The sequence below is a fragment of the Parasteatoda tepidariorum genome, chromosome 12 (assembly GCF_982258835.1).
Source record: "Parasteatoda tepidariorum strain Cologne lab strain chromosome 12, Ptep-v5.0, whole genome shotgun sequence".
NCBI classification, from domain to species: Eukaryota; Metazoa; Arthropoda; class Arachnida; order Araneae; family Theridiidae; genus Parasteatoda; species Parasteatoda tepidariorum.
In genome coordinates, this window is record NC_141766.1 from 16,309,654 (window position 1) to 16,453,832 (window position 144,179).

At 29.5% G+C, this 144,179-nt stretch overlaps 2 protein-coding genes and 1 long non-coding RNA gene across 7 annotated transcripts in view; 2 read left to right on the forward strand and 1 right to left on the reverse strand.

Moving 5' to 3' along the window:
• Window positions 1–9,882: 9,882 nt before the first annotated feature.
• Window positions 9,883–67,198, forward strand: LOC107438139 (protein brain tumor). Of its 5 annotated transcripts, none has more exons than XM_016050342.3 (2): window positions 9,883–10,014; window positions 64,671–67,198. In XM_016050342.3, exon 2 carries the CDS (start codon window positions 64,705–64,707, stop codon window positions 66,976–66,978), a length of 2,274 nt encoding a protein of 757 aa, XP_015905828.1. In that variant the 5' UTR covers window positions 9,883–10,014; window positions 64,671–64,704; the 3' UTR covers window positions 66,979–67,198. The 5 variants fall into 5 exon arrangements, with proteins under 5 accessions (XP_015905828.1, XP_015905832.1, XP_042901791.1 ...); XM_016050346.3 differs by having other exon boundaries at window positions 9,913–9,971; XM_043045857.3 differs by having other exon boundaries at window positions 9,921–10,160.
• Window positions 67,199–90,888: 23,690 nt separating this feature from the next.
• On the forward strand, window positions 90,889–113,513 carry LOC107438140 (uncharacterized). The gene is made up of 5 exons (XR_001583328.4): window positions 90,889–90,989; window positions 93,971–94,076; window positions 101,388–101,475; window positions 101,557–101,796; window positions 112,472–113,513. It is a non-coding gene; the product is annotated as an uncharacterized LOC107438140 (long non-coding RNA).
• A 25,281-nt stretch (window positions 113,514–138,794) lies between these two features.
• The window catches only part of LOC107438141 (uncharacterized), a 282,012-nt gene continuing 276,627 nt past the window's right edge, over window positions 138,795–144,179 (reverse strand). The window contains exons 8-9 of the mRNA XM_016050348.4: window positions 142,970–143,120; window positions 138,795–141,622 (exon numbers count right to left, since the gene is read on the reverse strand). Coding sequence (XP_015905834.1) covers window positions 141,501–141,622; window positions 142,970–143,120 — 273 coding nt within the window. The 3' untranslated portion in view covers window positions 138,795–141,500. The remainder of the gene's footprint in view (window positions 141,623–142,969; window positions 143,121–144,179) is intronic.

A 144,179-nucleotide genomic window follows, 5' to 3' on the forward strand; every position in this document is an offset into this window, starting at 1 on the left:
GCTATTCTGGCTAAATTAATGGGACCATATTTCTCAGATTGTGGCGATATTTTAGGGGGTCAGAAATTCGAATCCCTCAAAAAAAATTATGTTTATTCAGAGAAAGTACGTTTCCGTGTCTGATTTCGTAACTTAAAATATCGTTTGCGCTACTTAATTAGCATATTTGAAGTCACCCTCTCGAATTATTAAGATTGAATCCTAGAACGGGGTGCTCCGGTTATTAAATTGAAAATTATTCTGGGTGCTCCGTTTTTTTATTTTGCACACTGTACTACCGTTCTTTTTATAGCAGCACTTTTTTTATCATCATAGCATTATAAAAAATGAGTCGTATATGGATTAAACTATGTTACATTTGCACTTAATTGATATTTTTCAGTATTAACTACAAAATTTGCTAAGAATAAAATACGCATAGATAGGTCATTTTCAAAACACATTTTTAACGCCCCATGACTTTAATTAAGTTTAATTATTGGAAAAATTGCAAATTACATTTCTAATCATTCAAACTAATTTATTCTATGCTTCTAGTAAATGTTGATGCATCGAAATTAGTGTTTTAAAAATAATGGGTTCTAATACGTGCAATGCCTCAGCCTTATCGACTGCAATTCTGTTTGAATTTACACGGTTGTGAAACAGCTTATCTAGTAAGCCAATCTAGTTATAGCTTATCTAGCACAACTTATCTAATTTTATAAATACTTTTGAGTAAAAATCAAATATTTTGATGTTGTCCCATAATTATTTTATAACGTAATTTCTGTTGCGTTGACAAACCCGTGTCTCCCTGGATTGATTAATTTTAGATGCACTGTTAGAATTTCCATTACAAAATTATGGCAAAAAAAAAAACGGCTGCAGTCTGTCCATCCAATTAACTGTAAAGTTTACGGTTAAGAAATTTTTTTTACCTTTATAGTATTGAAACTGTTTACAACTAGTATAGTTTAAAAGAACCTGAATACAAAACTATATGGTTTTTTAACCATTTACAGCTAGCATGATTTAAAATTCTTAAAAAAGAAATTTAACTGGGCACTGTAGATAGTTCAGCAGCCTTATGGTGCTCGCATCTATACGTGAATGAGAATATCGTATTCTAATAGTCAAGGATCAAAAATAGAGGAGAGTAATATACTGAAACTCTTAACATTTTGAAGTTTGAAGGGAATGTTGTGGTGTCAACGCTAGGATTAGAATCCCCATTCTATGTGTCATTATATTGACAGACTAGCTCTTTCGGTTATAATATGTACTTATCTGCAAGGAACTAAATAGCTTCATCATGTGGGCACGTTTGGTGCGATAAAAATCTGGTTGTTTAACCATGTTACGTGAAAGTAGTTAAAAAGTAGCTTTTTTCATCAGTTAACAGCTTGAATAAAATTTTATTTATGGTTATTTGACAGTTTTGTTTGAATATGGAAAAATAACAATGAAATAAATTGTTACCTAACCATTTTTTCCGAGAAATTTCTAACAGTGTGAGGTATGCTATTATAAAAATTTTATTTGCTGTTTTCTATTTGAATTGCAGTAAAGTAACAATTTGCAGTAAAGGCAGGTATTAGTATGACTAAAAGTCAGTATTATAACTCTATTGTCCCTTTGTAACACTTTTCCACCTACCATTTAATGAGCTTTAATTCCTTAACAAAAAGCTGTTTTATTTACTTTCAGTGTAAATGCGACTGATTTGTTTACGATATCGGGCGGGTAGCATATCTTTTTATTTAAGCACGAACTGGTTTAAGCACAAGCATTATGCCGGTTTTGAATGTCAGTAACTAAGAGAAACATAATGCAGATTCATACTCATTTTTTAAAATATATATATATATATATATATATATATATATATATATATATATATATATATATATATATATATATATATATATATATATATATATATATATATATATATATATATATATATTATATATATATATATATATATATTATATATATATATATATATATATATATATATATTATATATATATATATATATATATTATATATATATATATATATATATATATATATCTGGTACCTAAATTTTCTATCTGGGCACCTAAGGCCGCTTGCGGCCCTTTTCCCATTCATCTTTAGCTTGATCTTCGTGGCGCTTCGATGAGGTTGTGGAACGCAAATGAAGTAAAGGAGTATTCATGTGGTTCATTGGGGTTCTGACTGTGCAATTATATGCAGTAGGGTGATAAGACTAAATTGCAAAAGTATGAACTTTAGCTTAGCTGATATGATAAAAATCAGGTTATGTTTATGTTATTGATGGGAATATCACTGCAATAGTATGCTTCTATAGGAATATTTCATCTGAAAATACAAATAGGAATATTTCATTGAAATTTGCTTTAGAGCAAGGGGGTATATACATACATACATACATACATACATATATATATATATATATATATATATATATATATATATAGAGAGAGAGAGAGAGAGAGAGAGAGAGAGAGAGAGAGAGAGAGAGAGAGAGTGGTGGTCAAAATTTTTGAGAGAAAAAAAATCTCCCCTAAAAACAGAAGAAATTGAATCAAGTCATTCCATTGTGACTAATGATGCATTTCCAGTTCTTTTAACATAATTTTATCTTTAAACAAAAATAATTGTTGTTGTCGGCCATTAAGGCTGAAGGGTGTGTGATTGTTCCTGCTTTCCAGTGGTGCCATCTATGGACAAGAATTCGACTTCTGCCACACCCATACGTCACATTCAATAAAAATAATTTGATCCCATAATTGAGTATGTATGATGCAAACAATGTATTCGAAAAACGGTGTTATTATTATAAATTACTTATAATTAATTCTCTAAAACTGAGCAATGTGAATAAAGTAAAATTTTTGAATACATAATCATTGTTTGCATCAAAAATACAGAAAAATGGGACAAAAATACTCTAAAATGTTTTTATTTTACGAACGAAACGTGAAGAAAAATCTAAAAATGTTACGTTAATTGTTATGGAATAACCCTAACTTTTGGTTCATGTAGGGTAACCGTAGAAATCAAATATCTTATTAACCTAGCTACATTGAATTAAAAACTTTTTTTTAAAAAATTTAACAATTTTGCATTATTATTTTAAAACACACTGGACTACAAATTAAGATAATATTGTTGGTATGGTTTAATGAATGGAAGAGCTTGAAGGATTATAATAATACCACTTTTTTCAAAAGTTTTTTAAATCAAATTTTTATTTAGTCATGTTTACTGACTGCTGTTAGAAAATTTTCATTAGAAAGCAATAAGATACAAGAAAATTGAGCAATTTGTCAGCAAAACTCTCACCTAATAAACAGTTTGAAAATGTGTCTTGTCATTATACCCAAATCAAAATTCTTGATGGCATCATCAACACATTTTGATGGTTTATGTTGGCTTCAGTGCGATGCCAACATCATTTGATGGTCACCATCATTCAAAATTTTCCATCATGCATTCATGGGTTTTGATATGTCGACAAACTTCCATCATTCTATGATGGTAATAGTACTTTAATACTATGATTAACCATCAAGAAGGGTGACTTTTATGGACCCACAATCCATGATGATCCTTGATAGTTCCAACTATACATTTCCATGCTGGTTTAAGTGGAATTCTTGTTGGCTCTCAGGAATATACCACCAATTTGAGTTTTTTTTATGTCGGACAATCATAAATCTGCCCGAATTCCTACATTGGGATGGTGGTTGTTCATGATCATTCCAACATTTGATTTCTATGATACTATGATGGATATTCGTGAAGGTTTAACATGAACAAACCATCAAAAGAAATTGCGATTCTTATGTTCGACCATCATAAATCATTCCGATTTCCTACATTGAGGTGATGGTTATTTATGTTGGTTACCATCAAAAAATATAATGGTTAATGATGGAATTATTGATGGTTACCATCAAGATTTTGTTGGTCCATCAATGGAAAACCATAAAAAATTTAGACTTGAGTAATAATCCATGTCATTCTACTATGTGGTGTTAAGTGGACCTTTATGGGGAAAATAGACTTTAATTGTTAATACATATTAGTTCCTAGAAGATAAAACTGATTATTTTGCAAATTTCTAGCGTTCAGCATAATTTTTCATAGAAATAGCATTGATGAATTCAAATCATCATTTGCTTATCAGATCGCTTCATCAAGTTCACTCTTTTAAAATGCATACAAGAAGTTCTACCATCATTATATACCTTCTAGAATCCTATTCAAAAACGGTATGAAAAAAGTATACGTAATAGGTATTCCATAGTATTGTAGTATTAACGAAATGTATAAAAAAACAGATTAAAAATGAGTGGAATCATTTTTTAACAAAGTAAGATGGAAAATAAAACCTGTGTTTGTGGAATGAAATGTAAAGTATTACTAATAAACATTTGGCATTTCCTTTTTCCTGCCGTAATCAAGATGGTTTGTATGCTTTCGCACCTATTTATGTTAGTATTTCTCGCTACATGTTCATTTCCTGACGTATGCATTTTTTTGGTACAATAAAGGAAGTAATAAACACTCAAAATATTGCATAGTAATTAAATAACAGAGTTTACTTTGTGTGTTATACTATTTATTTTCTTCGCAAACAGATTTAAAATATAGAACAAAAAATTTATCAAAAAAATATTGAATAACCTTCTAGTTTACAAAGAAGACGTTAGAGGTCAAACTCTTTGTTCGAAACTTAGAACTATAGAAATACTCCGAATGTATTTTGAGTTACTAAGCTTGGATAATGTTTAATGCAGCTTAAACTATAAAGTATAATATCAAAGTTAGAGGACTGATATAAAATTACTTCTGGTATAGCTTTTGAGTATAAGACGACTATTATTTTTTCAAAGTTTTATTTCTAAGGAGTTACACATTACTATATTATTTTAATTTACATCTGTCGTTGAACAGCCGACCCAATTTTTGGGTCCACGGCTACTTATGTTCAACTCCGTAGCCTTGTAACTCTGAACCAATACAGAAGACAAGAAAACTCCTGGATCAGTACCCCCAAAGGTATTGATTCGTTATGGGAACATGGAGGACATTGTGACTCGACAGATTTAACGTGCACCAGTCACCATTTACAACACAGGGAGTCTTCGGACATTAGGGATAGTATAGAGAAAATATGGCCAAATATAAAACAAAATTTTCATGATTTTGTTTTCTTTTTTTTTTAAATTATACAAATAATAATAGCTATAATAGCCCTGCTTGATCAGGAGATGTAGCATTCATCTTTCAATGAGGTGAGACGAGTTCAAATCCCAGTGATAGCTGATCGATACAAATTCCGCATCAGGCTTACACCGACCACATTGGGAACGTAAAATATCCTAAGTGGTAGCTGGATCATAGGTTAGAGTCCTCTTGCCGTCAGGCTAACCGTGAGATGGTCTCGTGGCTTTGGGTCGGTTGTTCATCCACAGTTATAAAATAGAATAAATTAACAACTGCAAAATAGTAAATACTATACAAAAATATTTAAACAGTAATAACGATAAAAAATAGCAGTTAGAAATTAAACTATTTGTTAAATTACATTAAATCGGCAGGAATATTCTGTAATAACCTCTTTAAATATATGCATTTAAAAATCTCTTTCACTAATAAAGTTAAAATAATATACACTAAAAAGTCATAAATTATTAATCAAGCATCTAATTAACACAAATGCTATCAAAATCTTATGAACTTGTGCTAAAAAAGATAGTACTTTACACGGTTTGACTATTGGGGGATCCATAAAACAATTGAAGGCAATTATTAAAATAAGTTCATATAAATTAAGTTTCATTAAGTTAAAAATCTAAATTTGTGTTGTCCTTACCGCCTTCTTCACTTATGATTCGACAAATTTGGAGAGCAAGTCGTAGTGGCTCAGTGGCTAGAGTATTCGCCTCCCAGAGAATAGACTCAGGTTCAAATTCCAGCATTGGCTGGAGTTCTGTTCCCGGATCACACCAATCACAGATTGACGTAAAGTATTCTCAGCGGTAGACGGATCAAGTTAGAATTCACTTGCCGTCGGGCTGAATGTGGGAGGTTTTCGTGGTTTCCCCTCCATTGAATGCAAGGGGGATTCATTTCCTCAAAAAGTCATCCATAACGGCTAGTTTGTCCAGTGCCTTGATCCAGACGTTCCCTTGTCTTCTGGATTGGATTCAAAATTACAATGCTACGGAGTATACGCAAATTTAGGATTGGATCGGCAGCTCAACGTCGGATATAAAATTTAGATAGGGTTTATCCCCCACTGAAGTATTAATTTGTGATCCCTGTAATATGCATACTTTTTTGACGTTATTCGTGAGGAGAATGATTTTAAATATATATATATATGTTAAGAATGATAATAATTGAACAATCTGTATATCTAGTTGAAAAAAACATATAAGGAGAGTGCGAAATCGCAATAAATTTTTAAGAGAAGAATTCTGTTATAATTTACCAGGAAAATTTCGAATAAACTTTTTTAATTTTTTTGTAATACAACAGAAAGCAATTAAAAGATTAAATTTAGAAAAAAACAGAAATTCTAAAAAAATTCAAATTAGTTATAAATATAAAATAACATAACAAAATATAGTTAAATACAGCTCAAGTGTTAGAAACGCACTCTTTTTTTTCTTTTTCTTTTTAAAATCATTTCAATCTACACTACAATTAGCTTCAGAATTGTATCTATTATATTGAGTAGTAATGTACATTTTAACACACTCATGAAAACTTTTAGGCCTTTGCTGTTAAAAACAGTAAGGCAATAACAATAATATTTGAGGTACGCTTTTCTTTTTTTTTGTGCTTTATACTCATTTAAAAAAATGTTGAAAGATGTTTTGAAGTCCTTGATAGTGAGGTAAAAATATACTATGTCAGTGTTTCACTTTAAAATATACTTATTAAATATTAGGTTGTTTTATTTAGATTTGTTTTATGAAAACGTTTCATTTATTCTTTGAATGATTCGGTTCCGAAACTACAATATTGTCGATTTTAAGAATTTTGATCCAAAACCCACTAACGTCACTGAGTTTTTCAACGAATGAAACTAACGTGGAAAAGCGATATCCAATAAATATGATGTTATGCAGTGTTTATCCGTTGAAGTTAAAATGAAACAAGGTTTCAAATTTGTTACATTTTAATTTGTAGGACATTCAACACACATTTACTTATAAACTTTTAAGCAAGACGAAAATACGCACTGCAATGATTTTTTAATTTTTTTATTTTGATCCAAATTTCACAGTTGAAAAAACAGGGATAGTTTACATTTTTATTCTCTATAATAGCTCCAAATTCAATGCAAAATTTCATTGCTGTCCGATTGAAAGTATGGGAAATGTTCGAGCTTCATTGAAATAGATGTTAACTAATGTAGAAAATAGAAGTAATAATATAATGTCGAAAAGAGCAATAATTTAAACATGATTCTTTTTGCAGTGGTACTATCATTGTGATCAGCCATTGTGATGATTCTGAATCATGGTGTGGATTTTAGGAAACGTGAAAATATTCACCACACTGGATGGATTGGCCAGTTAGATCTCCAGATCTCAACTCTGTAGAGGATATCTAAGGCGTTTTGTGGAAGATACTCACAACCCCTCAAGCAACCATCTAGTACCATGTATCATTACTGAAAGAGTGGGACTAGTTGTCATGGAAACACCTAAACTACCTTACTTGAAATCAGACCAGGGATGGTTGACTGCGATAGCACCATCCTTTTTCAGATTCAGTAAATTTTGTTTCATGCCCTCCAATTTCAATGAGTGTACCTGTGTGTAACTGTTGAATATAACTTTTTGTAGTCAATCAAAGTTTTTCGTAGCAATCAAAAAAAATCAGAAAATTCTTTTAATTTTGAAGATTATTGTACTTTAAATATTTAGAATGTTGTGTCACTATAATTGTTTATCTTCTTATTTAGTAGAAAAAAGGCTCACTAGAGGCATTGTTTAGTTTTTGCCCTCCCCAAATTTGCTTCATGCCCTCCAACTTCAATAAGTGACCAATGAGAAATTGTTGAATATAACGTTTTGTAGTCAATCAATTTTTTTTTGTAGCAATTAACCAAATCTGAAAACTCTTTTAATTTTGAAAATCATTGTATTTTAAATGATTAGAAAATTGTGTCACTATATTTGTTTATCATCTTATTTAGTGCAACAAAGGCTTGTTAGAGGCATTGCTTAGTTTTTGCTCTCCCCAATTTTGTTTCATGCCCTCCAACTTCAATGAGTGCACTGCACCTGTGTGTGATTGTTGAATATAACTTTTTGTAGTCCGTCAATGTTTTTTGCTGCAATCAACCAAATCTGAAAATTCTTTTAATTTTGAAAATCATTGTATTTTAAATGATTAGAAAATTGTGTCACTATATTTGTTTATCATCTTATTTAGTGCAACAAAGGCTTGTTAGAGGCATTGTTTAGTTTTTGCTCTCCCCAATTTTGTTTCATGCCCTCCAACTTCAATGAGTGCACTGCACCTGTGTGTTATTGTTGAATATAACTTTTTGTAGTCCGTCAATGTTTTTTGTTGCAATCAACCAAATCTGAAAATTCTTTTAATTTTGAAAATCATTGTATTTTAAATTATTAGAAAATTGTGTCACTATATTTGTTTATCATCTTATTTAGTGCAACAAAGGCTTGTTAGAGGCATTGTTTAGTTTTTGCTCTCCCCAATTTTGTTTCATGCCCTCCAACTTCAATGAGTGCACTGCACCTGTGTGTTATTGTTGAATATAACTTTCTGTAGTCCGTCAATGTTTTTTGTTGTAATCAACCAAATCTGAAAATTCCTTTAATTTTGAAAATCATTGTATTTTAAATGCTTAAAAAGTTGTGTCACTATATTTGTTTTTCATCTTACTTAGTACAATAAAGGCTCACTTGAGGCATTTTTTAGTTTTGAAGTAATTTTTTCACTAAAAAATAAATTGTTAAAATGGACAAATTGATTAAATACCAGAATTGGTACTGATTTTGCAATGTTTAGCCAAGCTCATTCAAAGGTAATAAATGACAAGAATTTTTTTTAAGGTTCAGATCAGATTATTCTGACTTTTATCCATAAGGAATAAATTCTTGAAAAAATTACGAATTTCAGTAAGAGGTATTGCCTCTCCCTCAATACTTGCCCGATTTTGCACCATCGAATTTGATTTATTTCAATATCTACAACATTTTATATATGATAAAAAAGATGGAAAATTTAAATGAACTCCTGAACTATTTCCATTATTGCTGAAAAATATTTTTTTATGAAATGTTTGTTTTGAGGAAATGAAAGTTTGATGAAATGAAAGGGGAAAACTACATAACAAACGTTTTTTTTAAACAAAGGTGATAACATTATTAATTAAAAATGAAAACTAGATAAAAAAACTTTATTTGCTTGGATGTAATAAAAAAATCATTTTCAAGTCATGATTAGAACAATATAAGTTTCCTTAGGATATAGCGTTATTCTTAAAAAATCAATTAATAGATAATAGATAAAAAAATCATTAAAAACATTTTAAAATCTACAATTTTTAATATTTTGAAAGCAAATTTATCAATGATTTGAAAAATAAATACTAAAACTTAAATAGAAGTTTTTTTAATCATCTGCATTCAAATTATGTTACTTATTTTGAGTTATTTTCGAGTTAAATATCTATTTGGTATCTAAGCTTATAAATTAAACTAAATGAAATTATTCGTAACAAAATATAATAAATGCTTATGATTTAAAACCAAAACTATTTTGCTAAATTTTCTCGCATTCACGCCAATTTTTACAAGTTGCCAATTTATTTATGAAATTGACCGCCAAGTGAGCCAACTTCCAGGAGCATCGCAAAGCTCTTTCTTGAAATTAAGTACGTGAAGTGCCGAAACGAAACGTTGAGGAATCAAAAGGGAAATGAAGTTGAGTATAATTTGCCATTAAAGCCTCTTAAAATAACATATAGTAAGTAATTTTTAATTTTAAGCCTACGAAATACAGTATTTTTTTAATCGTCAATTGATAATGTTTGAGTGGTATAAATAATTTGAGTAAAATGCATTACGAGACCTACTTGTGAATGAGATGCATTACGAGACCTGCAAAATGAAGTAAATTGGTTTTAGTCCGTCAATTATTATTATAAGTAAAATTAAATAATTTATATTTAATTTGAAAGCAGAATACATTATCAATTAAAGATGGAGTCTGAAGGACTTTTAAACGTATCTATAACTATCAAGAGTAAAGTTTATCATTGAATTGATTTAAAATTTCATTTATTATCAATTAATATGTATTATTATCAATTAGTATGTATTAATAATAATAGTCATTTATGTTGAGGTACTTTAAAAGTGTTATAAAAAGTGAGAAAATTCAATTAAACATGAAATTACTTATCACGTTATTTATTTCAATACGTATTTCAAACTAACTGAATACAATAGTTTCACGGTACATTATAAGAAATCGACTGAATCTTCTAAGAACAATACTTGTGGGGAAATATATTTTTAAATTGCATTGAGTAAGTAGGCCATAAAAAAAATTCCGGGTAAAGTATCTATCTAAAACAATACTAAGGGTTAGTTTGATGTAAAAGTGTCACATTTGGGAAAAACGAGGCTTATTATATTGCTTCAAGCCCTTCATGCATAGTTTTAGTTGTTTTTTTAATATGCATGTTTGTATAATATAATTTTTGTTTAATATCATGAACATTTTTAATATGTATATACTTTATATTTGTAAAGATTTTATTTTTACTGAAAATTAATCAGACTTACGATTGCTTTAAGTACGTTTATTAGAATTTTAAAAAAATATTGCTTTTAAAATTGAAGATGTCTAAAGTTTGTCAAATATTTTAATTCTAATACTTGCATGAAAAAAGAAATATTTTCAAAATAATTGCAAGTTTTAACGATGTCTTTTGCAAGATTAGAAATGGTCATAAAATGGTTTTAGCGAAAAAAAAATTAATCTTATATTTGTTTTGTATTTTAAAACACGAACTCATTAATATTCATTGTGAATTTAAAATTATTATCATAAGGTTTCCTGTCTAATGAAAGTTTAAACATCTGCTTAATTTTTTATTAACCTTTTTTATTTTAAAATTCATATATTGGAACTCAAAATTTTGAGTTTTATCTGTTAGTTTAACCTTTTCAATAATTAATCTGAATTAAACTTTGATAAATTATTATCTATTTCCTAGTGAGTGCAAATCATATGATCAGTTTTAAAACTGATTAATTCAAATCTGAGCAATCAATAACTGATTTTTCAATGGCTGATCTCTAAAAGAATACGTGAGGCTTTAACAAAATTATTCAGATAATTCTGTTTTGTATTAAGAATTTATTTAAAAATGTAATTTTTTAAATTTAATTTTCTAATTAAATGAAACTTCGAGTTGTGAACGGTGATAGAATGAAATTGAATTACGTTAAACAGTTGAATAGTATGTTTAGTTGAATAATATATGAAGTTCTAGTTTTCATGCAATATGTAATTTGACAGTTTTTTTTTTCAAACAAAGGTTTTGAAATAAGTTTTCTTAACAAGAACCCTGTTTTGCAATTTTTTTGGTGGAAACAGTTTATTGTAATTCTGTGGGGGGGGGGGGGTAGCAAACATGAAAGAAAATTTTTTTTTATTTTTTTTTAATGGTTCTAATTCAAACTGTAGATATAAAAGCACGCAAGAGATTTTTTTAAAAAAAATCATTAAAATATAGTAATCTCTTTTGATATAAAAAACCTTCACTCCAAACTTATAATCGGGGGGGAAAATATTTACATTAAATGCTAAAAAGCAAATTTTCACTTTATGTCTTAGATAAACAAATTAGAAGCCAATAAAATTTCTTTAAAAATTCCGCTTTTTTATCAAATTTATGGTAAGCAGAAGCAGTTAGGCACGAACTTTTATTAAAAATTAGACTTCGAATATCAAAAAAAAACACTTTTTGCTGGTTAATCGACAAGTTTTTACAGAGCGTTCGCATTCCATTGAGGTGAACCGGGTTCGAGTTTTAGCCATGGCTGGTCGACACGAATTCCGCACCCGGCTCGCCCCTACCACAGTGATGATGTAAAATATCCTCAGTGGTAGACGGATCATGGGTAAGTCCCCTTGCCATCAGGCTAACTGTGGGAGGTTTTCGAGGTTTAATTCTCCAAGTAACGTAAATGCAGGTTGGTCGCATCAAAAAGTCCTCTATGAAGGCTAGTTTGCCCAAATACTGGATCTAGTAGTTCCCTTGTTTTCTGGATTGGGTTCAAAATTACAAGGTTAAGGAGTTGAAGTTTAATAGTCGTAAACCCAAAATTGGGTCGGCTGTTCAACTAAAGTTATAATATTTCCCTATATTAATAAAAGAAATAAGTCAATCTAATGAAGTTTTTTTCTTAATTAGTAGCTCCAAATTAAAAAAAAAAAATTGTGTAAAGCTCTTTTAAAGTTTTTTCTGCTGATTTGCTAATGTAAACTTTTCTTCAACTGCTGTATACTTTTTAATTTTTAAAATATCAATTCAAAATTTCAGACTTTATAAAATTGTTTCAAAAATAAACTTTTAATTTTCTAACTTTCTCTTTCTGAAGCAAAAGTCTGAACTTAATAAACGAGTGAGTGGTAATGAAATGATGAAATTTTCCTGAAAACTTAAGTATTATGCAATTTATCAACTTGGGTTTAATCTGGGAATACTAACGTAAATCTTTTTAAATTTTCGAGTTTAACAGCTTCATTATAGCAACGTTTAATAGCAACTTTCGAGCTTAATAACTACAAGAAAGCAGATGCTATCTAGATGTTTAAACTTTTGCATCTTTTAACGCCGGCGAGCGTTTTTGCCTGTTTGCATGAATGGTATTACTTATTTTAAGCCCCTCAGTTTCTACCGAAGTTTTTATTATCTAGCAGGAAAAAAAACCCAGCAACAACTCAGTATTGAAGATGAGTACCGTGGGGCAACATTCCAACATTCTGAGACGCAGTGGCAATATTTCATCATTTTATTTAATTGGAATTATTGTTTGGTATTTAATTTATTTGCGTCGGACTTGGTATAGGGTGCCGTTTGATTTTTTTTTACTCTGAGGGCATAATACCGATTGTTGTACCTCGATCTTTATTACAAGCAATCAATAATATTGGTAAAAATTGTAATAATGATTACAAGTAATCTTGTTTACTTGTATTTAAAAATAACGGTTGCAAAAAATTATGATCTCAAATACTGCAAATACTGCAGAAATCGCATGTCATTGTTTGTAATCACAATTACAATATATTAGTAAACAATGATCAGTTTTAATCTCGATTACACGCAATTTGTTACTGTGTAATCATTATCTTATTCAATTATATTCGTTATCTGACTAGTTTTTATCCCAGTTTTTCCGGAAATTTAAACTAGCTCTGGTTTGTAGCATTTAACTAATTTCTATTAATTTAATTGACGTGTTTTACTGGGAATTTTTTTTTATGAATAACATTAACAAAATTTCATTATTTTTCTAAGAAAAGAAATAGAGGTTAATCATTTAAATTTTTAGTTTCATTTCAAGCTTAACAGGGGGGGGGGGGGGTACATCGACTTAGTTTCGCCCCTCCTGCAAGAATTATAAATGCGCCCTATTTTAGACTTGACACATTATTTTTAAAATTATGATAGATCAGAACAATATGAAGAGACATTCGAGATTATCGGGATGTCAAAATTTTCGGGATTTTTAAAACTTTGAAAATTTGTAGGGATAACCACCGAAAAAAGCTGCATTGATTTAGATTTGGCGCATTCAAAAACATAAATGCGTAATTCGAAATTTCTCTTTTTCTTGCAGAAAGAATTATATAGTTTTATAATGTAAAGGTGCTACCACGGGTCGCAGGTTGTGGTACATGACATGTAGTGTATTATTTCTGTATCATACATCTTCAAACAGCGTGCCCCTACCCTCTTGCGCCCCCCCCCCCCAGTGGAGGTTACGGGGATGTTATTTACGCCACTGAAGCTTAACCAGTTTAGTGTTAGTTTCCTCTTATAATAAATAAGACTCACTGAAAAAAAACTTTTAAAACCTTTACACACTTTCTTATAAAATATCTTATTTAGTAGTTAAGAAATATGGACTATATATTTCTTATAAATTACAGATCAGAAAATAAAGGACGTTTCATTCTCCCCCCCTCCCCCATTAAATTTCAATAATTTTTCGTATGCTGCTTAATAGCTTTTCATCAAACTTTTTTTATAAATAAAAGAAATTGTTAATTTACTAATATTCTTGAGTAAAACCATCGTTACCAAATAGGAAAAAAGTATGCTTAGCTTTTAACGTGGTAAATTATTTAATCCGATTTCTTAATGCATAGTTTTTAACTCAAACCATCTCAGGAGGTTTCTGTTTCTATAGTATATGACGCCGATATAAGTATGAAAAATAAAAATCGGAAAGCTTAAATAACTTTGGATATATTGATCATATTTTTCAAGGAACCAATCTCTGACCTAAAAGGTAATTTTTGCGAGCAATATTTTAATATATAAAAAGTGTCTTTTTTTTCTGAATAAACATGCTTCTTTTCAAAAGATACGGATTAGTGAACAAACAATATGGTTTTAATAATAATAAATCAACATTATGGTTCTAATAATTTTGTAAGGGAAGCAGTCAAAAGTATAGAACTGCCGTGCAATAGAAAAATCAACGTGACAAAAAATTCAAAATTGAGATTTTTTATATATTTGTCATCTTTGCATGGTAAACTATATATTGCAAAAAAAATTCCACAAATAAATTTTGTTATATCAGTTTTTTAAATTCTATTTTAGCGTTTCATTAGCAATAAAAAGAAAATAGTTGTAAAACCACTTTTCTCGGAATCAATCGTGAAGCACTTACGTTATCTTTTTAATTGCACGGCAGAGAATAACCCTAAATTTATTTTCATTTTTTACGTATTTTGTCATCTCTAACTATTAAAGCGATGATTTTTTTTCTTCAAGAATTACAAAACTCAAGGTTATTCAAATTCATGGTTATTTCGAATTTTATTCAAGGTTATTTGCAAATGAAAAATAATTTTAATTATTTTTATCATTTAATTATTATCGAGCAAATTTTGAAACGTATGGTACACAAATTTTTACATCATTTTAAGTGACGAAATTTATATACAGAATCTGAAATAAATGTTATCTTTCAAGAACTATTCACTCTGTTTCGCCCAAATTTTCTAATAGTTTCAAATCTAAACTGAAATTCAATGTTTTAAGTAATGCAAAAATATTGTATGTATATCTTACTATTCAAAATATTTTTGACAATTATCAAGCATCAAATAATAAGCCAGTATAAAAAAAGTAATTTCTCACTTGGAGTTTACTTTGGATAAACGACTTTAATGAGTACGTGCAAATCGAATCGGTTTAATAGTTCTTGAGGTATGTCAAAATACGCAAAAAATGAAGAAAAAAATTATGGGATCCAAACTTAAGAAAACTCTTCTCCTAAACTATTTGTACCATATTTTCCAGATTGTAGCTGACCTTCATATATTTCAAAGACATATATTTCATGACAGTCAAAACTCCAAATCTGTCATAAAAAATAAATAATAATTGAAATACATTTTTGTGTTTGATTTCGTACTTCAAAACGCAACTCGTTTATAAAATAAACACCTGGAACTATTTAGTTTCTAGTACGCAAAATCTAATAACTAGATTGAAAGTTATAAAAATGTTTCGTTTACTTATTTCACTTTCATTCATAATCATTTATAAATGTATTTCATGTTATGACTTGGATTTCTGTAAAAGTTTCAGGGCTGCCAACTTTCTATGCTTTTGGTAAATATTTATTCCAGTGGTAGCTAAGTTTATGTTTTAATGCATTATTTTTTTATTTATTTAAACTTATTTTCCCCACAAATTATTTAAAAATTCATATACGACGCCATTTTACTCTAGCTCTCACGTGATTAGGCTCTAAAATTGTTGGCAAAATTACCATAAATTCTGAAAGCTTTGGTTTTTAAATGTGTACCACTCTGTAAAATACTTTGCAAAACGTGTAGTAATTGGCAGGCATGCAGTATAATAAAAAGCATTCATTAATGAATTATTTTACCGCAGCACCATATTTTTCAAATATTTCGTAAACACTTTTTATTGCTAATTTAATATTCTTCTTTAACTCTGTATTCTTTCACTGGTGTGAAAATTATCGAATTACATCTGTTTTGTCTGCTATTTTGTCCTACCGATGAACATACACGACACCGAAACAAATTTAGATTTTCTTTATAAATTGCGATTTTAAACGTTGTTTTTAGCTAATTTTGACACATTGGATTGCTGTCATTATTCTAATACTTGGTCATGATTGTCAGAATATGACCTGATTGAGTTTATCAAGTTGCTTATCTTAACTGATACAAAACTAATTTTGAAAGCTCAAAAACAAGAGATCTAGTGTGGTTATCGATCTGTATCACTGGTAGTTACTAATTTTAGACCTATCACGTCATATTGTATTCATATAGTGAACTCCCCCATAGGGAAATATCCTAAATAACTTTTGCTCAAATGATCTGATTTTCATGAACTAATATCCAACATAAATGGTCTAAAAAACAGATTTCCAATATGATTAATTAGTTAATGCTAACTATTAAATTACCGAAACAGGCGCATAAACGTAATTTCTCTTGATAAACATACTACTTTTCCCATTGGTGTAAATTTTGATCCCGAGTTGGGGGTGCCGCAATCTGGAAAGTATGGTCCATTAGTTTCGTCAGGAAAACAGAGCTCCTAAAGGTTAATTTCACACACTTTTTACATATATTGCAATAATTCGGGAATCTTTTTGTGAATAGATAACATTTTGCACACAGTTATTCATTTATTTATGCAAAAAAAATTTATTCGAACAATATTTTCAAATTTCTGATTTTAATTAATGATAGGCGAAAGCAGTTTGAACTGTCAAATGAGCTGCTGAATTGATAAATTTTTTTATCATTTAAAATTGTGCGATTTCAAATGGCAAAATTTAAATTAAATTAGTCGATTAGTTTGAGTTATAAAATTTGAAAAAATAGTTTTATTAAATTCTCCTTCACAAGAACAATACCTCCCAATTTCCTTTAAATTTTATATTACGCTTAAAAGTTATGAAAATTGTGTATACTTTATAATTCTTTCGACTATTACTAAATGAAATAATAAATATAAATTAAAAATTTTTGTTACAGAATTTTGATTTGTGAATTTAATATGTGCAAATGAATTTACTGAAATAGGTCTCAAGATATGGCAAGAAGTAAAATTAACTCTAATGGGCTCTAATTTTTCGACAGTTCTGATTAAAACTATTGGGTATTTAAATATTCAGAAATCCGACAAAAAAAATTGAAAGGAAATACTTTTTGTGCCGGCTTTTGTAAATTAAGAGTTAGCGGTAACTAATTAGCATATTTGAAGCTGTAAACTATTGTCACTTATTATTAGATGAAAATTCATTCTGAGTCATAACCTTTTTCCTTATTTGCTCACTTTGCAGTTTATGCTCTGTTATATCACTGTTGTTTAAATTAAATATTAACTGTTGGCATTAAGATAAGGATATGAAATTTACATTTCGGCGAAAAACTATGAAAACATGAATACACTTTGAATAATACGATTACATAAAAGTTAATGTATTTGCTTTTATCTGGGTGCAATTTATTTTCCATACTTTAGGATTTATTTCATCTCTAGCAATACATGCTTTAACAATTAGTGGTAATTATTGTAAATGTTGTTCATTTATTAATCAAAAAAGGAATTTTTTTTTTTTAATTTAACAAAACGGATTAAATATTTCAACACACACAGTGTTTATAAAAGTGTCACCAAATATTCCCTATCTGATTCATGCGTATTTACAAAACACTCATGCTATTGCAGAATAGAATCGATCTGACGGATATACAGTCATTGTGTTTTTCCCGCCGAACAACACATGCCGGCTGTAACGCCGAATGAAAAACTACAATGCTCGTTCTACGCGGTTCAAAATTCGCTGTTTTTTGAGTGTCAACAGTCTCTGAATGACTTGGCGAAAAGGGTAGAAAATGTTTGGCGAGAAATCGCCACGAGTAACCCCCATTCTTTGTGAGAGGGAGAGAAGAGCAACTGTCGACGGACTATCCGATTAAACAAAGAAATCACCCGAAAAGTAATGGTTGTTATAAGTGAAACGCTCTTGCCAAAACGTCAGAGTAGACGATTGCACTGAACTTTTCAGTGATACACATTGCTCTCTCATAAGAACTTCTCAAATATTCTTCATTCTTTGAGTTGTATCCATGGCTTATCGTGTTAATACTTGGTACCCAGGTAAATTTATTTCATTCTCAGAATAATTCAAGTAAAATATTTTAAATTTTATTTCAAGATACATTTTCTACGTGGAATAAGATAATCGGTTTCTTTTCTATATTTTCTCTTTCTATGCAAATTCCTATGCAATCTCTTTTCCTAACTTTGCATGCTGATGTTCTTTGCTAATTTTCATGTTAACGTTCTTTGTTGACTTTCTTTGCAAATTTTCATGTTGACTTTGCAAATTTTCATGTTGACTTTGCAAATTTTCATGTTGACTTTGCAAATTTTCATGTTGACTTTGCTAATTTTTCTGTTTACTTTCTTTGCTAATTTTTCTGTTTACTTTCTTTGCTAATTTTTCTGTTTGCTTTCTTTGCTAATTTTTCTGTTTGCTTTCTTTGCTAATTTTTCTGTTTGCTTTCTTTGCTAATTTTTCTGTCTACTTTCTTTGCTAATTTTTCTGTCTACTTTCTTTGCTAATTTTTCTACCGACTGTTCTTTGCTAATTTTTATATTGATGGTTCTTTGCAAATTTTTATGCTGACGGTTCTTTGCTAGTTTTTATATTGACGATTCTTTGCTAGTTTTTATATTGACGATTCTTTGCTAATTTTTATATTGACGGTTCTTTGCTAATTTTCATGTTTACATTCTTTACTAATTTTATATTTTATATGCTAATTTTCTTCATGTTGCGAAAGTTAGTAATTTTTTTTATTTCACAAACTCTACGATAATAATTTATTTCTACTTCTAATCTGAAATTTTATTTAAATATCAATTAGACGTTAAATATTTCAGATATTCGCTTATTATAGTTCAATTTTAATGAGAGACTTAATTTGCCTTAGTATCTACTTTTAATCAAAAAATTTTATATAGTTCTCAAAGCAGTTTTATATTGAACAGTTTCGAATAAATCATTAAAAAAATTCTTTGATTGATTACCGTGAATTTACGCTTCTCAAAAAATAAGTTTATAATGTGTGAATATTCTTGATTTTTAATTTTTAAAAAGCGATGCCACAAAACTTTCATAATATTAAATTTTTGTTTGATACATTTGCTGCATGAGTAAGAAGAATTTTTATATATATGAATGTTCAGCTATAAAACCTTGCCCGAATATCACGGGACTTGGAGCCGCCAATCTCTGTTAAACGAAATGGTTTGCTAGTTTGACTGCTGTCATTTAAGGATTTTGATCCTTCTCTCTGCATCCTCTATTAGAGGATAAAAACACGATTCGGGAAGTTTCTTGATCCTTCCTTCAGATGTGATTCCCTCCGCTCACTTCAGTTGTTTTGGAAGCTCATTTTAAATATCGTCTGCAAATTAATTTAGGCGCGTTTTTTTTCTCCCATTAGCGGAGAAAAGTTCCATTACTTAACGAGAGTTGAGAAATGAGTTTTTAACGTAAATTTTAAGAATCGTTCAGCAAAGTGGCTTTTAAAATAATTTTATTTTCGTTTTCTGGATATCTAAGTCTCAGTACTAAAGATATTTTTAAAATAATGTTGTAGAATAAACTGTCCTATGTTTATCTCCTCAGTATTCATGAAATTACGCATGAATTTATAATTTAATACTTTTTAGAACTCCAACGAATGATTTGTGTGAATATAACTAATTTTAAATATCGTCTGCAGTTTATTTTCCTACTCTTTTTGAAAATTACTGAAGAAAGTGTTACATGATAAAGTGTGCTTTGAAAAATTACTTTTTAACAAAAATTTTAAGTATTTTTTGCAAAGATTCGTGAAAATAATTTCCTTTTCCTTTTTTAATATATAACTCGTAAAATTGATGTTTTTGTGATAAATTAAAGCCGTAAAATAAAATTCTTTTCAGGGTATATTGTTATTCTGTATTTTCATAAATTTATCTGTGGATTTATTATATAATACATTTTTGATCTCCAGTATCTGATTGACGTAAACATATCTAATTTTGTTAAAATATCCCGTTTCATAATTAATAATTAAGTAAAAAAAAAGACTACTTGCTAATCCTAAAACTATTATGGCTGAAAAAAATTATATTTTTTCTATTAAAAATAAGCTAGTTACTGTACCAAAATGATGCTAGAAGAATATTTCGAAGCTTTTATTTTAACTCGAAATAAAATAAAAATTCTCGAGTGTTTTAGTTCATATAATGTGCTAGAAGACTTTTGAAAGGTAAGATTTCATATTTATACAGTACAATGGGCCAAATACTATGGATTACTTTTTATATAAGTATTGAAAATATTTATTTTTATTTTATAATTTTGCTTGGATTTCGGTAAGTAAAAATTCTGGTATATTTGCTTGTGAATGTAAATTAAACATTTCAAATTAACAAAATGTTTTGATTTTTCGCTTCAAAAGTTTGATACAGAATTTTGACAAAAAAATAATATTAATTTTTGGAAGGAACATTTTTGAGTGAAACTCAGAAGAAATGTATTCTGAAGAAATAACATTCATTTATCAAATTAAATTTTAAAGGCAATATAATTAATGTACTTTATATCCCTCAAAATTATATTTTGACATAATTTATATAAAATTTGCAGTACTATACCTTGAGTGTTTTTTTAAGTGCAATATTTAATAATATAGACACATAAGTAGAATGCTTGATTTTTTTTTCAGATATAACTATCTGTTTTGTTCCCTGTTTATTTATTTTAAGCATACTTATTATATAACAAAGCTAGCAATGTTATTAGCTTTAATAATTCTTTTTCTTTGGCAATTGTTTTCCTGAAAATTCTTAACTTTAGCCAAGACAAATAAATATTATAGATGTAAGAATTAATAAAGTTATACAAACAGTGTTATTTAAATAAATAAAATGTTCAGCTAAATATATTAAAACAATACTACCCGAGCTATTTGCACTACATCTAGCTAACATACATTTTACTCTACATGTAATATAAACATCCAGTTTATCGAGTATGTTGCATATCTTTACAAGGATTGGATTTAAATTTAAATCTTCGTTTATTTTTATTGAATTATTTTACTATTAGATTTAATTTACATTTCCTCATTTAAAATATATTAATACTTAATTACTTAAATTTCACCAGAACTTCATAAGTTTTATGCTTATGCTTGTTAAATTCTTAAAAATATAAACGAGTTATTTTATAACGAAGTTCCATAATTTTAACTTGAATAGTCTGCAATATATTTCTGATACAAAGAAGACGTAGTACTTCTCGGAAACGCAATTTTTCCATGATTATTAAAATAAAAGAAGATAGACTTCAACAACGAATATTTTATAATAAATATCGCTTCTCCGGTAAAATAATCATGGAATTTTGCAAGTCAGGTGTCACGTCATTTTCCATCTCTAGTTCAACCACCCCATAGTTTTCAGAGAAACAATAAACTTCGAACCGCTACTCCGAAACGTTGAAGGATGAGAAATAGCGTTGAAAAGCGCGATGAAGTTCCATAAGCTACACAATCGCAATCGGACAACCAAAAATATCTTCACAGAACATTTCTTTTAGTTGTTTGAATAGTTTTTATCTAATCTGATATATTAAAAAGGTTCTTTCATCTTGGTAAATCAAAAATACTTAACCCTTCACGGTGTTGACGGCTTGAGAGTTTCTTTTTATGGCCATTGAAATGAGAAAACAGAAATATTCAGATTTTTGCGATAAAATACATTATATTTTCAAATTTTTCTGTTAATTGAAAAAAGATTCGCTTTTCTGCAGTTGATTTTTGAGTGTAAAGTGCTAACAAGAATCATTGAGATTACTGAATACGTGAAAACTGTATAATTACTGAGTCTTTTATTTCGACTGATTTAAGCGAAATATTTTCAGTATGACTTTGTATAAAATTACACAGAAGCTTTCGAACATAATCAAATAAACTTGTATTAATATTTCAGTCAGCAAACTTTTGTTTAAGAAAAATCGTTAAAATATTCCACATTAGAGCACTACTTAAATTGCAGAAACTGTCCTTATTAGTATATTAAAAATCAAAATATGTAATTTTGTTTGGAAGATGTTTGATATCAAGCGTAAAATTAAAAGAAAAAATGTTCCATCAATTAGCTATCTAACTCATTTACAATATTAATTTTTAATTCAGTAATTAACCTTACTCTATTAGTATGAAAGTTTATTTAATGAGGGAAAATTATTCATTATAATTAATTTTCACAGAAAACTTGCAATTAAACATAAAAATCGCCTGTTTAACCTTATACTCTTTTCGATTCATTATATCAAAACTGATTTGTCATATCTATCATATGTTGTAAACTACTATTACAGAGATTTACCAGAACATTACCCCTTGTGGTGGCATTTCTATATATGATTTATCTTGCCTTATCAATTAATAATTTAAGAGTTTATTTAAAATGCTACTTTGTTCTAATTACGTCCTGTTACATCGAACTTTCTGATCCAGGCATGTTGTGAAGAAACTTATGGGTATCTGACTAAAGCAATATGTTTAGTTTGAGGGTCATATACCTGCTGTGATTGCTCATAATTTTTACTTAGCCGTTATCAGTTATAACGTATAAAGCAATTTTATCTTTAGAAACTAGTCACACTTCTATTTTTTTAAATAGTGATAAGCATTGACAAAATGGAACTTCTTTCTTGTACTTGAAATACAATTGTCATTAAAATTGTCGATCAGATATAGATTTAAATCAACGTTTATTCTTTTTATGACATGAGAGAACCTTTCGATGTCTTGAAAAGAGATACTTAGCCGTGGGGGAGACTATTTTAGTCAAATCAAATTCATCTTTATCTGGATCATGTGCCATTAAAAGCCTTATCTGACTTGGTTTGATAAGTGTGAAAGCTTGTTTGGATGCATTTAGATATGCGCAATGAAAGAATCAATATTTACTGAAGTAATGTTACATTGCTAGGCAGTGACATATTTATTTTGTGAAAGTGAAATTCTAAAAGGGATATAGCTGATATGCCATCACACAAATATGCATTGATTAGATTTTGATTACTTTATTTATTTATTTTTTTTTAAAAACTTGGCTGGCTACTTTAAAGCATTTTGGTATTTATTTTTATAATTTTTTATTCGTATTTTATTTGCTTTCAAATAAAATACTTATTGACCTGCCTAACCTATTTTATGATACATCTATTTTATCGTTGTCTTTTTCTACTTTAAAATAAATTATTAGTTTAAACTAAAACGTTGCTGGGGTTTAATAATTTATATGACACTGGGTAGTTATATAAGTTTAAAGAAATTATCTATACACCGAAGAGCCATTACATTAAGACCACCCTCCATCTATAACAATGGGCTCACCCAAGTTTTCATGGCTTCTAGCCCAGGAACAATGCTTTCATGGGGCGCATTAGGATCCATAATCCTCATAGAACAATCCCTGACGTCTGTAAGCTTCTTGAACATAGTTGCAAACCCATTCAAGGCAACAGTTTTTCTTGCGAGGGATGGTGTTTACCAACAGGATAATGTACCATGTCATAAGGGTCGAAATAGAGCATTTGTGGTCCTACTTGGAAAATCAAATTCGTGCTGCCACGCTACCCCCTCGCAATGTGAGGGAATTGCAGGACCAGTTGGTGAGCGCTTGGTACCAGATACCTCAGACTACCTATCAGCCCCTTGTGGAATCAATGCCACGGCGGGTGCTAGCAGTTTTGAGGGCTAAAGGTGGTCCTACGTGTTATTAGCAGGGTGGTCATAATGTAATGGCTCTTCGGTGTATATATAATGCACACTTTTAAAAGCATTTATATAATTTAGTTGTAGGATAGTACTAAATTACTACTTCAGATATTTAAACCGCATTTGCACATAATATTGTACATAATTCCAGTAAATTTAAAGGTTTAAATTTAAATCGAATATTTTAGCAATTAAAAAGTAATGAAAAAAATTCTGAAGCTCATATTATTTTAAGTTAATTTCAAATGGCTAAATAAATAAAAGTTAATATTGTTAAATTTTGAGTTACCTTGGAAACAAACAGTTTCATATTTGATATTCAAATGATTATCTTTCAGCTCAAGACAGTAGATTTTTTTAGTGTAAATTTGTGTGGGTAAAACTTCTATCGAATTATATTTGAAAAATTTTAATTTGATTAGAAAAAGAATATCTAGTTTTTCTTTCATTGTTTTCTTTAGAAAAAAGTAAATATAAACTGATAACAGGAAAAATCTTATCTATTACACACTAAACTATTATACCAGATAAATTTCTTGATGGAGAAGTTTATTACCAAATTGATAATTTCATATTTTACGTTTTAAGCCAAGATAAATTTTTTGTGACGTTATGAGCCATCCAATCTTTCGTTACTCTCTCCTTTTTGCAGAAAATTTTCTTTTAAATCAATAACTTTAATAAATTCCATCCATTGTGTTCAGTTCGATAGCTCATTGTATTTTACAAAACTTTTATATTTAGTAATTTTGCTTTAAAAAATATGGTTAAAATTCTATTAACTTAATATAAATATTACGACAGAGATCATTCTGATTTATTAGTTTGCCTATAATTTTCTAGTCATTTTATTTTATGACTAGTTATGTATATTTTATTATATTATTCAAATGTATAATATGAACAGATACAATAAGAAGTATGTAATTGAATTGTGTATGCAAAAGCACAGCTGGATGAACAGAATAAATTTAGTCAAGATAAAAATCTTGAGTAAAGGTGAAAATAAAAACTAATTCAGTTAGAAAATCAAATATTGTGTCATTACCCCGGAATTGTTTCCTTTTTATGAAACATTTGAGGTTGCAGAAAGAAAATGTCAAACTTGAAAAGTATTTTCCGTGAAATAAATAAAATTTCCTTAGTTTATTCCGTACCCAGATGTGAAGAAATTTATTTTACTGAGTCAAATTGTCAATTTTTGCTTTTTAAAAGTAAATTTCTACTAGTGTTGCGGGAACTAAAATTGGTTTTTCTTAAATTTTTTGAAAAGTATATGATCAGATTCAAAGAGTTTGTTGTATTCAGAGCTTTTGGAGTCATTAGTACCAATTCCGTATTTTCTGAGATATTTGGAACAATTATTTACGTAATAATTCACATAATTATATGTCTAAATAATTTTTTAACTTGACCAAAGACTTCTCGGTTGCCTGCAGAACCTAACTTTTACCACTAATGAATGAATATTGCATGATATAAAATTTTTATCATTTTAAAATATGTATTCTAAAATTACGAACAATTCGTTAGCATATTAAAAATTAGACCTCTGACGCATGAATAGTATATGTATGTATGACAATGTATAGTACAAAAAACGCCGAAAATTGCTGAATTTTACATTTTTTTTCTTCTGTTTGTTTTTTGCCTTAGATTAAATGATCTTAAAATTAATTACAGTGTAAAAATTGACAAACTACTCTGCAGGATTAGATTTTAAACAGAATTCCTGAAATTATTTTGTACCATAATTTTCAAAACACAATTACAACCATGAATAAATGGGTTTTTTTTTTAAATTAAATTTAACTCAAATTTGTTTCTTATTAAATTTAATAAGAAAAATAAGCATCTATTTTTCTTTATTTAAATTAGGAACCCTACTCTTCTTTAATCAAACGTTTATTTTAAATTTGGTTATCTTTCCTCACTGTCTTACTGAGTAAGCTAGTTCAAAAATGATTTGAAAGCTGATCCAAACTTCTATTAAAAAAAAGAGATTTCTTGCCTATAATATATGCGAAACTCAAAAAGTAACCTACAATACATGCATGACAGTTAATGAAATAATTACTTAATCTAACAGTTATAAAATTCATTAAAAGGTTAAAGTAAAAAGAACAAAACAAAAAAAAACCGGTTTGGAAGTTTATAAAAAATTTGGTGAGAATAGTTTTATGCAGATATAAAGATTTTGTTAAGGTTCTTTTGGACAATGAACTTTGAATTAACACAAAGGAAACAAGGTGTCTTCATTTAATAGTTGAAAATCTTGACCGTGAAATCTTTTTGCTTTTTTAGTAGATTTATTCATTCAAATCTTTCATAGTTTCTGAAGTCTGAAATGTTTTAATAATTTCTTTTACGTGAAAAAGAATAGTTATCTTGAAAATTTTTAAGTTTCTGTAAATTCGTGTAATAGACTATTGTTTGAAGAATTATTTTAAAACTCCTAATAATAAAATTATAGATAGTTTTATGAAATTTTCTTAGGGTTTTTTCACAGAAACGTGAGACTTGTTTTAAAAAGTATTTTATTCATAATTAAACCATTGTGTGAAATAATTTTAATATTTTTCAAATTATATTTTTAACATAAATATTAAATAAATATTAATTTTATATTATATTTTTAATGTCTGCATACATTTAATCCGTAAATTTGTGTTTTTTTTTATTCCTATACTTATTACCTATATTTTTCTGAAGTAAAATTATTGTATTATATTTTTAACCCTTATTAGTTAGATAACTGCTCTGCCGTACTATCGAAAAATCAGCATAAGCAACAAAAATTCAGAATTTAGATTTTAATGTATTTAGCATTTTTGTACAATAAGCAACAGAAATTTTTTTTCTATCAGTTTGCAAAGTTGAAGAAGAAATTATACACTACAATAGTTAAGAATAAAAAAAAACATGATAAACAATACAACTATATCACTGTAAATTTTATTTTAAATCAAAACACTAAAAAATCAACTTCATCCAATTGTAAATGCTATGCATTACCTTCACTGTTTAAAATAAACATTACCTTCACTGTTTAGAATAAACGTCAATAATCTTTTTGTAAGACACAAGTTAAAAATACTTTCTTGTTATTAAATAAAATAATTCTTTTCTTATTTATACAAACAATAGCCGAATTAAGTGCTTTTATTTTACTAACTATTTTTAAGCAAAATTTCTTTTCCTGACTTAAGAACTATTTGATACATTTTGAGTTTGAGACTTGCAATTCCTCCAATTGCAAGTCTCTATTTACTTGAAATTATATTTCCAAGCAATCTTTAAATGCTTTAAAGTTTTTATGGAATGTTCAGCAACAGTTAATAATGTGTGTACCACACAAAAACACAAAGCTGGGATGAATCTCAGAGGTATCTTTCTTCAAACTTCCACGCCACAATCAACAAGGTCCTCTTGTCTTTTCGGCCGCGATAGATTTAAGGAGTACCTTGCTGCATATACACACTGGTTACTTCATTTGCTGTTAGGATCGAACAGAGTGTGCAATTTCCATTTGCAGTGTCCGGCAGCCCTTCTCAAAATTGAGTCGACCCCGAGAAAAAGTTTCTACCCTTGAGAACAAACAGTAGTTTCTTCATAGTAGTTTTTGAAGCTATAATAGCTGAAATCATAAAAGAAAATACTATTAAACGTTGGCTATATAGTTGAAACTTAAATTATTTAATTCGAAAATGTTTTAAAGATTTGTAATACCCTTTACAATGAAATTCAATTGTTAAATTCCGGAATCAATACCGGTGTCGAGAAATTTTCAGGTAATTCCACACACGAAGCAAAAAGCAACACAGAGGGAAGGGGATTAACTAAAAGAGTTAAACTTATAAACACCTCCGAACAAACTATCACATATTTTTTTTTAAAAAATTAAACTACGAAAATCCTTAATCTAAATTTTTAATAGACCTGAAAATAATTAATTGTATGTGGCAAGTCAACAAAAAAAAAAGTGGCTACTTAAATAAGTAACAGTTTATTTTCTTCCATTGTTTTTTTTTAATATTAAGTACGTAGGATATAAAGATACTCTGGGAATTCAGAATCCCGGAATCTGGGAATTTAAGATTCGTGGTTGAAAGAATCATGTGTCAGGAAAATTCTTTAAAAATTCACGAACTTCAAAGTTGCAATGTATACATTAAATATATTCTATCCCCCCCCCCACAAATATTTTTACGTAACGTTCCTTAATAGTTAGTATGCTTAACTAAATTTTGTCACATATTTATATTTTTATTGTTGAATTAAACTTTTATTTAGCCGTAGACTATTTCTAATAGGAATCCTTAAAAAAATAACACAATTTAATCAAAATTTTAAAAAAAGTTTGCAAAAAGTGGCTTTTTAATGAAACCTATCTATATGAGTCACCAACTCATTAGACTTAAGGAAAGAGTGGTTGCTTAGTCAGTTGAGTCTACCTGCCACTGACTATTAACTGAACATTTAAATTTTCAGGTCTACTTTTTAGTTGGAGTGAGCATTCAGGCATATTCTCATATGAAAATATATCAAATTCAATGCTTTTAATTTTTATGCATCGCACAAGCTTATATAAAGACGACAGAATGTTAGATTAAACATTCAAATTTTTTTTAAGCTTCCCGAGCAAAAATTTTACTAACTTTCTAGCTCTGCTCTTCTTTCAACGTAAACACTATTTTGAATAAACCATATTATTGTTTATTTTTTAATCATTAACAAATTAATATAAATAATGATGCATCAAAAACATGCTGATTAGTCAATATTCAAGAAATGTAAATAAAGATGTTTAAATTCATTATTTTACAATATGAAATTTTAATAAGGTAGCAATATTGTTTGTTGTATGTATTAAACTTTAAACATTCTAAAATTTAAGGGTTTTAACTGAACTAAAACTAGCAGATTATGAATTTTTTTAATGTTTTAACATGGAAAATTCGTATGCAGACAATTATTTATCTTTATCATTGTTGCAGAAAAATTCTGTCACAAACGAATAACTAAACAAACGTTATTTTACAAGCATATTAGATCTAACTACAGTACTTATTTATACTTAGACAATACGTTTTAACAGAAAACTCACCTACTACGCTCTAACTACTCCTTTGCAATAATGAACACTATCACAATATTGACTGACTTTATTAGGTACATGATCATTAAATTCTTAAATGTTTTGATTAAGCGGTCAAGATTATTAAGTGCACTGAACGTTTCTATTACATCCTCTCTAACACATCATGCTTTGAAGAACTTTATATTACTTTTCTACCTGATTTTTAACTGAAAGAAAACACTGCCTTCGATGCTAATTTAATGTGTTATGTAACTATTATGTAGTTTTATGAAGTTTACCAAAAAATTACTAAATTATAAATACCTTTGAGGCAATTAGTTCTAGCTGCTGAGCTCGAACAATATGGCGATGTAAACAATCGTGAGGAAGTTACAGCTCAACAGTTTAAAAAAATTTTCTAGTTTTTATCGTTCGTGAACCGAATTTACTTCCACTTATATTTTCTTGCGTTATTTGGCATAAAATTGCATTGAGGAAAAATTATATTTTATACAAAATTTTAATATGTTTTTCTCCATAAATAAAGTTTTATTTATTAATAACATGAAGTGCCCTTTCCCAAAAAGTCACCCAGTCCTTAATTAATGAAATAGGTAATTTTAAAAGTTCGAATGTTAGACTGAATACTATTTAATCTTATATAATATTAAATCTAACATTAGAAGATAGGAGTCTATTGTTTTCTAGCATGACAGTATTATATGTAGTTGAAATAGCGTCAGTACTTCGCGATTGGTTGCGAGAAAAGAAACTTGACAACTTTTAACCTTCTATTGCTAATGCTTTGAACGCTAAAATTGAATTTCAAAAAACTGATAAAACAAAATTTATTAAAAAAAAATTTTTTTGTTCACCCATACAATATATGTAGCTTACCATATAATGATGCGAAACACATAAAATCAGAATTTTGAATTTTTTGTCGCTTACGATGGTTTTCAATTGCACTGCAGTATACATGTATGTGTATATATGTATTAACCTAAATAATTAAATTTCAAATCGGTAATGTGTTGGAAGTAGATGTGAAAGAAACGTAGATCAATATAATTTTATAATAAAGGAATTCATTTTAAATAATTTCATTGAAGTTTAAATAAGTAGATAAAAATAGCTTCATTAAAATTTAAGTAATTTTTATCGAGGAAGCACTAAATATTTAAAATCTATTCTGGCTTGACCAAATTTTCCCAATACCCAATTATACGGCTTATCGGAAACTAATAACTTGACATTCGGTTAGATATTGGTATGCATACATTTAGAATTCGAAATTTCATTCTGTTAATTGAAATTCTTTCTGAATGTACGACGCATCTGGTGAGTTACTTATTACAACATAGCTCAATCTAAAAGAGATAAACATTTAAAAATTTGAAAGAAAGAAATTTTGTAGGTTCCGCTATTTCACCCATTAAGTAATGTTAAGCCTAAAAATAAAATATCGATTCGAAATATAAGCGTTTGTAATAAGTGACTTATTAAAACTCAGTTTTGAAATGACAAATACATTTCAATATTGAAAACAAAAATTTAATGGGCTTTGCTAGCGCTCTCACTAGCCATATTTAATTATGTAAACCACAAAATTGGGGATCTTAACCAATTTGAAAGTAAACCCTCAAATTACTATCGAAGCCAAAATTTAGATGGCAAATTAAGACCTAATAGAACATATAAGTCTTAAAACATTAGTCCCCGTGCATTTGAATTAGCGACATTTAAAACAGTTATTTAACGGAAATTTCCCGCGTTTAATTTCCGGCACTACCTCCATGGAGTCGCAAATATATTTTTCCCTGTGAGGATTTTTTTTCCCTGTCTCTGAGAATTTTGATTTGTTTCTGCCTGGAACTAGGGAAAACCCTTGTGACTCATACTAAATGGGGCTGCTGGCGTCAGTGAACAATTCATGGTAAACCATCGAGAGACTGCTGGTGTAGTTAGGGCGGCGCTGGTAACGTGTGGAAAACCCACCAGGGCGGTCCAGACTGAATTTTTCCTTACTCATAATAAACTTGTGAACGAAAATATGCCTATGCATTTTTATTAGAGTTGATACGACTTTTGTTTTCCCGTTCAATTTTTAGGAACCATAATCGAAAACTTTAAATTTTTATGCAAGTCAATCTGCTTTTTATAATTTGTATTTTAAATATTGCTTTTTATATTATTTTTTTTTTTATCACGAAGTTAATTATTTGTTTTGCGGCGTATTTTCATGAGTCTTCCAAAAATAAGCTGTTAATTAATAAAATTAGAAACTTTTGTAATTAGTATAATACTATATTTCTATAGCATTTATAATCATTGAAATTATTTCCTTTTAAGATGGCAATAATTATTTTTTTGTAGTTATCAATACTAGATTTTTGTTTGTCAACTATACGTGTAACGTACCTAATGTATTAATGTATATACAAAATGTACAAAGTTTCATAGGGAAAAAATAATTAAGGCCATATTAGAATATTTATATTGCACCTGATTATAAAGTTTCTTACACTGCAATTGTTAAAAGTAACTTTAACTTTTTATAATTTTAAAAATATATAGCAAGGGTGGTATTTTAAGAACACCCTCTTTATCCTTCGAATTAGTCATCTAGGAAAGAACTGCATAAAAATATTGAATTTTTAATAAATTTTTCTTGCATGTTCATTCCATATTTGTCTTCATGGAAATTGAACTATCGAAATACTAAGCAAAATAAATAACACAGAACAGCTGCTTCACCGGAAAAAGTGCAGTGTTAAAGAGAACATTGTGTACATATATACACGTGTATATGTGTTTGGTCAAATAGTGTAACTTAAATGTACAGCATTTTTAAATATGATTTCTCAAGAACTATAAGACTGATTTAGATTAAATTTTGTATTTTCTCATGTAAACTTACATTATTTAAAATGATGTAAAAAATTGTAAACCTTACGATTCAAATGTTGTTTTGGCTATTAAATGATATAATAAAAAAATAATAAATATTTACTGAAAGTTATTTTTTTGCATGGAATTATCTTTGGATAAATAAGTTTTATAATTGTGGGCAAAAGTGTTTCAATTCACGTAGAAAGTTTGAGATATGGCGAAATACGCAAAAAATAACATTAAGGGGTCCAAATATTGGGCTGCTCTTCTGTGCTATCCATATTAGAGAATTCTATCCCGCTATCTAGGAAATATTGATACCATATTTCCTAGATAGCGGGTCCTATATTTTGGGAGTCAGAAATCCGAATCCATCATAAAGTTATGTTTTCGTCTGATTTCGTAACTTAAAATATCGTCTGCTATAATTAATATATTCCTTAGAAATGATGTCTTAGAATCTTATTTGGCGCTGTTTTGCAGATTCCGGCTCTTGATTAATTAAACTCTACATTCGATCCGATCCAATATCCATGTTTAGAGATTTTAGAAAGAAATGGAAACTTAAATGACACACCCGGAAAGAAAAATGAGTTATAAATTCAATAAATTTCAGAGAAAAATTAAAATATATGGTTATAACATAAATAGTAAAGGATAGATATCTTAAAAATATGCAGCTATATTACGAAATAGTTAAGTTTGATTCTCGGAAACATTAGTGATAAGTATTCTTAAAACAGTAGTTATCTATTCTTGCAAATATTAATGGCATAGTTTAAGATTAACATCTTGGGCCTTTTTTGCTATTATTTTTGACAAGGTTATTTTTATTAGAAATCATTGATATTAACAATATAAGCAAATAATCTGTAATTTTTTAAAGAAATTTTTATAAGAAAAAATACTGTAATCTTTTATTTTATAGCATATTTTCCTTTGCATTCAAATGTAATTGATCCCCCATTTACATATTTTTAAGTTATTATTTTTCACATTCAATAACTACCAAAACATTTGTTTTAACTATATGAACACAAAACTGATCATTATTGTTGAGTAAGTTATTCTTATGCTCTTATTCATACAGGTTGATTCGCCATTATTATTACCGCATTAGTTTGTTATACTATCCTCGAATATTTATTTCTGAATTTTTTTCGATATCTATAAACTTCAGACATTGAAGATGTTTTCAAAAACTTAGAATTCCTTTAAATATAAATTCCATTAATCCTCTAAATTCCAATTGCAGTTCTTTTTCAAATATCCGAAGCATAAAGTCCTAACTTTTAAAAGCAATGCACTAAAAATCCTCATCAAATCAGTATCATAAACGAGACTTTCTGTTGTCTAGCTCGAATGATGTTTATCCTGGCGTCTGGTTTCGATGTTATGGAGAAAAAAGTGCAATATAGACACTGTCTGGTTCATCGTTATGCATTTTTCGAAATTGAATGTCGCTTAACAAGCGAAGCTTTTACGATAAAAGGATGTTATTGTCAAATTTGCTAAGCCAGCCATAATTAAAGTGTTATTAAAGTCATTTGGATGAGAAATTAAAGAAAGTTTATATACGTTTTTTAATTAGTCTGATCGATTTTAAATTAATGATGATTGTGTTGTACATTATTAATTCTACTTGAAATTAATCATTGTTGTTCCATTTGCATCCGGTAAAGTTTTATCAGTTACGAAATCCCATCTTAAGATTAATATTTTTAGCATTAAAAGTATATTTTATTAAACCTGTGAGGATAAAATAAATTCTAAATAATCTCAATTCAAAATTATCTGAGTATTAAAACATGTCAAAATGAAATTGTAAGAACTATGTGGTATATCATGTGATATGCGACAGAACTACTTTAAATACTCATATCTTTGTGCTTTTTTAAAAATGTTTTTTTTTCAGTCAGTTTTTTTCAAATTAAATGCAGTCATTGCAAATAACACTGTTTTACAATATTGTTAATAATTTTAGTTTCTCCAAAAATTTTGTTTAATTTTACTAAATATTTTTAAAGTTATAGCAAAAAAAAAGACAAATGTTTTTGATGAAAATGTTCATAACTGCATAAATATTTAAACTAGATTAGTGAATTTGTACGTAGGCATTGCAAATAACAGCCAAAGTAATCGATACAAGCTTGTTGCTTGATTTTTCTTGCATAGGTTGTTCAAAAATACTTGTTTTTTTCGTAATTTATAGCCGGTTTTTCATACCTTTGCAAGCTTTAAACTTTATTGCAAAGTATGAAAAATTGCATCAACTAAATACTTCTAAATTTACAAAATAGTCTTAAGTATTTCTTGAGAAATTTAAAAAGATATCTAAAACTTAAACTTCCATTATTGTAGGGTTGTGTGTTTACTATCAGGGGTCAACAAAATCCCGGTCACGCAAGAAAACGAGAGTAGCTAGTACTCAAATATTTAATAAAAATTTAACTAGTTTTTACTCCTGATAGTATTTCTGGAAGAAAAAGGATTTTTTAAATGTAACATCTGTCCCAAACATTTCACAAATTTACCTGTTACTCAGATCTAATCATCGCTTCTACTAAGTTCCGTCTTAGGATTTGTTTTAATTTATCTCGCTTTCATTATATTTTTCTGGTTATCTTTTACTGTAAGGTTTACTTTTTAGATCAATTAAAAATAGTTGTCGTTATATGTTTTAAAAAAATCAAAAAGCTGTTGCACTGCTTTTCATAAGATGCTAGTTCCTAGAATTTGGAATTTTTATAGACCCCAGCCTACGATGATGTACCTTACCAAAAGCTTCAATTATAAGTATAGATTAATATGCTTCTATGACAATCAAAATTGCACCCATAAGGTATTAAATTAAGCTAATTTCTTATGTTAAAAAGCATTTAAACATACAAAAAGAAAAATAAATTAAAAAAATATGTGCAGGGTGTTTCATAATCCCAACCCTTTATCTACATGTCTAGATTCTTTATCTAGGATTAGGAGTCACGTCTAAATATTTAAGCAAGAAAAAAACAGAAAACGCTTAACGTACCTGACGAATCACCAGTGAGGAAAGCGTGTCGAAACTCGTTTGATTTCCTGAGGAAACGTGGAAGTATTTCGAATAATCTGCCTTTAACCCATTCTTCCTGCAAGCCGGTTTTTACTCCCACTTTCATAAAGAATCCCCTCAAATAATTGTCCACTTCAAATGCTTTCTGCGTTTATTTTTGACAAGGATTCTAAAAATATGCCTGAAGGGTCATTGCGGAATAACTTTTAAATTAAAACCCTAGAAAATACCTTTAGATCCGGTTCAGACAAAACTCAGTGAAATCAGTTTTCTATTTGTTCCGATATTGGAACCTTATTCTGAGAAAACAATTTTAAATCCATTAACTATACTAACATCTTCGAAAGTGTACAAAATTTTCCAAAATTCCGCATCCGGCTTACACCAACCACAGTGCTGACGTGAAATATCCTCAGTGGTTAACGGATCATGGGTTAGAGTCCCCTTGCCGTTAGGCTAACCTTGGGAGGTTATCGTGGGGGTCTCCCTATGTAATGCAAATGCGGGTCAGTTCTATCAATAAGTCCTCCACGAAGGCAAATTTCTCCCAAATACTTGATCCAGATGTTCCCATGTCTTCTGGATTGGGTTCAAAATTACAAGGCTCCATAGTTTAACATTAGTAATCGTAAACCCAAAAATTGGGTCAGCTGTTCAACAACGGTTATAAATTAAAATAAAATAAAAACTGTTTTGGAAGGTAATATTTAGGACTAAACATGGGAGAAAAACTTCTTTTAAAAACTTCCTGCGGTTTTTCTAGTTTTTTTTTCCTCACCTTTATTTTTCCATTTCAAATCACTTTTGTTTCGTCTCATTCTCGGCTGACATGTCTTGAAAATGGGCGCCTATTTTCGAGCACTTGAAACATGTCGATTGTTATTTCCAACTTATATATTTTTGAAGCGAGTGAAGTTTTCCATCGAGATAAGTAAAATCGCCGTTTTCGAATTTTAATTACTCTTTTATTTCAGTTTTAAATATTGTAAAACTAAAAGAAAATTAAATGTTCGAATTTTCCCTTTCTTCAATATCTTTTCTTTTAAACAATTCTTCTATTACTCTTTTAAAGTAATTCTCGATTGTTTTATTCCAAAAGTTTATTTCTTCAAAAAACTAATGAACAAACCTTCAAAACAAGCTTGAGACAGCGTCTGGTTTTTCACGACAATACAAAAAGTTCTGTCTCGTTTGACTTTTTCAGGCTAATAAAATAAGAAAAACTGGCTTGTATTAAGTCACTAATGCTTATAGTTTTTATTTCTGAATAAAAAGCATTTGGTGGTATTAACAAAAGTTTATTTAATTAATGAAATAGATTTTGAGTCTAACTTTCTTATCTCTTTTTGTAAGCTCTAGAATTTAATAAATTACTCCTGAAGCTTTATTAATTCAAAACTGAACTTCGTTTGTAATTTTAAATACTTTAGCCCATTTATGCCTAGCGTCCGTTTAAAAAGACGGTTTCTTTTTTCAAGATTAAAAAAAGTGAAAACACTAGTGCTTCATATTAAAAACTTATTTTTCAGAAACAAGATTGTTTTGTCTGCCATCAATCAATAATATAAATATTTAAATTTCAATCTTAAGTCAAAGCCTTCTCTAAACCTAAAGTTTTAGGTAATGTAAAGTAATAGAAGGTAATATTCATTTGTTATATACAAATATGTACTACTACTTTTTTCAAAGTTTTTTTTTATTCGTGCATAGACCACTTTTTGGGACTGGTCTTGAATAGGTTGAAAATTTTGCAGACAAAGCAAATATAAATATAGACCTCTGAAAAAATGTTCATTTACAATTGTATAGGACCACCAAAAGATAAATTTTTTATATACATTTCAATAATAGGCCATTAGTTCTAGCGTTTAAATATCATGGTTATTTTTTGTGTAGTTTTTATCTTCCTGTTTTTTTTAATAAAATATAAAATCATATCCCTTAGTCTTTTGACTGTAGCGATATTTTGCTAAATGAAAATATCAACCTATTTTCTTTTTTTCTTCAATTTAAATTCCTTTAGTGTGATGAAAATTACTATATTTATTTTAAAAATAAAAGGACTAAGTACAGAAAATTTATAAATATGCAACATAAATTTTGTAAAAGTAAAACAAAATTGGTGAAATTTTTTATACTTTCTAGGTTTTAATAAGTTCTCTAATAAAAATCATTTTACTATTAATAACTAACTTATCGAGTTCTTTAATTTTTCAAATAACTCCTTAAAATATATTTAATTTATTATGTTTGGTAAAACAAATTTATTTGAAACATTTTCTTGACAACTCGAATCGGTACTTATGCTTTATACAAACTTTATGTAATGGTTTCAGTGCTGTTCTTGTTTTTTTCCATGTTTTTCTAGAATTAGGTTTAAAACATTATTTTTTAGCTCGAATCGAAGCTGTACTTTTATGGGCAAGATCTGGTCTTCGAGCTATAGTTAGTACTGTAAAAAAAATATCGCATGCAGTTAGAGAATGAGTTTAAGATTGATATGAATAGATTTAAGTCTCGTTAAAAAAATTCCCATGCAACGAGTGCATGTTTGTAATAAGTCATTCGAAAACAATTATAATCGATAATTAATCGGTTGATATGTTTTTCTCCATCAAATTTTTGACTGTTTGTTCAAAATGTGATTGAACAATCTTTAAAAAAACATTGCCTTTCAATGTAAACTTTGGTTTTCAATTCTAATATCATTCCTCCAGTTTAAGACCTTTAAATCGTATTGTTTGAAAAAAGTGCTATGCTTAGTTATGCATAACAGCATTCATCTACTTTAAATTTTGAGCAAAACTTTTGTTAGTATTGTTCCTTTCTAGGTTTAGCCATTTAAAGATATTTAATCACACTTGAATAATGTAAATATTTTATCGCTTCATTTGTTTTAAGTAAAAGCAATGAAGTGGGCATAAGATTAAATATCCTCCACATGTACAACAATGACGTTTGAAGTTATCTTTTCATTCCGAGATTCTACTTGACGCAATTGGAAAGAATTAGATAGCAGATAAAATGAAACATTGTTTTGAGAGATAAGTTTAGTTGGACCTGTTAAAGGGAAACATTTTCTAATGGACTTCTAATCAAAAACAATTTCTTTTAATAGAGGTTTCTGTATTTAAAAAAAAATTTTCAATCCTTTTGTCTTTAATACATGGCATTGAGATAAACTAACTCAATTTGATGTCAACGCTAAATAGTTTTAAATGTAGTTTTCGAACTGTGATTTCTTCTTTTTATCTTATTTTATCATTAATCGAATGGCAAAAGCATATTTTGATGCAAATTAGAATATATTAAATAATCTTCCGCTTATTTCTAGAACATATGTATTTAAAAATGTATGGGAATTTTGTGTTCAGAAACTTTAAGGTTAAGTATATCAGTCCCTTTGGAATAGCTAAACTATTGAGTGCAAAAGTATTCAGGTGAATTCGGGTTTAAAATTCCCTTTCTGTTATAGTTTCCTCATATATATCCATTTTGTTCTATGCATCTTATAGTTTTATTTCATTACTTAGAGAACATATCACAAGTTTAAAAAAAAGTGGTGCTGTATTATTACATTCGGCTGCTATTCATTTAATCTAACTCTAGATACTTTGTATAAAGATGTCAAAAAATGATTGATCTATTTCATTTTAATGTGTTCCAGTTTTAGAAAATTTTATGGAAAAGCATCTTATTTAGGTAGAATACATGCGATTGTTTTAAGATAGTTTCCCTCATTGGAATTTTGACAAGCGTAAACAAATTACCTATCTCAATGCTACTTAATCGGTTAAGTGAAAAAGTTTTTCACTTAAATTGACTTTTATAATTTTGATCTCAAGTTTGGGTTAATCTCATTGCCGTCAAGCTTACTCCGGGAAGATTAAGTTTCCCTCACCATTGGAGATTTCATCAGAAGTCCTTTTGGAAGGAAAGTTTATTTGTCCCAACCCTAAATTCAGATATTTTCTTACCTTCTGTGTTTGATTCAAATTTTTAATTTTCTCGCTTCAAATCTGCTCCGTTGATACACTGTTTTTCGGCACTGATAGAATAAAACAACTCTACAGAATTCCTTGTTTTACGAAATAACATTTCTAGATTAAGTGTGCTTTAAGATGCATTGAGTCACTTGGAAATGTTTTAATGAAGCTTATCTAAAAGTTAAGCTCCACTTAATGCTACATTCGAACGTTTTGAGCCTGTTTAACTCTTCCATTTAACTGAGAAGATTGGTATAAATAGTTCTTACTTTTCACTAAACTCATCCTTATGGTGGTTTTTTAAATTGTTTACAATTTCCTCTCGAATATCAGCTGCATTCGATGGTTTCTTTTTTCCAGTGTAACGTTACTGAAGGGTGACGGTTACGGATTTCTAATGCCTGGGTCAAGAGCAACGTCCTTTAAACAGGATATAATTATAGATTTTCTCACACCTGTAACGAAAAAAGGGTTGAATGTTTATTTTATGCTTAGAAATTTCAATTTTATAAATATTTTTCTTGGTCATTGTTTAAGTTTAATGAAGTGTTGAAAACGTGAGGCAAATCAGAGAGTTTTTATAATCAGGTAATGACTAATTTTCTGCGGTAAATTATCAACTAATATGCGTAAAAAAACTGCATTCATTTCTAAAGTTTTACCTTGTTTGTGCTCTGCTGTATTTTCAATAGTTTAGGCAACTTTTTAGCATACAAATATATTAAAAATGTTATCCCAGTTGTCAAAGCTTAAACATGCTGCTGACAAAATTGTTCACAAAGAAATTTATAGTGTGTCAGTAGTCAACTGCACTATGTAAATATTGATATCAGTATGTAAATATTAAGATGACTGAATATTGCGTACAGAATGTATCTTTGGGTAGTGCACTGACAGGATTTTTTTTTTTTTTTTTTGTGTTCAAGTTATTCATCTGAGAATATTTCTAATGTAATTTAAGCTGCAATTGTTCGTTCAATGGCCTCCGATAGGAATAAGATTAATGGACACCGCGGGCCACTCCAATTCGATGGAGGTATTCGTCTACCAACTGAGCCCTGTGTGGACTGGCGTTATCTTCCATAGAAATGAAATTTGGTCCATATGCTCCGGAAAAATCTCATATAGGGCAAGGATCTCTGCCTTGTACCGCTGGCCTGCCAGAGTAGCACTATCGAACTCATGAAGTTCGATATACCAGTCGTCCGTGATGCCTGTCCATACTATCTGATTACCTCGACCATAGTGGTTCTTTTCGACCATGTTAAGAGGGCTGATATTGGCTCCAGGGTTTTTTCCAACTCAGAACACGGCTCTAGTCTCTGTCCAGACTGAATTGCGACTCATCACTGAAAAGAACCAGCCCCCAATCTTCCTCTGTTCAAGACTTGACACCATGCTAGACTGTTCTCTTTGTGGTTCACTATCAAAAGGACGCCTGGCATACAAGCCACCTGCAATTAGCCTCTGGGCGATTGTTATCCGTGAAACGGATACTCCTGCTGCATTATACAGGTTGCAAAACAGTTGTGTTGCTGTCGCTGACCTATTTTTTTTTTACTAGACGTCTTGAGCCAGTTCTTTTTGTGTGATTGACCAGTTTAGAGAACCACTGTTCCGGTCTCTGTGAACTAATTCTTGAAACCCCAAAGTCACTACAACAGATGGCCCGTGATTGGCCCGCCTTTAGTTTTCTAACTATCCACCATCTTGTGGCATCGTCTAGTGACGATTGTCCATAATAACAATGGGTAAATAAAGAAATTAAGCAAACAAGGAATGAGCTAATCTGTGGTATTTCAAAACACGCTTACGCAACAAGCTTCGGCAAGCAAATGAGGTACCTATTCACGATCGCTATTACGGAGCCACTGCTTTACGTCTCAAGTCACTGTGTGAAGAGGCGTCCGTGAAGAACTTAGTTATCTGATACCTTGTTTGAGTATAGGCGTTATTTATGATTTTGAAAAAAAGACGTTCCTCTGTTTTTATCAGTGTAGTTCAAAATTCATTAAATACCATGTCAACTTATTTGGGTAAAATGATTTTCAGATAATTGCGTTCCGAATTCCGCAAAATTATATATTATTATTATTTATAACAGAAAAACAGTTAAATTCAACAATTCTTACATCGAATTCATGTGACTGGCATAAATATTTTCTTTTGGAAATTCTGATTTTAGTATAAAAACTTTCGATTGATGACGTCGCACCAAGTAAACATGCAAATCAGCGAAAAATGATAGGGAATCGTATAACAATTTTCGATATCTTTTGATGACTGATAATTAGATTACAATATCGACCATCTATTGCAATCACAGGTTGTAATGTGCCGTGTTGTGATGCAATTTTTAATTACTTTTCATTAAATGTTTACTGCAAACAGAGTGCCACGAGGTCAAAAAATTTTGTACTAAAATCTGGAATTCTGGAGAAATATTTATGTCCCGCCTCGTGAATTTACTTATTTTTAACAGATTTCATTTTATAATTCTCTACCACTAAGATTTAAATTCAAAGAAAATTATGAATTAATTTTTTAAATTCTATTTTCTGTAAGAAGCTTAAACGCATGTGATCCAAAAACCGTAATAAGTTCTTTTTTTAAAAAAAATTAGAATATTTAAACTTTTTTTTGATCGATTATTTAAATATTTTAAATCCATTGCAATTTTGATCCTGAATGTATTTGTTTGAATTTAAATACTTCAGCGAACTGCTTAAATAAGAGAACATTAACGTTTTCAAATCATTTTTTTTTACATATTTCGACAGTACATTAGAGGTTACATTAGACAAGTCGGCTCAAGTCTAAATACGATATAAATCTTTTTGTATTTTATAACCATCGTTTGAACAGCCGACCCAATTTTTTGGGTTTACAACTGCTAATGTTCAACTCCGTAGCCTTGTAATTTTGAACCCAATCAAGAAGACAAGAGAACTACTGGATTATTATTACTACTGGATTACTACTGGATTATAGTATTAGGAAAAATTTTGCCTTCGTGGAGGACTCTCTGATGGAACAAACCCGCATTTGCGTTATATAGAGAGGAAAACCTCCAACGGTTAGCCTAACCGCAATTGGACTCTAACCCATGTCTAACACTGAGGATATTTTACGCCAGCACTGATCGGGGCGAGTAGGGTGTGGAATTCGAAGCAACCAGCCATCGCTGAGATTCGAACCCGGGTCACCTCATTGGAAGGTAAACGCTCTATACCCTGAGCCATCACGGCTCAATCTTTTTGTATTGGCACGAATCTGGCGATCAGCTTTAGTATGTTTAAAATGAGCATTAGCTTATTTAAATCTTCTAAAAGTGTTTTTCTTATTCGCAGACACAATGTTAAATTTCAATTTTCTTCACTTGTATCTGTCACAGCATGTCTTCAACTAAAGTAGAAACCGGGGAACTTTATGTTACATTAAAAACAATTTAAAAAACTGTATTCATAAAAAACTATAATATCATAAATTTATCTTGTATTAAATCAAAATCACAATATATATTGAGATTATATAATTTTTAAAATACGCTAGCTTCGTTTTCTAATACACCTAATTTTAAATTTTTTTTCTTAATTTTTTTTAAATTTTTTAGTGGGATAGCTTCTTAAATTATCTTACACCTTTGACTAAGCTACCTAAATTTAAAATAAAATTATTTTATTTGTGGCAATAACTTCTCAATCTTTACTTACTGTTTTGTTTTGTTCTGTTTGTTTAAATCTATCAATGTTCAGAATTAAATTCTGACTATATTTTAATCAGATTGATATCCTCGTCTAACCGGCTTCTGAAAGCTTTTTTTTTAAATCCAAAAAGTTTTTTTTTCTCTTCTAAATATTCTACCTAAATTATTAAGAAATTTAGATACGTTAATAAATTCTTAGTCCTTACTTTCTGGTATGTATTTGAATCTACTAGACTTAAAATAAATTTATATTTTGTTCAGGTTGATTACTGGCTTATAACCGCATACGTAACCAGTCTATATTTTTAAAGGCTTTGAATCCAAATTGTTATTTTATTCCGTCAAATATTTTACCTAAATTTAAAATCTAATTCATAGAAAATTTCGTTATGGTAATGATTTCTATATAATTCCTTTTCTAATCTTCTATATCTAAAATAAAATTATATTTTGATTATGCTGATAACTAACTTCTAACCGGATACGCTCGCAGTGTATATTTCTAAAAGCTTTGTATCGAAAGGGGGTGTTAGGACCCTAAGGAGGTGCTTACCCAATATCCCGTGGGAGAGGGTATGGCACAGAGAAAGCTCTCTTCACCTGGGCAGGATGTTTAGGCTGTGTACCGGAAGCTCGATTCTAATATTGGCACCCAGCTTCCTTCCTGTAGTTTCTTTTTATTTCTTCATTGTATCATAAAAGAAATTTCCGGAAAATATTGGTTTCTAGAACTCAAGAAGAAAAATTGCCGTCGTCCTCTACCAAAGGAAAAATTATTGTATGGGAATATGAACTCATCCGGTCTTCGTTACTTATCATTTAAGCGTCTTAAGATTTCAACTTCTTGAGATTTGATTCGTGGAAATTTGCTCACCAGTTTCCGATTTATTTAAATAAGGCAGCGCGTATCGAATCCTGTAGTGTTTGATAAAGTTGACAAACGCAGTCCAGCCTTATCAAAAGCTCGGACTATACGGATTTTAGTAGTTTTCTGATGTAGTTCTTTTAATTTTTTTACGTCACCTTTGCAAATTTGAATTTCAGACTTTAATCACTGTTTTCTGTTTTTATATTTTTTCTTTATCACCTGAGGTCAAGATGACAAAATCTTCTGCAGACACTTATTACAACTTCTCTAGCATCCGCCATAAATCGTGTTGAGAAAAGTGATAGGGAAAAATATTTCCTTCAACTATAAAAATACCAGAGGGTTATTTTTTAGGTTTTAAATCTATATAAATAAATGATGAAAAAAAACTAAAAGACCGCAGGACTTTTTATAATACATTTAAGTGTGATTCTTTGATTTTTTTTTTTTCTGAACTTTGGTATTGCTCCAAATATATTGATTAGGATATCATGGATAAATTTAATCCAAAAAATCAATTTGATAATATTCTTTTGAAATCGAGGTATTAAAATGCTTTGAATAAAAATACTTATTCACAAAATTTTTCTCAAATTATTTAAATTTTTTTTTTTCATTTTGAAATAACATGTTAATTAAAACCACACGGTGTCATTCCTCAAAATATTTTGGTTTTAATTTCGAACAAATACTTCATATTATAAATACTTAATACAACATACGAACAAATCAATATATTTAGGCTTTACTTCGGTTGTATTTTTTGTTCCTCACTGGACATATTTTTAGTTTTTAAAAGGAGACTAGAATGTTTCGTCCAAGTTTTCCTCCTTTTCTATAAATTTAAGAGTTCAACTTTTTTACTATGAATGCATATTATGCTATTTTTTTGCATGAAATTTACTTTGCTGTAACTTTATTTAAAACTTAGTAATATCTTTCTAATGAACTTTAGATTTTTCTTTATTTGTGGTTGAAAGATAAATTTAATAAGTATTTCAGATGAATATGAAATACATATTTTTTTTAAACATGTTGAATCAAATATTTTATTATATTTCAGATTTTGATATTCGGATGATTTATTCTGTATTAGCAATTCTGCGAGTACTTTATGTACCTCAACGTCTTTATAACGAATTTTATCATTTTTTTAATGAGTAAACAATTCATAGCGAACCCTAAACTTTATAACGAACACTATATTTTATAAAGAATCGTAAGCACACTTTAAAATGAACTTTGTACTTAACAATAACTTTATAACCCTTTTTCATAAATCTTATTTCTAACTATTCTATGTAATGAGCTGTCCTACTAAGGGCCGGTGAAAGGGGTGTACGATCGCCTGGAGCGTCTGGTTAAAGGGACCCAAAACTTATCTCCATCAAAAACATCTCAAAGTTTAAAACCATCTGCATAATTCAAAAGTCTGCAATGAGCCACGATGACTCAGGGGATAGAGCGTTCGCCTTCCAATGAGGTGAACCGGGGTTCGATCCCGGCGATGGCTGGTCGATAAGAATTCCGCATCCGGCTTGCACCGACCACAGTGCTGACGTGAAATATCCTCAGTAGAAGACGGATCATGGGTTAGAGTCCCCTTGCTATCAGGCTAACCGTGGGAGGTTCTTGTGGTCTTCCTCTCCATGTAACGGAAATGCGGGTTAGTTCCATCAAAAGGTCACCCAGGAAGGCAAATTTCTCATAATTCTTGATCCAAGAGTTCCCTTGTCTTCTGGATTGGGTTCAAAATAACAAGGCTGCACAGTTGAATATTAGTAGTCGTAAACCCAAAAATTGGGTCGACTGCTCAACGACGTTTATATATAAAAAGTCTGAAATGACACAGAGGCTAGATTCTTTGGCACTAAATTCTTTCGAGTCACACTTTCGATTCAAAAATCGAAAATAAAACTACCAAAACAGTTCATTTTAAAGACTCTGAAATTGTTTGCGTCTGTTAAAGCACGAAAAAAATAAATTTTAGTGTTTAAGCTTTTATATTTGTATGCCATAAAAGATTATGCTCATTAAGAATATTACCTATAATAAATATTTAATCTAGACTTTTTTTCTCAAATCAACATTTATGGTTGATATGGATTTTATACTTTTCTGGTAGCAGTATTGTAATTTAAAATATAAAAAACAATTTTCTATACCGTTATGATTACACTAGTGATACAATTCAAAGAAAAATTATTAAGCGCTCAAAATTATCGCCCGGCGCTGTTTGCAGCATCACCCGGGGAGCGAAAACTTCTTTCGCCGGCACTGGTTCTACCTATAAATATCCTCTAAAATTCTTTCTTCTATTGTAAGACACGAATTCAGACATTACTGAAAATAATCTTATTTTTCATAATTTATTCTTTTTGTTAGAGCATAATATGCAGATCTATATATTAATAAAAACTTTCTGAGAATGACCACTTGTTGGAACTAACAACAAAAATTAAACAAATTCTACGCAAGCGCTCAACTTTTCAGAATGAAGCTACGCTCATCCCCTCAACTGACGCAATTCGGGGAAACTATAGCGACGCTCCCAATATAAAAAAAAAACTTGCATCTTAATTATTTAACTACTACGTATTTCATACTTTTTCACATTCTTTGGATTCTTCTGAAATAGTTAACGATTTTGACTTGGATGTTTTTAGCAATCTCTTAAAAAGCACTAGATTCTAAATAATCAACTTTGAGCGCCAAGAGGGGTGGGTTAAAGATAATATTCCCCGTTCGGCGCTTTCTTATCGATCTGAAAGGGGGCACGTGGATATTGATCCATGGTTCTGCTAGTAAGGGGACGTACTAGATTTTCAGGCGGGAGGTAAAAAGTGCTTGGTAACAATCCCCATTTCCTATTTCAAACTGTTTTCTGCCAAGCTTATTTTAAAACGAATTTCCTGTTTGTGGATTTAGTCCTTTTTTTTATTCTTATGAAAACAGTTTTAAGTGTGCAACTTGCTTGTGAAATATTTAATTAGGGTGCTCTATATTGAGCAGTTGCTATACAGTTTCTAAAGAATTCATTTTTAAATGAAAAAGTAGAAAAAGTGTGGTTGTGATTCCTGTTAGACTGTGGAGAAAAAAGAGCAACCTTAATATGATGTTAAATTGAACTGTGGTTTTGTTAAAATATGGTATCAGAAGTTCAAGAACTATTTAATTTGATTAACTTTTATAATTTGATTTAGGGTAAACAGAACAACAGTGTCTAGAAATTCAATTTCATGATTGCTTAATGCAATTGATTGATATTTTGAAAATACATCGTTGGTGAGTTTTTAAATATGGACATAGCTCAAAAAGCGTGTCTACGAAAGTGGACAATGCTCGAAATGCATCATTATAAAAATGGACAGCAAGAAATTCGCCTTTTCAGTTTTCAACGCAAATTTAACAATCAAACGAGGAAATCTGCTTAAATACAGTTATGCAACTGCTGATATTTCGAACAATTAGTTTTACTTTATTTTACAGTAAACAGTAATTAAAACTGTCAGTTTTTTTTTAATCCTTTGCTATGCAACTTTCAGAAAAAGTTTTACAATGAAAAACCAGAGAAAGTGAATTAAGTGGTTTTTTAAAATTTTTTTTTACTAAATGAGTCTCTTGATACGCTTTCAAATACTTGATATTTTTGCAAATCTTTTGTGACAATACGCTGCAGATTTCACAAAGTATTAATTTTCCAAACCGCATTTCAGCTGAAAACTTGTTAATCGTCTTTTAGCTGGACTTAAGAAAATATTTTAATTTTCTTATGAAGAAAATAAATTTGGTTGAGTACATCATTAAGATGTGCCCTATAAATTATAAATTGCTGTTATGATTAAATACCAGTAACTTAATTACAGTCAACTTAATTATACCAGTAGAAAAGTAAGAGACCATCTTTTGGAAAGGGTGATTCATACAATTTTAGCATTAGAAAATTTTAGAGGAAAATATTAAGAGAATTTAAAGAAAGACTTTTAGTTTCCATAAAATCATTTTTTAAACAATTTTCTATTAAAAAAAGGTTTTTTTTTTTTGTTTAATATATTTTCCTTTGTACCAAAATTATTTTTTTCTCCCATAGCTCAATTATTAAATTATTCCCAATGTTCTAGCTATTTAAACTATATTTCAAGCAAAACACTTGCTTTCGGATTTTTTTAATTCTTAGATAAACATAGTTATTTAGGATTTTTTTTATGTGACACGTAAAAGAATGATCAAATAGCCCCTCAAAATTTTTTTTAATATTTAAATTTCCTTTTTAATCAGCTAAGTTACAGTATTATAATCTATCCCAATAAACAATATGCCAAACTGATTAAAGCGACAGCAGACATTATGCCTTCATTTAGTTACAGCTTGTTGACAGCATTAATGAAATTCTAATAATCAGCTTGTTTGGTGTTGCATATTTTGTAGGCTAATGGAAAAATCCGGCTCTTTACGAATGACGCCAGCCTGATACAATAAGCCCTATGCCTTTTGGAAATTTTTCAAACTATTCGACTGATTTCAATCAAATTAATATTTTGCCATGTAAAATTACATACTTTAAAAGTACGTAAAAAATAGTGTACCTTACTATTAAAAAAATTTTCGACTAGTAATAAATAAAATAATGAAAAATATTTACTAAATAAAAAATATTTTGCGCAAAATTATCTTTGCGTATACGGAATTTATAATTAGTGCCCAAAAATTTTTCAATTCGCTTAAAAATTTCTCGAGATACGGCGAAATACGCAAAAAGTAAAATTAACATTACGTTGTCCAAATATTAGACTGCTCTCCTGACCAAACTATGGGAAACATATTTCCCAGTTTCCCAGATTGTTGTTACCCCCTGGGGGTCAGAAATTCGTATCAGTCGAAACAATGACATGTTTATTCAAATGAAGTGCGTGCTTGTCTGGTTTCGTAACTTAAAATATTGTCTGCACTAATAAATTAGTATATTTGAGGTCACCCCTTTGAACCATTAAAATTGAGTACTAGACGTGAAGACACGATCTTTAGATCAATGGTTATTCAAGGTGCTCTATTTTTCGCTCAGTATATTTCTAAATTTATTTACTTCGATATACTTTCTAATTTAATTACTTTTGTTCAATTTTAATGAGTCTTATTCACGTTTTTCTCTTATAATAAATACTTAAATATTCGATAACAATTTCTGGATTATTTTTCTCTGACGCCATGCGCAGAAATTGCTTTTATCTTGACTATCAGTTTCCCTTTCACTTAAAAGTATTTAATCAGAAACCATGATGCTGCATAAATAAACGAATACGAACTAAAAGTAAGGTCACCTTTTATAACTTCATTTGAGGCACGCTTTTATCTTTATCTGACTTGCAATAATTGTGCACCTTTTTCAATGGAATTTTGTTATCATTGGAGAAATTAAAAAATAAGTCAAATGAATCATTCCTCGGGAGGGCAAATGTCCGTAGTATTTCCGCAGGAAACGTCTTGAGATTGAGAACGTCCCAAGCAGGAAGTCTTCTCATTCAGGAGAGGTCTTGTCTCCTCTCTTAGAAGGGTTCTTCAACTTGGTCTCTTTTTTCTTCTTTTTTTTCGTTATTATAATATAAGATCGTTTCATATATAGCAGAATATAAAATGCGGTAGGCTTTTTATTATTATACAAAAGAAGAAAAACATATTGAAATTGTACTTGAAGCTTTTAAACTAAGTTATTAGCAAATTAACTTATAATTTTGAACTAACCTATTAATTACTAACCTATACCCAAAGCTATTATAAAAAGCATGTGGTTTCCAAATTTTCAACAAACTTAATTTCTAACCTATTACCAAAGCTATTATTAAAAGCATGTAGTATCCAAATTTTCATTAAACTCAATTACTAATCTATTACCAAAACTATTACTAAAAGCATGTGGTATCCAAATTTTCATCAAACTTAATTACGTACCTATTACCAAAGCTATTATTAAAAGCATGTGGTACCCAAATTTTCATCAAACTTAATTAAATTTTTATTATTTTCAACAAGTTATAAAGAATTCTGACTCTTTCCCCGCTTAAATTTTTTAAATAATTTGACTTTTCAAAAAACTGCAAGAATATGCTATCATTTTATCAGTTTTGCCGTCATTTGGTTAAAAAATTTTTTGGGAGTATTTAATCTAAAAATAAATCGTGCAAAAATATTATTGTAAGATGAAATTTTTAAAAAAATTCTTTTTAAATTTAGCAAACAAACATTTAAAAAGTTTGCTATTTTAGCACATTATATCTATATATTAGTCGATTTTTGCTTTTTTCAAAATGTTTTATTTTTTTCCGTACTGGTCTCCTTCATTTCTTTTTTTGTCTGAAGTAAATTTTTGCAAAAGTTTTTATTTCTTAAGAAAATACTTCCGACCAACGTGGTTTAAATTTTGATTCATTACCGTACATCCAGGTGACTATGTCGACCCCTATTTTTGCTTATGAGGCAGCAAATTTCTAGCATGACTGGTGCATTAATCGACAGCTGAAAAAAAAAATTCTAAAATTAAAATAAAAAAAAAAAAAGTTTACAAATTTTTTCCAAATAAACTCCACGTTGCTTTCTCTAACTATGATACATTTCTTCCGAAATTAAGATGCTACGAGGGTCCCCTATCAAATAAAGCAAAATAATTCTTTCTGAGTGTAATTTAAAGGCAAAACGGTGGTCAATTGTTTATAATTTTGTTCATTAAGTGCTTATTTTAACCGAGATCGTACTTTTTACTAAATCGTTACATTTAACACAGATTCTGTAGTAATTATTCGATATTCTGGTTTGGTGTTCTATTTCAATAGTTAATAGCAACAATTTTTCGAAATGGCCCTTTTCAGTTCCATTGACAAGCAAAAACGTCAAGATAAAATTCTAACATAAAAACATTGTTCTCCATCTGTTTCTTATTAATTTCCATTATATTTGCTGATCGGATTACCGGTATAGTATTACCCGCCAAGTTAATTTATCTGATTGAATTCCCCATCGGTTAGATAAGATACATTCTCAATTTTCTTTTTGTAGCAAATAAAACATTCGTGGATAGAGTTTCTATCTATTCTAACTAACCTTTTTAACGTTTAAATAATTATTAAAATATTTTCCCTTTTTTGTGAAGTCGTATCCTTGGTAAGTGTATAATTGATTTATAACTAGTATTTTTTTCGAATTTTGAATATGGTTCTGTTTCCCAGAATAATCTACTGGCAAAATAGTGGCTCTCAAAATATTCACCAACGCACGTTGAACAGTTACGATTTTTTCAATCACCTTGAAGTAGAAAATATATTAATTTTAAATCTTTCTTTTAATTCTTAATTGAAATAGATATTTAAGGCTCCAGCAAGTTAGAATTTAGAAAGGGATCTGCTAATCGAAATAATGTTCAAAAATTAATAATAATAATAATAAATAATTTTTTTTGTGATTAGTTTATTTCAATTTAACTTTTTTTTTTCGCTTCACAATTTCTGTAAAGCGCTTTTTGCATGTGCGTGTGGCCACATATGTTGTGCATTTATTAATATTTTAATTTGTAAATATTTTAATTTATAAATTCTAAATCTTCTTTTAAATCTTAATAGAAATAGATATTAAAGAGAATTTAGTAAAGGATCTGCTAATCGAAACAATGTTCAAAAAAAAAATTTATTAATTAATTAATAGATAAAAAAAAATTGTAATTAGTTTATTTCAATTTAATTTCTTTTTTCATTTCACAATTTCCAAAAAGCGCTTTTTGCATACGGGCACAGATGTTGTGCATTTCCTGCAATTCTCATTTACCTGAAAGGATGTCCTGTATGAAGAGTAGATGAACAGGCCCCGTGCCCTACCTTTTTTTTTCCCTCTCTCTGCACCTGTTCCTCTAGTCTAAGAAATCGATATCTACAACATATGAATGCAAGGACCATGTCATATTAGTCAATGCTCTCATTGTAATTGCTAAGGTAACAAAATAATCGATAATTTATCTATAACGTTTTTCGCAAGGATGTCTCAAGTTTATTTATAATTGTGTTTATGACGTAGAAGTTATTCCTCATACCGTATGTGAAATTGTGACATTTAAATAAGTGGATTAGGGACATATAGTACAAATAGTTAGTTTCAACTAATGTTATAGTTCGCCTATAACTCATGTAACTCATCTTGGGATTCCCTTGATTCAGATTACCTCGTCTTCTGAGCTATGGTTTAATCTCAGCTTTAGCCAATTAATACAATTATCTTCTACTAGCTCAAAAAACATCTACAGTTAAAAGTTAAGCCTTGTGGAAACTCTTAATCCCTTTGCTGTCGGATTAATCGTAATAGGTGTCGTAAATATGAGTAAATGTCGCTTAACGGTGACTTATTAGTACCGATGGTTGATTCCTTCTGAGTTGGGTTAAATTGTAAAAACATTGAGAAAAGATGACGTTAGTTCACTACGTGAATAGGGTGTTTATTGAAAATATCAAATCAATTTAGTACGCTTGTGTTAGTTCATTATTATTTTACACAAAAACATATTTTTGGAGAAAAAAAAACTTTGACAAAACAACTAACAGTTATTTGGAAAAAAAATTCCTTAGGATTAATATCAATTCAGAAGAATGATTCATTCTTTATAATATGATAAAGTTAGTTATATCTCTATGAAAATGGTTAATTTAAATAATGGAGGAACAGTTTTATAAGAGACATTTTAACATGCTAATTGTTTCATTTCAACCTAGATTTGACTCATAAGATAGTTTCAAATTATAGTCAATGAATCTTCCAAAATAGTTAAAAGTGTGTTAATCAATTTGTCCCTTCTCCCCTTGCTGTTGCTCCCAGTATTTCTTTGACTAGGAAATTGCACAATTTTCTGAGTTAAGTTCAGAATTACGGAAAAAGGAGAAAATTTTGAAATAAAAATTAAGGCTATGACACAATTGTACTATAAAAAAAATAGAATTATTTTTACTAAAATACGAGGTTTTGAGAACACATTTTGAATATTGGTAAAAAATTTTATTTTCAGAGATTTTATGGATTGTTTTCCTCTCTAAATAACATTTATAGAAAGTTTTTATGAAATTTTTCAAATTTTCTATAAAAAATAAGACGAGCACTTTTAATGTACTATAAGCGGAACAATTTCTCTAACATTTGTGCTAATTATGTTCTTTTATTTTGTGAACATTAATGTCTCATATAAATTGTGTTGATAGGTTGCTTATCGACGATAATAAAATCGAGAAATATTCTCATATTAACTATCGTACTCAATTTTTTGAAAAAAGTTTTTTAGAATACTTTTTTTTTCAAAAATATTTTTTAGAATAATTAAAATATCAGACTTTAAAAATAAAGATTTTGTAACTGAAACAAGAGCTCAAAAATTCAGAAAGATTATTTTTTTAATAACAATAAGCTGCCACATTTTTTTGAATTCCATTTACATTACATTAAAAGAAGGTACATACGCCACTAAATCGGTGAAAGCCCTTTTTAACCTTTTTTTTAATTTTATATATATATCCTTTTTTTACGTGAAGTCTTTGACCAGAAGATCTTTCAACACTTGAGTGACTGTAAACTCTCCGCGCTGCTACATTTATTTACCTAGATTTGCAATCGGTGCATTTACCTCTGTTTTGAATACAGATAGTTTAGGGTCAGGTCTTCAAGGTCATAAAACCACGTTACGTTAAAATCGTCGGAAATTCGCGCGCACATTTGAATTGCGCCTTAATTTTTGTTTTGACGTTTCATCTATACTGATATTTATATGTGAAACACATAAAAGGGAAGGATGCAATAATCAGTTTCTCTATTTCGCGACTGGTAATTATTTTATCTCTAATTTATAAAATTTTCATTCAAAACAAAAACTCCTTGATCTTGAAAGCGACTTGCTTAAATTTCCGCCTGTTGCGCAGCGACCGTAGCGCACGTTCACCTTTTGACGTTTTATGCTCAATGTAAAATTAGAGCCAGATTTGGCGACAATTCGGTGGAGGAGAACAAGAAAATGTAAAACATTCTAAGATCTAATAATTGTGTGGAAGAATGCGACGTAATCCTGTCGTATATGCGGATATTGCTCTCTCTATTCCACGCAAAGCAACTTATTTTTCTCCTAAAGAAATAAGTTAGGCTGAAATTGCGCATTTAATGGTTCACACTGATATTTTTCGTTTATGTTATTCATGTGAAAAGGGGTTTCTGATTATATGTAACCCCTTTTATTTATTAATAACCTTTTTCTTATTATTTTGTAGCATTATGGAGATGTAGTTTCATTTTTATTTCATTTTGCGTAACTTTTTTTCAGTTTTACTATTAATATTTATTTTTCTCATACTGCTTATACAAGTAGGGAATTTAAAGCATTATTGTTTGCAAAATTACATTATAACAACAAAATTCGCTCAAATAAACGAAGTCAGCGTATAGAGGATCAAAAAAATTGACACATCTGTGTCGCAATACTGATGGTTCTTGCTCAACATCGACAGTACTTGCATTTAGTACTAAAACTATCGTCTTTTACTCGAATGTATTTTCTGTGCTATTACATTATTTTATCTGCCAACACGGAAGGGAGCCATATTTTAAATTAATGTTCATCTCCATATACGTATTGTTTTAAATCTTTTCAGAGGGCAAAAGTACCCTTATTCAGGAATAAAGGCAAGAACTCATTTAAAGAGGTGTTTTCAGGAACAAGTCCTGAAAAAATGACTATTTCATTTAAACAGTTTCTTTAATGTCAAGCGGGGCTCCTTGGGTCTATTACCTTTGAGGGGAAACTGATCACACTGGATTATTACAAATGACATTAAGCTTAATCTTTTTAATATTGCAATTTAGGATTTAATTAAATATATATTAGATGCTTGCACACAAATGGTTACAAATATTGTCAACCTAGGGCTGTTTTATACGTTTGTATAAATGCTCTCAATATTTCCAGCTTAAAAATAAATTTCTAGCATTTAATCAATGAATCCCTCTTTTAAATATTTATTATATTATTATTTTGTTATATGTAATCCAGAAAATTAGCTTATTGGTGAAAAATAACAAAATAATGTTTCAGGAAGAAAATGTTTAGATATAATCTAATACTTTCAAAGTTTTATTTAATTTTTAGTCATTAACTTTTTAATTCGTTCTTCATTTGAAACACCTGCTTTATTAAAAAAAATTAGAAAGAATTAATGTTAAAAAGAATGCACTAAGTTAAAACCCGAGGCTTTAGAGAAAGCAAAAATTAAATTCTTGTAAAAAAGAAAATGAATATTTTTTAATTCAAAAATTCCTAAGTTTTAATTTTAAGTAAATGTCACATTGCAAAATTGTTTTACATGTCTTTAAATATTTTATGCGTGCTACAAAATAATAAAACTGTGTAGAAAAATTAAAAATTTGTCAACTAGATTACGAATTTTATTGACTTAAAAAACAATGGATTTTGAATTCAAAACCATTTGCAGTTTTAAACTGACAATGGCTTTTTAAACGTAAACAAATTAAGATAAATATTGCTTCGCATTTGTAAAAAATTTACGTAAAAACATTCATTCGAATCTCAATGTGAGGGAAATTTGAATGCATTATATTGTTGTAGTTCAAATTATAATTAAATTTAGAAAGCAGATCGAGCAGCTATAGTGGGAAATTTACAAATTATAAAAGTATTAGAAATTGAAAAAATATTAAAAATAAATATTATATAAGTATTAGAAATTACAAATTAAATAATGAAGGATGCACAGTAAAACATAAAAATTCTATTGGAAGATACAATTTTTTTTATAAAATTAAGATCACTTTTTAAGAGAACTTTTTAAATCTGACACCATATGTTTAAAAAATATCTAATTTTTAAATTTACTGTAATTTTTCTGATTAGGAAGACTGGCTTATTTAATGTAAGCAAATGGCTGGTGTGTAAGCAAATTGAAGCTAAGGTGTGAAATGATTTCACGAAATTTGTGTTTTATGCCTGAAACATTATAGAAAATTTGTTGAATGGTCACAAAAATAACAAGTTTCATAGATTTTCGATATAATTTGGGTTTTATCATAAAATTTAGATTAACAAATATTAAATCTAAACTGCACAATTTAACGTTTATTTACTCAATGCCAAATAACTATTGAAATTAAACCCCTTTAATCTTACAATCCAATATTCGATTATGAATTTGTCCAGAATCCGTTATTTCAGAACAGAATCCGTTATTTCGAACCTGTAACTGGATTTCGTATGGCCCCTGAAACAAATGTAGCAAAATTAAGAGGAATGAAATATGTTTGTAATGAATACGTTATTTTAAGATTATATTCTACTCTAGCTTATATGAAGTTTAAAGCTTAAATAAACTGAAAGCTAATTTTAAAAAATTGAAATTAAACAGATTTTTAGAGCTTTTGTTTAAAGCACGTTTTGTTTTTGTATAAATATTAATCACTCATTACTTTTGCTTAGGAGTTAAAATATTTAGAATTTATTCTTTTAAAAAAATAGCGATTATGCAATTTCTTTATTTTGATTTCTTATTCTTTAAAATTTGAATTTATCCATTTAAACCAAATCAAGGGTTGTTTTCTGATAGAGAATCATGCTCTTATTTTACCCTTAGCGAGCAAATGATGGCATAGTTCAAAGAAATCGAAGGTCGCTCTAAATTTCCTCCCTTTCGCGGTCAAAATTAAAGTTTTTTTTTTTTTTTTTTTTTTTTTTTTAAAGAATTTAAATTTTTAGTTAGATTTACTTAGAGTTAAATTATTCCGATAGGTACGAACATAATTTTTACATTTTTTCCGGGTGCGTACGAAAATTGTGATGGTCATTCTTTAAGAAAAATACATTCGTTAATTGTGATGAATTCACCTTTAATATCCATACTTTCCGCGTGAAAAAAATTTGCTTCGCATAATTAAAAGTTTGCTCTTTACAATATATTTTCATTTATTATTTTTTTTCAAGGACTAATTTTTTCACTTGGAGTTCCTCTAAGACTTGTTACGTAGTACTACTCTCTATATGACTTTAATCTTATTACAGATATATTTCCTATTCATCAAACATGGTATGTACGAAACATTTTGTTTATCCCAAAAACAGTTTGTTTTGTAAATCATGTTGGGATAGTAATGATTTCTAAATCACGAAAAATGGGGAAATTTTTATAACACAATCTTAAATTTATCTAAAAGTAATCTATTAAAGCCCTATAAAAAATTCTATTGTTCTAGAGTGTGTTTGTATTTACAACGAGCAGCTCAATAATTGATAAACTTACGACTATTTTAAACTATTTATCTTCAATATATATATATATATATATATATATATATATATATATATATTAATTAAGCAAAAATTATTTTAATGCGTCAATCGATTTGACTGCAATCCATTTTCTGTTAAAATACTCAATGAGCTAACGTAACATTTACAAACTTATTTTAATAAGTAGTCTACCACAGCGAAGACCGTGAATTCTAAATCAACAAAAAAGAATTCGATTAAGACAAGAACCTTTTTAAATAAATTTATTTTATTAATTGTCGGATTAACTTAGAATCGGTTTAAATTACTGAAAATAAATTTAAATGACTTGCTTGAAATTATTATACAAATATTAATACATATATTTTTATAACTTTTCGTCAAAAAAATGTATAATGGAATATAATGTACAGTAGAAGTGTATTTACAAAGATATCTTCTGGGCATTACAGCCCAGAGTGGGCTTGGATCACCCCAACGAGCTTTTTTTTTTTCAAAGTTCATAAAATGTTTTTATTACTTTTTATTGTTTTCTAAACTTAGAGTGATATGAAATTTTGCAGCACTTTTATTCATTGATTTTTTTTTCCATTTGATTGTAATTAAAAGTAATAAATAAGAAAATTTATTTTTAAAACATCGAGTTTAAAATAATATATAATTAATAATACACTATTTCTTTCATACTAATTGGATCTTTTTATTCCCATTTCAACCTATTTTTTTCCCTCAGTTAATTTTTTCTTTTTTTTTAGATTTTAATACAAAAATTATACACTTTTTGATAAATTTTTATTTAATAGTTATCTACAGATAATGTTGAAGACAAAATGAAGGTAGGGTTATTTTTGTTTTCAAAATTAATTAAATTTTTTACTTTTAATGCATAATATTTTCAGATACATCAGTAGTTAAAAACATCAGCTTTTAAACTTTTGACATTCATAAAGCTGTAAGAAAAATGGACTTTTTTTTCATAATTAATAAAAAATAATGAGCCTGGAAAATTCAAAAAAAAAAAAAGGGAGAGAAGGAAAAAAAAAACAGTATTTTTTAAGTTAAATAAATTTTGGTCTATGTTATTGAATTCATTGAAAATCTAAATACATTCCTTAATCTCAGTCTTATTTTCCTTTCTCAAATATTATTCTTAAATAAATACTTTTCTTAAAATATCTACTCCTAATTTAATAGAATATTTATTAGTGTAGATAAAGAAAATTCAGTTCACTGCACAAATGGAAGTAATGAACTCTGTGACAAATCTTCCGCAAGTTTGTTTTTGCAATTGAAAATAGCTTATTATCCTTTGAAATTAGCTTTATTCTAAGTTAGTTCATTACACAGAGAAATTTCTATGTCCATCTCTAAATTTCCAAAACAATAACAAAAACTGGATTCTCGCCAACCATTGGCGAGTTAGATGAAACGTATGACCCTGCATGCAACCCTTCTTTATTGATAACAAGAAAATACGATAAGCTGGCGTCGAGGCTGTTCAATAGCTCACCGCACTCATAACATGGCGGGCTAGCTTGCTAGCGCCCCTTGCTGGTGCTTCCAGCGAACTGGATAAAACTATAGCAAAACAAAGTAAGTGGATATCATCATAAACCCAGTTCAAAAAAAATATTAACATTCAGAAATATTTAAAACCCAGGTCAAAAAGAATTGACATTCAAAAATATTTAATCTGCAAAAATTTAGTTTATTATAGAAATTAAAAAATTTCAAGGAGCTGTAAGCTAAAATTAATGGTGCGACTTTTGCACAAATGTTATTAAAGAAAAATTAATGCACCAGTGCTCTTAATGCATCGATTATATTTAAATTTTCGAAAAAAGAAATTTTCATTTTTTTAGGAAAGGTAGAATAATTATTTTTAAAGAACGGATAAGGAAAAGGTAAGATTCGATTAATATTTGTAATATTTATTTCTAAGTTAACATTTTGTTTTAATAGTGATTTGAGTTTTGTAGAAAAATTGATTTATTCGCAATTCAAGAGTTTATCCGCGTTAAATTTATTTTGTTTTTATTTTATATTGGTAGATAAATATTTATATTCATATAACAATATAACTTCTTGATTTCTCAAACATTCAAAGATTTTCGGAAATCACGCATCTTTACCAAATTCACAATATATCTATATGTAATATTAAAATAAAAAGTTAGTGATAACTTTTAAATTTACAAAAATACATTTTTTCATAAATAATTTTTTCCTTTAAAACTTTGAGTTTAACAATTGAAAATTTTTGATTGCATTTCTTAAACACGTTAAAATAAGCTAACTTGTATTGGTTTCGTATTGAAAATTCTAATTTTTTTACCTAATGGTATATGTGCTATAATTTGATAACTACGCATATTGGAATAATTTTGGAAATCGTATAAATGAGCAGTTTAAAGACTAGGAAAACCAAACTACATAAATTTTTGTGTATTTTTTATTCTTGTATTATTATTATTATTAAATTATTTATACCTTTTTATGAGCTTAAATTAACTAATTCTGTAAAACTCAATTTTGCTGATAATAATTTGTGATTTAAATGCTCCTGCAACTACATTTTTTTAATGTTTTTTCATGAGGAAATTATTGTTCAGCCAGTCTTGTAATAAAATAATCTTTCTATTCATTAAAAAAATGATCAACGAATTAATTTTAAAATTAGATTTTACTTTATAATATCCCTCAGAATATTAGTAGACCAGCGTTTTAATTATGACTTTTTTCAACAATTTTTATTCCCTCTGGTTTTTTTTAATCACATTTAAAACCATTTAAGCAATCTTTAAGAAACTTTGTCTTATTTTACTAGAGATTGGGGAAGTTAGAAAAAAAATAGTAGTCTTTCTTCAGAAATAAAATAATTAAAAATTCTTTAAACAAAGCATTTTTATTTTTACTATCAATTATTATATAAACTGCAATTTTTTTAAACATGCAAAGATAAATCATAAAATTTGCTAATCACTGTTATATGCTTGTCATACCTTGGTATGTATTTATTAACAAGTACCGATGCCTGATCCTGATGTGTTCAGGCATTTTAAATAGTTGTTTAGAAGAACAATACTAATAATTTTAATATAATTCCTACTCATAATGTAAGCATAAAATATTTATGCCCCTAAAATATCCATTCTGTACAATTATGGAATATTAATTTGTTTAAAATATAAGTTTGTGTATTAAACAATTGTTTATTGTCCCATGGAATATGCCCCACTGTCTTAGCTGCTTAAAATCAAAATGTATTGCTATGAGTGCTTTTTTTTTTTTTTTTTTTTAATTTCCTTTGTCGGTATGTGTGAAAATATCACATTTTAGAGCTCAAAGGTTTAGTTTGATTTGTAAGATTTTTTTGATATATTTTTAAATATTTTCTTTTGTCTGAGAGTTATAAAATAACCGAATTTTTGTAGAAATGGTGTAAAAGCATTGAACCAATTTTGTCTATTCTGTTATAAAAGCGACTTACTAATTGCAGATTTTTTATAAATTTGGAGCTAAATATTGTAAATAAGGCTTCAAAGAAAAATCTAATGAAAGTTTAATTATTTTAATTATCTTCGATGGCTTGATATTTTTAAACAATAGTTCATTGAGGGAAAGAATAAAAAATTTTTATTGATTTGATTTAGAATTTGATGTTTAAAAAATCTGATTTTTTTAGATAAAACTATTTTTTTAAAAATTCGATTTTTTTATTTATTTTTTCCATCTGTGTTTGGGATGCCATCCATTGCAATGGACGAAGTGCAAGTCAAAAGCTATCGTTTTTAAAACTTATATACAAAATATAAACAAATAGCATGATATTATTTGACGCATCTCTCAAGTTGTTAAAAGTCGAGTTAAAAATAACTTGTTTGAATTGTTTGTTATGTGTGTCAATGGGCGGAAGCTCGTAAAAGGTTTGAAATCAAAACTGAACTTGTGCTTTTATTTTCGATTCGATTTCAAGGTTTAGTTTCGTTTTTAAACTAATCAGAATATTTGTTTCGGTTTTAAAACTTATCAGAATATTTGTTTAGATTTTAAACGCATCAGTATATGTTACTTGTTTCGTTTTTAAATATATCAGAATTTTAAATATGTTTCGTTTTTAAATATATCAGAATTTTAAATATGTTTCGTTTTTAAATTTATCAGAATTTTAAATATGTTTCGTTTTTAAATTTATCAGAATTTTAAATATGTTTCGTTTTTAAACATATCAGAATATTTGTTTCTTTTGTTATTGTTCAAGAAATAGTGGTTTGTGAATATTCATTAGCTGCATAGGAAATATTTGCTGCATATTTTTAAATTGAATTTTAATATCTCTAGAGATTAATTTTTGTTACTGTTTAGATCAGGTGTGGCGAAACTTGATTTATTTAGAAGTTTGGTAGATATTAGAATCAAAATAGTCAGCCTTTACTTTTTAATGGACTTTCAGTTAAAGGAAAAGTTTTTTGCCAAAATTAATTTGCTTTTCAAACATTTTTTAGTAATCTTCCTAGAGATTAATTCTTTCATAATTCTTTACCACTTAATTAAATTTTGTTTACTTTCACATGATATACAGCATGTGATAACCTTTCGATTATTTTCATTGAGTTTTGCTTTAATTCAAAAGCTTTAATTAGTCGATTTGAATTCCACCAAAACTGCTACCACTGCCAATAACTTTTATATTTGTAATGTGTTTGAGTGTTATGCAAAAATTATCAATAAAAGAAATTAATTATAAATTGCATAATAGTTCATAAACTCAGTTGGTGATTCTGTAAGTCACAGTTTATTTCTTAAAGTCTGATTTTCGTAGACTTTAAATACGTTTTAACTTTAGCTATTTAAAAGGGATATCATTTCATTAAATAATGCCTGATCACGTCGACCTAGGTTTTGTGTCATATAATTTAGTTTTGACTTGTGCACTAGAATAAATATTTTTTATAAATTTTTAAATGTGTACTAGAATTGAATTTTGCTTCTGGTTTCGATTAGGTATTTCGATTGAATAAAAAATTCTTTCAATTCAAGGAACTTGTTTTTCATTTACCTAACTGCATAACATTTATCATTACACTTTATTATTTAAATAATAAATATTATAGATTATTATAAATAAATATTATAAATTATATATATAACTTTATTCATATCTTGCGCAGGTTTTTAAAATTTTTTTCTTCAAATTTTAAAATAATTTTGTAATTAAGTTTGAATTGTTCCATTAATTTTGTTTGATTTTATTGCATATTTTTAAAGATAGAGCAAAAAAATTTAAGGCAAAGTTATTTTTTTTTTATAAAAAATCTCCATTAATTCTTAATCTAGGTTTACGAACTTTTATTCAGTTATTTCAAATAACAACCAAAGTAATCGATATAAGATACAAGCCTATTGCTTGATTTTCTGCATAGGGTGTTTAAAAATACTAGTTTACTAGTATTTTACTAGTACTAGTAAAATACTAGTAATACTAGTTATTGCCGGTCTCTCAAACCTTTGAAAGCCTTGTATCTTATTGCTAAGTATGAAAAATCGCGTGAACCAAACACCTCTAAGTTACAAAATAATCCTCAAAGTGCTTAAGAAATTTATAAAAAATGTCTAAAACTGAAAATGTCTCTTCCATTATTGTAGGGTAGTGTATTTACGGACGAACCCAAATATCTGCTTAGCTCATAAAAATTTAAGCATGGATAAATGACTTGGTAAAATAAAAGAATCCCAGAGTGTTAGAACATTAAATAAAAAAAAGATAATTTATTATACTTGAAACCCAGAAGGTATGAAATGTGTTCAAGAAACAAAATTGTCATTTTTTGCTAAAAACGTGAAATTGAAAAAAATTCAAACACTATTTGTAGGCATCCTGGAGTAAGATGTTAATAGGTGTGACCACCATAGAAGACATTGACGTCGTCGCATGCTTTATACAAGAGTATGCGGCAGCTTTTTTAACAATTTGTCTCATTCCTCTGTCAGTGCACGGATGAGGGTGTCATTGTTTATTGCAGGACATTCTCGATTAGCAACACTCCTCCACAAATATCCCACACATTTTCAATAGAACTCAGATCTGGAAAACGTGCTGGACGTTGAATGTCCTCTCTCTGTACCCACTGCTGGTTGCGTTGTCATTCAAAAAAAAAAAAAAATTATCACCGGACAGCACCACGGAACAAGCTTACATGAAGCAGCAGAACTAAGCTGTCTAACCGTGGGAGGTTCTCGTGGTCTTCCTCTAAATGTAACACAAACGCGGGTTAGTTCTATCCGAAAGTCCTCCACGGAGGCAAATTTCCCCCAATACTTGATCCAGAAGTTCCCTTGTCTTCTTGATTTGGTTCAAAATAACAGGAAAGTGGAGTTGAGCATTATAAGTCGTAAACCCAAAAAATTGGTTTGGCTGTTCAACGACGGTTATAAAATCAAATCAAATCATAATGCCAGCCCATTACATGGTATTACATGTAGGATATCGATCCCAAATCCCGATCGTGTCAAAAATATAAATCTCTGAAAAAAAGGAAGAAAAAAAATCGAAGAACAAGGTCCTTTTCTAATTCTTAACCGTATATAATTTCAAGAAAGCCATGTAAACTCTTAACAATAATTAAAAGCACAATTGCTTTTTATAAATTTACAGAACAAGACACTCTTTTCGATTCTCATAAATAACGAAGTGTTTTATTTTCCTTTCAAAGATATCAAGTTATGGTGAAGATTGCCTTTAAGGTCCTCTTTATCAATTTCGAATTAAACAATGTGTAATACTACTCTGAAGGAAGAAAAGCTCTCTAAGCGTGTTCAAGTTTTCTCGAATTCAATAAATCTTTTATTGGCAAATTTACACATTTAGCTAAATTTTATCTCTATTATCTTCTTTTAAGGGTTCTCTGTAAAATTCAGGATGTGAAATTTCGCGGATCGAAAAAAATCACCTAACAACGTAACGAGTCTTATTAGAATACTGAAACAAAATTCATTCAAATTTATAAAAATTAAAATTAATCTAATTTTTATTTAATGAAACAAATACCAAGCATATATTTATGATGAATGATGTATAAACATTGCTTTAAATATGAAAACAAATGTCCTCTCTCTGTCGTTTAATCAATCTCTGATAATTTGTGAAATGAAATGTGGAATAAGAATTACTTTTCACGTTAATTATGCATTCACCTAGAAAAGTTTTTTCTCAAATTTTGCATTTTATTAAATTTGAAGAAAAAAGCATTATTATTTAAATGTATTTCTGCCAAATCCGAATATAATTTTTTATCTAAATAAGGAACATAATTTGTTGAACTAATTTGTTCAGATTTAACTCTGCCAAGGAATGTATAAGATACGAGATTGTTATACCCAATGTATAAATACTAGTTGCAATATTTTCGTTGCATATTTGGTACTCTTCTGCGTATTTTAGGATAAAATCGATAATTTTTTTTTCTTTAGTCAATCACAGTGCTAGTTGTAAAAATCGGATAAGTATTTTTTAACGTGTACTATATTTTTTTTTTCTTTCCGAAAACTGTAAATTCATTTTGCTCTAAGTTTTGTTTAAATGTTTTTCTTTAATTATTTCGTGATATTCTATAATAGTATTTTTTATATATTTCAGGTTGGCTCTTCCATAATTTGAGGCACTTCTCATAATGGCATCACCTACTCCTTCTTTGCCAGATTCCTCATTATTTGGCTCTCCACAACTTAGTTCATTTGGAGATCAAACACAGCCTGAAAGTTTAGGAACTGAGTGTAGTCTTTGTCACGAAACTTTCACTGTTCCAAAAGTTTTGCCGTGCTTGCACACATTTTGCCAGCCTTGTCTTGAAAAGGTCCAAGAAAATCATGAGAAATTAACATGTCCCAAATGTGAGCAAGATTGTTCTCTACCGTCTCAAGGAGTATCCGGTTTTCCATCCGATTACGCAATCAGCAACGTTTTAGAGACATCTACTTTAGAAGGATCACCATTATCTTGCACGGGCTGCAAGACTAAAGACACCCACGCTGTTGCCCGCTGTTTCGATTGTGCTAATTACTTGTGTGGAAACTGTGTCATGGCTCATCAATATATGCACTGTTTCGAAGGTCATCATGTTGTAAATCTTAAAGAGCAATCGAGCAAAGACGATTTTAAGACTGATAAGCTCCTTTGTTGTCCACGTCACAAGACTGAAACATTAAGATTCTTTTGCAGAACTTGCAATATACCGATATGCAAGGAATGCACAACTACTGATCATCCAAAAGGACTTCATGATTATGAACACATATCAGACATTGGTGCAAGGCAAGTCGAACAGATTGCAGAGCTTGTTGATCAAAGCAAAGCCAAAACTAATGATTTAAGAAATGCTGCCAAATCAGTTGATCATCTGTCTTCTCGCCTTCAAATGCAATATCATAAAGCTCAGGCTGAAATCAATGATACGTTTAATTTTTACTGCTCTGTATTGGAAGAACGCAAAGAAGAGCTCATGAAAGAACTTGAAGACCTCTACAACACTAAAATGGTTTCATTAAGCTTGATAGATAATAAAGTGCAAGAAATGGTCGATAATGTTAATCATATATCCAGTTTTGTCGATCGCATCATGAAGTTTTCTAGCACCACAGAGATCTTGGTTTTCAAGCAACTTCTTGATTCAAAGCTACATTGCGTAATCTCTTACAATCCTGATGTAAATATGCAGTCTATTGATCTTGAGTTCCTGTCCAATTACCAAGCCATCCAAGTTGGTGTCAGAAACACTTTTGGATATATTCGGCATAGCTCTGAGGGCGCTCCTGCAACTAAACCACAACCAATAGCACGACCAAATGGTGTAGTCAATTCGGATCGCTCTTACCAAAATGGACATGCGTATGAATCTAACATTATATCCAAAAGATTTGGCTCTGCAAATAGCCTCGGACCATTTAATACTAGCTTGAGTGACATTAGTCCTTATGAAAAATGGTCAAGTGGACCAACAGATATCTTTCAAAACGGCTCTAGTGACTCGTTTCATTTGAATGTTGATCCTGTTATAGACTTTACTTCAAAATTCATTTCTGCTAGTATGTATCCCCTGAAATCCCAAATAAAAAGACAGAAAATGATCTACCACTGTAAATTTGGTGAATTCGGGGTAATGGAGGGTCAATTCACAGAGCCAAGTGGTGTTGCTGTTAATGCACAGAATGATATCATAGTTGCTGACACCAACAATCACAGAATCCAAATCTTTGATAAAGAAGGACGCTTTAAATTTCAATTTGGAGAATGTGGTAAGCGTGATGGGCAACTTCTTTATCCCAACAGAGTGGCTGTGGTTAAAACTTCTGGTGATATCATAGTCACTGAAAGGAGCCCTACGCACCAAATACAGATCTATAACCAATATGGACAGTTCGTTAGAAAATTTGGAGCTAATATTCTTCAACATCCACGTGGGGTAACAGTTGATATTAAAGGACGTATAATTGTAGTTGAGTGCAAAGTTATGCGAGTAATAATATTTGATCAACTTGGCAATGTTTTACAGAAGTTTGGATGTTCTAAACATCTGGAATTTCCTAATGGAGTGGTAGTTAATGATAAACAAGAAATCTTCATCAGCGATAATCGGGCACATTGTGTAAAAGTTTTCAATTACGATGGTGTATTTCTTCGTCAAATCGGAGGAGAAGGCTTAACAAATTATCCTATTGGTGTTTGTATTAACCAAAATGGCGAAATTTTAGTAGCAGACAATCATAACAACTTCAACATAACAATATTCACTCAAGATGGACAGTTAGTGAATGCGTCAGAGAGCAAAGTAAAGCATGCTCAGTGCTTTGATGTTGCGCTCATGGACGATGGTTCTGTCGTTCTTGCAAGTAAAGACTATCGCTTGTATATCTATCGTTATATGCAAATCCCTGGCCTTGGTATTTAACGGAACAAATCACGTTGTTGTATTTAAAATGTTACTCAGTTATTGCCTTTTGGAACTTTGGCAGCTGTTGCGAAATGAAACTGCAAAATAAAAGGAAGCTATTGGAAGATATATGAATGTGGCAGGGTTGATGTTTGAATAAGCATTTTCAGTATTTCACGCTAAGTTGAATTGTATACCAATATTTATCTATATTACTGTATTCCACTTGAAATAATTACATAGTTTAGTGAAAACCTTGGATTGTCCGAAATATTAATGAAAGTTGATCCTTTCTGTCTAAACTGTTGAAATAACTCTCCTCTTTTGAATTTTAGCTGAAGTTACAAGAGACCCCTTCCCTAAGCTTGTCACTGTAAAGGCAGATGTCACTTGTTAGAGAAGGGGAGCACTTAGAACCCTATAACTAAAAAATTTTAAAGTGTCCTCTAACTTTACAGATGTTACGTTGGATATGAGATTACATAGTTACTTTAAAATGAATATTTTTTGCAGTTATCAAATGGTATTATTGGCCTTAGTCATATAACCAGCAGCTACTATTGATACTTCCATTGCTTGTTCCGATAAATTTTTTGCTATGTTAAATATAAGGATGTTTTAATATTTATTTATTGAAAATGAAATAACTTTTTAATGATAAATGGTCAAGCCAAAAATGAAACATTTCCTGTGATCTCTTTGAAGATTGGGGCCACTTGTTGAAAAACAGTTGTTGATCACTCTGCCAGCCTGAATTTTTTGCCTTAATAAAAATGCTTTTGGACTATAGCATCTACCTTTGCCTTTGTGGCCTGGTTCTTGAATCGGGTCTGTTCTCTTCCAATATTGTGCAGGCTTTTTTTTCTCCTGTACTGTCTATTTAGATGAACTTCCAGGTTTTTATGAGTTATGTTTAACATGGGTGCCAATTTCCCTGTTAATTTTATTAAACTTTGTGTTGACTTATTTATTATTCACTTCTCGTTCTTAGATTTTTAAATATTGTGTGAAACATAACCGTTATATCAAGATCTGATAGTTGCATCTCCGAGTCTAGTAAATTTTTGCCTCGGCGTACTCAGTCTGTTGTATTCCAGATATTTAAGCATTTAACTAGTTAATTATGAGCAATGAAAACAAGTTACAGTTGTGAATTTGAAAGAATTAGTTTTGTTTATTGTTTAAAATTTGTAAGCTTAATGATCGCACTGATTAATTGATGGACCAAGTTAATGGATTAAACTGATCTTTTTTAATAGCGAAGATATTGTAGTGAGGCATGATTTGTATTTGTATCTTTTAGTTGTAACGTGTCTTGCCTATACTATACAATCATATATATAAATATTATATATATATTATATATATATATAAGTCAATGTTTACTCGTATGTTACTCTTAACGTGAAAAAAAAATAGAAATTTGTATTTTTACACTGGTCTTTATAATACTGTTTAAACATTGGCCAGTATGCCAGAGAAAGAGTACTCTTTTCTCCACCAAAGATACATTGTTTGAGCACCTTTTTATAGTAGCAATAAATGCTGAAAATATTTGTAGAGGGAGAGATTTTAACTTTCTGTGAAGTTTTGCACTTTTATTTTTTGTTTTATATTTATTAAATTGCTTATTATATTGGCAGCAGACTTAAATTTTTTTTTTATTATTTATGGTTGTGTAGTTGGCAGTTGATTTATTGTTTGTTATTTGTTCAATTAAGTTAAATACAATCATTCACATTAGATGTTTTAATGATATTTCTACCTCGATGAGTTTTGCAATAATTTTAGTTCATTCCTTTATTTTTATTTATTTCTTATTTTGTTTGCCAGGTTGGTTTTAATAATTATGGAATGATTGTTACTATTTGCTTATTTCTTTAAAATAAATGATCTCAAATTTGATACTTATATCTTAAAAATTGTAATAAATTTTATTACTATGTATTTAATATAACTTATTTTTTTAATGTTCTAATTGTTTGTTTTACCACTTGATTTTTTGACCATTTACTCATTTTAGAGTGGTCTTATATATATATATATGCTTAATGTTGCACTCACAAGATATGTGTGAATATATTCAGTTTTTCATAAAATGGAATTAGCAATTTTTGCAAAGTGTTCTAGTTGAGTAGTATGCATTGTAACTATTTGTTTTCACAATGTTTCAGTATGTAGCCAGTCAGTGCTTTTTTACACCGTGTTTGAGGTATTTTCTGATGACAGTAATTTTTGTACATGTCTTTTACAGTAATGTATGTTGTAAAAATTTAAAAACAAAAATCGAAGTTACATTGGAATCACATATTTTGGTGTTTTAAAATAGCCTTTTTAAACTTGTTATGCAGTGTTTATTTACACGTGCATTAAAATGATTTTTTGCGATCAATACAACTAGTTGCATTAAATGTTCCGCTGTTAAAAACTTCCAGAGTTTTTGTACCATATGAAGCAAGTTTAATTTTCTGAAATTTTAATTTTCGCACAATGGCTGACAAGTTAGTAAAAAGGAAATTTAGTATTGCTTGCACAATGTTAGAACTTATTTTTGTACTCTACTGAGACTATTTTTTCTACGTATTTTTTGGCCACCACTTTTGTAATTGCATCATGTGATGGCTATTTTTTTTTGTCAGCCGCCTGTGCAGGCTCAATTTTTATTGTTCTGAAATTTGACAGATTTTTTGTGTTAAGTTAATGGTTATGCTGTTTTGTTAATTTTTATTAAATTTTTCGTGTGTTAAAATATAAATGTTACTTACATACTATGTATTACATCATTATTCAACATATCTTGTAAAAGTGGTAGTGTTTGTATTGTATGTGTAGACAAATTATATACCCTTAGATGTTTAGTCACAAACGCCAGGTCTTCTCCACTATGCAATTGCTTCTTCTTTTTCTAGTTTTTTTAGCTTTAGAATGGAACAAATTGTATTTTGCCTTGGCAGTTTTTGATAATCGTGTTGAATATACAGATCTGTTAATTCTCATGTTGGCTACTTTTTTGAAACAAAATCTGTTTTTCTGTGGAGAAACCTGTTTTCCATGAAAAAAAAAAGTAGTTAAATATCCTATAAATGTGTGTATTTATACTGGACAACAAAAACAAAAGTAAAAAGAAGCTTAATATTTTAAAATTGCATATATGAATCATTGTGCATGTGTTGTGATTGATTGAATACATCTTTATAGTGGTACAAGAGCTTATTACACAGTTTTAGTGTACATTCCATTTTTTTGAAATACAGTATTACACTCTCGAATTCTGCCATCACATGTGACAAAAAATTACATTTTTTATTTATTTATTTTTTTTTTTTTTTAGTTTTTCTTTGCAGATGTCTGTACATAATAGGCTTCCAGAGCCTAGAATGTTGGTAAGGTGCTCATTATTGTTTGCCCAATATCAGGTGCTTTGTAGTGGATTTTTTTAAAACTTTTTAAAATCATTGATTGATCAAACAATAGGAAGGAAAAGTATTTTCATAAGCACGTCATAGAAAACAAATTTGATAATTTAGCCATTGTACATTGAGACCAATTACTGTTTTTTAATGTTTTCTTTTACCTGGCTTTACCCAATTTACCCAAATATTTATTTATACTTATTTATTAAATCACTTTTGTGAAAAAAACTTATACAGGCCTGGAATTGAATTACCGGCCTCGCTTTCTCATGACTAGTCAATAAAGTTATTAATTCTGTTGATTCCTATTGAAGGAATGACTTGTTTTGTTGTTAAATCAGCTGTTAATATAATTTGTCTCTACATTTTTTAACTTAAATCCTTTTGAGAAAAATTTTATGCACTTATAGATAAACTCTAAGTGCCGTGGTATATGTTCTGCCACATCTTTTTTTTCTAAAAAGTCATTTTTATTCATTTGTTTGTTTTAACTTATAACATTTCAATTCATGAAGTATGTTTTATTGTCTTTCATATGTTTGTTATTGTACTACTACTGCATTAAATAAAGTATTTTTTTGTTTTGCTGAATAGTGTCTTTTACACTTTTAAGTAATTTTAAAATTTTAGTACTGATACACTAATAAATAAATGGTTAAAAAAAATGTTTCTTTTTATTTCGAGTTGCTTTTTTAAAATGGTCTGAATACACTTTTCAAAAAAGTTGTAATATTGTGACTTTCAACGTTACTTAAAATTGTACAGAAATCATGCTGACTGTGTGAAATGGAGATTTTTTCTCATTTAATGAACTTTATTCCATTTAATGAACTTTTTTTACGTCATTTAATGAACGTTAAGTTTTTTCCGAGTTTTAAAAGTTCATTGAATGACGCTAGTCAAAGATACCTTCAATGTTCAAAAATTGTCATTTATTTGCACTTTAATTAAAATATAATAGATCTCTGATTTTGTCAGGAACAAAAATCAAGAGAACTGTAAAGGCACAACTTTTTCTTAGACATTTTGGTGCAGCGTCTTCTATTTTATTTTTCCCTCTTTATTTGAGTACTAACCGTGAATTAGCTCTCAGAGGTTAAATTTTAAAAAAATCGCGAATATATGTTTTTTAACTGAAGATATTTATGTTATTGCCTAATTGAATTTTTGCGTCCAGTTTGTTGGAAGTGTCCTTTTTTCTTAAACTGCTGATATTTTTAACTTACTGCAATCTATTATATGCTTTTGGACAAATTGGGAAAGTGTTAAAGAATTATAATGAGATAGCTTAAGCGTAAATATTTAGTAAAGATATTTACAATAAACTTTGCTACATTCCGACTTACTGCAAACTGCCTGTGTAATGAATATTTTCTAATTAGCTTTAAGGTATGTGGCCTCACTGCTAAAAAGCCTAAAATTATCAGAATCCTTAAAAAAATGCTGTATTTTTTTAAATTAGCCTGGCACATTGCCCAATTGTGGCGACTATTAAAAAGAGCCTATTTTTCACTTGCCTTAAAACATAACTCACAACAGTTGTCTCAAAGTTTGGGACAAAAAGATAATATTTTCGCTCTCTAACTACGAAATATCCGTAATTTTATAAAATATTCTTTTTAATTGGTAGCTAATGTTAATTCTGTTAGTAAATAAGAATTTTAAAAAATCCTCTAACGCAGCATATAAATAATTAAAATCTATACATAAAAAGTAAGTCATGTTTTTAAATGCAGTTTAGGTTTTTAACCATTAGTATTTTTAAAAACGTATGACTTAGTTCACTACCACAAATATTTCACAAGAATCTCAAATTTTGAAAGGTTATACGATGCGTTGAGTTACAGTAGATATATCTAAAAAAATATGCTAGGAATATTTCAATGCAAATTCGGTGTTTTTATTCGCGAACTCTCGAATACGCCATCTGCGAAGAAAGCCGGTTCCATAGCTTACCCTTCCTTTCTTCTGAGTTGTATAGGAACGTATTAAGATATTTCTCCCTTTCTTAATATTTTTCATATTTGTCACAAATATTTTATTAAAATTTGCACGACACTCTTGGAATTTTGTTCCATGTAGTTTTCAACTCTATATTGACCCCTAACTTAGTTTTAAATCTATTTGAAAATCAAGACAGAAACTAACGTATTTCCTTCTCCTATGACTCTCCACACGCCAATGGTGAAAGCATGCGAAGTGTAAAAAGTTCAACTCTACACCACTTGTAGCCCATTTCGATCTCTATTGGTACAAATATGTTATAATAGGAAATTTTCGTCTCTGAAAAAGCTAATTCCCTAAATAAAATTCCATTCCCAAAAAAAAAAAATCCCTGAGAAGAGAAAATGATTGAAATTGGATACGTAATGATAGGAATTTAAATTACACTAACTTTCATACTAAAATGCCTGAACAATAATAGATCCTTCTTCCTTAGTGATAGGAACCAAGAATTACATGAGATTGGTTATTCATCCCAGATTAGCTTATTTTCTTCTAAATATTGTCGCTAGGGATAGGTTTATCGTTATTTTAATATGATTTGCCATAGATGGAATGCGTTGAACAGCCGACCCAATTTTGTGTTTACGACTACCAATGATCAACTCCGTAGCTCTTTTGAACCCAATCCAGAAGACAAGGAAACACCTGGATCAGTAACCCCAGAGGCATAATTTTTTATGGGAACATGGAGGACTTTGTGACTCGACAGATTTAACAAGCACCAGTCACCATTTACTGCACGGGGAGTCTTCGGCCGGCGAAGATCGAACCCCCGAAATCTTGGACATGAGCCCAGTGCCCTACCAACCAGTCCCGGTCCAAATCAAGCATTTGAATATGTGGGGGGTAATGTTAGCCTAGTGGTTAGAGCATTGCACTTCAGTCCGGAAGGACCGGGCTTCAAGGCCGCCTTAAGTCGCCGAGTATATTTATTCACTGTACATGCTCGTAAAATATAAGAAATCGAAAGTCCTTTGGTCGGTACCTTTCCTCCAGAAGTGGACACGTAACTAGGTATGCAAAACCCTTACCCGTATAGTCCACGTCTGTGTGGTCGGTACCATGGGTATAGGGATCTGGAGAAAATTTTCTTCGCCCTCAGATCTGTGACTGAATTGTGGAAGTAAACTCACAATTGGATGGGTTTGCCGTCTATCCGGGAGGTTCTGAGCGAAGTTGAACTTTCACCCTAATGATGCTCTCTTTTCAAACTAAAATCGTGTCATTAGAAGCAAAATATGCGATAAAATGACAGAATTTTATTTTCGAGCTTTTTCCAAAACTCAGAAATGCTGAATGATGATTTTTATCAGTTTTAAAGTGTATTTTAAAAGTAGATGCTTGATTGTTTTCCACCCTACTTGCAATGGTTTAAGGATTATAACTTAATATACTCTTTGGTTTAGCGAATGTAAATCCTGGAAAAAGAAACACGGCATAATTATTTTTCTTTCTTTTAATAAAATAATGCTTAGCTGGTAATCAAAGAAAAATAACATTTTAATTAAAAGAGTGTCATTTTTTTAAAAAGAAATACTGGAATAAGCCGCTTATTTGGTTATTATTAATAAAGTTATTTTTTATAATATCCCATTGGGGAGAAACACAAGTGTAGAAAATACCGGGCAATGGCATTTTCATCTTAAAAAAACAATCAGTGAACGGAATAGCCAGCAAGTGAATACTGAACATTCCCCTTTAACATAAAAAAGCATTAGTATATCTCAATTTAAATAAAATCGCATTTAATTAAAGACCTCAACCATAATCAGTCCCGCAGAGGACTGATCTTAAGACACGGTTCCCAGCAGATCACCGAAGTCAAGCATTACTGGCTGCGGTCAGTGTGCGGGTGGGTGACCACTTGGATCAGTCTGAGTAGGGACCGAGGGTGCGCGGTATTGGTCCTCGTTAAACTGTTCTATCGTAAAGTGCTCGACTTCGCGTGCAGGTCGTCGGGCTACCAAAGCGGGGGTGCCATCCCCTCTGCTGAGGATCAAAATTGTGATGGCATGTCATCTGATCATCCTCAGGGATGTTTCCCAGACCGTCGCCTATAGCCCATTGTGCAGCTCTAGTGCAACGTAAATGAACAAATCAATCAATCAATCAGTAATATGAATGGATAATATCAAATTATTAATAATTTATTAAAGAAACAAAGAATGGGGATAAAAATGTACGATTTGTTGCGTTCTAATTTGAAACTACCTGGCCATTCTCCTCTAGCTTTAAAAGTAATGACAAAAATTCTGAAAAGATGGCGCTATCTTGTTAGTAATAGAACTTTTTGTTCCTAATTTTGTTCCTAATTTACCAATTAAGGTGAGATTTTCAAGTGAGAAATTGTCGTGGTGAAAAAAATATTTATTTTTTTCTACTAAACGCATTTACTAAAACTATCATTTAAAATAAATGCAACTAAGCGTGTGCAAGCAAATATGCATATTTACAGACCTGCATGGCATTAAATTGAATTTTTACACGAAAATTAAATAAATGGGGAAGAAAGTAGTGTTCATGTAGCCAATTAGGGTCGTTTTTCTCAAATCGCAAGTTGTAACAACTCTAAAGATTCGAACTATCAAAATTATAAACGTTACGTTAGTTTTCTTCTGTCTTACGCTATGGAGAGTAAAAGTAATAAGCATGACATTCATCTCAACAATCTATATAATTTTATATTTTGATTCTTGTTTCAAAATTAAGCACTAGTACTCTATTTTCCTTTCTGATATCTCTAGTTACTTCTGTCGCCTTCTTAAGGTTATCGTGTGTTCTCTGAAGTACTCCAGTCTCTTCTCCTAATTCATATCTTTCAATAATTAGTGCTATCTTTTCTACAACTTGACAAAGGCTTATAAGCAGCTATTTGTGCAATATGAATTGGTGAATTACTTTTTAATGAAGCTGTTGTTATTTTGGAAGTAACAGAGTTTCGATGATATATTTCTTTTCTATTTCCGGTGTTCTATTGTAATTAGTGTTCAGTATCTTTCGATAGATTCTTAATTTAGTTGTCTTTCAATTGATTCTTAGGTGTATTTTTCATTTTCACTTTCTGGGGCATTGTTGTTGTTGTAGTTCATTTACGTCGCACTAGAGCTGCACAATGGGCTATTGGGCGACGTTCTGCGAAGCATCCCTGAGGATGATCCGAATACATGCCATCACAATTCTGATCCTCTGTAGAGGGGGTGGCACCCCCGCTTCGGTAGCCCGACGACCTGCACACGGAGTCGAGCACTTTACGGTAGAACAGTTTAACGAGAATCCATACCGCACACCCTCGGTCCCTACGCAGACTGATCCAAGTGGTAACCCACTCGCACACTGACCGCAGCCAGTGATGCTTGACGTCGGTGATCTGCTGGGGACCGTGTCTTAACGATCAGTCCACTGCGACACCTATCTGGTGCAACTCAGTAATTTGTGTTAGCTGTCCTTCAACTTATTCTAAGATGTCTCTTTTTTAAGTGGTATTTCTCGGTCGATTATCTTACAATTCTTCAAGGGATTATAAACAATTCTTTGTATTGATCTCACAAGGCACTCGAAGACGTTATTAATTGTCCGAAAGTTGAACCTTGTATCTACAAAGCTAGCAACTATTCTATGGGTTAGCAGACTTCTTTGCATTGAGAATATTTAATTTGTGCTGTCTACAATACTACAGAATTGAATACAAGACTACAGAATTGAATCTCTCTCTATATATATATTCATCGTTATACATATTATTTACAAGCTTTTGTACTCATTGCAAAGAGGGCTTATAACATTTTGTCAATTTGACGAACAAATAGTACAAAATAGAGAATGACATCTCAAGGACACATCCAGTGTTATGGCGTGATTCTGTAGTTTGTGATTCTGTAGTCTTGAATACAAGACTACAGAATTGAATCTCTCTCTATATATATTCATCGTTATACATATTATTTACAAGCTTTTGTACTCATTGCAAAGAGGGCTTATAACCTTTTGTCAATTTGACGAACAAATAGTACAAAATAGAGAATGACATCTCAAGGACACATCCAGTGTTATGGCGTGAATCGAACCTACTATTCCATGCTACAGGGCACTTGGCGGATCGGGGAGATCGCTGGGCATATATGGCAGCTTTACTTTTAAAAAGTAACGAGTAAAAGTACAAGTATTTTTAAAAAAAGTAACGAGTAAAAAGTAAAAAGTTCTTGTTTTAAAAAGTAACGAGTAAAAAGTACAAGTACTAAACAAAAAAAGTAACGATTTAAAAGTACATTTCTAGGAAATCGAAAATTCAAAGTAACCTAAAATTTTATTGAATAATATTCTTATGTTCTTTAATGTTTTTGCAAAATTGTTGTTATTTATTTAATTATTTTTAATTTTGAAAGTTATGGACATTAATTTATTTTTAAATTCGGAAGAATATTATAATATTATTTTATAATATAATCGTATAGTATAATTTTAAAATCAAATATACTTTTAATATCAAACTTTTTACGGATTTGCACGAAAAAGAAATTTTATCTATTGATTTTAATTTTTAGTTTATTATTTTTATCTATTTAAATTACCATTGATTTAAAATTGTTTTACTCTATAGAAACGCGTTTTAAAAGCACAAACATAAACAAAGCAAACACTGGGTTTCAGATAGCTTTGTGATCTTTGAGCTAGTAAAAAAATAATTGAATGTGCAGTATAAGTTGAAACAGAACAGTCTACAGTTTTATTTGTAACAATGGCTAATGCTGAAGTCATGCGAGAAAATCATTTTCCGAACATTTCTGCCTAACGGAATAATTAAAATTTGTAAACGAATTTTAGTATCAGCGGCTAAATTAATACCTTCGAGTTTTCGAGAGTTAAAATAGTAATTATATTAGTTTTCAATAGCACAAACAGTTCTGAAGTTCTTCGAGATTTGACTGGGCGTTTTTTGACAAGGTCGGGTATAAACATAATTTTAGTAAAAAATGTACTAGGTAAAAATGTATTTAGTAAAGAATGTATTAAGACAAAAATGTATTATTAGTGAGTTCAAAAAGAAAATTGAAAAACGTAATAACAAAATTCAACATTTTTTATTTAAAATGTATTGAATAAATGCATAAAACTCGAAAATGAATGAAAATAACTTGCTAATTAATATTTTTATTCATTTTGCAAAATAATTGCATTTCGAAAGTGGTGTCACTGAGTCTGCTGCGAGAATTTCTCAGAACGTGCTTAGCCACGCTGAATAAGCACTCCACGGGAGCACTAGAAGGTACTGCAGTATTATATTTCACATATAATTCTTTTACGTTTGGATATCTATTCAAAATTGATATGCTTTCCGTTTCGACATTTGAGCTCATGTATGCCATAAATTCTTCTGTCGCTGGTGATTGGCATGATGTTTTCAGCTTTAGATAATTCAAAATCCCTGGGTTTTTTTCTGTTACGTAATTAGTTCTAGCAGGTTGCTCAGCTTGGACAATTCTTTCCAAATTTTTTTTTGTAGCTTCCTGCCTACCTTTTTATTCAAACCAATTGAATTTGATGCAAAGTATCAGACCTGCAGCAAACAATAAATCGTCCAGCGATTTCACATCGCGAAACCTTTCGCAGTTCAAAAGAGCCGTCTTTTCCCTTTCAGGAATGACAATTTTAAAAGGTCAAGGTATTTAAACGCGAAGTGAGCTGTGAATGCATTTATATTGCACATTAATTTTATAAATTAAAAAAACCGAATCATTTTTTTTTTTTTTTAGAAAGCTTACCGAGTTTTAGAAAAAAGTAACGATTTCATTCGACATTTCCGTTACAAATACTTGTGCTTTTTCCATAAAAAAGTAACGAAAGTACAAGTAAAAGTACTAAGTTTAAAAAGTAACGAAGTACAAGTAAAAGCACGTACTTTTTACTTGTACCGGCGGTACAAGTAACGAAAGTAAAAGTACTGCCATATATGTCGCTGGGACAGGAAGGCTCCGAATTGAGCCAACAAGCCCACATGTGTTTGTGTAGCAATAAATAAATAGATAAATCCTTCATGCGGGATGGAATCCGGCGTAAATTTGGAAATGTTTTTATTTATTTACTATTACACAAATGTGCTCATTACAAAGTAAACCTTGATAAGTTAAAGAACGGATAGCTTAGAAAAGGACACCACTTAGATACAGCGAGCATCAAAGCTAGATTCAAACAAGATACCTCCATGCTAGTGTTTAGCGGAATGGCGAAAACAGTCTAAACTCGAAAAGGTTGGATCCAGCCCTTGGTATATCTTTGTGATGTTCTTTTTCAATTTGCAGTGTAGTGGTAGTCTAGTGGTTAGAAAATCAGACTTCGGTCTGGAAGGGACGGGGTTTGATCCCAGACTCCGCTAAAACCCACCGAGTACATGCGATAGATGTGCTCGTGAAATCTGTGAAATCGAGAGTCCTGTGGTCTGTCTCTGAGCAGTACCATGGGTACAGGTATCTGGGGAAAATTTCTTTCTCCTTCAGATCTATGTCTAAATTGAGCTTAGTGGCCTCAAAAAGAAGATCTCTTCTGCAGAGAATCAAAAAACGGGGATAGTATGTCTTTCCCAGACCGTCGCCAATAGCCCATCGTGCAGCTCTAGTGCGAAGTTAGTAAAGTACCTACCAACCTACATACTTAATCTTGCCATGAAGAATTATCTGGATTTTAGAACAGACAAATTACTTAAATATTTTAAAAGTTATTAAACTTTTTTAAAAATCGCCAATTTGGCAACATTTTTCTACGTAGCTACGTTAATTATCAAAATCACTACCTTATTCTCAGTCTTTGCAAATTTTTATGAGCCCAAGTAATGCACCATTGGAGTAAGGGTTTTAAATGTAAAAAAATCAGACCATAAATGCTTTTCATTTTCACAAAACGGTGGCTTTTCTCCATATTGACATTTTGCGCCATTTTCAAAATAAGCGTAGACAGCGCTGTCTTCAGATGTGCTAAACTTGACCTAACAGTCATAAGTAACAGTTGAAAACTTACAGCAGTTATTAAAAATAGCATATTATTAGCAAAAAAAACATAATTTCATCTAACGACGTCGAACCTTCGAAGAACAGCCTTAATAATATTTCTCACTCCTCTAGCTATCAAAATAATAATAATAATAAACAATTAAATAAATAAAAAAAAAATGTAGGTAATATAATAATATAGGTATAAAGAGTATAGAACTATACAGTATAAACCTATATATAATAATATAGGTTTTTACCTGTATAAAATATAGGTAAAATTAGGTAAATTGCATTGTTTAGAAAAAATTAATATTTTGGACATAAAGTGCGGCTTTCAGGAGAACTCCTCCAGACACCCGTCTCGCTTCGTGGCGGGTACTATGGTTACGAGGTAAGATCACTTCGAAAAGGGGTGTGGGGTAAATAGTTTTATCATATCTTAGCGTAGGTCGTCGTGAGTAAACCAATCGACACCTTCTTTCCTCCATTTCACCCCTATTAGAAATGTGCTCTCGCTTATTATCATAGCAGCAGACAGCCCCAGACTTTCAATCTAGAGGAGTTGTTTTTTAGGATTTCATTTTTTTAAAATTATTCATTCATTTATTTACTTTTTGTTTATAAGTTAACTTCAAAAGCTTTCTTATTTTAATTTTGACTGAAAAATTTTCATAAAGAAGTAGAATTATTGTTATTGCTGTCGTCGGCCATTAAGGCAGAGGGGGTGCGGTTTCTCTTGTTTGCCTGTATCTCCATCTATGGCCAAGAATTTAATTTCTGAAACACCCATACGTCACACCCGTTTATAGGGCGGAACCATTCATACACCCATTCATTCATCCACAGATTGTAAATTTACCTGAACCAGAGAACGATCCATCTCCAATTCAGTACCCCCTGAGGTGTTGATTTGTTAATGGACAACTTTGTGACCCGACAGATTTAACGCGCATCAGTCACCACTAACTACAAGGGGAGTCTTCGGCATGTTGGATTCGAAGAAAAAGAATTCTAATATGAATATTGTTTGAAATAATTATTTTCCGAGTAACATTGTTTTTAAAGTATTCATTTAGTGATTAAATTAACTCAAAATTTGAATCAAAATTTTCTAAAACTATTTTCACAACATTAGATTAAAAAAAATATTTATCTATCAATTTGCTCTTAACTTGGAGTATACAAACAGTAAGGATGGTTGACTGAGAATAAACAATAATACGCTCCGAAATTCTTTACAGTTTATAAATTCTTTAAAAAAAATCGTTTTATGAATGTTCCCTAAATCAGCTCTATGAATGTTTTTCAAGAATATTCAATGGAATTCAATAACACCGTAGGAAAAATATTAAATTTATGGAATTATTATTATTATTATTATTTTACCTATTACTGTTTTAGGAGTAATTTTAATTCGTATATTAATTTTGAATGTCGTGGAATATCAATTAAAATCATGCCGAATTCATAAAAAAATATTTTAAAAATTCGTAGTACACCAAAGAAAATACTCTATTGCTCTAATCTCTTTATTTTATCCTTTGTACCATACAGAAAGCAATAGGGCATTTCTATCGCATTTTAATTTATATTTAAAGATTCATTGACAGATTTATATTCTTTTGCAACTCAATATATTTTCAATATATGTGAAAATCCTTTTAATAATAATTAAATTTTAAAGAAAAAATGGTAAAAACTGAAAAAAAAACTAAAAAGCAGTAAAAACTGCGAAGAAATAAAAATAGTTAAAACTGCAGTTTTTATTCAAAATTTTTATGCGTATTAAGTTATAAATTATTTTATTAACATTATAACTAAAATTTGTTGGAAAAATATTACGTTATTTTTATTATTAAAATTATTATTTCTGAAAAATTACGAATTATGTGCATTAAAAATACTATTCGTTATTCAAAATAACACAAAATGTAACTTTTGTTTGAACGAGATAAGATATGAAACATGTAATTAAAATGTCAATTTAATAAAAATATATATCTTTTGTAAATAGTTTATAATATATCTTTTGTAAAACAATTTACTTCAGAAAAATTCTGAAAATTCTAAAATGTTCTCGTTTAAAATCGCTTGCTTTTATTCTTTTGGAAAAACTCCAAATTTTTAAGCGGTAGGTTTAATCGTGCTGCCATCTGTCAAAATCAGTTTAAGATCTTATCAGCGTTGAGAATTTTCGTTATTATAATGATAAGTAATGAAATGCGCTTTTTATTTTACCACTAAATATTAGATAACATCAGAAAATTTTGCAAAACTTTCTAATATTAGGTAAATACAATTGGTTTTCTCTGCATTAGATTCTATATATTAGTTATTTGGGCTTGATGTTATATAATATTAAATGTTTTAAATTTTGGAATAAGGAAAACTTTTGGATGCTAGTAGAATAATTTGGTGATTTAATTTTACTTAATTTTCTGTATTATTGCGAAGCAGTAAAACATGGAACAATGGCTTTACTATGTCATTCCAAGCAATTTTTGCTTAGCAATACAGAAATACTAAATAAAATATTACCGAATTCAGCTACCATCCATTTTCCTCGTACTTACTCTAAAGTGTATTACATTCATTCATTCAAATCAAAATATATTACATTTCATTCATTCAGAAAAATCAACTGCATTCAGTTAATTTTTATGAAAGAAAGTTACATATTTAACTAATAAATAATACTTGAGTAGCTTAACTTTTTTAGAAAAATTTTTTTTTTCGTTCTTTATACAAAAAGCTTTCTGATAAATTTTATATTATTAATCATTTTCAAGTGTTTATTTTTAATTTTAAATGTATTCTTAGTTTTTTTTTAGAAATGAGCCAATTTTTTTCAAATGTCAATTAAATTTGTCGGTTTATAAGACATGTTCTATAAAAGTTATTACTCTAGTCATCTCTCATTTTACACAAGTCATCCCTCATTTTACTCCAGTCATCTGTAATTTGACAATCATACATTATTCACATTTTGAAACTGTGTCATAAGAACCACACTATATAGTTGTTAAGTTCTATTTTCATTTGAATTGAGTAGAAATTTTAGCTTTATTCCTTGCAAATGAAACTGTAGCGTTGTTTAAAGATTCATTCAAGATTAAAATAAAATAATCGTTTGAATTTTTAAGTCGTCATTTTTCGTAATAATTGAGATCACGAAGTAAATAAATTAACCAAGTTACTTCAATAAATTTTCTTCCTCTTTCTATTTCACTGAAATTAAACGGAGTAATATTACGCAACTTTATCCTTTCAGTATATGAAATTTTACTTCTTAAGTACCGGCACCTTAGTCTGAATATTACGATAGAGTGGTTTTAAGCAACAAAAATCTTTCGTCTAGGCTTAAAAAAGAAATAGCGGTTGTCCAACTGAAGTTACATTTCTTGAGCTGCGCCATCAAGCTAAATTATTTGTAAGTTTATTTTTTGCCTTAAAATGTATTGTTTTTATACATTGTTTTAGATCTATGCATTCTTTTAGTTTCAAAAAATTTATAAAAATGAACGTTCGTTGGTGAAGAAAATTTTTACACGTGAAATTCATTGGAGTGCGAAATTAATAATAGTAGATAAGTGCCTAATTTGATTTTGACAAAAATAACATTTTGATTTATCATCAAAAGCTCTATTGAAGTAATTAGCATTTTTTCAATGTCAGCATACGTTGTGATAGATGATAAATCATCAAAGGCGCTATTGAAATAATTACCATTTTTTTTATGGGAACATATTGTTATGGGGACATAGAGGGCTTTGTGACCCGACAAATTTAAAGAGCACCAGTCATCATTTACTACACAGGGAGTCTTCGGCCGGTGGGGATCGAACCCACGAACTCTTAGCCATGGACCGAGTGTTAATTTAGATCCACTCTCACTTGAGCAGTAGGAGTTTATTATATTTACGTATTGTCTTGATTTTTGACTGTACTATTTTAAATCTCGAAATACTTGAAATTCTACTTATTTATCTTGTCGCCGGAAGCAGCTAGAATAAATGTAAAATTGCGAGAGGAATTCTTTGTGATAATATTAAATTTCATTGAAGACACAGTTTTAAAAGCACAAATATAAAATAATATAACAAAATAAATTTACAGAATGTCATACAACGTACTTCCGGCTTGGTTGAATGCTCCAAAACTTAATACCCAAAAGATTCAGAATCATCTAAATAAGTAGATCTGCAAAGCGCAAAATTATAACTGTAAGTAATAAAAAAGTTTTGGGCTGCCATTCCACTGACGTTGTATTCTAAATTTTCATGGGAGGAGTCCAATTAAATTTATAATTTTTTTCTCCATTTTACATGCTATTTTGTTATAGCCTCAGACGTAGTCTAAGACTAGGACAAAAGATATTTTTCATAGTCTTAGACGGAGACGTAGTAGACTAATAAAGTATTTTTAGAGAGACTTAATTGTCGGAGAAAGTATCAATATTTTAATTTATTTGATACAGTAGGGAGCCGATTATCCGGAACGATCGGGACCATCGCTATTCCGGATAACTGATTTTTCCGGTTTTCTGAGTCGCTACAAAAAGCCGTTTTTTTATTGTTAAACCCAACTAAAAAAAAAAGTATTTGGAAATAATCTTAGAAAGAAGAAAAAACGATGAAGCAATACACTAATGATTATTTATAAAATGATGGTAAGGTAAACATATTTAAAAAAAAAAAAACCCAAAATCTTATGAGGAAAAGAAAATTTTTTTTTAAAAAATGGAGAGAAAATTTATCGAATTTCGTTCCGGTTTTCCGGTTTTCTGATTTCCGGATAACGGGTTCTGTACTGTACAAGTCTTAAAATTAAAGAAAAAAACTAATTCTCCTTATCGTGTTCTGTCCCGCAGTGGACTGATCGCAAAGACGTGGTTCCCAGTGGAACACCGAAGTCAAGCATCACTAGCTGCGGTCAGTAAGCGGGTGTGTGACCACTTTGATTAGCCTGCATAGGGATCGAGGGTGCGAGGTGTCGGTTCTCGTTAAACTATTCTACCGTGAAGTGCTCGACTTCAACCTCAGGTCGTTAGGCTGCCAAAGCAGAGGAGTCATCCCCTCTGCAGAGGATCAAAATTGCAATGGCATGTCTTCGGATCATCTTCAGGGATGTCTCCCAGACCGTCGCCAATAGCCCATTGTGCCGCTCTAGTGTGACGTAAATAAAGTACCAACTTTATCGTGTTCTAATTGACGAAAAATATTGCACATAGTTAAAAGTTCGTTTCCATCCTTAATGACTTCCTTCGTTTTCCTTAAAGAGGGGAGGGCCAAACCTTCGGAAATAATCTCAGCCTTCTTACACAATTAAAAGAATTAATTTGCAAAATATAATCATAAAATTTGCTATTAGAATCCGATGGAAAAAAATCGTTGGGGCAGCCCTGGCTTGCTTTGATCTGTAGTGTTAAGAAAAGAAGGAGAGTTAACATTAAATGTTTTCTATCATAAACTTTATACTTTTTATTAAGAACATTTTATACTTTAAAGATAAATTTGTGCGAAGCTGTATGTAGTAAAAACACTCATATTTTTTGATTGGAGAAATTCCTGTGTTTTTCAAGTTGATGCTTCTAAACTAGTCAGTAAAATAGAAAGAAAAAAAATTTACGTGAGCAAATTTGTAATTAATATAAGTTTTTAGAAATCTCTTTTATTTGTAATGCGTATGAGTTCATCTCAAATTTTTAGGACTAATGTCCGTTTGTTCGTGTGGGACATCATACAAAGTTACATTATTGGAGATCGAAATGGGCTGCAGGTGGCGAAGAGCAGAACTCTCTCTCTACCTATGGCAACACTTCGCTTGATTTCACCGTTTGCGTGTGGAGATTCACAAGAAAAGGAATGACGTTAATTTCTGTCTAGATTTTCAAATAGATTTAAAACTCATGCTAGGAATCTATATGAAACTGAAAATTACCTTGAACATAGTTCCACAAGAAAGCGTAGGGGAAATTATAAAAAGTATGTGAAAATTAGATATGAAATTTTTTAAGAAAGAGAAAAATATTGTAGTACATTCCTATACAATTGAGAAGAAGAGGAAAGAGAAGGGTCAAGACATGGAACCGGTCTTTTCCCCACTTGGCTTATTCGAACGCTGCGATCACAGATATTGACGATTGCAACGCCATCTGGGGAGTGACCGGTTTCATGCCTTTGGCCCTTCTCCTTTCCCTCTCCTTCCCTTTTCAGTTGCATAGGAATGTACTACATTTTCCCTTTTCTTAATATTTTTCCTTTTTATTTAATAAAAATATTTTTTAAAATTTCCGTGATGCTTTTCCTTAGAACTGTGTTTAATGTAGTTTTCAGTTCCATATAGTTTTCCTACTTAAAAGATTTTAATCTATATGAAAATCAAGAGAGAAACTAACGTACTTCCTTCCTCTATGACTCTCCACACGCTAATAGGGAAAGCAAGCGAAGTGATGCCATAGGTAGAGAGTTCTGCTGTACGCCACCTGCAGCCCATTTCGATTGCCTATATACATCGCCAGAAAAAAACACGAATGTGATAGTGTTTATCATGCTTGTTTTTATTTTGTTTGCACCGAAGCGTAACTAGATCATTTTTAAAGCAATTAGGTGAGTCTATCCAGAAAGAATAATTATAAGTGTACTTCCAATAATTTACTTAGAGACAAAATATGGTAAATCAGCTCGGTAAAGCAGGTGTTATTTTCAAATCAGTAAATGATTAAATGATTGTAAAACAATAGCTCACAACTCAAGTTACATCAGTGTTTTATTTAAAGCACTATGAATTGATAATGCAATACCACTAACAGGTGAAATTAATCTGCACACATTACCCACATATGCATATTTTAAGGTGATGCAATTATTTCATCAACGCAAAATATTTACTTAAAAATAACGCAACTGGCTAAAAATAGATTCCTACCCTTTGGAAAAAATTTATTTTCGATAAAAAAATCTAATTTATGAAACACAGTTTCCTTAGCACGACACCATACGGGATATTGAAACTGATAAGATACCAATTCCAGTATAATATTGGATTTTCGTTATGTGATCGCGTTTCCATCGCTTTATGAAACTTCTGTTGCTTCACAAAGATTTGTTTTACATAAAAAGCATTTTCGCTACTGCCCTGTTGTGGACTAGGAGGATCATGAATATGAAGTCTGTAACATTTCGTGACCAATGACATGATTATAACAATCTGCTCAGCCTTGCTCCCAATCCTTCTTTACTTCTCAGACAAGTTGATATCAATTTATCTGGAGCTGAGCGGTCTTCTTCAAGTAGCTACTGAAAATAGAAACCTAGCTCAATGCCTTTAACTTTCGAACCTTCGCTGCTTATTGTTTTTTCTAAGGCGTATTATATGCTTTCCCAGGTTATGTACGCAGGAATTATTCGTCTATAGGACTTCATATGTAGGTATATGCTTAAATTACATGTGTTAAATGGTGGAGAATATTCTTTTAATTCTAATTGATTGAAGTATAAATATATTATCCTTGCTACCACCAGGAAAAATATTTTCTGGAGCTACAAAGAATCCGGTGTAGTTCGAGTTTCTGAGTACTGTTCAAAAACGGTTGCATTTTGTTAATTTAAAGACTCAATGCAATGATTAAACTACGTTATCGAAATAATTAACAAAACGAATTACAATATTTTAGATAGGTATAAAAAATAAAGAAATTATTCTACTTTCTGAGATAGCAGGACTGCAGTTGCTTTTTTGAGATTTCTGAATAGAAATTCATATCCTACGATAGCCAAATTGAAAATCACAATACTTAGTGTGGGAAAAATAATGTTTACTTCTTTCAGTAGAGAAATTGAAATATCGAATTTCTAATTAAAATATACTCTTGTCAATATGTTCTTTTCAGATTAAAATATACTCTTGTCAATATGTTCTTTTCAGATTAAAATATACTCTTGTTAATTTTTCTTGAGCTGTGACGACTCAGGGATTAAGGTTCTGAGCTGCTATTGTGAATAACTAGAGACACCAGAGTTGATCCCTAGTGGCGCCCAGTTTCAGATAGATGGATTCTAGCTTATCTGACAAATAAAAGAGACTTGTGAGCAATGCTGAATTCGTTGCCACGATCATGTCGTTGGTTGCGAAATTGTGGCCATAACGGGCTATTGCAAGAATGCTTTTTAACCTTCAGCTGGTTTGAGGACAACAAAAATGAAATCATAAGCAATTAATTTGCAAATTTATTTCAGTTCGGCAAATATATATATATTTTTGCATTCTTGAAGAAATTTGTAGAAATATATATTTTATATAATTTTTCATATTACTTTTTTATCATTATAGAATGAATAATTTTATAACAGGTAGATGTAAAGAGAGCTAGTACAAAAGCATTTCTAAATTGAGAAGCATGCTTGTAGTTAAGATGGGCATCCATGTCTTAGGGAAAGTTATCAACTTAATACAATATCGACAATATATATTTTAATAGGGATGGAAAAATTATTGAAATTTAATAATTTAAGCAACAGAAATATGCATTTTAGAAGATTTAAACTGGGGGGTGGGGGCGCAGTTTGGGCTGTCCCGCCACTTAGTTTAGTTTATTTATAAAATTTAATAATACTTATCAAAGAACAACTTATAGTAGATTATAAACAAGTAGAAATTCCTGACGCCCGGTGGCAGAGCGGTAGCGCTTCGCGCTGTCGTGCTACAGGTCCCTGGTTCGATCCTCGGGCCGGGCAAGGTTGACTCAACCTTTCATCCCTTCAGTGGGTCGATAAATGAGTACCAAGTATGCTTGGGAAATAAACACTTGGGATTCCGCGTTCGGCTGACCACCGGACCGGAACATCTGCTCCTGCACCCCAGAGCCCAAGGTCAAGAAAACTGAGATGGGCACAGTAGGCCTTGGCCCTCTTTGGGCTGTCGCGCCGCTGAGTTCAGTTTAGTTAGAAATTTCTATCTATCTATATCCATGTATATATATATATATATATATATATATATATATATATATATATATATATATATATATATATATATATATATATATATATATATATATATATATATATATATATATATATATATATATATATATATATATATATATATATATATATATATATATATATATATATATATATATATATATATATATATATATATATATATATATATATATATATATATATATATATATATATATATATATATATATATATATATATATATATATATATATATATATATATATATATATATATATATATATATATATATATATCGGGTTGAGTGAAAAGTTTTCCGCCAAGGCGAGATTCCTCCGTGCCGGCAGCAGCCATTCCCGTGGTAGTTAACCTTTTCAGAAACGGGCTTTTGCATTTTAAAGCTGAAAGTTGGAACTACACAACTGTGTAATTTGTTTGTCAAAACTTGATCATCTTATGCACCATAAAAGTGTTTAAAATGGAGCTATCACTTAAGCATATCAGAACAATTATGTACTATGAGTTCCGAAATAAACTCAGTGCAACTTAATGCCACAAGAAAATGTGCGAAAGTTTAGGTTTCAATACTGTTCGTATAATACAGTAAAAGTTTGGTTTCGAAAGTTTAATAGTGGGAATTTCAACATTGAAAATGAACCACGTTCTGGCCGCCCTATTGAGGTTGATTGTGACCAGTTAAAGCAAATTATTGATCAAGACAGAAATGTTTCAACACGAACCATTGCGTTAGAACTTGACGTTTGCCAAAAAACAATAGTAAGTACCCTCAAACGCATGAATCTAAGATTTAAGTTTAACCACTGGGTGCCTCACGAATTGACTGCTGAAGACAAGCGAAAAAGAAAAGCGGCCTGTTTAGTTCTGTTCAGAGATCAAAGAAAAGATAACATTCTGGACAGAATTGTGACCTGTGATGAAAAATGGGTATACTACAACAATACTAGCCGTAAAGGAGGGTGGTCAGCACCCGGGGAATCAGCAGGTTCGGTTGCAAGACGAACGCTAACTAACAAGAAGGTCCTTCTCTGTATCTGGTGGGATTGTCGCGGAATTATCTACAATGAGTACCTGAAAAGCGGGCAGGCTATCAACAGTACAATATACAGCAATATGCTAATCAAAGTTAGCGATGCCATTCGCGAAAAACGAAAAAACGAGTTCAGAAGGAAGGAGGTTCTCTTTCATCAAAATAACGCCCGGCCACATGTCAGTGCAATGAAAGGCTGGACCCTCTACACGCTGGAGTGGGATTTGATGCAACATCCACCATACGCCCAGACATGGCGCCTTCGGATTACCATCTGTTTTCACATCTGCAGCTGCATCTTGATGGCACAATCTTCCGTTCAAATGACGAGGTCGTAAATGAGGTTGATTGCTTTCTGGACTCGCTTACCCCCCAGTTCTTCGCAGAAGGGATTGAAAAGTTGCCAAAACGTTGGCTGACTATTGTTGATTTGAATGGAGATTATTATCCTCATTAGCTTTGCTGATTTTCTATGAATTTATCATTTTACAGGATTGTTTTTTTGGGGGGGAAAACTTTTTACTCAGCCAGATATTAAAAAGTTCCTTTTTCCAGTTTTGCAGATAACAATATATTAAAGGATAGTTACACAAAATCGCATTAACCTCATAACGGATTTTCTATAAATATATCAGTTATGAATAATTACGTTTGTCAAGCTTTCTATGAAGTAAATCTACGTCAATAAATAATTCAATTTAAAATCCAATGTTACAAACAAAGCACAATGCATGTAGAATAAATATAATAATAGAGGAAATATGACATGTCAAATGATAAATACTACTTTTCTTATGCAATTTAATATGTTAAAAAAGCTTTTATTATTTTGATTTACTTCAAATGCTACAATTATTATTATTTATATTAATTATATATTTATTCACTATAAGTTAATGAGGAAGTAAAGTGATCAGGAATTCAAGATTTATTAACACATTAACTCAGGATACACCTATCACACTTTCAGCCCCTTACATTAATGAAACGCTTGTAAGTCACACGCCTTCTGCATTGTGAAATCAATAAATATGGTGAATTCAATGAACACAATTAATCTCTATTAATTTTTAATGTAAACAATATGCCATATGAAGCCTAATGAGGTCAGGTCTTTTCATCATTGAAAGACAAGATTGATTAAGTAAATTATCTTATATAAATATATCAAGACAAAAAACACAAATTGAAACAATACAATTAATAAAGAAAATCCTTAACTTTGCATCTAATTGGATAAGAAGTAGTCCACTAAACACAGTATTGAAATAAATTAAAAAAACATTAAAAAAAAAAAACAATTATTTACTGTGCAAGAAGAACAAACTTGTAGGACAAAACTTGGCGTGAGAATAGCCTTTGTGCCCCCCAATTTCGCATTCTATCGCACCACGGATTTGCAGGGTTAATGTAATAGAATTTCGGCTGCCAAGACATTTCTTACAGTACACTCAAATTAGAAGATTTTTTTAACTGATTAAAGATTAACTTTTACCCGCTTGTTGTTTGCTTAGAAATTCGAAATTTGAATTCTCTTATGTAAACAAGAATAACTTAGTCTTGTGGATTTCGTTTCAGCAATTATAATTTTCAGGTATCTAAAAACATTTAAGAAAAGAAAACACAATGCAATGAATAAAACTGTTAAAAAGTTAACTGATATAGAAATTTTTTACTGAACTTTCATACCTGCTAGTTTAGTTCTTTCTGTTATTTTCAATTTTTGTTTACATTGCAGAAATTTTTTTTTAACCTTTTTTGAGAAATTTAATTTAGAACGCATACAATTTAGTTTCCTTAATAGTTCGCGTATAATTAACTCAAAAGTTCCTTTATAATTTATTGTGTCATTTATAAGAGAATCGTTTGTGACTGAAAATACGTATCCCAACTTCAAAAATATTGACTAAATTAAAACAAATTTACCATGGATATGCATTCCTCGTTAAGTTTTTTTAATCCTTCTTATATAACACAAAAAGGTTAAGTTGTTACCACTGTCACAGGACTGGGAATTACCACCCAGGTTAGTTGGTTTGATTCCATGAGATGTCTGAAGAAAGTCAGCTTTTGCATATCATATGTTTTTCCTCATTTATAGAAAAAAATATCATATTTTTAAAACTTCAAACCAGTTTTATTTATTTTCAAAATGGTTTATTATTATATTTAACGTGTACTTTTTTTAAATATATCTTGATTTGCTTATTTTGTTTAATGAAATTTGAACAAATAACAATTTAAGTAGATAAATTTATGAAATTTTTCTATGCAGTCATTTAAAAGTAATTAATTTAAAGTAATTGTTCACTTAATAATATTACTCATTTACTAATACTAATAATTAGAATATGTAAATTTATAGAATTTTACCATGTAGTTATATAAAAGTGGTAGCTTGTTTAACATAATTATTCATTAAAAACTAATTTTAATGCTTGCATGAAAATCAAATAAAGGTTGTTCAATTTTTAAACTAATTTGCTGATTTGCAAATCTTTATGCTAGAATAAAACTTGAGTTCAGCAAGATTTTTTATTTTTGAAAAACTTTTTTCTATTACTTTTCAAATAAAAATGATCTTTTTACAAATTCTTTTTACTTGAAATCTCAGATAGTTATGTCATTTAGAAACCAATTAAATTCAATCGCTTTGAGAAACTATGTTAACGATTAGTCCATTGTTTAAGTAGTGCGAGCGAAAGAAGTTTTTGTGTCCTGAACGATACTTTAAAAAAAAAAAAATTATGAACTCATATTGCTGTTGAGAAATGCTTTTTTCTTTTAAATAAGAATATTTACATCGGAGAATTATAAAATCTATATCAATCCTAAATGTTGATTTGGGAGATATGCGAACTGGGTACATTACACTTAATGTATTCAAAGTTAAAAAAGAAGACCATTAGTTTAACTAATGTGAATATCACTTCAAGTATTCTAGAATTAATATTTATTGCAGGTAATTTTTTATTGAAGAAAATGCTTTGACTTTCAAACATGTTGGCATAAACATTAAAATCTATTTTGTTTTTCATACTTTAGCAGTTGCAAACAATTTTATAGACTTTTTAAAATCAGTTGTTTTTGCATTTTGGTTTTTGATTTACACTATTGTAATAATTTACATTCAATATGCCGAAATTTTGGTAAAAATTATTTTGAAACATAGCGCTGGTCGGATGGTTGTTATGAAAAAAAAGAGAAGGGTGCATTGGTACTAACAATAAAAACAATAAAAAGGGCAGAGTTAGCATCTTTCGAAAAATGCAAAACTTAAACTCTGATTTTGACTCTATTATTTCTAATTTCATTTGATGAAATTTGGAGGTGTTTATAATAACTGCAGCCCACGTCCTTTCTGTTTTTTCTTGCAATCAAACTGGGTTTGATATTTTCAGTTCTGCCTTCCCGAGTAGTGATTCATTTGATTTCTATAGTGTTTGTATTTTTTTTCCACTGAAATGTTAATTGCACTTACTATTGCGTTAAGTATATATTTTTTTTACTTCATTTGCCATTATATTACACCTGGCATAAATATAAAATATAATTATATAATATTCAAACTAAAATTCAGATGGCCCTTTGGTTTGCCAAAAAGTACTGAAAAGTCGTAACGTTGTACTGTGTGTTTCAGTTCCACTGGATTTTTCTATATGGTTGACTTTCGACTGAAGATGATTTACTCTACTTTGCTAATTTTTTATTTCCAAAATGGAATAGTATGTGTAAAAAAGCTAAAAATAGAATAATACACAATTTTTTTTCACTCTGTATTTAAATGCGGAATTTCGTTTACATGATTTCCAATGTTTTTTTTTTTTTTCAAATTATAGGGGAAATTAGATTAAAAGCGAACAAAAATCTAAAGTCTGGTGAAAATCATAATAAAGCCCAGGATTCTGATCCCTGCATACTATATTTTAACAGGTTGCAAATGTTAAAAAAAAAAGTTTCATTTATTTTGATTGTTAAAAAGTGATCGGAAAAAAGACCCTTCCGGAAAACAGGCGTCCGGATATGGGACTCCGTACTGTATTTATTTAAATGACAAATATTTTAAAAAGGAATATTTTACAGTGATAATGTTAAAATAACATGCAATAATTATTATTTTATTGTAGTTAATTGGTATTTAACAGATTGTATTAAAAATCATTAAATTTTATAGTAGTTGACATTCTGTGATCTTCTGAATTGTTATTGATAACATTAAATTTTGACTTTTGAGTGAAAGGTATTTATTGTGTTGTTATAATCAACTAAAATGTTTATTAAATGTTAAGATTCTAGTTCTGTAAGTTTTTTTTAATTTTTTTAAAAAATTCACGTTAGAATGTGAATAAAATCAATGAAATGATTCCATCTTTGTCAAGACAATTGAAAAATAATTTAGTATTCAAATTATTTCTTGTTTTAATTTTGTTGTGTACGTCTTTTTATTTAATTCTTTTGTGTTCAGGTCATAATAATATTTTAACCTAGGAAAAGAGTAAGTCTTAAAATGTTTGAATTTTACTTCACTTTTTCTTATAATCAACTTTCTAAAAATAGTTTTTCCTCTCCTTCTAGTATTAAAGCAGAGCCCGTCAAGGTACTTGCAAGGAATTTGCTGAAGTTTAGCCTGCTGGGATAAATTATTAAAGGAGACAAAGTTGATTTCAACATTTCTGTTTAAGTATGTCTTGTTTTCTGTATTTATAAAAAAATTTAAGTTTTTTTTTTTACTTATTTTTTAACAAATTTGCATTTTAGGAATTTTCAAACTTCTGATCATTTCACCCATGTGTTTAATATAGTATGTTGTTATTTAGCCTTTTTAATTTTTTTTCTTCAAATTAAATTCCTGAAAATGTATACATTTTTGTGTCTTAAAGAGGATTGTAGCAATAAAATTAAAAAAAGAGATTATTTTATCTTTTTATTATTCTAACTTTTGATATATTTTTTTAAAATTTAATTGCTTTTTAAAAAAACTATATATTTTTTTCTTTAGAACTATATTTCTTCTTTTTTTTTACCTCTTAAGTTTCCAAAAAAGTATACAATAAGTTCAAATTTAAATACATTCATCACCCCTAAACTAAAGGACTTAAGTTTAAATTTTGCTTTTAGAACCTGTAGCATGCAGTGCTCAAAGCTTCAACATACTTCTCGGAACAATCAAAAGCCTGTGCAGAACATTTTGTGTTTGGGGGAGAAATTTTATCTATTGCTTATTTTAAAATAAACCATTATTTTTCTGCTATACCAACCCTGACTTGCAACTATATATTTTTTAAAAAGTTTTGTAAGAAGTTACTATATATTTTGTAAATTTCTTTAGAGATTGTTGCTGGCATGAACATGTGTCCTCTATGCTATAGAACAAGTTATGGAAGTTATCCCCTATTTATAAATATCAGTTCCTCGCATAGATCATTCTAGTTTCAGATAAAATAACATTCAACTTAGTTTATAATATATATTATATAGTTTACTCTTCAATGGCATTTTTTTTCCTTGGCTGGCAAATTCTAAGCTCAGGCTAGTGAAAACTAATAACAGTTATGTTCATAAAAGTGCTGTATAACACCATTATTGCTAATTCTTTCCAACAATGTATACTTGAAAATTTACTCAGCAAATTCTTTGCTTTGTTCAAGGAAAACTGATACGAGAAATAAACATAAAGGGTTTTGCTGTTTTTTGCTCAGATTATCTACTTTGGCCAGTTTCTCTGTGAAATTCTTTTTGCATTGACCAATAGTTTGATTAGTACTGTATGCCATAATTGGTGCAAATCAGCCAAAAGTATAGCTAAGTGTCAGGTTATTTTGTTTACTTTTGCTATCAGTTCTCACTGAACAGAATATAGTGAAAATCATGTATATTTCATTGTTTTTTAGTCTGAGCCACTAAGAATCAAATTGAATTAATGTACTGGTAAATACATTACTGGTATATACAATGCTATTAATTTACTGTATAAAATAATTTAATAATCTAGCAATCAAAATGATCTATAATCATTGTGTTAAATGTAACAAATATGTGTTCACTGACTGTCCCAACATATTGAGTTTATTCAATTCGACAAACTGCACATTTTAATTTTGTAATTTCAGAGAAGACTGCATTCTCATTAGTTTCAGTTTCGCTTTACTTATCAACTCGCTTTTAACTTTTGTGTTTAAGCTTTTTTCTCTGTGTATTAGCTTTCTTTCGTTAAAAATGAGTCATAACTGTTATTCAATATTATACACTGCTCAGAAGGGATATTTTTAACAAATTGGCTATGTAGGTTGTATTATGTAGTAAACCATCAAAATAATGGTGAAGAAGAAAAATTTGTATTAAGGAAAAATGCTACTGTGAAAGATTTTAAAACATTTATTTTTCATGAGGGTTGTTGCACAACAACTCCTCAGAATATCTAGCCGGGGATGATTGTGTTCTGGGGTTATCCCGGATTTTGTGGATTTAAGACCACTCTTCCGGGATTTTGCTTTTTTGAGCTACTCTTCCAGCATTTTATTTACTTGCAATTTTTCCGATATTTTAGTACTTCCAATATTATATTCTCTTGTACTAAGAGATAATTTCCTTCTTTAAAATATTTCTCACCTTCTTGTAGTCTAAAACAAAAATGTTTTAAAAAAATTTGATTTTGTGGGAAGAATCTACATTCCCTTTTCCAAGAAAGAAAAATGGTTAATCATCTCGTCCTGTCTTTTAAATGATCTATCAACCACTTGTGTTGAGGTAGAAGGGAATGCTTAGGAGAAGAAAGAGTAGAGAAAAAAGGAAATAAAGATTTCCCCCTGCTTCATTGTTTGCAGGAAAGACGTTTCAAATCACAATTGAAGTAAAATGAGCTTTCAGGATGTTTCCTTCTTCCCTCTCACTAGTGCACTGACCAAGGAGGTGAAAGCAGCAATGTAGAACGAAGTGGAGATAATCATCAACTGGCCTCTTTTAGGGCAATTATTCATTTTTTTGCATTCTTGGTCATTCTTTGGCAGTTCGTTCGTATTGTTCGTTATTTTTTCTTGTTTATTTTACGCTTGGCGCAGTACATATATATGTAACCTTGACTGACTGCTTTTGAGCTTGGATTACGACAACCGAGCTAATTAAAAATGTAGTTTGTTCGTGTCAGGGATGAGATTCTTCCGCGGATTTCCGCTTTTTTTTCTTCAGATTTTTCCCGCTGATTTCCGCTGAAATTTTTTTTTGCACAAGTTAAAATATTTTATGAGGAATTTAATTTTCCACGGAGCGAAATTACTGAAGTCTTTATTCCACCCTCTGAAGTTTATCTAAAAATCATTTCCTTGGGATAAAACTGGTTGATCTTTATACAGGGATGAGATTCTTTTTGTCTCTCGAATTTCAACCTTTTTATCAAAAACTCCGATTCTCTAAAAGTTTCGTTTTTTTAATAAATATCTCGCTTTTTTTTAAAAATTCAGTCATTGAAGTAAAATAATTATATTTATTTACGATTTTCAAAGATAAACTGAAAATTCAAACTACGTCCTAGCTGCTAACCCTTCCGCATTTTTACTTACATTTGCTGTTTTCTCCGATTTCACTCACAGAAAATAAGATTTTCCGTATTTTTTATCCGTCGGCGGGATAGCTCGTATTTTCGTAATTCAGATGTCGCTGCTTCTTGTTTTCTGGCGTGAAAACAAACAAAAAAATATATAGGTGGATTTGCGGTGAAAATATTTATTTATTTGCTCATTCAATTAATCTTGCAAATTTTTATTTATTATGTCTAAACAAAAGCAATACAAACAAGCCTTTTAGAAATTTCAAGTCCAGACTCCGCAAATAACTCGATTTTTTCACGCGATTTTAATATCAATCATCGATTTTCGTATTTACCTGATTTAAAAGTTGTGCATTGCGATTCTTATTTGCGCTATTTAAATATCGTACATTATGATTCTTATTTACGAGATTTAAAAATCCAATATCGTGTTTTGTATTTATGTATTTTTAAAATTGCGATTTTATTATCAAACATCGATTTTCGTATTTACCTGATTTAAAAGTTGCGATTAACGTTGCGATTCTTATTCAGGCTATTTAAATATTGTACATTGCGATTCTTATTTACGAGATTAAAAAACCAATATCGCGATTTGTATTTACGAGCTTTTAAAACCCTATGTAGCTACGCGAAATTAAAATCCAATGTCGTGATTCGTTTTTACGGTTGTAATATCGCGCGATTTAAAAATTATGCATCGTGATCTAAAAAATACGCATCATGATTTGTATTTTGCGCATTTTTTAAATTCGATGTAGAGTTTCAAATTCACGTGATTTAAAAGCCTCATATCGGGATTTATTATCACATGGTTGACAAGTTTAAAAATCGCACTTTTTTTGTCAAATTTTTTGCATATATATATATATATATATATATATATATATATATATATATATATATTTTTTTTTTTTTTTTTTTAAATTTTTTTTTCTTGGATTTCCTCTTTTTTACTTTCTGACTACTCTCATCCCTGGTTCGTGTATGATGTTACAACCCCTAGTCGGTCTTGTTTTGTTTCCATTTTTAAAGTTGATTGTTAATAAATTATAAATATTTATTGAAATGATGAAATTTTTTATCAGTGAACGATAATATCAGAGTTGATAAGGAAATTAAAAATAAATTCCATTGTGAAGGGCTTGAAAAATTAAATGAAAAGATGGGAGTTTGATATAAAAGAAATTATATTCTTTGTAGCATCTTTTTAAACCGGATATCATTTATACTCTTTAACACCATCACATTTCTCCAACTAGAAGTAGAGCTCTTGCTCTTTCTTTTGCAGAATGTGACTGACCTTGATTGATTATTTGAGATTTTTTATTTCATTTCATCCAAATATGAATAACAGACACATAAAAAAGTTCCAAAAAGGAAGAAGTAGATAAGAATAAATCTATCCACTCTTAAATCAACACATATTGTTTTATTAGGAAGATTTATTTCATATTTCATAATGACCATTGTACTATAACTTTGCTTTGCTCTTGTAGCTTGCACAAAAATGAAGGGGGATTTAGTATAGGCTGTAGTAATTACTAAAACAAAAAGGATAAAAAAAGAAAATCTGCTTTTATTGAAAATCAAAAATCGTTTTTCACATCAACTAGTGTTTGAAATTTTATTAATATAAAGTTCCAAATATTAAATTAAGAATATTGAAAATGAATTAAAAAAATATAACATTTGATAACTAACTATAGAATAAAAACTGTTAAACTTTAAGTAACAACTTCTCCTTTTAGTCAAACGCTCATGCATGACTGTAGAATCAGAAGTCATTTTACTTTTACATAGTTCCAATGTACAAAGTTTTTTGATAGGTTGAACTAATACTCTTGAAGCAGTTTTGATTTTGGCTAAAAGCACAACAGCATCTTTACTTAGATAGACCTCAATTATTTTCCCGTGGGGTCAATTTTTTGCACTTATTGGTCAAATTGAGGCACAACTTCACCAACTTGTAGTGTTTTGTTGTTTTTACTATTAATAATTGAATGGCATAGCAAACCTAGATAATCGGTTCTAAATCTAGAACACATGCCTTTTTGAATTCTAACTCAGTCTTGCTTTTACTTATAGCATTCGAATCTAGAAAGTCTAATTATAGAATTCCTACTTCTCTTATTTCCTGTAAGAACATGGCAGGTGTTATTGATAGAAAATCTTCACTATTTTCAGTAGCATAACTCAGGGGGCGAGAATTTATGATTCTCTTACAATCACAAAGCGCAGTTGATAATTCTTTGTAGTTAAGGGAGGATTTTCTTAACACTCTCTCTTCTAAGAAAACCTTTCATAATGCCAATGAGTCTCTCCCAAAAACCACCCCACTAAAGTGCAGATGGAGGCATGGATTGCCATTTAATTCTAGACAAATTACTAAAAGTTTTTACCTTTTCAAAGTCAATTGTTAGAAACAAATGATGCCCGCCAACAAAATTGGTACCTCTATCAGAATATATTGTAAGAGGACGACTTCGACGAGCAATAAATCTTTTGAGACCAAGTATGAAACAGTCAGTGGATATAGATGATAAAAGTTGTAAGTGCACCAGTCTGAAGACTGCACCAGTAATCACCAAAATCCAAACTTTGGATTGATCCTTCAAATTAAGCAGATCGGGGAGATCTACCCCGATTATTTCGAACACAGCTGCGTTTCTAACTTTGTTTGCAGATTGAACACTTTCATCTACTTCTGAGGGCTTCAAAATACATTTCTTACACCTAGAGCAGATTACTTATGATGGTTTTAATAGTCTTATGACTCTTCAATAATTTTCTTGTAAAATAATAATAAGAAATTGGACATTGCGATGACCAGATGTTATATATTTAAACATTATGATTTGAAGACAAAAGTATTGATTATTCTAAGTTAAATTCATCATTTCGTTGCAAAATTAGTTTTTATTCTAATGATGCCATCTGAATCCATCAAAGTTTTCAAACACTTCAATCTCTTATCATTCATATTCTCAAATGATTCTTTCTGGACTATAAAATTATGGTTTCTGCCCTTTTTAGTTCATTGCAAGTTAATTGACTGAATATTCTTTCGTCATTTTCCTTTTTTCGAATTTTGACAAAAACGCAAAATCGAGCTGGTGATGTGTAAAATTTTAGTGTAAGAGGAATAATGGTTATAATATTGGGGGTTGTTATTCTTCAAATTAGCAGCAGTGATCATTGTTTTTTTTTTTGGTGTTTACTATGTTCTTGTCTGGTAAAATGTTACGTTTAGGCCCGTTTTCTTCGGATTTTGAAAGCTATTTTGGTCCTAACCACTACTGAGAGTAAACCAAAGTTTTTCCACTACAACCTGGTGAAGGCAAGGCTACTGGATTCATATTTCCAGGTACAAAATTCCACAAAGTGCTGGGTGTAAGTTTCCCAATTTCCCTAACCTGATTTTCCACAAGTGTTGCCCAGGGACTTTCTCGTTTCATCCAATATGAAGTATCTATAGGATCTGATCAATAGACTGTTTCAACAGTTTTTAATTTGAAATCTTTAAGACTGTCTGTTAGTCTAGCATCAATACAAGTTAACAACTAAAGCACAGTATAGAAATATTTTTAAGTAATGCAACTCTAAAACATTGCTGAATTAGCTGGCAGGTAATTCATGTCTCAAGGAAACACACGTAGCATCAAAAGCTTTACTCACATTGCAGAAAGTGTGTAGGGATAATTTTTCTATACTTGGTGAAAAATCTGAAAATTTTCTAGGTATGTTAAGATTTTCTAAGTCCCTAACTTGGACCCTCCATTTCTTGAATTCCGTAGCTATCTCTTCTGGTAGTTGCAAGTGCCATGAAGCTTTAATTTTCCAACATTTTTGCAAAATCAATTTCAGAATTAAGTTGACAAGACTAGTAAAACTAATGGGGTCAAATATTTTATGTGTTAGAGTATGGCCTTTGAGATACAAAAAGACCTTCCAACTGCATCATCAACCTTTTGTGACGTTGGCATACTTCGATCATTCCTCTCGACATATGACACTTTCTGTTTCGTTTGTTTTAGTCAGTCGTAGTAGTCTTTTGATTTGGATATTTTCGATTAAAACTAATTATTATGTAATTAATTATTACAAAATTTAAAAAAAGATATGACTTATCCATGTTGTGTACTGGCATGCCAAGGAAATTATAAAAATGGCCCTAAAGTCAGTGTTTTTAGTTTCCCTAAAAATTATGTATTGAGAGAAAAATAGATTCGCACCATTAAAAGGGAGCATTTCAGTCCTATAGAACACAGCAAGGTAAGCTATATGTCTAGTATTTTTCTTTTTTCTTTTCTTTCTGTTTTTCTTTTTTTTTCCCCTCTTTTTCCTTTTTCTTTTCTTTTTTTTTGCATATTCTTTTGACGTTCGCAAATTTTGGAATTTTTTTTTAAAGATTTAAGTAGAATTTAACCTATTTTTAATTATTTTTAGGTGTGTGAAAAATTTTTTAATGAAGACCACCTCCTTATAACTGCATATGATAAGAAAACGGGTCAACTTATTGAAGCCGAACTAAAATGTAAGAAGTGAAATTTATTTTAAAATCGAGCATGTTTGTCTCTGATTATATATTATATTCAAATTTTCTTTTTATTTATAGATTAAAACCTAATGCAGTACCATCTCTTCATCCAAATGTACCTAAGCACTTCTCTTCAACAGCTAGTAGTAGTTGAGAATCTTCAGATGATCGAAAATTAAGGAAAGAAAATGCAAAACATTCAAGCTGCAACAGCTGAAAAACGTCAAGAATTGTATGATGCGACACAAAAGTTTTCCTCTTTTTCTGACCTAAAGTCTAAGCTCCCAGATTCAAAGAACTCTTGGAATATTATAAAAAGTGAATGCTACATTCTTTTCTTGTTACTGGATGTACAGTCAGTACCAGAACTAATTAGCTCTTTATATATAAATTCTAATTATGAAGTCAACGCTTAGGCTAAAAAATCAGAAATTTTTGTCAGAAAGTTTTAAAACAGAAATTCTTATTAAAACTTCCATTCTTGCTTCTCACTATTGATGTAATAGTTGATATTTTAAATTAATTTTAAAAAATTAGTTTGTATACACCACCAGCTAAAAAATATGTAAAAATAATTGTAAATACTGTAATTTTTGTTACCAGTAAATGTAACAAATATGTGCAACAATTTAATTCTGTTCATAATCGATCAACTTTCTTACGTAGGCCATGATAAACATGTATACAGGTATTCTGCAGAAGCTTTAATTTTTACCTCCTTAATTTATACAATATACCCTAATGCATATAGATTTTGTACGTCAAAACGGCAATATTATTTTGCAACATCCAAATACAATAAGAAACATCTGTTTAAAAGTGAATATTAGTCCACAATTAGAACAATCTGATGAATACTTTTTAAAATATATCCAACAGAAGTTTAAATTTTTAAATGAAGATAAAACTGTCATTATAATGCTTGATGAAATTAACATAAAAGGATATTTTCATTACAAAAGTGGAAACATAGTAGGAACTTCATATGATGGTAATAGTATTTCATTTGCTCAAGTATTTATGTCGAAAAGTGTCCTCTCTTCCTATAAAGCTGCAGTACACGTCTTACCTGTAAAAAAATTACTGGGGAAATACTCTACGGATTTTTAAACAAAGTTATACTTCAACTGGAAGAGTTAGGATTCTTTGTTATTTCTGTAGCAACAGATAACTATATAGACAGAGAAGCTTTGCCCCTGTTTGTTAATCCTCCTAGACTGCAATTTGTTTATCCTCACCTGATTGACAATAATAGACCCCTTTTTTCCTAATTGATTTTGTGCATCTGTTAAAATGCATACGCAATAACTGGCTAAACGAAACAAAAAATCGCAAATTTTTTTTTTTTTTTAATCCTATATTTGGTGAAAGACCAGGTAATGATCTAGGGCACAATTTCAACACAGCTTCATTTTCAGCATTAAAAATACTTAATGATATTGAATTCAATAGCCTTGCAAAATTAAGTTTAAAAGCTCTTAATCCTTCATATTTTGAAAGACAAAATGTGAAGCTAGTTTTACAGATTTCTAATAAATTTGTTCCCCAAGGATTGCTTGAATTGTGTAAAAATCTTAATATTGTTCATTATGAAAATACTGCCAATTTTATAAAAATTATTAATAGTTGATAGAATATAGTTAATGTAAAAACTCCAATTAAAGGTTTTCACTTGAAAAATAAATTTCAATTTCCCCTTTCCTACAAAAACGAAACAAGCATAAACTTTTTAAACAAATTTTTAGACTAGTTGAATGTCTGGGAATCAATGAAATGTGCTACGGAAATGTTTAGTAGAGATATGCATGTAGCTTTAAAATTAAGCACTGAAGGTATTCTACAACTTATGGATTATTGTGTCAATGAACTGAATTTTAAATATGTTATGCCTGGGAAATTTAAAACCCATGATTTGAAGAGTATGTTTGGTTGTTATTAACAGTTCGCTGCATGCCAATATAGTAATTCAACTAGGCAGTTATTTGCAATTAATGTTAATGTAACTAAGTTAATGCAAAGCAAAACTTAGATTAAAGTCCCTTTTGTATTCAAATATTCCCACGAAGTCATTTGCCCTTGTCCAAGTCACAGAGTTGCTACATAATGAAAGTCTTGTAGAAGCATTTCAAAATGATAAGGTATTCTGCTTAAAAATTATGCCACCTGATATATCCTCTGTAAAAACTAAATTACCTGTAATTGTGTATATTGCAGGTTATTGTGCCTTTAGTGCTTTAAAAAAAAAACCTACTGTTTAGAGTGTAGAAACAACAACACGTGATAAATTGGGTTTTGTTAAATTATATTGTGAAAAATTATATTTTGTATATGAGGCCGAATTTAACAAACAAATTGGTAAGCGAAATGCTGCAGATTTAACTAAAAGTTTTCTCGAAGAAAAGGATTTGCTTAGAAATGAAGAATTTTGTCTCTCTGAACATTATATTAAAAAATTTTTGGACACGGTTCTGGTCTTCCACTAATGTATTTTTAAACAACTGCACAAAAACAAGAAATGATGCTTTATTAATGGTGAAAACAGAAATGCAGATTTATTAGCTGAAGTGAAGAATAAAAAGAGAAAAGTGAAAACATTAAATAAGAATAAATGATATTAAGCATTATTAGTTAATCCACAGACATAATAAACTCTACATTTTCAATTAACACCTTTTTGCATGTCAATTTTTAGTTGAAACATGATACATAATTTTTTGAGTTGTTAGGTTTAAGTGTTTATTATTTAGGCAAAAATTGTTTCATATGATTAAATATATTTTTATTAGTATTTTTGACTTTAAGAAATAAAAAATAAAATGAAACAAATGCTTCTAACAAAAAGTTGAAAGCTTCTACAAAAATAAATAATGATATAAAATAAATTATTAGTAATATGTGATCACTGTTTCTCCACGATTTCAAATTTATTTTAAATGCACATCAGTAATATTGTGATGATAAAATTCATATTATTTTTCAACAATTGTATTAAAATTTTAATCACTCTTATTTTAGAACTTGAAATTTTTTCCAATTGTGCTTCAATATATGTTCAGTACGACCTCGATAATCCGAACTTGTCCGTAAAAAATTTTCCAAAAAAGAAAGGAAAAAAATTTGTTTAAAGTAAAAATTTAAATGTAAGAGCACAAAACTGCAACTCTTCTCCAACAACAAAGCAGTAAATGAAGAGGTAGGGGTGGGGAGTGAATAAAAGTGCAAAGCTGATTAGGAAATTCCAATAATTCTTATCAGCTCTGTATAGATTAGGCGTGCAGGAGGAGTAATTCTTCTACCCCCTTGTTTTTCCCCCTTGTGAAAAAAGAAAACTGGTTCTTTCTTAACCTTGAAGCGTAGGAGGCGGGGACAAGTTCTTTCATCCCCCAACAAAAAAAGGATTAGTATCAGCTGGTACAGTCTAGTCTATAAGCATCTGTTTCAGTTATAAGTTGAAATTCAGCTCATGTTTTAAACCTATATTTTTTGTTTTAATTGCTATCTATATGCTATAATTTATGCTATCTATACGATCAATTATGGGAAAAAATGACGAAAGTTCAAAGAAGAGGAAGCATAATTCTCTTTCAATTTCGAAAAAAGTAGAATTACTTCGGAAATATAACTCGGGATCTTCAGTGGCTAATCTTTGCATAGAATATGAACTTGGCAAATCCACTGTTTATGATTTAATTAAACAGGAGGATAAAGTACTGCAGTTTTTCGCAAAAAGTGATGTACTCTTAGAGATGGATAAAAGAAAAACGATACGCAAAGCTAACAACGAAGATTTGGATAATATAATGATAGAATGGGTACGACAAAGAAGAAGTGAGAAAGTGCCTTTGACTGGAGCAATTATTATGGCACAGACAAGGCTCTACCACAAAGACTTGAAAATAGAAACGCCTTGTGAATATTTTTCAGAATGGTTAGATAGATTTAAAAAACCTCATGGAATAAGGCAATTAAGAATTTGCGAGAAAAGGCATCAGCTGACGTTGAAGCTGCCGAACATTTTATTAATGAATTTTCCGAATTTGTGCCTGAAAATTATTTATCTTTCGATCAAATGTGTAATGTCGATGAAACTGCTCTCTTTTGGCGCTATGTTCCAAGAAAAACCCTGGCCACTGCAATTCATCTGGTGTGAAAAATATAAAGAGAGGCTAACTGTGTTGGTGTGTGCTAATGCTTCCGGATTTCATCACTTCAAGGTGATGGTAATTGGCAAAAGTGCTAGACCTCGAGCGTGATTACGCAAGAATTGACGGAAGAGTGGTTTAACGATCATTTCGTTCTGTAAGCTGGAGCTCATTGGAATACTGTTGGGCTTCCGAGCGATGCCAAAATTATTCTCCTCTTAGATAATTGTACAGCGCATGCTCCAGCTTAAATTTTATCTAAATCAGGAGTTCAGGTAATGTACTTACCTCCGAAACCTCCGAATTGTACTTCTCTTATTCAACTGATGGATAATAGCAAATTAAGATCCTTAAAATGTAAATACTAGAAAGACTTTGGAGAAAAGGCTACGTTCTATCAATTGAGCAAGAGCATCACGAAATTTTTAAAGGAATTTGACATAAAGGATGCCCTTTACTGTGCCGCAAATGCATGGAATGATGTTACGTCTGAGACTTTGAGACACGGTTGGCACAATCTGCTGCCTTCTACCATTTTCTTTTAAAATGAGAGTGAAATCGATTTTGAAGGTTTCAAGATTTGAAACTTGAAATTAATGAACTTCTCGATTACGCCAAAAAGTGTGTATTCAAAATCGATCAAGATGACATTGAGGAGATCATGATGTGTGACGACGATTTACCTATAGTCAACCACATGACTGACAATCAAATAAAAATTTACGTTTTAAGTCATGACCGTGAAGATAATGACAACGATACCAAAACTGCAACTCCAAATGAAGAAAGATCAGTTTCATTGGATGAAATGTTAACAAATATGAACAATGTTCTTAAATGTTTGGAGCAAAGAGACATTGTTGACGAACATGAGTTAATGTTAAAGTGAAAGAAGAAATAAGTAATCATAGAATGAAATCTATGAAACAACTTACAATTTTTTGTATGTTTAAGAAATAATTTAGTTAACATTTAATTAATTGTGTTGATATAAATATATTATTAAACTACTTTTTGTCTGTTTGATTTTTAATGTCTCTTATTTAATATTTATAGTGTATTATTGTTAAGTTGTTAAAATTGACGTTGGAGGTCTACACACAACCTATTAATCGCGAAATCGGCGTGGCGAATTCAAAACTTCGATAATTCTATCAGTTTAAGTAAGGTATCTAAAATCCGGATCTTCTGAACCCCCCCTAGCAGTCCGGATTTTTGAGGTTGCACTGTATTATTGGAATTCATATATATTTTTCCTAACATTTTATTGTAATTCTTAACACTTACCATATAATGATTTACAATTTATTTTTAAGAGGTAAGAAATGAAATATAAAATAGTTGTGTTAGAAATAATGTATGGTCAGAAATATTGACAGTTTTTTTTTGTTACTCTCTTTGTGTAATAAAATATTCCTTTTTTGTGGTTTATTATGTTTCTTTTTTTTACTTAGTATTCGATACATAAGGTTTTTTCTGTTTGGTTCAAAAATAAAGTAATAAAATAAAATTCAAAAGTGGAATCTAAGCTCCAAAAACAACTTTTATTTAGGGATTAGGATAGTGATTCATATATTTGTATGGATAATGGATTTTTTAATTTTCAAATTTTTCTACTAACAGTTTTATTAATTAAAGTTAAAGAGAAGAAAAAAAATTAGTGAAAAAAGGCTTGGTCATTAAATGAAAAAAATATTTCTTCAACTTTTAAATTTGTATCCTTGCTCCCAACTATTTTTGTGGCATTTTAAAGTTTGTCTAATATAATATGAAGAGACAAAGTAGAAATAGTTATATTGGGAAATGTTTCTCCATGTTAAAGACTCGCAACAAGTGGAGAGGAATGATCAAAGTAAAGTGACGCCACAAATTAGTTGTACAGCCTTCTCTGTCTCGAAGGTTATGGTTCGAGACGAAATAGTTCTTTTTGTAATAGTCTCATTTTCAGCTTTGAAATTCCTAAAATCACACGTCAATGTATCTTTTTAATTTAAATTATAAGGAATTTGAATTATAAAGTTCATAAAGCTTATTTAAATTTAATATTTTTGTCACAATATCCACCAGTATTTATTTGGTGATATATTTTTATTTATAAATGATTTTGGAAAAAAATTTTGTATACTTTAATTATACATACAAACATTTGAGACATATGAGAAATAGATTTGTTAATAGTAAATATTTATTTTAACCTCATTTATGTCTTTTGTTTAGTTTCATTGTGACTAATGGAGACATAATTTATTTCTTTTTGAAGCCAAAACATATTTCTTGAAACAATTGTCTTTTCATTCCAATTTTGATTTAATATAGTGTACTTAATTTTTCCAACTTGATGTTGATTTATTTCTATATATAAATGATTATTACTCATTTAATTTTCTAATAATGCTATTTTAATATTTATGAATGATCTTAATATTTTTGTTTTTTATGTGAATTTTGGATACTAAAACCGTTATTACAACTTGAACTTATTTTGAATAGGGTTTGATAAACTTTAGTCCCAATTTAATTTTTTAGTTTGATTTTTTTCAGATGCTTTATCTCGATTCTTCTTTTTTAAAATCATATTTTACAATTTACATTCACAAATAGTTTTGTAATTTCCTACTTTTATTGTTATTAATATTGAAATTGTCCAGAGAGGCATGTAATTTTTAGTAGTTTATATAGGTATATCTGTTAATGCAGGATTTTTTTCTTTCCGTAAAATTACAGGTACATTTTATTAGTGTCTAATCAGAATAGACTGGTTTAAAACAATGTGCTTTAAACCAAATAGTTTATTTTAAGAAAAACCAAGCCTGGTATTTTTGAAAGCAATCTATCAAAGTTTTAATTTTTTTATTATTTATACAAGTAGTTTTTAAAATGAATAGAACCAAATGAAAAAAATATTACATATTCTCCACTTTTATGTTTAAAGAAAACTTGTATCTGCTAAATAAACATAAATATAGAATTTTTAAATGTTTAGATATCATAGCTTTCCTGCAAAGATATGTATAAAAATAAATTGATGTGAGCAAAATGCTAAAACATTGTATTAACAATTTAACAAGCAATTTAATTTACTGATCACTAAAGATAAAGTTAGTTAAATAATGTAATTATTGAACAAGTTAAAATAAAAAATTAGAAATACCTTTTTTTCTTGTTAATTATGCATTATGTTCGAAACAAGCAAAAGCACAAATGGAAAAGAAATTCTTGTCTGTGTTATTTATTTTTCAGTTCATGCTTAGATTTTTTTTCTGTTATCAGTCTAAACAAATTTGTATTGTATTATATATTTTTATCTTGTTTTAATAATTTCAAACTGAAATTTTTGTATTAGAAAACGAATCTAATAAAAATATTCAGAATTTATCAGGCTTTGCATGATTAAAATCGCAATTTGAATAAAAAATATTAAACTCTATTATGTTGAAATAAATAAAAGCAATTTATGCTTTATTTATATAAAGCCATTAGTACTAAAACTTTTGCTATTTTACCCATGTCAATTTTGTATCCTTTTATCATTCCATTATTATCAAGCATTTTGTAAATATATTTAATACATATAAAATATTTACGGTATATTGCTTTAAATATTTTAAAATTTGTATTGATTCAATGATTTAAACTTAAAAAGAAATATGCATTTCATATAACTTAATTATTGATACGATAAATTGCATCTGAATATGATATTAATTAAACAATACTGATGTATAGCATTTTTACATTACAGACAAGCAGGGGGAGGAATCACTCTCAAACGTATATTGCTAAAATAAAATTTACATGTTGAGTGTTTATTTTCATGTCAAAAGGAGTTTTAAGTAATATAAAAGCATATTTAAAGTATTCAGTTCCTCTTCATTTTTTGTTAACATATATAAGAAACAAAAGTGGATATTTTTGAATTGTTTATTAAAAATATTAATTAATAGTTAAATTCTTTGATATACGCTGAAGAGCCAAAAAAACTGGTGTACCTGCCTAATATCGTGTAGGGCCCCCGCGAGCATGCAGAAGTGCCGCAACACGACGTGGCATGGATTCGATCAATGTGTGAAGTAGTGTTGGAGATAACTGACACCATGAATCCTGCAGGGCTGTCCATAAACCAGTGGGAGTAAGAGGGGGTGGGGATATCTTCTGAACATCACGTTGCAAGGCATCCCAAATATGTTCAATAATGTTCATGTCTGGGGATTTTGGTGGCCAGCGAAAGTGTTTAATTTCAGAAGAGTGCTCTTGGATCCACTCTGTAGCAATTCTAGACGTGTGGGGTGTCGCATTGTCCTGCTGAAATTACCCAAGCCCGTCGGAATGCACAATGGACATGAATGGGTGCAGATGATCAGACAAGATTCTTACGTACCCGTCACCTGTCAGATTCTTATCTAGACGTATCAGGGGTCCCATATCACGCCAACTGTTCACGCGTTTTTTTGTTTTTCCAACCCTGTGTCTAATGAATTTTGCTAGAGTTTCATTTTATTTATTTATAGCTTATATCACTGATTTTTCATAAAAAATTTTTTTTAGAGTCTTGCTTTAAAAAAAATTTTAATAGGAATTTTTCTTATATTCCTTTTTGCTGATTCATGTATTATAATTGATAAGCAAAATTGAAACTGCTCATTTTATACTTCAGGGATAATCATTCAATAATTTTTATTTATTTATGACTCACAATCACCCTTGCAAGATCTAATTAATTCTTTTGTGCTGATGTGTTAAATATCATGCAGAGTAACAGTTCCACGATCTCAGATTCTTGTATTTATGCTGCACTTTGGTGCAAAACCCTATGTTGCTGAGTAATTCTTTTAAAAATGTACAACGTAGAAGCAAAAGTACAATTTCATATCATGGCTTACTTATTACACCCTAAGTATAGAGAGGAATTTAAGTCTAGTGAACAAAAAGGGGAAACTCAGCAGTTTCTTCTGAATATTTATCCTAATAACATTCCTCTTGTTGTAGTTCAATTTGAAAGAATTGCCATTTCCTTAGACATATTTCTCTCTTAGTGTTATTAAATCACTTACAGCATTCAAATGGCAAGAAACTATATTTTCTATTTGTAACATTTCAAAAACTTATTGAGACTTCATTTCACTCTGACAACTTTGTTGTGCTAATTCTGCTGCAATTGAAAAGACATTTTCAAAATTTTCTTTTATTCATTCTGATAAAAGGAACAAACTTTCCTTGGAAGCCTCTTCAAAGTTTTTATTTTCCTATGCCATATTGAAGCATTGTTAATACAAATATTTAATACTCTGAATGGATGAACTAAAATTTTAAATGATGCAAACTGTCAATTTTAGTAAACTTTATTGTTTTGTGTTTTATTTTATAACCAATTTATTTATTACATATTTTTTTATTTAAAATTTATTAAAGATTTCATTATAGTTAATTTTATAGTAATAAGTTTAATGTTATGTCAGGTAAATTTGAACCTACTTAATTTTTCCATATTTGGTCTGTTTTTCTTTTCTTTTTTTTCCCTACTTTTTTCCATTGTCCTGGCTAAAACTGACTTTTGTTAGCAAAAGTCTAACCGTAGAACTTCAAGTACAGTTTGTTTTCTGTAATATAGTAGTTATTTAAAGTTTTTAATTCTTTCTAGAGAGTGCTTGTTAAAACTTTCAGGGTCTAAAGTAGAAATGTTTATTAGTTCTTTCTCTATTTGTAATATAATAGTCACTGTAACCACAATATTAATAATGGGTTTTGCAGAAGTTAAAATCTTGTATTGTCAAATGTGTCCAATTTAGTGCATTATTTTTATATTTTATAAATATACATGCTACAGCTTGAACTAGCTTTATTTTATCCAAAAATAATAGGGCAATTTTCTGTTATGTAGACTAAAGCAGAAAAAAAAAGAACTTGAATAAAGCACAAATGAAAGTACAGAAATGGACACTATAGTTTCAAATCTATAAACAAGAACTTTCTATGGTGTTTTAACACCAAATGATAGTAGAAAAGTAAAGAGACAAGCATGTGCAAAGAGGCTTAACCAATAGGAACAAGTTTGAACAAGATAATAAAATGAGGGAGATAGGAAACAGGTTCAGGGGGTTTTGTGGGAATTCCAGTGTGCAAAAGATTAAATTTGAAAAGATTTCCAAATATTGGAAAACAGTGGGATACAAGAAAGATGAACAAAATTTAGTTAAGCATACTGACTTTTAAAGATTGTTAAGTAAAAATATTGGGGGTGGCAAAATACATTTAATTTATACATTACAACTTTAAATTATCTGAATTGTTAAAGTCTACTCCCACATGAATCTTTCAACCACAAATTGATGAATTCTGAAGGATCAAATTTTATATGGAGTCATTGGACATTTTAATGAAAATTCCCAGAGTATCTTTCTACACTAATGTACTTTTACAATAAATTATTTCTTAAAAAAAGCAATGGGGAAAAAAATAACCAATTATGTCTAATTTAAGACACCACTTATTTTGTTGACTTGCCATGTGGAAAGTAGTTATTTTCAGGGCTACTAAAAGAAGTTAAAGGTTTTGTAATATAATTTTTTTTTTTAAATATGTGATAGTTTGCTTGGAAGTTTTTGAGTTAAACTCTTTCAGTTAATCCCCTTCCCTCTGTGATGTTTTTTGCTTCTTGTGTGGCACTACCCGGATTTTTTGTAACAGGTATTGATATAGGAATTTACCAATTGAATTTTATTGTAAATGAATTTACAATTTTTAAAAACATTTTTGAATTAAATATTTTAAGTTTCAAACAAATATTCAGTATTTGATAGTTTTAAATTAAGTGTTATTAATGTTAAGTTTAATTTTTTCTCTTATAATTTCAGCTATGGCTCTTTATCTTCAAGCAAATCTACTATGAAGAAACTATTGTTTGTTTTCAAGTGCTGGAGCTTTTTCTTGGGGCCAATTAAATTTTGAGAAAGGCTGTCGAAATGGAAGAAATGTGTCAACTGGAAATTGCTGACTCTGATGGAAAGCTAGGAGTTCTAAGTTCAATCCTGACCGCAAATTAAGTAACCAGTGTGTATATGCAGCAAGCTGCACTTTAAATCTGCTGTGGTGGACAGCCTTGTTGTATGGAAGTTTGAAGAAGGGTACCTGTGAGATTCATCCCTGCTCTGTATTTTTGTGTAGTACATACATTATTAACTATTGCTGATCATTTCATAAAAACTTTCAAAAAAGCATTTAAAGATTATTTGGAAATATAATTTCAAGTAAACAAAGACTTTCAATTGAAGGAATAAACTCGAACTTTATCAAATAATTCTGAAGTCATAAAATTTTTTTTAATTTAAAATTTATAAATAAAATAAAATCACTTAATCCAAAAGTTACTTTTTTGAATAAAGAATAAAAATTATTTAATGACAAATATATTTTAACTTTTTTACTAATTATAGATATGTTTATGTTTAACAATGAAGGTAAGAATGTATTCATGGGTGCAAGTCTTCCGTCCCCAGGACGGATTTCCGTCTTTCGAAAATGTCCGCGGACGGAAGTAAGACGGAAACAAGACTGACTCGAAGACGGAAATCGGAATTTTTTTTTCTGTCCATAAAAATATTTTTTAGGTCTACGTTATTGGTCTACTTTCTTATGTCCTGTTGTTATTTTATGAAAAGACAGATGAATAAATATTTTTTGTACAGTATTTAAACTTGATGTATTATGGTAAAGCTTTCTTAGATAGTTTGCATATGTCGAGGGAGTATTGCGTATGTTAGGTATTTCAGTCAAAAAATTTTCAGTCTTGGCCTTTTTTCCAACTTGCACCCATGAATGTATTATGCTTTTACAATTCAATGGAGTTTATTTTATTGTGTGTTTTGTTTTAAATAAAATAATTATGTTGTGGAATAATTGTAATCATGATTGTTTTTTATTCTATATACTGCAGTGTGTAAATCTTCATAATTTTAAAAAATGCAAGTTTGCAGATATATTTGCATTGATAAAATTTTATAAGATATAATGTTGGAAAATTTTTACGGCAGTGATTAAGTGTAATGAAAACAGATGAATATATTTAAAATTTGATTGTTTTTAAATTTTAGATATGATATCGGAAATTTTTTTCTTTTAACACTGATGTTAAAGTTGATCTTAATCTTGTGAGTACTTTTATTATCAGCACTCTGTTTATTACTTTTTAAACTATACGTTTGAAGTTTGAGACAAGGACTTACTTTTTTTATTTTATCTTGTTTAAAATAATATAATAGCAAAATAACTTAATATTATAATTAAGCTGAAGACCATTTACATTATAATTTTAAAAAAATCCAATCAATGTTGAAGAGAATCGTGCTTAAATTTTCCTTTGAAAAGTCCCGTATATTCTTTGTGAGAACCTTTTCTATGGTTAATTCAGAATCTTAATTTCATTTTCTTTTTTTAAAAAGTCCGTTAAAGATGTAATGATAAAACACAATATTTACTACCTTTTTTGCTTAAAAAATTTAAATGCTCTGTGAAGTTTTGGCTAATATTGTTAGTTTAGTAAATACTCATTTGAAATAATTATCGAATTATTCAAAATTTCTGATGTGCCTATGTTAAATTATTTTTACATTGTAAAAAATTATTGGCAATTTTTATAATATTAGATGCTTTCCTAATTTTATTTCCTGAAAATATTTCTATCGATGTCTTAGAGTTTTGTTAAGTAAAATTTCCAAAAATAAAAGAATAAAATTACTTAAGTATTTCTCTATTTGATTTCAGTGAAAAAAGAAAATTTATAGAAGTAATTTGGATATTTTAAAATTATTTTCTTTATTCATTATCTCATTTATTACAAAAATAATATAAAAATTCAAACAATAATTTTATTTTAATCTTGTATATTCTTTAAGTCTACAGTTTTATTTTTTGGGAATAAATGACCTATAGGTAAGGGAATTTTTTTTTTAAAAGTTAAAATCTCCAAGTTAAATGCAAATCTAACTTAATATAGTGTGGTTTTTATTATGAAATTTCAGAATATAAATAATGTATTATAATTGTAAATTTATGGCTAGAGTAATGACTTTTATGAAACATTTTTTTATTAACTTACAAAATCATTTGAGATTTTTATAAAATTAGCTTTCTTTTGAATGAAAAAAAAACGAATACATTTAAAATTAAACGCTTGAAAATGATTAATGAAATAAAAATAATCAGTAAATTCATTGTGTAAAGAAAAGGAAAAAATATCAATAAAATTTAAGCTATTCATGTGTTCATTCTTATTAAATTTGAGATACATATTCATTCAAAAAAATCAACTAAACACAAAATATACTTTGGACAACGAGGTAAGAAAATCGATGGTAGCAGAATTAGATAATAAAATTTAATTTAGTATTTCTGTATTCCTAAGTAAATAATGCATGGAATGACGTAAAGCTAATGTTCTATGCTCTACAGCTTCACAATAATACAGAAAATTAAGTAAAATTATATCGCCGAATTATTATTCTACCATCCGAATCTTCCCCTTGCTTATACAAAAAAACAAGATAACTGAAAATCTAATATTATGTAGCATCAAAACCAGTGCGAAACAATCGTATGGTAAACGTTGAATAGAATCAAGCATTATTTTAATGCTGAGAAAGAGGCGACCTTTTATATCTTTCTAATATTCTAAAGTTATGAAAGATAGATTTTCTGATGTTATCTAATAGGTGCGACTTGGGTAATGTGGCGATACTAAATTAATACTTAGACTTAACTAAGCTTATCATTACACTCTGGACTACTATTAGGGCCAAACTGAACTTAAGGTGGTGTGACATATTAAGTCTAGCTAAGCCTATCGTGGTGTATAACATATCAAGGCTTAGCTATAATGTAGCACGTTGTAATATACCATTAAGGACTTCATTTAGGCATAGCTAAGCCTAATGTGGTAGTGTAACATCTCATTAAGGCTCAGCGAATCCTAACGTGGTGGTGAAACAACTCATTAAGGCTTAGCTAAGCCTAATGTGGTGGTGCAACGTCTGGATAATAATAAGAGCTTCAGTCATCCTCCAATCTATCAGAATTTGTCGCAGTAACATCGACAAATAGAGTTTGAGGCATTATCGTGTTGTAGAAGGGAATGCATCATAATGAAACGAGTTTATTTAAATGGTTACAAAATCAGTCGGATTGACAAACGATATATACTTGTTTGCGGAATATACAGTTACGAACAAATCGGTTAACGAACACTTTCACGAAAGATTTTTGTGTTCGGATAACGAACACATATTCGGATAACGAACACTTTCAAGAAAGATTTTTTGTGTTCGAATAACAAACACATATTCGGATAATGAACAAAACGAATTTTAACGAACACTTCTCGGCCTGAAAAAAAAGTACTATTAAACGTTTGTTATCATTTTGCATACAAAATAAGATCACTGAAAGGAGAAATGTTTAAAGCATGCTTAGTATAGATAATTACTAAATGAAACTTGAATTAACAATGAATTTAAATTTAAAGGTCATTTAATAATTATTATTATAAAGCTTAAAACACTTCTCGTCTACCACTCTGAGAATCCTAGAGCATTCAAAAAAATTCCATAATTAAGAACAAACTGCCAGTAATGTGGAGATTGAATCAGAGGGCATGGGTCACACAGTATCTTTTCAAAGAATGGCTATTTGAAGTTTGAGCCCCGAGCATCAAGGACTACCTTGATACCAATGACTTGCCTTTGAAATCACTGCTGCTATTGGAGAATGCACCAGGACATCCAAAGGATCTTGAAGATAATTTGTTGACAGACTTTCCCTGGCTGACAGTTCAGTTTTTACCTCCGAATACGACTTCGCTGATTCAGCCGATGGATCAGGAAATTATTGCGGCTTTCAAGAAATTGTACATTCGCGAGCTGTTTCGTCAGTGTTTTGAAGCAAGCCAATTCTCTTCAACAATGACTTCAAAAAAATTTTGGAAAGAAAAATTTGACATTCTTGAAGCTATTCGTATCATTCAAAAGGCGTGGTCAGAAGTCACACAGTGACAGTTGATTTCTACTTGGCGGAAGCAGCGTCCATCCTTCGTTCAAGGTGACGGAGGTGATCAGGGAGACACCCCTGAAATTATGGATGAAATTTTGACAACTGCTAGAGATCTGGAATTGGAGGTGAACGAGGATGACATAGAAGAGCTCATAATGGGACGTGTAGATTAACTGACAACAGAAGAACTCCAAGAAATTTTGAATGAAGAACACCAAGAAACACAGCGAAATGTGTCTCCTTCTGAACAAAAGGAAGACGAAATAGGATACCAATGCCGACATCTGCCGTTAAAGATCTTTTGAAAAAGTGGGAGGATGTCAGAGCAATGGTCTTAGAATGGCACCCAAACTAAGCTGATGTCAGTAGGGTTGGGGATTTTTACAACGACAATGCTATTAATTATTTCCGGAAAATCCTGAAAAAGAGAGAAAAGCAATCGACATTGGACATGTTCTTCAACGCCCCATAAGCAAAAAATGAAAATGACTGATTAATATGCAAGACTATATGTATGTATTATTTTTTAAAAAACTTAATAAGAAATTATACATTTTTTTAAATTTAATTTTTAGGGTCTAAAGAACGAATTAATCGATTTCACATAGAAGTCTATGGTGAATCGATGATCGGTTAACGAACAATTCGGATAGCGAACATAGTCTTGGAACGGATTATGTTCGTTAACCGATCACCCACTGTATTACTTTAAACATGTGCCTATTCTTTGAGAAAGGCAAATGAGAACAATCAAAGTTTAGAAAACCAAACCAGTCGTTTGACCTTCCATCCATATCTCGCCTTGAGAAGTGGTGGTTTCGTATATCTTTACGGACTTAATGCAAAAGGATCTGAGTTCTGACCGAAACATGAAGTTGAATATCTTCCAAAGTTGGAGAACTGGCCTCTGATTATAAGTCTGCATAATCATCCTCAAAATCTGTAAAATACTTGAAAGATACTAGTTGAAGAAGCTTATGAAGTCTACAATTACACTTACACGTTTACTTGTTACTAGCGAATGAGTAAATCGAAGTAGTTGTAGTAGTATTTCATTTACATCACACTAGAGTTGGGTGACAATTTGGGAAACATCTCAGAGGATGATCAGAAGACACGTCATTACAATTTAGATCCTCTGCGCAAGGGATAGCTGTTCCACTTTGGTAGCCCGGAGATCCATGTGCGAAGCCAATACCTCACACCCTCAGTCCCTTCACAGGCTAATCAAAGTGGTCCCATATATCCGCTTACTGACAGTTACCAGTGATGTTTAACTTATGTGGTCTATTGGAAAGTATATCTTAACTGTCAGTCTTCTGCAGAATGTTAGGAAACGTGAGGTTGAGTATCCTCCATAATTAAAGAATTGAACTATAGGTATCACGAAGAGAAGGTGGATACTCGTTTCTTTCTCTGCTCATTCTTATATTCTAAAAAACTCTCCTTTTCTTTAAATTTAACTTTGATTTGTCAAAACTGTTGAGAGAGTTGAGGGACTACATCGTCTGTTACTTGAAGAGAAGGTATCACCACACACTCTATGTAATAATTTCAAGAGAATCAAATCCTTCTCTCGTTATCCGAGGCTGAATATGTTGCACTAAGAAGAATATACTTACGATGCTAAATTTACCATATTTAATGCTCAAAAATTCGTTGAAAGCCGCTAATCACGTTTTACCAATAATGATATTCCTTCAAATCATAATGCATTTCTTTCTTTGCTTACGTCACAACAAGTGACCTTAAAATTATCAAACATTAACCGGAACTAAGGTATGCCATAAAAGGTGTGCATGCAAAAAAGATATTGCAAGTTCATTTGAAAACTCAACTACTTGTTACAATGTATAAATTTACAATAAAGTTACCTCAACTCTTCCAACTGTATTTCAGACTAAATAAATATCAACATTTTATAGGTGCATAATACAATTGAAATTTATATTGTCTTTTTTCAGTTGCCATATAGATGTGAAAATCTAGCAGCAAGATTTTTGTCCCAGCAAAGGAGCACAGAACAGACTGAATTCACAGCACTCTTTACAACAGAATGAATTCACAACGGACTCTTTACAATAAACAGAATTTACAACCCACTGAATTTATAGCAGATTAAATTCACAACGAACTCTTTACAACAAACAGAATTTACAACGAACTCATTACAACAGACTGAATTCACAACGGACTATTTACAACAAACTGAATTTACCGCGAACTCTTTACAACAGATTGAATTCTTAATTCTTAACAAACTCTTCGGAACAGATACAATTCATACAAGGATCTTCACAACAGAGAAAATTCTCTACAGGTTCTTCACAACAGGCAGAATTCACAACACGCTCTTTACAACAGACAGAAATGTCCCGCAGTGGACTGATCGTTAAGACACGGTTCCCACCAGATCACCGAAGTCAAGCATAACTGGCTGCGGTCAGTGTGCGGGTGGGTGACCATTTGGATCAGTCTGCGTAGGGACCGAGGGTGTGCGGTATTGGTTCTCGTTAAACTGTTCTACCGTAAAGTGCTCGACTTCGCGTGCAGGTCGTTGGGCTACCGAAGAGAGATTGCCATCCCCTCTGCAGAGGATCAAAATTGTGATGTCTTGTCTTCGGATCATCCTCAGGGATGTTTCCCAGACCGTCACCAATAGCCCATTGTGCAGCTCTAGTGCGACGTAAATGAACTACAGCAACATAATTTAAGGTTTATCCAAAGGAAAGGGGGAAAATTTAGGAAATGCGTTTTCAATCACAGAAGATAGAAATTATTTTCAGAATTTGGAAAATAAATAATCTCTTTCCCAGTAAAAGACGCTTAGAGTTTGTCACATATGATAATATCTTTTATGTTTTCTTATTTTAAGAAGTTGAGATAAATTTTTTTTTCAGAGTATGGTTACGAATAAACCTTATACTTTAGGTTTGGAATGTGGTTTGGAAAACCTTACACTTTAGGGTAGAATAGAAAAATACCAGTGCAGAGAATATTTGAAAATAGTTAAAAACATCAGAATTGAGAATTCCGGCCGCCAATGGCTCTTTAATTTAAAAGAACAGTGTAGGGTTTACCGGGCTAGTGTATTTTATTTTATAACCGTGGTTGAGCAGCCGACCCAACTTTTTGGGTTTACGACTACTAATGTTCAACTCCGTAGCCTTGGGATTTTGAACCTGATCTAGAAGACAAGGAACTCTTGGGAGAAATTTGCCTTCGTGGAGGACTTCTTGATGGAACTAATCCGCATTTACGTTACACAGAGAGGATAACCACGATAACCTCTCGCGTTTAGTCTGATGACAGGAGACTCTAACCCATGATCAGAGATACCACAGAGGATATTTCGCGACAGCATTGTGCGGAATTCGTATCGACCAACCATCGCTGGGATTCACACCCAGTTCACCTCTTTGGAAGGCGAACGCTCTATCCTCTTAGCCACCACGGCTAATATGGCACAGTTTAGGGAAAGGTAACATATCCAGTATTGCGGTGGGATTTACGTTACATACAGAGGAAAACCACGATTACCTCCCACGTTTAGTCTGAGGGCAAGGAGACTCTGACCCATGATCCGTCTACCACTGAGGATACTTTACGTCAGCACTATGGTCGGTGCAAGCAATCACTGGGATTCGAACCCGGTTCACCTCATTGGAAGACGTACGCTCTTTCCCAAGAGCCATCACTGCTCCTGGACTTTATTATAAAAATATAACGGTGTAGGGAATATCGTGCACATTCCTGCCAGGTTATTATCCATTTTAATTTCGTATTTTCTTACAATAAACAAATCATATGGTAAATGTGATTAGTTTTCTAAATAATGCCTTAATGTAATAAACTTTAATGACTATTGGGATATATTAATCGATTTGTGTAAATTTTAATTATGAAAACAGTTCAAGGCAACATCAGTATTAAAAAATAATTAAAAATATATTTTCCTTTAAATTTAAATGCAATGGTTAAATTTTAGTTCAGTATTAACGATTTATTTTTTGTGGTTATACAACCGAATTTTAAAATCTATTTTTAATCTTCTTTAAAATAATTTAATTTTAATACAATTTATTCTAATGAAACGTTACCTTTTTTTTGCCAAATAATTTACATTAGATATTCGTGAGATTTGGTTAATCGGCTTTGCATTTTCGCCTCTCTTTGTTTCAAAAATATTTGCTGGGTAACAGAGATTGGAAGGAAAATCAATTTACACAATCACAATGATTGCGTTCTGGTCTCGATAAACGTTTTCTTTCAGAAAAATATTTTAGGAAACTACTAAAGGTGTTATTTATATCGATTGAAATTTTATATTCTATAATATAAGAAATATGAGTTTGTTTCATATTTAAATATGAAAAATAAAGACATTTAATTAAAAAAATATATAATTTAATTACTCATGTCTCTTAACATATACATAAGTTTACCTCCAAATATCATAAAGATGTGTGAAAGTGCTTTCTTATTTTGCCTAAAACAAGCATTAAATTACTATTATTCAAAGAAGTACCCAAACATTAAACTTCTTACCCCTCACTATAACCAATATATTTTTTAGTGGAATAACTCAATTTCTGAAATCTTTGCCACACTCAATAAAAATTGCTTACATATTTTTGTAAATAATTTGTTTCACAGTTACTACCATGAATGAAAAATATGTCTTTCTTTTAAGTTAATACAACAATGTTTTGGATAATATGCCAAATGTCTTAAAATGAAATCATGTTTATTCGTGATTTTGAGTTTAAGATGGCTAAGATGATTTTGAGTCGTTGAAGAGATAGATATAATTCATTTTCGACAAAAAAAGTTTTGTATGGATTACGGTATTATGTTTCTAAAAATATTTGAAGACGACTGCATTTTTAATTTCTTTATTAATTTTGAGACTCTTTATATATTACTCTACTTCCACATTAAGTAAAAGTAAAAACCAAAGAAGTCATGATATTTATCTTTCTAATTTATATGATTATAGTAGTTTGAGCATAAGTTTACAGTGTTTCGAATGTTAAGAGCAAATAATTATTTTTTTCAGTAAAATAATGATTTTAATAACCACCATTCACTCTTTTGTGTTTTCTTTGGCAATTTAACAGATTTGGATGGTTTTGTTCTCGTCATCTTTTCAATTGTTTCGTTAAATTTTGATGGAATTTTTAATTTTACCCGATTTAAATATTAATTTGCGACTTCTAATATGCATATTTCTTAAATCTGGGTACAGCACAGGCATAGGTAATTATTAAAAACTAGAAGATAATACCATAAAAAGAATCACGTAACCAACGATCAAACGTAGCTATTGTTCAATGACAAATATTTGAAACTGGCGGCAAGTCAGAACTACTATTAGTGACGTCACTAAAAGACCTTGGTAATCTCAACCGCCTTATTTCTTGGTGGCTATGTTCTAAGGCGAGTACTAGATCACTTATCTGGATGTTATAATTGGGAAAGATAATACAAAATATTTATTTAAGGTATTAAGAATTTTTTTAAAAGAATTAGGCCACTTCTACAACATTTAAAAGCTAAATTGCCTAACTAATACACCATATTAATATATGTTTGAAATATTGATTTGTCTTGGTAAGTATAACAATTTAAGATTTAGCATTTTAAATTAATATTTATAAGTTAAAAAAAATATATATATATAAATACTGCTAAGAATTTTTTTCTCTCAAGAACCTTACAAATCATCACCTATGTGGCTGGTTCTATTAAAATATGATGGATCTTTTGTGACAAATGGTTTTTTTAATGGATTAATTTGCTGGATTCAATGGATAATTTGATGGATTAATTTGTTTGAGACCAAGAAATCTCTCAAACTTTACCATACTTTTTCCCTGTTTCTTTTTTCATGTAAGAACAGATCATTTTAGAACAATGTCTTAGTATTTACATTAATTAGGTTTAACTTGAAGTATCTTATTTGGTACTTTTAAAAAATCAAGTTTTTGTCCATATCTTTTCGTTCCAATAATATTCGACAAATTACTTACTGAGTAATTTAATAATAAGGAGAAATTCCACAAATTTTCTACGTTTTATATTGCGAATATAAATGAATTCTCTTTTAGTATTAGACTCCTCGCATGAATACAAAACAGCCTTAACAGAGAATTCCAAATGTCTAAGAATGAGACATGAAGATATTTTCTTTGAACACTGTCAGGAGACACATAAATAATCTTCATGTGATTGAATTATATCTAAAATGCATTCTGTATTTATTTTTAAAAATGATGTCAAATAAAGAACCTTATCCCTGATGTAATCGGAAAACCAAGAATTTTTTACTTAAATTTGGTAAGTTGAATAAAATTCTTTTCTTAAGCGTATTTTCTAAAACTAAATATTGTAGAGATAAGATTATTTGAAAGATTTAAAGCACTTTCTATCGATTTGATTGAACGGCTAGGGACTATATAAGCTTTTCAAATTGTTTAAGAAAGCGCTTTTAAAAGTAGTTTTTTTTAGAGAAAAACGCCATGATTTCTATGTAGTCTAGTTTTAGATATCGTGCTGTCATGTGGGGGAAATTCTGGAGAAATTCAGTATCAGTCTGGTAAAAATCCATGAATATTTTGCTGTAAGAATATTAACTCTTCAAATAATGCTACTCCTCACTACATTGCTACAAAGTATTCAATTCTAGAGATTTGAGCCAAAATCTTACAAAAAATAATTATCTTTTTGTATTTAAATAGTTTTGTTTTCACTTCTTTTAAGAATTACGAAAGTTTCAACCTTTTTTAAGATACTGAAAAATTCACACAGATATTTGAAGACAACTGCTTCGAATTCTAATATAAAGTTCGCAGTAAAAAACATTTGTCTATAAACTTATTTATTTAACTCTGATGTCAAAAAGAGAAACTCATTTGCTGAAGTATATTATTTGATTTGCATTACATTACACTTATTTTCGAACCTCTGGACCAAAGACAAAAAAAAAGAAAAAAAAAAAAAAAGAAATTGTTTTTGAGATGGAAATTTTAGGTACTAAGAATAAATTCGGTAGAGTGCAGAGGGCCAATGTCTCCAGACAATTAGTCGTAGAGAACTTCCAATTAACGACTAAGAACAATTAAGTCCAGTAGAACACTAGTGTTAATTTTATACGGAAACTAAAATTTTTATGAAGTAAATACATGGCTCTAGCAAAATAATTTATTAAGATTAAAATGTGATTTAAAAAAAAATTAATAATAAAGTCATTAAAATATCAATATTTTTACATTAGAGAAAATTTAATAATTCTTTCTTGGAAATTGCAAATTTTTACGTGATATTTCCCCCATACATTTACAGGAGTGATTTTAAAATATAGCTTTAAATTTTCATGAAAATACTAGTTTTGGCACTTGGTGAAAGGTGGGAAAAGTAACCTTAATGTCGTAATTTTGCCCAACAAAACAATTATGCGAAAATTAAAGTTTGAATATTCCACAATCCTATTATCCTAATAGTTATTAAAGGCAACACATTTTAAGAAAAAACTAAACCCTAAAGGTTTCAAGGTTTGTTTAGATACTTATTGTTCTTTCACAGTCATTTTGCAACCAGTTTCAAACTGATAAACCAACACATAATTCCTGCCTCACTTCGTTAACATTAACAGCCCTGATTATTAGTAGAGCTCAAATTTGGGTGACTATTGTTTCCTGTCCAAACTCTTTTTTAAAGGGTAAGCAAAGAAGTGTCGGTGAGCAAAGCAGTGCCAGTTAATGGTAATAAGAGAATATAGCAGGCGTACCTTGATAATTCGATTCTGTTATTAGAAGCCTACTTAGTAATTTATTTTAGAAAAATATTTGAAAATTACTTAATGTTCATAACGTTTTTTATTATTATTTTAAGCAAAGATAAATATTTCCAATTCCTATACAAATTTACACCTGTTTCAAATAAGGAGATGTGTGCAATTTAGATATCGAAAGGTGCTCGATTCTGATACCAAATTATGCCCAATTCTGATATCGGATGATGCCTAATTTCAATACCCAGTTTTGCCTAATTCCGACATTGAAGAGTGGTCAATTTCGATACCAAATCGTGCTTCATAGAAAGAGTCGATAGGGAATCATATAAAGAATTGACGCCTAAGTCACATTTTTTAAATAATATTTTATAAGTTGAATGTCCTGAAGTCAACTGGATAATTACTTTAAGCAAATGCTCTCTATGTAACTGATATTATATTTGACAAAAAATATGTTAAAAATATGTTTTTATATGTTAAAAATTTAGATATCGAAAGGTGCTCGATTCTGATACCAAATTATGCCCAATTCTGATATCGGATGATGCCTAATTTCAATACCCCGTTTTGCCTAATTCCGACATTCAAGAGTGCTCAATTTCAATACCAAATCGTGCTTCATAGAAAGAGTCGATAGGGAATCATCTAAAGAATTGACGCCTAAGTCACATTTTTTAAATAATATTTTATAAGTTGAATGTCCTGAAGTCAACTGGATAATTACTTTAAGCAAATGCTCTCTATGTAACTGATATTATATTTGACAAAAAATATGTTTTTATATGTTAAAAAAAAATAGAAAACAAATATTCAGAATTTAAAGATACGACGGAAAATACCAAAAAGAAGGAAAACCCTATACCTGTATGATGTGAGATTTCAAGGAAAAATTTTTCTTCATAATAAATGTGTTTTCTTGAGTATATTTTAAAAAAGAGTTAATTATTTATTGTCACTTGCCAGATTTTACAGTAATCTCTTAACGTCCGCGTCACATTTTTGTTTAAAACATTTTGTTTGTTAAATTAAATGACATGAAATCAACTGAAAAATTACTATAAATGAATCGCTGTGAAATTCTTCATTTTTGAAAAATAAATTTGGAATGTTTGTTATATTAGAAAAAATAAAAAAATCTGTGGAATTAGATGATATGAAGAATTTCAAAAATCAATAAGAACTTAAAATTGTGGAAGATTCTACGGAAAAGAGTATTTTTACAAATGTATTACTAACTAGTACTTAATCTCTCTAAACTAGAAGCAAACAGTGGCAGGGTTAACTGTTTGCTCAATCATCATCCTCAATCAATCAAGTCATCAATCCCCATGATAGCAAGTCAATAAGTATTGTTTCATGGCAAAAAAGTTTCCTTAAAAGTTAAATTTGTTAACTTAAAATAAAAGAAAATCTGCTTGTTTAGCTCTCCACTTTCCTAAATATTTCTCGTCCGATTTTGTTGAGATTCGTGACCATAAATAATTTTTTTAAAATTTAAACTAACAAATGAAATTAAGGTTTTAACCGGGGTTACCATTGGAACTAAATTTTTGATTTTTAATAATTTGCTCATCAAACTAACATTTTGTAATAAACAGAAAAGAAATTTTATGAAAAATGTGACAGAACATTCGTGATATAAATATGTAAACATTTTATTGATTGTCTGCCAATTTGGTTTGAAAATAAACAGTCAGTTGATTTCAGAACCAAGAGTAGAATTCAGTATTATTAAAATATTTTGGTAATACGCGTGTCTTGCTAATGTTAATAATGAAATAATTTACTTATTAGTCTATCTTTCTGAAAAATAATGTTACAAAAATAGTGTTTGAACTGTTAGAGTATTTAATTTTTAGTTACGTAAAAAATTCCATAACTTGAAACTTGTATACACAATCGAAGTAAAGCAATTTGCTTCAAAATTTAAAACGGAGGATGAAAAACCAAGTAAATTAAGAAAGAAAAACTTTTATAATTTTAATTTAAAAAGAAATTGGCAAGAGTTTCGACAGTTCATAAAATTTTCTTAGCTTCACCATTTATTTCTGAGTATTTAATAATGTCAGATTTTTATTCAGAAATAAGTAGCTTCGTAGAAAGTAAACTCATAAATGCAACAGAATATTTTATTGAAAAAAAAAATAATTAGACTTAATTATCATAATTAATACAAAACATTTTAAAATATAACCAATGCATTAACATTAATTAAACTTAATTATTATATAATAATAAATTTTAATTTTTAGCATTTTTGTATCAGATGATAATATAGTGTATTTCCTCACATTTTGGTCTTGAAACAAATTCCCCTAACTCAAATAATAAAATATTTATGTACCATAAAACTTTCAAAAAGGTGAATTGGTTCAAATTTCGTACCTTTCTTGTTTATTTATTTATTATTATTTTTTTCAATTTTGAATTCCGACAACCGAAGGTGATCCAATTACATTTTTACTTAAACAATTTCTTTGTAAAGGCATACAAACAGAAAAAAAATTACGAATATTTTTTAAGACATGAAATTATACCCCTCGGTCAGAAATATCTCAGAAAAAATAGTTAAATAACAATTAATTTAATTGCTATTTTACCATATTCAAACTAAGCAATCAAATAACCATAAATAAGGTGGCATTCAAACTGTTAACTGTGAGGAAAACCTTTTACCTAATACGGTAAAACAACCAGAATTTTATCGCTCCTACTATAGTTCGTTCACCAGGAGTTGAGACTTGGCTCCACCTCCTCGGACGCAAAGTTCATTTCAGCGCGGGGGAGTAAGAGGAAAAACATCTCCGTTGTTGAAATTGAGACAACCCTTAATTTGCGCCAAACACAGAAAGTGAATTCTTTTTCACTTACTTTGCTTTATCATCTGCTAATATACCTTTTGTTACACTAGCTAATTAAATATAGTTAAAATTTAAAAACTGTTGTTCTCCCAGCGAAATGTCTCATAAAGAACAAACTATTCACTCAAAAGAAAGAAATATCATAAAAAATAGTGTAAAATATCATCAAATTTATGAAATATTCATTGTTAAAAAAATGCACATGAAGTTTGCGAAATAAATATTTTTGCCAAACGATCGCCAAATAGCAACATTGTTCAGGATTGCTCACAACCTTCTCCCAAAAATAGCGAAATAGTATCGTCGCATACCACGTGATGAAGGCGGAGCCAAGTGCCAACTCCTGGTGAACGAGCTATAGACCCACCTAATGAAGTCACTTAGTTCCTTGTAGATGAGTATAAATTATAGCTGAGAGAGAGGGCTTTCTCAAGACTGATAAAACAGGGGTTCAAGTCCTAGCATTGACACCACAATATTTCCTCCATTCCCTTCAACACATGAAGAGTTTCCAATGTCCACTTTCTATTTTGTGAACCTCAACTATTAGAATACGATTCTCTAATTTACGCATACATGGCAGCAAACTGAAGCCGCTAAACTTTCTACTGTTCAGTTAAATTTCTAGTAAAAATCTAAATATTTCTTAAATATTTTAACCATACTAGTTGCAAATGGCTTCAAAATCGTAAAGGTAAAATATGTTCATCATCGTAAACTTTATGGTTAATTGAATGGACAGATTGCTGCTGGTTATTTTACCATAATTTTAGAATGAAAACTCTAACAGTGAAAATGTGTCCAATACGCTGGGAATTCAGCGGATATTCTTAAAGTATAAACATGTCGTGATAGTCAAAATAATTGCAACTAATATTTTATAAACCGAAAAAAAATTTGGCCAGCTGGGCTATAAATCGATATATCGCGACATATCGATTTAACGCCTGTATCGGCAGGCCGATACAGCGACTTTCGTTCCAGCCGATGCATCAGAAATCTGATTTAAGCCGCCGAGTAAAGAAGACGAACGATATAGCGATATACGATATAGCGATACAAGACACGCAAGGATCTCTTACGTTCCGATGCCAACTCGCGCTGGGGAAGACGATGTTCGTATCGTTATATTGAAACGGCCTTGATTGATGAGCTGTAGAATCAGAATCAGTTTTGAGAACATATATCGTGATCTCGCATGTTCGTTTCCGCACCTCTTAGTTTTTCTTTTCTTCTTTGTCGTGACTTGATATCGTTTCTTGTAGATTATTTTCAGGGGGACTGACTTTGTGATCGCCGTAGTTACCTTGTTCTGAGCGTAATCTATTATTGAAAAGAATATATAAAGAAGTGTTTCTTAATTAATTAGGTAAATTTTTTTTTGAAACGAAACTTTCTTTTTTATTTTTAAGTGTGAAAATTAATTTTGATATTATATGTTTAAGTATTATCTTACATTACTGAATTTATTACAAACTGAAATCTAATTTAAGGTGCCCGTAAAGAATTAAATTAAAAAGTAATTAAATTTGTTAGACTATTTTTTACTTTATTTTAATTTATTAAAAACTTTTTGGATAAAATAATAATTTAGTGGGTTTTTATTACTGACTTTAAATTTATAAATCTTTAGTTGTTTTCATTTTTATAAATAAAATTATAACAAAACTTATCTTTCCTCTCTTGGATTTGGACTTAAGTCTTTGTTTATTTAACTTTGTTTATCTAACTTTGTTTATTCCAAAAAATTAGTAATGTTTGCGATTGCGACTTCTTTTTTTAAAACCATTTAGCACTTCGTTTTATTAAAGAGTATAATCGTGTTTTTTAATTTTCTTTCAATATTGTCAGTTGAATATATTATCGAATATCATAATTCTTCTGTTTTTATTTTTAAGAAATTAAACCTTACTTTATTTTTTCGTTGAGAATTCGGTAATTATTCAATTTAAATTTATTATTTATGTGAGATAATAATGATAAAAAATAGTGTTTTTTCAGAAGTGTTTTTTTTTTGTTTAATTTATTTAGCACTTTGTTTTAAGCATACAAATAATTTTTAATGAACTTATTTTTTAAATTTTCTTTCTATATTGTTAGGTAAATATACTGATAAATTTCAATTTTATTTATTTTTCTATTATTTATTTTTAAACTAAGAAATCTTTCGTTATTTGCGCGATCATTTTTAGAAAATATAACATTAATATCTTTCTTAAGCAAAACATTGATTTAAGTCAATCTGAGTATGAAGTTTTGATAGAAATCCGACTTTCTGCGCCTTACAAGCAAATGAATTTCAAAAATACTATATCGCGATGCATCGCTATATCGCGATGCAAAACTGACGATGCATCACGATATAAAATTTCTTATATCGCCCAGTCCTAGCCAGCACTATATATAACCGTGGAAAGTATACATCCCACCAACATTATTATTTTTGAAATGGCAATAGTAGGCATTTTTCCTTATGTGCTGCCATTTGCTGGATACTAAAAATACAAAATAAATAAAAATACTCCAATGAATTGCTCTGTTTTCATAAATGTGGGTAATATTAAAGGTTACGTGGGGCTAATATAAGAGGCCAACATTGGGAAGCTATTTTTTTATTAAGCATTAGTTCATTTCATAATTTCTCGACTAGTTTATTTGTAGTTATAAGCATAGAATTTATGAATAAGGTTATTTATTAGGACAGAAGTTTACGGTCAATTCTAAAGAATTGACAGAATTAGTAGGTAAAATTTTAAAAATCCGCTTTCACATAAGAAAGTGGTCTTAAAACTCAAATTGATTTTAGGTATTAAGCTAAATAATTTTCGTTTTTGCTAATCAATCGCAATTCAAAAAATATTTAAATATAAAGTTGCAAGAAAAAAATGACCCTATGAAGAATTAAAACAAAAATCTTCCGCAGAATGCGTAAAAGTTGGCAGCTAGGCAGATTTTTTTTATCGGTATCCTGAAACTTTTCCTTTGTCAGCACTTTTTAATATTCAAGACTCAAAAACAACAGTTCAAGAGATGGATTATTAATTTCTCTCTAAACTTCCGCCAATAAAGGTTTTATTTTAAATATTTCGATTCATCATGGAATATTGAAACCCAAAGTATCAACTAAATTTCTTAAAAGGTCTTATAACTCGATTTTATAAAGAACACAATTTCTAAATCGATCTCGATTTTATGAAGAACACAATTTCTAAATCGATAGATAAGTAATATGTTAGGTTTTACAATTAATATCATCTTAGAAACAGAGTCAAGAAATAGAAATTTTATTAAATGTTTTGTTCTTTTAAAACACAAACTAACTCTCTTTAGATTATCTTTAAATTAGATTAAATAATTTTAGTTACACTTATTAATTAGATTCGAACAAAACTAAAGCGAGATGCATAAATTGCTAGGATAAGTCCGAAAAGCCTCTAAGGGTTAGGGTCAAAATGTCAATATTTTTTATCGGATACGTATTTCTCAAGATTCTCTACTTTATTCCCTATTTTAATTTTGCAATTACAGTGCCATCTGTGAACCAAACTAGTAAGATTTATCTGGAGAATCCAAATCTACAATAAAAAAAGGGTATTCATATTAAAAATTTTGATCTCCTCTTCAACCCCGGGTTTCGAATCATTCAAAAGCTTATATCTCCATATATTTTACTATTTACATATTTTTGGAATACTTTAAATAAACCAACACAATGGTACACAACTAAAACATGATATGATTTTGAAATTTTTTTTTTATTTGTGGAAGATGTGACAAAAAAAGTGTCAGATTTTGATTTTTGCTTGTAAACCACAATAATATTCTTCAATTTTTGTTTTAAGCTATATCTACAACTAATTTACTTTTAAATAAACTTTAATTGCCTAATGTAATATTAAAAGAACCTGTCACAAAAGTACACGCATGTTCTAAGTACTAATGTGGTATTTTGATAAAATATTTACTGTCAATATGATTGTGTTTTACTCTTAATAATTCAAGTAAACATTCATGTAATTTATGAAAATGAGCACTCATGTAATAGCTCGTCATCTAACCAAAGGGGTCATGGAGGTTGATGTCCTAATGCATAAACATACCGGCATATATTATACTGCTTCTATATATACTAAATATATTGTCTAGGGAAGTGGTAACGATTACAGGTGATTATTACCATTTTAAGTAAGAAAGAAATATTTCAAATTTTTGCCATTTTCCGTTTTTCTTGTTATTAGGTTCTTAATGTTTACTATATATTAGAATAATGCCTTAAACTTATGCTAATACCCTTATACGTGAACTAAATATTTAATATAATAAGTATTCGGAACTAGCGAACAATTAGGGAAAGATATTGCCGAATTGAATTGGACGATAAAATTATTGAATAGCTGTAAGCAGAGAAAGCTTAATTCCTAACTATTTTCCAGGATTCCTTCTTATTTCCAATTTTTTCTTATTTTTTCTGCTTTCTTATCAGTAAAATATATATATGTGTGTGCATTGTCTAATGCCTATATCATAAATGGAATGTTTCTCACACTGATAGGAGAAAGAAGAAAATAGTTTTGGTTTTAGCTTTCTTGAAAAATAATAAGCAGAACTGAAACCTTTTGCATACATTGAGTTAACTGTTCTTATTTTTTAAAAATGCCTCAAATAACTAAACATATTATTTGAAAATGGAGTAGAAAACAGAACATTTTTGCATTCAGTGATTTAATTGCACACATTTTTCATCTCTGTCTAATATATACCAAAACAATGTCTGAAAATGGTTTATTTATTTAATGCTTATTCATGATACAGAAAAGCAAAAATAAAAACTGAATTGTTTGACAGAACTGATCTCTAGTAAAAATAATAAAAAAGCATCAACATAACAATCATACATATATAAAAAATAATAAAAATTTTAAATTATTAAGAAAATAAACAGAACAACAGATACAATAAATTATATCTTTAAAATAGTAATTAGTAATGTTGAGAAAAAGTCACCAGTCAAGTTTAAGTACATATTTACATACTTTGTGTATTATCAATTAGAGTTTGAAGAACAGTAAGACGCTGGTTTCGCCTTTCAAGTTATTCATAAATACACTATTAATACATTTTATTTTTACACTTCTTACATGATTAAATATACATCTATTTCATAAAGTATTTTCAAATAAAGTCTTCAGTAAAAAAGAGGTACCAGTGGAAAACTCCAAAAAAATATTGTTATAAAACTGAATGTCGCTGGTAAAATTTTAACATTTATGTAATAGGTTTTAACTCATTCAAATTTGAGGAGTTGTAGTAAGGCTAAACTTTGATTTAGATCGAAAAAATATTAGCTTCCATATGTAATTTTGAAATTTTTTTTAAACAGTATTATTTCAAAACAAACTATTAAAATTTTTTCTTGATTCAATTATAAATTGCAAAATTATAAGGTAAAGTATGAAATGTAGTATAACACCTTAGTATTTATAACTAAGAACAGTGTTTTTCAAATACCCTGTATTAGTTCTCTCTGTATTACTAATAGCTAAATAGAATATATGTTAAGAAAGTTCAAATAATAGAAATAATTTTAGTTTTTTTTTCTGGGGAAACGGAATTTACACTATTCATTTTCTGAATTGCAATAAATAACCAAATTTTAAATCAATGTTTGCTCTATCTACGTATTTATGCAGAGTGTTCCGTATTGAACACCCTTCATATTGACTTTTAAATTTTTTTTTTTTTTTTGAGAATGTAGTCAAAATTTTTGGGTATTGTCCCAAACCTTGCTTAACTGTATAGTTACTTACCGGTCAATAGAATAAAGAATAAAATTGTTTTTCCTAAAATTGGTTCCATTTTTTTTATTCCACCATTTTATCAGCTATTTTCTGCTATCTAGTCATGTTGCGTGATGTTCATAGAGTATATGTCGGAATCATTAAGAAAATAAAATAAAAAATAATTGAAAATATATCTTATTTTATTACAGTCGTTGAACAGCCGTTCCAATTTTTTGGGTTTAGGACTCAACTCCGTAGCCTTGTGATTTTGACTGGATGAAGTATTGGGAGAAATTTGCCATCAAGGAGGACTTTTTGATGGAACTAACTCGCATTTGCATTACATAGAGAGAAAAACAACGAAAATCTCCCACGGTTAGCCTGATGGCAAGGGGACTCTAACCCATGACCCGTCTATTACTGAGGATATTTTACGTCAGCACTGTGGTCGGTGAAAGTCGGAAGCGAAATTCGTATCAACCCACCATCGCTGGGATTCGAACCCAGTTCACCTCTTTGGAAGGCGAAAGTTCTATCCCCTGAACCATCATGGCTCTTATAAAAATACTGTTAACATTTTGAGTGTATTAAATTTATTTCATTTAAAATAAATTATATTTTTTAAAAATTTATTTTTATTAGATTCCTAATGTAACTACACTGCTAAGTTAGGTAGATCGCATATTCTGACAATAACGAATGTTACTTATTAGGAGTTACTAAGGAAAAAAATCCAAACAATGACTTATTATTATTGAGGGTAGAAGGGATTAAAACATTTTTTTTGAGAGACTGAAAGTCTTTCTGATAAGAGCCATCTTAACATATCATTCTGAAATAAACTGGTTATAAATGATGTCTTCTTTGCTTCCATTATCCTGAAAAGTTATCCTGAAAGTGAACCGTCAAAGTTCCTCATTTAAATAATATATTACTCTAATTTTAATAGATTTTTATGATAAGGATTTTAAAACTATGTGTGAAGGGTGATCATTACGGAACACTATGCATTAAAAGGAACCTAAATAATTTATCGCAAGTAAAGTTATTAAAAAATAGGTATAGAAAATTTTGAATAATTTTATCTGTTAATAAATACATATTTTATTATTATGCATTTAATTCTTTATTTTTTTTTTAAATTGTAAGATTATTGCGTCCATTGCTAGAATTATTATATATTAAAAATTATTTTGTATTAAAGAGGGATGCACTGCTCTGCTTCGTTATTTTGCTATATTTCATATGGTTTTTGATTAAATTGAACTAAATAATTAATTGTAAGAATTTGATATAATTTCTTGCGCGATAGTTTAGTCAACAGGTTTTAACAGACTGGAGTATAAACATACATGTTTCTATTGATATAATTTGGATTAATTCATATTTTATAGTTGGTCCCAGTTGTTAAAAAAGTGGGTAAAATTTACCAACGTTTAATTCCGATTGAAATAATTAATATGAGCAATTGAATTATCATGACTTCACTGAAAAATATTTTACACAATGATTGTTATCTGGTTTATATACTATATACAAGCGATAACATTTTCCGAGAAATACTATAATTATTACTATACATAGCAAATACTTTTATTGTTCTGTTGGGCTGTAATTTAAATTGCAGTTTCTACTTTTAAATACTGTAATATCAATGAATTAAAAATTTTTTTTTTAAAAATTGATGCTTATAATCAGATCAATTTCACAAAAGTGACACATAGGAAATTCAAATAACACATTTTTTATCACAATTAAACAAATAAAAATAAAAATTCACATGTTAGCTGCCTTAGTAGAATAGTTTACAAAAATACATCAAATAACATAACTACACAAGAGCGCTGCATTCTAACACCGCAATTCATGTTTTTACAGTATTTGAACAATACAAGCAGTCATTTACATAGAAAAAGCGTATGCTTAATATATTCATAGGTTATGTGGTATGCATTTATAAGAAACAATATTCATAAGAGTTTATTGCGAAACAACAAGCATGATTTAAAAATTTAATTTAACAACAATGACATTTTTAAATAATGCTTTAAATTATCTTTTTAGAACAAAGATGTGCTTACCGCTTTCATAAGCACAAGTTATTTCATTAACACCATTCATGAAGAGAAGAAAAGATTTCTCTGTAATTTACAACTCAATATAAATTTAAACGATTTATTATAAATTAAAAACTGTGCTTTGATTAAAAAAATTATACGGTTGTCAATTCTCTTAAGCTAAAATAGCATTTAATAGAAACGTATACATACTGAAACTTAACTGAACATAACTGAAACTTAAATATATTATCCCTTTGACGCAGAGGTTGTCCAAATTGTCGCACAAACATTGCACTCTGAATGATCAAAAATTGCAATCAGTTCGGTATCTTTTAATTTTTATTAACTTTATTTTATTTGTTGTAAATCATAGTTTAATTTAAAAACTATAATATACGTATAAATCAGATATTTGTATCGGCTATTAATTTTCCACAACCATTCAAGCTTTTTTCCTCCAGAATTCCAATTCTAAAGATGTTCGTCGTCAATCAAAATCAGCTAACAATATTCGCATCGGCTATTAATTCTTTACAACCATTCAAGCTTTTTTTCTCCAGAATTTCAATTCCAAAGATACCGGGATGTTCGTCCTCAATCAAAATCAGCTATTCGTATCGGCTATTAATTTCCCCAACCATCCGAGTTTTGTTTCCGGAATATGAATTCCAAAAGATAATGGGAATATTAAATAAGATACGTAAGGTTGTTGTAGTTCATTTACATCGCACTAGAGCAGCACAATGGGCTATTGGCTACTGTATGGGAAACATCCCTTAGGATGATTCAAGGACATACCATCACAATTTTGATCCTCTGCTGAGGGGATGGCACCTCCGCTTTGGTAGTCCGACGACCTGCAAGTGAAGTCGATCACTTAACTGTAGAATAGTTTAACGAGGACTAATACCGCACACCCTCGGTCCTTACGCAGGCTGATCCAAATTGTCACCCACCCGCACAATAACCGCAGCCAGTGATGAACCTTGGATGTATCTTAGTGATGTATTTTTCTAAGTTGTTCTACATGTAACGTGACAGGGCTTATAAGCTGTACTTTTTATTAAGCACATAAGCTTGCATGTGCCTGTGTAACAATAAATAGGATTTATTTATTTTTAAACATAGTAACAGACTCTTTGTGGATTGGTGTTGTTTACATTTATAGCTTTTCGCTATTTTTCACTGAGACCTTCACATAAAGATGACAAAAAGTTTATAGCAGATTTTAATCTTAAATAGCAAACGTTTCTAATTTTTTGCTTGTTTATAATGTTTTTTTATAACTTCAGTTGAATTAAAATCTCTTAATAATTTAATTTGTAGCAAATATAAACTGTATTAAACGTCGAAATAATTTTGTAAATTTTTTTTAAACAATGACTACACATTTAATAGAATTTATTCAATAAAATAACGCTCTGCTTGGTTGAGTTTTAATAAAAGTATTTTGTATAAGAATCATAGGAAAATTTTTTCCAGAATGTATGAAGACCTTATTTTAATAAAGATTCAACTCCACATATTAAAAAAATGAGCTAGTCTCATTTTAACATTCACACAAGCTATTTCTATCTTACTTTAAAACTTTTACCAGCTTATTTCTATTTCCAAATAAAATGTAACAAAAATCAGACTAGATAAGATAAACATAGTCTCATTGGACTTTGAAGCTCTGCATTTCAAATGAATAAAAGTTGAATTACTCCGATACTCAAATAAGGGCTTCATATTTTCGGAAATAAAAATTAGAGGGCAATCAAATCATTTTTTTAAAACAAGTTTTCATTTTTAATCAGTTATGTAATCACATTTGTTAGAAATAACCTTTCGCCAATAATTTGCAAATTTTCAATATCGGATGAATAAAAATCAATTGGTTTTTGAGCCTTTTTGGAGAGGGCACATAGGACATCATCCAAATTTTAAATATTTTGCCTACCTAGAAAATGTCTTAGAGGTTGGAATAAGTGGAAGTCGACGGTGCAATATCTGGTGAATATGGAGAGTGAAGCAGTACCTCCCACCCTAATTCATTAATTTTTTCCAGGTTTTGAATTTCCTGATCTATATGAGTCGGATAGATCAAAATAACCGGGTTTGATTTTGCAAAACCACGTTTGACATTTGCGAACGAAAATGTTTTGGGTAGTAACTGCTATGCAACTACCCTTGTGGAACTCTGAAAGCAAATAATGATGGACATCTACTTCTTTTAATAATGCGGCCTCAGTGTATATTTTTATAATCCTTGTCGAACATTAAGTACTAAAGTATGTGAGTACTTCACTATTTCTCTAGCTGCAATTCTGTTACGCAATAACTCATTAGCATCGCAATAACTCATTAGCATAGTCAGAAGATTCTAATAAAGTAACCTGACAGAAAATACTTTTTAAATCCTTGTCGGACATAAAATAAAATAAGCATTCTTCACAATTACTCTTCGTAATATTCTTCTGGTATTTAGATGGCCATTTCATCATAAATTGCAAAAATAATTAATATAAATATTATTTCATTTTTATTTATTATTATTATCAACTCTTTACATTTATTAAATAAGCGAAAGTAATAGTTATTAAAGTTATATAAGTAATATTTATTAAATAAAAGAAAAAATTGAACTATTCGTTTACATTTGGAAATATTGCGTTAAAATAATTAAATAAACGTAGCATATAAATACGTTTCTCTGTAATTATACAAAGCAACATAAATTTCATATTTTCATTACAACGAAATTGGATAGACACGAATATTGAAATTCGCAGAAACGATTTTACTTTCTTGTCCTCCTAATAAATACATTAGTTCATTTTTATTTATTACTATTATCAACTCTGTTGTTTGTAATATTTATTAAATAAAAGAGAAAAAAAATAATACAACTATTCTTTCACGCTTAGAAACATCACGTTAAAATAATTAAATAAGCTTAATATATATATGCTACTTTGTAATTACACCAAGCAACCTAAACTTTATATTTCATCGACATTGGAAAGACACTAATAAATTTAATTGCGTTAAAAACTTTAAAAAGGAGAAAACTTCATCGATTTAATGTTCTAACGATAAAAGTTTCAATCTTCAAGTTAGAATCATTAACCATGTAGCTAGTGTTTGGTAAATGATTATGTAATGACTCAGGGAGAAAATTGGAAAATTAATTAATTGAACGGTAATGCAACAGATGGGATATGGAGCAGTTTTCATTAAAACCCAACTAGTTTCGTAAAAGTGTCATTTAATAATCTTTTGCTTATTTCTGAAATCTCTAGTAACATAATACTTATAACTAAATTAAAACATGTTTCTGATAATCATGTTACCATTCAATAAATGAAACATTTTTAAAATGAAGTATAATAGAAAAAATAATTCATTTAAAAGTACACAAATTTTTAATGAAAATAAGAATACTGATTAAAAGTAAAATTTAAATATATTTTTAATGAACTGACTGATTATCTAGAGGTGTCAATCGGTACTCTTATTGGCACCTCTTCATTGATCTATTAATAAATATTATTTAAAGTTAATACCATGAATTAAATTTATAATAGCAGAATTTTTAACTGAGAACACAAATATGAAATAGTTTAGAAGTTGAAAATATATTATATTTGAAAAATTGGTGGGGACACTTATAACAGACTGTTTACATTTCAATAATTTTTATTTCATTAAATATAAAATCATAGTATCTAAAGCGTACCGCAGTTAGTTTTTTATTGAATCAAAGATAAATTAATTCGAATCGAGTTGGCTTTGACGTTTTTAGATTTCTTATATTTGGAAAATAATTTTTTATATTTGGTGGTTGATCCTTTGGGGCTTATATTAGATAAAAATCAAAACTGTAGTACAGTTGGTTTTTATTAAAATAAAAAAAAAATTTCAAATCAAATTGCCTTTGATTTATTTCCTGCCAAGTTTTGGTTGAAAAAAAAAACTAATGCAAGCTTATTTTGTTGAGCTTTATCTTTCCAGAAAGAAAAAAAACATGTTTCAGAAGTAATTAAAAAGCAAAAATTGTAAATCAATATTGATTTTACCAAAATAGCTGAATGAAATTGAAAATTAGATGAGTCATTTAGATAAACATTGAGTTATTTTAAAACTTAAATTAAGATTGAAGTTTCGAATATCCGGAATAGTATTATTATTTTTTGCACAGATATTAAAAACACATTTTTATTTTGCGTTTCGTTCAGAGAAAGTAATATTATTAAAAAAAGAAAACAAATCTTTATTTTCTCCAACAAGAAATATATTTTAATTCAAATACTGCAACAATAATATTCCTTAATAATTCCTTTCTGCTTTTTTTTTCAATGTCATAATTCTTCAATGGAAACATTTTATCGGATAATTTTATTCACGGATAATAACATTTTGTTCGTGGGTCGTTAAAAGAGCGAGACATTAAATGTAACTAAACATTTAAAAGTAACCAGACATTCTCTAAAATACTAAAATCCAAAATATCTATCAAACTTAGTATAAGTTTTAAAAGGATATCTGAAGTTTCAATTAATGATATTTAATCACTGCTATTCTAATATTAATGAGTTAGTATTGTTTTATCATGATAGTATTTTTTCCTTTAATTTCAAACATCTTGTAGACGTCTGAAATGATGACAAAGGTCTGCCTGACATATAAGGATAGAAAAATAATATTGTTTTTACGCTTGAAATTTAAAAATAAAATAGAAATGTAAATGAATTGTTGTTACACGTGATATTAAATGTTTTATTTTTAAAAGGAATTTTTTTGTTATTTGAAACATAAAAATATTATTTAAATGTTATTTCTTAAAAGCATTTCTAACTTTAAAATTGGTATTTATTAACTTTAATTGTATTTCGCGACAATGTAGTTTATAACATTGCTAAATAGACGAGTCTTATGTACTTTTTTAGACTAAATAAAAAAAAAAGTCAAAATTGATTTTAGAGAAGCAATGAAATGATAACTAAGTGGAAAAATAATTTATGTCAGCCAGAAGTTGAGATAAATAATAAAAATGGTAATCCAATGCTAGCAACATTTCGGGCAACCTTTATTATTTAATGTTGGAGAGCAGAAAAAAAATCTTCAGTAGATTCCAGAAGAATAATTCATTTTAAAATCAGGGAAGTCCTAAAATTTGTAAACAACTTCAAACCCTATTTGTAACAACTTCAAACCTACACGTCCTTTAATATTTATGGTTAGAGAGCGTAAGAAATCTCTTGCAGACTTGTGTGAATGGAAAAATTGTTTTAGCTCTACTGTCTGGCGTTCACGAGATGTGCTTTTAGTCAGGCTGAATGGCTTTCTAGTTGTGGTGGCTGGTATTAGCTAAACTGCCCAGTGCAAACTAGTTTTAAGTTCAATGCGACCGCCAAACAAAAGTATTATCTTCACCAAGAAAACTAAATACACCAGTCCGTTACTATCAGAACCACTACTAACAAGTCCAGTGTTAGAGTTCATATAGCTAGTCTGTAAGATAAACTTAATCAATCCAGTCCTTAGCTTGTAGTCCCCCCCCCCGAAAAAAAAAACGTTTCTTCCCTCTTTGTTTTACTTCTGCACTGTTTAAGGCCTTTTTTTCTTAACGGATTTTATTGAAAAATCTATTCTCATAAAAATATCACTTTGATTGAGGCTTACTCCCATTATTATGCAGTTCGCAATATGTTCTTAATATTGAATAGATTTAAATTGAACTTTTCAGAAAACTCGTTTTAAGATTGTTTTTCCCCCGATACCTTGCAAATGAGCAAAGAACAGCAACGATACTGGTTGACATATTGTTAATTAAATAAAATTGTCAGTTCGATTATTTACTAAATATAAAAAAAAAGTTAATGCGAATTTTAGAAAAAGAAGTAAAGCAAGCCGCACACAAATATCATTTTAAGCGTCAACTTCAAACTAACCACACAAATACAAACAAAAACTTAAGTAACATTATAAAACAAATATCTTAAGGTAGCTTCAGACTGTGAGTAAAACGCTTGTTTTAAAAACATTTTTAAATGCATCATTTTTGATATAACAATCTGCTGTACAAATAACAAATTTTAAACAAAGCATTAATTTACTTATTAACGTTACAAATTCATGACTGAGGCTTATTGTCTGTAAAAAAGCAGATCTTTATGTCTAAATGACAATGGATAACATTAGTTCGAAGATTTGGATGGATTTATCATATAATGCTGTATCATGTTTTGAAATAGTAGCTTCCTTAAAAAATTAGCAGTAAGAAATGTTCCTGCATTAATCACAAGTTTTGAGTGTCCTTAACAGCTCTTTTTCTTTGAACAAGTAGCGAATCATGTTGTTTCTTAGAGGCAAATAAACACCAGAAGCAACAATAGAGATGGAGTTATCCAAGTGGCGCCATTTCGTTGGTTGTATGTAATCATGTCATTCGTTTGAAGACTATCAAAGCTACCTTCTACAGATTCTGAAGAAAAATGAATTAAAATATAAATATCAATTAATATATTAATTAGTTAATTTACATTACTTAAGACATTTCTTTACCATACCTTTTCTCATGTTCCCTTTTCACTTAAAACTTGAAATATAAATTTGTTTTTATTTAAGTCAGCAGTTGCCAAACTTTTAATTTTTTAGCCTTTTTAATTCCGAATTAAGAAAGGGTAAACTAAATAACTTGAAATTTGATAAATTCACTAATAAGAGCATCTAAAGACAGTAAAAAAAAATTGGGTGAAAAAATTTTTAAGTGCTTATTTAAGGAGGTTCCATTTTTTAAACATTTGCATTGGCTACAGCTTTCCTTTGATGGTGATTATGATGGCTTCAGCTACGTTCCAGTACATATCTTCGATTAGAACAAAATGTTATCAGATTAGAAGACAATGAAAATATAAAATTTCATTTTGGGATATATATCAAGAATTTAAATTTTTTTTTAAATCATAAAAAGACTTTATATTCACGAGATATTCTAGATATTTTCCAGGAATAATTTTTAAAATAAGCCAAGAGGTGCACAACTCTATATTTCATGTCATTTTTTCGAAATTGCTTCTAGCTTTTTTAATTCTGTTGGCTTATCGAATTTCACTTATTCGATTTCATAAATGGGTTTTCACTTTTTTCCTTTTTTATTATTTGCATTTGACTCTAGGATTTGTTTCGACTTCATCTACTCTGATATTACTTTTAAGAACAATATTCTTCAGTTAGAGAAAGACATAGTAGGTTATAGGTTGTTTTCTCCGTTCTTTTCTGCATAAATTAAAACTACTGGTTCATCCTCCAGCTGAAAAATATGCAGATCTTCCAAATCTTTCTAACAGGGCCAATATTTGTCATATTGTTATGCATCTCTTAGGCATGGGGATAAGATTAAGCTAAATTTGTAAATTAGACAAATTAAAATTGGACGCACTTTTCTTTAACTCACTCTGTATTAAGAAATTTATCACAGAAGTAAAATAAATCACTAGAATCTGAAAGGAGAAATTATCAACAGCGAGAATCTATATAACACCATTGCTTGGAGCACATTGAAAAAACCCTTTTATGTTAAATTTTAACTCTATGATTGTCAAATAACTCAAAAAAGTATACTGCCTCTTGAAAGCTTATTATCTAAGCAAAGGTATTACCTTTGCTTAGATAATAAGGTGAAGAAAAAGACGTAAAATTAATTCAGGGACACTTTCAATGGAAGCGAATTCACTTGAATGTCTGAATTTATAATCAAACTCGTGCAACATTCTCGTAGATCAAGATTATGCTAATAAATTAATTTAAATGAATATTTAAATTGAAATACCTCTTTTGGGTTGGAAATGAGTTTCAGAAAATTGTACTTTCAAGACTGTAGTCATTTCAACTTCATATAACTTATTAGGATCAAATGGCAATTCAGCTGGAATTTCTCGTTTTCGTCTTCCATATCCTATTTGATCACTTCCACATTGAACCTAAATGAAGGAATGAAATTATTATTGATTTGGAAAAATAAAGGAATTATTCAAACCTAAATGAATTATATTGAATCTAAATAAAAAGTAAAGGATTAAAAAAATGGAAATTATTTGAATCTAAATGAATTACATTGAAACTTAATGTATTTAAAGATGAAATAAATACTAACTGAAATAAATGCCTTCATAATTTTAAAAGTTCACTATTTTAAGTCTTTAAATTCTGGAGCAGATTTTGTCTATATTTAAAGTGCTTTTATCATTCCGCTTTCCATAATCTTGCGTATACAATTAAGGTGGAAATGTAAGAGATTATATTAGTATTTTTGTTATCAGAGAATAATTTTCTTTCTAAATAATCTATCCCGAAATTTATTTGAAACACTTAAATCAAGAACAAAGAATTTTTCGTTTAAAAATCAGTGTATTGTAATATTATATATTTATTTTCTTTTCTCTATCTTTTAATCTAAATAGCAAGGAGAATTATAATAATGCTTCTACGCAAGGTATCTTTGTTTTATTATTTTTCAAGCACTATAAATATTTGCCTATTTATTTACCTTTGTTATGGAATTCATCATGAAATGAAATATTTGAAAAATTGAATATTTTTTTTCGAGATTTTCAACTATGATATCTGTTTATTTAATATGAATTGCAAACAAATGCATGAATCGCTTTGATTGTGAAGTTAAATATATCTCATGGTCTTATTCTCTCTTTTGAATGAACTATAATTTTTCGAGATAAATTTATAAAATTATGCATATTAACAAACCTTTATTTTGACTATTTTAATCTTTTAATGCCCTTAGAAAATTAACATTTATTAAATAATAATTATACAAAAATTAAATAATAATACAAATAATTCAAATTAGTTTAACATTTACTATTTATTTACTTTAATCATAAATAATTTGCAAAAATTGAAACATTAAAAGGAAAGAATGTGATAAGCGTATTAATTTTATTTTATTAGACAAGTTTTAATAGCATGTTCAGTGACATTTTAGTAAAATTTAGAATTTCAGTTATTTAGGAACACCAGAA

Coding starts and splice junctions, on each gene's coding strand:
- LOC107438139 (XM_016050342.3), top strand. CDS start 64,705: ATGGCATCACCTACTCCTTCTTTGCCAGATTCCTCATTATTTGGCTCT.